Source organism: Oncorhynchus masou, chromosome 13, assembly GCF_036934945.1.
Source record: "Oncorhynchus masou masou isolate Uvic2021 chromosome 13, UVic_Omas_1.1, whole genome shotgun sequence".
Lineage (NCBI taxonomy): Eukaryota > Metazoa > Chordata > Actinopteri > Salmoniformes > Salmonidae > Oncorhynchus > Oncorhynchus masou.
In genome coordinates this window covers 70542618-70686796 of record NC_088224.1, presented here as the reverse complement: position 1 = coordinate 70686796, position 144179 = coordinate 70542618, and the positions used below count along the sequence as shown (strand labels likewise).

Genomic DNA, 144179 nt, shown 5'->3' with positions numbered 1-144179 from the left:
GGGATTGCGGATTCTCCTTTTTTATTTTATTTTTGAAATGCAAACTTACTTAATCCTCTTTATAGACTGGGAAACGTCACCACATACACACTGCATGCTCATGTCAGACTTGCAGAGGGAGAAAAATATCAAATTGAGGTTTATTTCTGAAACGATACTGCACATATGCCTGTTATATTGTATTATTTTGTGAAGAGTTGTAGAAATACAGTGGAAACAATTATCGTGAAAGCACCAGCTGTTTCTGAGCAATAATGAGGCTTACACTGATTGACCCAAGTATTGGAATAGCTCTTTCTCTGATCTCCTCGCTTCTTCTATAGATCACCCATCTAATACACTATCAGTTTCACTGCCTGATTGACACAATATCAAGGACTATGGGTTTGAATGCACCACCAAACACACACAGACAAATCTGCATAATCTCTAGGAGTTGAAAACACTCTGATCCTCTGTATTTTTCTCTTTGACCTGGCATATGCTCTCTGTTGACATTGAGCCTCCACCCCCGTGCTCTACTGGCATTCTAAAGGGCTCTACTTTTGACTAAGCGTAAGGGGTTGGTATTATCAAACGCAAGTGTTAATTTTGATTGTTTTGGTCCAGCAGCAGCAGTAGGCTAATTCTTTTCGCCAAATTTGGCAACTTTTAGTTGTTTTATGGTAATAACTTTGTCAGTGGTGGCACATTGTCTAGCCTAAATTGCCCATATGCCAATGGAACAAGAGATGTGATTTATGACACCATGTGACCCGATTCTACCTAGAAGCATTGACGCAAATAGTCTGCTTGTTTAATTTCATTTGATTTAAAACCAAGCTTATATAAAATATTCTCTTTCGTAATGCTATATCAATGTAACTGCAAATGTAATCATGCTTATATAACAATTGACATATCCATGCATGGCTCGCACATGCAATGCAATTTACACTACTGTAGCCTATACAAGGCCTTTTCCCGCTGACGAAAGTGCTGTGTAAGATAATTCCATACTTACTTATAATATACATACATTTCTAACATATTTAGCAAATAAACTAGATACATTTGTTATTACTATTAGGTCACTGTTGGTTTTGAAAAAACTATACTCCACCAATCACAATGGACTAAGACGAACATTCATGCCCTCCCACTGAATTGGAATTAATGACAACACACAATGTCAAAGTCTGTGCATGCCTTGAATTTACCACATTTTATACCATAGAGCATGTTAAAAATAGCTATGGAGTGGTCAAGCCCTTGCCACACCTACAACTTACTAATTAATCAAAAGCCATCCCTTTTACGTCACCTCCAGGTATTGCGTTCCGCCGTGAAAATGGCAACAATATTTCTGACACACCGTGAGCCATTTTGGTTTGTTAAAATAGCGAGCTTCCCTCAATCAATCAGCATGTGTCTCTTGCTTCAATCTAAGATGCTGGGTTTCTATTGTGTTCCCAGTCTCTCCTTCTCTACTACCTCTGTCTCATCACTCTTTTCTTGCAAACTTTTGCAACTATCAACTCCTTACAACTCCCTTGTAAGTGCTAGGGTTTGATGTCTCTTTTCCCTATTTAATCGCTCTCTCTGTACCAGCCCTTCTTTTCTCCGTCACTGTCTGTTAATCTTCTCTCCTGCATGACCACAGAATGGAGAGCATGCCCCTCGCCCTTGCTTGTTCTAGGGTTCATGGGTAAGGGTTTCACAAATACACCTCCAACCCACTCTAGGATGCAGAAGCCTGTAGAGCCCCACAGCCTATATAATATTAGAGCTCTTCAGCTTGTAGTCCTAAAAAACGGACGTGAGTTACTTCTGGTTTGTTCAGCCATTCCTATAGGGGAAATTAATTGGGAAAGAATGGGGTTTTGGGATAATTGGTGAAAATAAGGTCTGAGGTTAACACAGGTTTATATGTTTTGATCTATGAGATAATATCAGCCAGTTAATTAACATGACTTTTAGAAATTATGAAGCCTTTAAGTTTGTGTTTTGATTACAAAATTCACAAATGTGCTGTTAGCTGACAAAGATTCTCATAGCTCGTATAAGATATCCTAAGCCTGTGTTTACCACAAACCTTATTTTTGCCGTTTATCCTAAAACCCTCAAAAAGAAAACATTCATCCCCCCATAGGCTTTGGCAAATGAGCCATAACTGAGTTTGTGCCTACGAAAAGATGCCATTACTATTGCTCTCTATAATCTTGCTGGTGTCACCCCCCCCCCCATCCCCATGTAAAACAAAACTGCCCCCTGCCCCCCACTAGACAGACCCAGCTGTAAAGTTGAACCTTTAGAATAATTGAATCTGTTATTCATCCAAAAGCATGTCTGTGTTAATCCTCACCAATGACTTTGCCTTGTATACATCTGCATTGCCCTTATGAGCTCAGTCGATCTGAGGTTACATGTCTTTGACCAGGCTGGTTAGACTTGCTTGATAGAACATTTTTCCTTTGGTATGGATCAAGTGATACCACCCTTTGGTCCTTAGCCATCTGGCCTGAAGATGAAACTACTTCATAACATAGCAACCACTGAACTGTAGGTTAACCTGTTCATAACATGCTCAAATAATACGTTGTAAAAGTATGAAAATCCACAGTAATTAATATACTAATATAACATAAATGGTACATGACTGTAAAGGCAACAATAGTCAAGTAATGAAGGTAAAGGTAGGCTACATATGAAGGCCATAGATAAAGTGAAAGCCTTGACTTTCTCACAATGGCTGTCATTGGTCCATTGCATCGAATGATATACATTCAATGATTCAATCAAACTATGATTGCAAGGTGCACTCTGCTGCATTTGCTGAGATCATTGAGTTTGGATTGAATCCAGAATAAGTGCTTCCTTTTTGTCTTGTATGTAGACTAAGATTGTGTCTTAACATTCTGAATATGTATGAAACATGAAGGTGCACAATTAACAGTTAGCATAAATGCTGTCAGTTTGTGTTCTTGCGTTCTTAGATCTTGGCTGTAGAAATGTTGGTGATAGTCACTTGCTACTGTAGTTTTACTGTAGTTATTTCCTAGTTTGATTTCAGTGTATTTTTATCAGTACAATACATTCTTGGTATAGACCTGTAGGTGATCTTATATCACCAATCTCTATGTCTTTGGATCTTGATTGCAGTGCAATTTTGAGAATCTGCCAAGTTTAAGAATGAGCTGATCTGTCATTAATCTGTTGCAATTCTGTCTGGTTCCTCTCGTCAGAGTTACTAATGGCAGGTGCCTATTGAACACACCTACAGACACGTCCATCTGGCACACAAATCACTGTCAGGCCATGTACTTAGTATAGTTGTATTGAATCCTCATTGATGCAAATGATATCTCCCCAAGAGACTTTGTTTATTCTGAAATGAAAGTAGGTATTTGTATAGTTTATTATGGATAAATGGGTAAGGGTTGGCAGCAGTTACTCTTCCTGGGGTCCAGCAAAATGAAGGCAGTTTGAAGTTAGTAGTAGCACCGTTGCATTGTGTAGTCTGGGTGCTTTGCGTGCGTAATGATTTTCTCCGACCCTCTCACAGAGAACAGCAGATGGTGCATGCTGAGTTTATCAAACAAGAATCCCAGCCAGCAGTTCACTCCTAGACTTTGGGACAGGGACAAACAGCTGTTTGTCACAATGACAATTTAGGACAGAGGACATTGTATGCAATAGTTTATTTATAGGATTTTCTAGTCTGGTCATTAGTAAAGGTACTGATATCCTATTGTGAACTTTAGCTTCTCTACTTGAGCGGCGCTGGTTGACTTACTGGGTTGCTTTGATAAACCGTTTATGATGTGCATCAGGACATATGATGAAAATATATCATTTTTTTTCCCCTCTTGATTCTTTATATTGGTATATATGGGTGGAGGCTCCAGCTGCTCAAGTCATAGACTGTTCTCTCTGCTACGACACAGCAAGCGGTACCGATGCACCAAGTCTGGAACCAACAGGACACTGATCAGCTACAACCCCCAAGCCATAAGACTACTAAATAGTTAACCAAATAGCAATGACCCCCCCCTTTGCACTAACTATTTTGACTCATCACATATTCTGCTGCTACTGCTTATTATCGATCATGTTGCCTAGTAACTTTAACCCTACCTATATGTACATATCTGCCTCAATTACCTCATACCCCTGCACAGTGGCTTGCGAAAGTATTCACCCCCATTGGCATTTTTCCTATTTTGTTGCCTTACACCCTGGAATTAAAATTGAAGAAAAAAAAAATTGGGGGGGGGGGGGGGGTTAGTATCATTTGATTTACACAACATGCCTACCACTTTGAACATGCAAAATATTTTTTTTTTGTATAAAAAAAAAAACGGACAATTTGAGCGTGCATAACTATTCACCCCCCCAAAAGTCAATACTTTGTAGAGCCACCTTTTGCAGCAATTACAGCTGCAAGTCTCTTGGGGTATGCCGCTATAAGCTTGGCACATCTAGCCACTGGGATTTTTGCCCATTCAAGGCAAAACTGCTCCAGCTCCTTCATGTTGAATGGGTTCCGCTGGTGTACAACAGTCTTTAAGTCATACCACAGATTCTCAATTGGATTGAGGTCTGGGCTTTGACTAGGCTATTGCAATACATTTAAATGTTTCCCCTTATACCACTCAATTGTTGCTTTAGCAGTATGCTTAGGGTCATTGTCCTGCTGGAAGGTGATCCTCTGTCCCAGTCTCAAATCTCTAGAAGACTGATACAGGTTTTCATCAAGGATTCCCCTATATTTAGAGCCATTCATAATTTCTTAAATTCTGACCAGTTTCCCAGTCCCTGCCGATGGAAAACATCCCCACCGCATGATGCTGCCACCACCATGCTTCACTGTGGGGTTGGTGTTCTCGGGGTGATGAGAGGTGTTGGGTTTGCACCAGACATAGCGTTTTCCTTGATGGCCAAAAAGCTCAATTTTAGTCTCATCTGACCAGAGTACATTCTTCCATATGTTTGGGGAGTCTCCCACATACATTTAGGCGAACACCAAATGCGTTGGCTTATTTTTTTCTGGCCACTCTTCCGTAAAGCCCATCTCTGTAGAGTGTACAGCTTAAAGTGGTCCTATGGACAGATACTCCAATCTCCGCTGTGGAGCTTTGCAGCTCCTTCAGGGTTGTCTTTGGTCTCTTTGTTGCCTCTGATTAATGCCCTCCTTGCCTGGTCCGTGAGTTTTGGTGAACGGCCCTCTCTTGGCAAGCTTGTTGTGGTGCCATATTCTTTCCATTTTTAATAATGGAATTAATGGTGCTCTGTGGGATGTTCAAAGTTTTGGATATTTTTTATAACCCAACCCTGATCTGTACTTCTCTACAACTTTGTCCCTGAACTGTTTGGAGAGCTCCTTAGTCTTCATGGTGCCGCTTGCTTAGTGGTGGCCCTTGCTTAGTGGTGTTGCAGACTCTGGGGCCTTTCAGAACCGGTGGATATATACAGTGGGGAGAACAAGTATATGATATGCTGCCGATTTTGCAGGTTTTCCTACTTACAAAGCATGTAGAGGTCTGTCATAGATACACTTCAACTGTGAGAGATGGAATCTAAAACAAAAATTTAAAAAATCACATTATGATTTTTAAGATATTAATTTGCATTTTATTGCATGACATAAGTATTTGATACATCAGAAAAGCAGAACTTTATATTTGGTATAGAAACCTTTGTTTGCAATTACAGAGATCATACGTTTCCTGTAGTTCTTGACCAGGTTTGCAAACACTGCAGCAGGGATTTTGGCCCACTCCACCATACAGACCTTCTCCAGATCCTTCAGGTTTCGGGACTGTCGCTTGGCAATACGGACTTTCAGCTCCCTCCAAAGATTTTCTATTGGGTTCAGGTCTGGAGACTGGCTAGGACACTCCAGGACCTTGAGATGCTTCTTACGGAGCCACTCCTTAGTTGCCCTGCCTGTGTGTTTCAGGTCGTTGTCATGCTGGAAGACCCAGCCACGACCCACCTTCAGTGCTCATACTGAGGGAAGGAGGTTGTTGGCCAAGATCTCGCAATACATGGCCCCATCCATCCTCCCCTCAATATGGTGCAGTCGTCCTGTCCCCTTTGCAGAAAAGCATCCCCAAAGAATGATGTTTCTACCTCCATGCTTCATGGTTGGGATGGTGTTCTTGGGGTTGTACTCATCCTTCTTCTTTCTCCAAACACGGCGAGTGGTGTTTAGTCCAAAAACCTCTATTTTTGTCTCATCAGACGACACAACCTTCTCCCATTCCTCCTCTGGATCATCCAGATGGTCATTGACAAACTTCAGACGGGGCTGGACATGCGCTGGCTTGAGCAGGGGGACCTTGCGTGCGCTGCAAGATTTTAATCCATGAAGACGTAGTGTGTTACTAATGGTTTTCTTTGAGACTGTGGTCCCAGTTCTCTTCAGGTCATTGACCAGGTCCTGCCGTGTAGTTCTGGGCTGATCCCTCACCTTCATGATCATTGAGGCCTCACGAGGTGAGATCTTGCATGGAGCCCCAGACCGAAGGTGATTGACCGTCATCTTGAACTTCTTCCATTTTCTAATAATTGCACCAACCAGTTGTTGCCATCTCACCAAGCTACTTGCCTATTGTCCTGTAGCTCATCCTAGCCTTGTGCAGGTCTACAATTTTATCCCTGATGTCCTTACACAGCTCTCTGGTCTTGGCCATTGTGGAGAGGTTGTAGTCTGTTTGATTGTGTGTGGACAGGTGTCTTTTATACAGGTAATGAGTTCAAACAGTTGCAGTTAATACAGGTAATGAGTGGAGAACAGGAAGGCTTCTTAAAGAAAAACTAACAGGTCTGTGAGAGACGGAATTCTTACTGGTTGGTAGGTGATCAAATACTTATGTCATGCAATAAAATACAAACTAATTACTTAAAAATTATACAATGTGATTTTCTGGATTGTTTTAGATTCCGTCTCACAGTTGAAGTGTACCTATGATAAAAATTACAGACCTCTACATGCTTTGTAAGTAGGAAACACTGCCGATTTTGCAGGTTATCAAATACTTGTTCTCCCCACTGTATACTGAGATCATGTGACACTTAGATTGCACACAGGTGGACTTTTATATAAATAAATATGTGTCTTCTGAAGGTATTGGTTGCACCGGATCTTATTTAGGGGGTGAATACATATTCACCCACCACTTTTCCGTAGCTTATTGGTTTCGAATATTTTTAAAGTATTTTTTTTCACTTCACCAATTTGGACTATTTTGTGTATGTCCATTACATGAAATCCAAATAAAAATCAATTTAAATTGCAGGTTTCAATGCAACAAAATAGGAAAAAAGCCAAGGGGGATGAATACTTTTGCAAAGCGCTGTAGTTATCATTGTGTATTTATTCCTTGTGTTATTATTTTTCTATTTTTCTCTCTGCATTGTTGGAAAGGGCCCGTAAGTAAGCATTTCACTGTTAGTCTTCACCTGTTTTTCTCTGCATTGTTGGAAAGGGCCCGTAAGTAAGCATTTCACTGTTAGTCTTCACCTGTTTTTCTCTGCATTGTTGGAAAGGGCCCGTAAGTAAGCATTTCACTGTTAGTCTTCACCTGTTTTTCTCTGCATTGTTGGAAAGGGCCCGTAAGTAAGCATTTCACTGTTAGTCTTCACCTGTTTTTTTTATGGCGCATGTGGCAAATACAATTTGATTTGATTTGGAAACACATCTGATGAAAATATTATCTTGTGACGTTTCCAATCGGATTTTGAGCAGATTTGCTTGATAAAACCTGCCCCACATATGTTTATTATTCTCTAGTATCCCCAGTGTTACATATTTACAATAGAGCATCCCCATGCCAACTATGACAAGTGGACCACAGCAACTAGGATTATGTAAACTGAGTCCAGTTGTGAAAAGCCACAGGTTCTGATTCATCATTGTGGAGATTCTTTGTCTGGTGTTTAACCATTTGCTAGTGAAGTCTCTCCATGTAACCACATTATTTATCCCCGGGACAGAAAAGAGAGATATCATCAAAGAGGATCTGTACTGGTATAAAGAACAGCCCATCCCACTGGGCACATACTGGTTGACTCAACATTGTTTCCATGTCATTTCAGTGAAATTATGTTGATCCAATGTGGAGTGAAATTATGTAAATTATGTTGATCCAATGTCTGTGCCCAGTGGGATGTGACTCCCTCGGACCAGGATACCCCTCAATACGTATAGCTTTGGAACCAAGAGAGTATTGCACTTGGTAGAGTGTGTGGTCTAATTATGTTTGTATACATACTGTAGCTACCCTTGTGTTACCTAGTGTAACTGTCTACATTACTGTAGATTGAGAGTGTGTTTGAAAGGTGTATAACGTTCTGTGCACTGTACATCATCAATATATTCATGTACTGTAGAGGCAAGAGTGTGTAACACTGTCTTTGTCTTTCAGATGAGAGGCAAGGTACCCTCCGGTTGAGTAACCTCACTAAGAGCATGTCAGGGAAATATGTGTGCCGAGCTAGCAACACTGCCGGCTCTGACACTTGCTCTGTCAACCTGGAGGTCTTCACCTGTACGTGTAGGAAAGTAACACACACATTCTCATATTAGTACATACAGACTGCTAATGTTTCCTGTTTGAAGCCTCTGTGTGTCCTCTTCCACAGCCTCTAATTCTGGAGCGATTGCTGCTGCTACTCTGGGGTCCATCGTGGGACTGGTAGCCATCATACTCTTCCTCATCTTCATGCTGAGGAGGAGAGACCACGAAGAGGAGGAGATAGCCAATGATATCAAGTGAGATTTTTTTCTGTGTTTGTGTGTGTTATCAGAAAATCAGGTGCAGTTGTTAAACACCACGGGATGTACAACTACTAGGACTTTACCATTGACAATGCAGGTGTTCTAATTCAATTTCTGCAGGTGGTTGGAGGATGTGTGTAGCATGTGATATGATCTTGGTTGGTGTTTTCTCATTAGCTGTCTGTCTATCCATCACAGGGAGGATGCCCAGGCACCCAAGCGTGTTTCCTGGGCAAAGAGTGGCACAGGCTCAGACATCATCTCCAAAAATGGCACGCTGTCATCCATAGCCACGAGCCCCCATCCGGAAGACCCCCAGCAGCTCAAAAACTTCCCCTACCCCACTGCACCGGCCTCTGACACAGGCTCTGTGCTCAACGCCTACCGCCTTCGGCCTGGAGAGCTCAACCCCCTGCAGGGCCTCCCAGGGTACATCAGTGGCACACTTCCACCCAGACACACCAGACCCCTCTGTGTTGCTACCTATCCACAAGGGCACAGTCGACCCCCCAGTTCTAACCACATCAGTGGGACTCCACCCCCTGGCCACACCCGGCTCCTCAGCACTAGTATCATTGTTGACACTCCTCCCCATGGGTTCAGTCAACCTCCCAGTTTTAACCATGTTGGTGTCACCTCTCCACATGGGTACAGCAGACCCCATAGTTCTAACAACATTGGTGCCCCCTCCCCCCAGGGGCACAGTCGACCCCCAAGTTCTAACAATATCGGCGCCCTCTCTCCACATGGGCACAGCAGACCACCAAGCTTGAACCACATCAGTGGCAGCTCTCCACACAGGCACAGCCAACCCCCCAGTTCCAACCACAGCCGACCCCCCAGCATCAGTAGCATGCCTCACTATGGACACAGCAGATCCTCCAGTTCTAACGGTGCCCCACCTGCCAACATGGTCACAGACCCCGACAAGACTGAGGGGGCCCAGCCCCAGGTACCACGCCCTCTCACCTCGCCCATCAGCTCCACCACCCTGGCCTGTATGGGGGCTGTGCCCGTCATGGTGCCCGCTCAGAGCCAGGCTGGATCACTGGTATAGCCCACTGGAGGGTCTCCCGTTTTACTACTGAACACAACTGAAGCAAATGAATAAAGACTTCCTCAAAGGAAGATTGTATAGAGAAGGATTTGCTTGGAATTAAAAACACTTTTTTATTGTGATCGTTCAAAATGATTTTCAGAGTAGAAAGAAGAGCTCATGCTGAAGAAGACACTTATGGAATCTCCTGTATTCAAGTCTGCACAAGTTCAAAGACTTAATTGATTTGTTTTTATTATTTTAGCTGTTTTCAAATCTTTTTTTCTAAATAAATGTTATTGCTTTTATTTGCCATGTTCAGATTCTTTAAGGTTAAAACAAGGCCTATTCTATATTCTTTAAGGCCTTTTATAAACTGGGTGGTTCGAGCCCTGAATGCTGATTGGCTGGCAGCCGTGGTATATGAGACCGTATATCTTTTTACTGCTCTAATTACGTTGGTAACCAATTTCTAATAGGAATAAGACACCTTGGGGGGTTGTGGTATATGGCCAATATACCATGGCTAAGGGCTATATCCAGGCACTCCACTTTGCAGCTTGCATAAGAACAGCCCTTAGCCGTGGGATATTGACCGTATCCCCCCCCCCCCCCCCGGTGCTTATTGATTAATTATTCTCTAAAACACCTTTTTTTTAGCAAGTTGTTTGCGAAGACGTTGAATCGAGATGCAGTGCATTTGGAAAGTATTCAGACTTTTCCACATTTTGTGTTACAGCCTTATTCTAAAGTGGATTATATGAAAATGTATCCTCAATCTACACACAAAACCCCATAATGACAAAGCAAACAGATCTTTTGACATTTTTGCAAATGTATATATAAAAAAACATACCTTTATATAAATAAGTACTCAGACCCTTTGCTATGAGACCCTAAATTGAGCTCAGGTTCCATCATGTTTCCATTGATTATTCTTAAGATGTTTCTACAACATGATTACCTGTGGTAAATTCAATTGATTGGGCATGATTTGGAAAGGCACACGCCTGTCTTTATAAGGTCTCACAGTGCATGTCAGAGCAAAAACCAAGCCATGAGGTCGAAGGAATTGTCCTTCGAGCTCCGAGACAGGATTGTGTTGAGACAGATCTGAGGAGGGGTAGGTACAAAAAACATTTCTGCAGCATTGAAGGTCCCCATCATTCTTAAGTGGAAGAAGTTTGGAACCACCAAGACTTTTCCTAGAGCTGGCCGTCTGGCCAAACTGAGCAAGCAGGGGGAGAACGGCCTTGGTCAAGGAGGTGTCCAAGAACCCGATGGTCACCCTGACAAAGCTCCAGAGTTCCTCTGTGGAGATGGTTGTCCTTCTGGAAGGTTCTCCCATTTCTGCAGCACTCCACCAATCAGGCCTTTTTATGATAGAGTGGCCAGACGGAAGCCACTCTTCAGTGAAAGGCACAACAGCCCACTTGGAGTTTGCCAAAAGGTAGCTAAAGACTCTCAGACCATTAGAAACCAGATTCTCTGATGAAACCAAGATTGAAATATTTGGCCTGAATGCCAAGTGTCACCCTACGGTGTAGGATGGTCATTGCAGCATCATGATGTGGGGATGTTTTTCAGTGGCAGGGACTGGGAAACTAGTCAGGATCGAGGGATAGATGAACAGAGCAAAGTACATAGATCCTTGATGAAAACCTCCAGAGCGCACAGGACCTCAGACTGAGGCGATTGTTCACGTTTCAACAGGACAACGACCCTAAGCACACAGCCAAGACAATGCAGGAGTGGCTTCGGGACAAGTCTCAATGTCCTTGAGTGGCCCAGCCAGACCCTGGACTTGAACCCAATCTAACATCTCTGGAGACCTGAAAATAGCTGTGCAGCGATGCTCCCCATCCAAACTGACAGAGCTTAAGAGGATCTGCATACAAGAATGGGAGAAACTCCCCAAATACAATTGTGCCAAGCTTGTAGCTTCATACCCAAGAAGACTCTAGGCTGTAATCGCTGCCAACGGTGCTTCAACAAAGTACTGAGTAAAATGTCTGAATACTTATGTAAATGTTTTTTTTTTTATACATTTGCAAACATTTCTAAAAATCTGTTTTTGTTTTGTCATTATGGGGTATTGTATGCAGATTGATATGGGGGGGACAATCTATCTATTTTAGAATAAGGCTAACATAACAATGTGGAAAGTCACAAGGTATGAATGCTTTCCAAATGCACTGTATTTGACTGTGTGTGTGTGTGTGTATGTATGTATGTATGTATATATATATATATATAGTGTAAAATTGTTATGCCAGCTATTGATAAGGGAGATGTCTGGAGAGTACATGCTCAAGAACGCACATCACTTCCCATAGAGATGGGTTAAACATTTAACTTCACACACGCAAATACCTGATATACAGTAAAGCACACTCCCTTAGTCCTCCTTGACACAGTCTTCTCAGGCCAACTGTTCATGTTGAGTTGTTACAACTCCAGTAAAACCTGCCATACATGCTATCCAGGTATTTTATAGAATTTCAATATTGGAAATGTTCAAAGCATTGACCCATACTTGTACACATATCTAATAAGAACTTATTACAGAATATTGTGGTTTTATCACAATGTATACTGAGAATATATTAATTAGGTAGTTGGAATGTATAATTCATTGATAATGCTAGGCTGTGTTTGTTCAATGGCTGAGATTTCTGGGCTTTAAATATTCTTCCCTTAACTCCAAAAGGCCCAGTGCAGTCATGTGATTTTCCTGTGTTCTGAGGTTAGAATAATACTGTGAAATTGATCATGGCCATTCAGTGTAAGAGCTATTTTTATTTTTACTTTTTTTTAGCATCGAACAAGAATTTCCATCACAGTAGGTACTTAATTGTTACCCAGAAATAATTTGATAGAGATAAAGGTCCAATGCAGCCGTTTAAACACAACATGGTTCTGAATGGTTTTCATTAATGTAGTACCATAGCTGAGAAAATTCACATTTAAACTTATCTAGTGCTGTCAGTTTTATTGAATGTAAATGACTGGATTGTCAGTCACATTTGAGCGCCAAATATTATAGTACACACACCATACATGAAACTTTACAGTTATCCAACCCGCCTAGATACATTTGTTTTAGGATTAAACTGGAATTATCATGAGAACCAAACTTGCTCCTGTTTCAAATGTTATCATCATAACTGAATACACATGAAAGGCCACGATATCAAACTAACCATCTGATACATCTGGGGCAGCAAGGGTAGCCTCGTGGTTAGAGCGTTGGACTAGTAACCGAAAGTTTGCAAGTTCAAATCCCCAAGCTGTCAAGGTAAAAATCTGTCGTTCTGCCCCTGAACAGGCAGTTAAACCTCTGTCATTGAAAATAAGAATTTGTTCTTAACTGACTTGCCTAGTTAAAGGTAAATATAGATGCATTGTTTTTTTATTGCAAGACAACCAAAAAGCTTCACCACAAAATACAGCATGGAGAAATGTTACACTTCCATACTGTATCTCTCAATGAGTAAATTATTTAAATCACCTAAATTAAATGTTTACATAACATTTAATTCCATGCTGTCATTAGGTCCTCCTGTCCTGTTTGCAATCTCAAAAACAAAACTGCTATAGAATTTTCCCCCTTTAAAAGACACTTGAGGGATCCAGTCAAATGCTACCACCATCCCTTCAAGACAGGAGAAAGTCCATTTTGGATGGCCCATGGCATTACATTTATCCAGACTCTGACAGTAAACTTCTGGCAATTATCATCCGCATCACTTCATTTGTTCCTGAAAGGAAATATAAAAGGGTAAAACGTCAGTAATTTGTCAGTGCAACAACAGTACCTAATTTCATAAAGAGGTGTGTGTTACCATTCAAATACTGATAAACACCTGTTACAAAGCAGAATTTCAGAAGGACAGCTTTGTCATGGTAAGCAAAGTGTATACATACCCTCCAGTATCTGGTGTACTCGGATGTCCCGGACAAACTGTTGAACAGCGTAGTCTTTCAGGTAACCGTACCCACCATGCATCTGGAGTGCCTGGTTACAGATCTGTTGATTGCCGAGATACCTGTGTGTGAGAGCTGTCCAGCTACATCTGATAGACTACATCATTACCAGTGTGCAAAAGGAGAACACTTACTGTAAAACGTCCATTAAATGTTGAGTCTCCAACAAGCATTGGTCTCTTAATGGCCGGGCATCGTTTCACATTTTAGCAAATAAACACTGGTCTATAATAAGCTCTGGGTCCCCAAAAAGTATAATTTAATCATGTACTGTCTGCTGCAGTAGAATTTCGCTGCAGTTTAAGCAAATACACGCCCAGGATAATAGCTATTGGAGGGTTTTACAGTAAATACTAAGTATTTTCATAAGAACCATTTTAAGAGATAATATTGACTCACGTTGAAGCACTCGTCAGTGACAAAGAGTTTGGCCATGGAGCAGAGGGACACAGCGTCAGACCTGCTCTCCTGCAGTGCCACGGCAGCCTCGCGTAGCAACAGACGTGATGCCACTAGCTTGGTTGCCATCTCTGCCAACTTAAACTGCAGGAACTACAGAAGGAACCCAGAATCAAATATCCTATTGGATTACTAAAGTTCTTTCCCAATTCAAAGCCGTAGACTTGATGGGATGCTTACCTGGTTGTTGGAGAGCGCCTCTCCAAACTGCTTGCGTACTAGCAGGTGATCTCTCGCCAGCTGTACACATGCATGGGCCGCCCCAAGAGAACAAGAGGCTGCAGGCAGATAAACCCAATGTAAGAATGTAGCGGACACCTGAGCATTGGTTGTGTTTTCAAAACCTGTAAATAAAATGGGTTAAGCAAAAACGACTTGAAAAAAATATATAGATGGCCATCAAATAACAAACCATTGAAACAGAAGGTAAATCTGGTGCCATCTCACCAATATTGATCCTGCCTCCGTTCAGGCCTCTCATAGCAATGTTGAAGCCCTGTCCCTCCTGACCCAGCCGATTGGTCACTGGGACGTGGCAGTCCTCTAAGATCACTGCTCTAGTTGGCTGAGAGTTCCATCCCACCTGGAGAGAGAGGAGAGGCCTCAGTTTGGAAATCACTGCATCCCTCAGGGACTCAACTATGGCCCCTGGTGGACATGGCTTCACTTAGTTAATGTCCTCATGTCTACAGACCATGTAAGTTTGTAGGTTCCTGCTTTACAGTTTATAAGACAATGATTGTATTCAAAATGACCAATTTAAGACAATACCAACATCAATCAAATGCCAGCTACCTTCTTCTCCTTCTTGCCAAAGCTGAGTCCTGGAGTGTCTTTCTCCACCACCACACAGGAGATCCCCTTGGGACCTTTCCCTCCCGTCCGACACATTACTATGTACACGTCTGTGTCTCCTCCTCCACTGATGAAGGCCTGCAGTAGGACACATACAGAGTGAGACAGGAACTTACACTTTTATATCACGGAGATTAATTAAAAACAGTACCTTGGAACCATTGAGGATATAATGGTCTCCTTCCAACTTTGCAGTAGTGAGTAACGAAGCAGCATCACTGCCACTGCCTGAAACGTGAAATGAGATTCAATAAGACAAAAAGATTCAGAAATAAAACTGCTTCATAACCACATTACACAGGTTCATGGTGTCAATGCATGACACACTATCATATACTAGAAAGATGAAGACAAAATACCAACCTGGTTCAGTGAGACAATAAGAGGCAAACTTGTCCATCGTACAAAGCTCAGGGCAGAACTTCTCCCTCTGCTCGGTGTTGCCGAAGGTGTCAATCATCCAGTTACACATGCTGCACAGAAATGAGCATCCCATTAATGAACACCCATACTCACGTTTTCAGAACAAATCAGTAAACCGGCCTTTTTGGACGCCCATTACATTGCATTCTACAAGAACTGCATGGCAGGGTGACCACCTGTTACACGAGTGCAGCAAGGAGCCATGGTAAGGTGCAAGCTAGTATTAAACTTAACTAGTGATTGTGAAGATGGATTGTTTTCATAAGATAACCAAGTAATATCATCAACCATGTGTAGTTAACTAGCTTGTCCTGCGTTGCATATAATCAATGCGGTGCCTGTTAATTTATCATTGAATCACAGCCTACTTCGCCAAAACGGGGGATGATTTAAGCGCATTCGCGAAAAAAAGCACAATCGTTGCACAAATGTACCTAACCATAAACATCAATGCCTTTCTTAAAATCAATACACAGAAGTATATTTTTTTAACCTGTATATTTAGTTAAAATAAATTCATGTTAGCAGGCAATATTAACTAGGGAAATTGTGTCACTTCACTTGCGTTCGCTAAAATACGGAACGGTTCCGTATTTCATTGAAAGAATAAACGTTTTGTTTTCGAAATGATAGTTTCCGGATTTGACCATATTAATGGCCAACGGCTCGTATTTGTGTTATTATAATTAAGTCTATGATTTGATAGAGCAGTCTGACTGAGCGTTTGCCGGCAGCTCTTAGCAATGCTTGCTTCACAGCATTGTTTATGACTTCAAGCCTATCAACTCCTGAGATTAGGCTGGCAATACTAAAGTGGCTATTAGAACATCCAATAGTCAAAGGTATATGAAATACTAATGGTATAGAGAGAAATAGTCCTATAATAACTACAACCTAAAACCTAACTGGGAATATTGAAGAACTGGGAATACTGAACCACCAGCTTTCATACAGTGGGGCAAAAAAGTATTTAGTCAGCCACCAATTGTGCAAGTTCTCCCACTGAAAAAGATGAGGGGCCTGTAATTTTCATCATAGGTACACTTCAACTATGACAGACAAAATGAGAAAAAAATATATATCCAGAAAATCACATTGTAGGATTTTTAATGAATTTATTTGCAAATTAGGCCTCATCTTTTTAAGTGGGAGAACTTGCAATTGGTGGCTGACTAAATAATTTTTTGCCCCACTGTATGTTCTCATGTTCTGAGCAAGGAACTGAAATGTTAGCTTTTTTTACATGGCACATATTGCACTTTTACTTTCTTCTCCAACACTTGCATTATTTAAACCAACTTGAGCATGTTATTATTTATGTATTATATTAAGTTAAAATAAGTGTTCTTTCAGTATTGTTGTAATTGTCATTATAATATATATATATATCAAATATAAAATTGGCTGATTAATCGGTATCAGCTTTTTTTGGTCCTCCAATAATTGGTATCGGCGTTGAAAAATCATAATCCTAATCGTAATCATAACCAAAAATCCCCTATAGGCAATTGACTAGATATTAATTTAAAGCAGGGGTCTCTTGAGCAGACCCTTTAGAGGTTGAATGTTGTGGTGATTGCTGGCATTGGCCAGGCCTTACTTATGAATGCTGATGTAGGCTGTGGTGCTGACACAGCCTGTCGATAACGCCTCAAAGATGACCGAGGTGTCCAGGCGAGACAGGCCAGATCCCCCCACCTCCGGCTGTACATAGATCCCCCCAAACCCCAGCTGGGCAGCCTTTCGCATGGTCTCCACCGGGAAGATTTCCTGAACAAAAAAATATATATATGCTTTTACGTTCACAAAAAGGGGATGAGTGATTGCAGAGGAGGCTGGTGGGAAGAGCTGTAGGAAGTCAGGCTCATTGGAATGGCATTGATCACGTAGTTTCCATATGTTTGATACCGTTCCATTTCTTCCATTGATATGGATGGGTTGAAAGGGATTCAGATTTTAAAGTGGCTCAAAAATCTAGCTAAACAAGCTGCACTGCACAGTAGTTAGTACCTTTTCATCCCACTCGGCCATGTGTGGAGACATTTCATGGGCTGCGAAGTCAAAGGCCATCTTCTGAAACTCCTTCTGTTCATCGCTGAGGCCATGAGAAGCTGCAAGGAGGGAGTTAAGAATAGTGTCATGCATGGCACATACTGAATAAAGCCTAGTGGTATAATGACAATGATAATACTGTAGAGTAAGGTAAAAATGACCAGAATCCTTTTTAACATACTATTTCTCTTCATGTGAAAAAGTTCAAACAACCATTGAACATGACACACGCCCTTTCTTTACATCCGTCCAACTCAACGTAGGTCAGGCCAGAACAGTGTTGCCATGTTCTGGCCAAATTGGGCTACTTTGAAAACGATGTCACATGTGAAAATGTATTGCTGGAGGTTGCAGGTTTTTGGGCTATTTCTAAGTTGCACTGCAGCCACCATGGTATTTCTCTTAAAAATATATACAGTACCAGTAAAAAGTTTGGACACACCTACTCATTCAAGGGTTTTTCTTTATTTTTAATATTTTCTACCTTGTAGAATAATAGTGATGACATAAAACTATGAAATAACACATGGAATCATGTAGTAACCTAAAGGTTAATTTAAAAATATATATTTTATATTTGACACTCTTCAAAGTAGCCACCCTTGGCCTTGATGACAGCTTTGCACAGTCTTGGCATTCTCTCAACCAGCTTCATGAGGTAGTCACCTGGAATGCATTTCAATTAACAGGTTTGCCTTGTTATATGTATTTTTGGAATTTCTTTCCTTCTTAATACATTTGAGCCAATCAGTTCTGTTGTGACAAGGTATGGGTGGTATACAGAAGATAGCCCTATTTGGTTAAAGACCAAGTCCATATTATGGCAAGAACAGCTGAATAAAGCAAAGAGAAATGACAGTCCATCATTACTTTAACCTGTTGAAACTCCCCATCCCGGATCCGGGATCGTGACTAAAGCCTCAGGCTCATTAGCATAACGCAACGTTAACGATATCTGATAATCGCAAATAAAATGAAAATAATGCGTCTGCTCTCAAGCTTAGCCTTTTCTTAACAACACTGTCATCTCAGATTTTCAAAATATGCTTTTGAACCATAGAAATTGACTAATTTGTGTAAGAGTATGCTAAGCTAGCTTAGCATTTTGAGTAGCATTTAGCACGCAACATTTTCACAAAAACCAGATAACCAAATAAATAAAATCATTTACCTTTGAAGAGCTTCGTATGTTTTCAATGAGGAGACTCTCAGTTACATACCAAATGCGCAGTTTTTCCTGAAAGCGTCTGTGTGTAGGAGAAATCGTTCCGTTTTGTACATCGCATTTGGCTACCGAAACGAACCGAAAATTCAGTCACCTACAACGTCAAACTTTTTCCGAATTAACTCCATAATATCGACCGAAACATGGCAAACGTTGTTTGGAATCAATCCTCAAGGTGTTTTTTCACATATCTCTTCATTGATATATCGTTCGTGGAAGCTTGCATTCTTCTCTAAATTCCATGGAAAAATACTTGCAGCTGACTTTTGCGCACCAATTTCGGCGCAGGACACCGGGCGGACACCTGGTAAATGTGGTCTCTTATGGTCAATCTTCCAATGATATGCCTACAAATACGTCACAATGCTGCAGACACCTTGGGGAAACGACAGAAAGGGCAGACTTACTCCTCTCGCATTCACAGCCATATAAGGAGACAATGGAAAACAGAGCCTCAAAAATCCTGCAAATTTCCTGGATGCCGTCTCATCTTGGTTTTGCCTGAAGCTCACGTTCTAGGGCACGCACAGAAAATATCTTGGTAGTTCTGGACACGTCAGAGTGTTTTCTTTCGAAAGCTATCAATTATATGCATAGTCGAGCATAGTCAGTTCCTATGCTTCCTGGCTGATGTTTTGGTCACTTTTGAATGTTGGCTGTGTTTTCACTCTAGTGGTAGCATGAGACGGCGTCTACAACCCACACAAGTGGCTCAGGTTGTGCAGCTCATCCAGGATGGCACATCAATGCAAGCTGTGGCAAGAAGGTTTGCTGTGTCTGTCAGCGTAGTGTCCAGAGCATGGAGGTGCTACCAGGAGACAGGCCAGTACATCAGGAGACATGGAGGAGGCTGTAGGAGGGTAACAACCCAGCAGCAGGACCGCTACCTCCGCCTTTGTGCAAGGAAGAGCAGGAGGAGCACTGCCAGAGCCCTGCAAAATGACCTCCAGTAAGAAACAGACTCCATGAGGGTGGTATGAGGGCCCGACGTCCACAGGTGGGGGTTGGGCTTACAGCCCAACACCTTGCAGGACGTTTGGCATTTGCTAGAGAACACCAAGATTGGCAAATTCGCCACTGGCGCCCTGTGCTCTTCACAGATGAAAGCAGGTTCACACTGAGCATGTGACAGACGTGACAGTCTGGAGACGCCGTGGAGAACATTCTGCTGCCTGCAACATCCTCCAGCACGACCGGTTTGGCAGTGGGTCAGTCATGGTGTGGGGTGGCATTTCTTTGGGGGGGCCGCACAGCCCTCCATGTGCTCGCCAGATGTAGCCTGACTGCCATTAGGTACCGAGATGAGATCCTCAGACCCCTTGGGAGACCATATGCTGGTGCAGTTGGCCCTGGGTTCCTCCTAATGCAAGACAATGCTAGACCTCATGTGGCTGGAGTGTGTCAGCAGTTCCTGCAATTTTTATTATTATTTTTTAAATTTTATCTTTATGTAACCAGGCAAGTCAGTTAAGAACACATTCTTATTTTCAATGACGGCCTGGGAACAGTGGGTTAACTGCCTGTTCAGGGGCAGAACGACAGATTTGTACCTTGTCAGCTCGGGGGTTTTAAATCGCAACCTTCCGGTTACTAGTCCAACGCTCTAACCACTAGGCAAGAGGGAGGCATTGATGCTATGGACTAGCCCGCCTGTTCCCCAGACCTGAATCCAATTGAGCACATCTGGGACATCATGTCTCGCTGGAAACCGATTTTGCCTGTTTGTTTTTTTTACACCTTTATCTCATCTTTATTTAACTAGGCAAGTCAGTTAAGAACACATTCTTATTTTCAATGACGGCCGAGGAATGGTGGGTAACGGGCAGAACGACAGATTTTCACCTTGTCAGCTCGGTGGATCCAAACTTGCAACCTTACAATTAACTAGTCCAACGCAATAACGACCAGCCTCTTGTTGCACTCCACAAGGAGACTGCCTGTTACGCGAATGCAGTAAGCCAAGGTAAGTTGCTAGCTAGCATTAAACTTATCTTATAAAAAAAATCAATCAATCATAATGAATAGTTAACTACACATTGTTCATGATATTACTAGATATTATCTAGTGTGTTCTGCGTTGCGTATAATCTGACTGAGCATACAAGCATCTAAGTATCTGACTGAGCGGTGTTAGGCAGAAGCAGGCGCGTAAACATTCATTCAAACAGCACTTTCGTGCGTTTTGCCAGCAGCTTTGCTGTGCGTCAAGCATTGCGCTGTTTATGACTTCAAGCCTATCAACTCCCGAGATGAGGCTGGTGTAACCGAAGTGAAATGGCTGGCTCGATAGCGCGCTAATAGCATTTCAAACGTCATTCGCTCCTAGACTTGCAGTGGTTGTTTCCCTTGCTCTGCATGGGTAACGCTGCTTCGAGGGTGGCTGTTGTTGTGTTCCTGGTTCGAGCCCAGGGAGGAGCGATAAGAACATTCAATAGTCAAAGGGTAATGAAATACAAATGGTATAGGGGGAAATAGTCCTATAATTCCTATAATAACTACAACCTAAAACATCTTACCTGGGAATATTGAAGACTCGTGTTAAAAGGAACCACCAGCTTTCATATATTCTCATGTCCTGAGCAAGGAACTTAAACATTAGCTTTCTTACATGGCACATATTGCACTTTACCTTTCTTCTCCAACACTTTGTTTTTGCATTATTTAAACCAAATTGAACATGTTTCATTATTTATTTGAGGCTAAATTGATTTTATTGATGTATTATATTAAGTTAAAATAAGTGTTCATTCGGTATTGTTGTAATTGTCATTATTACAAATTTAAAAAAAAACACTTAAATTGGCCGATTAATCGGTATCAGCTTTTTTGGTCCTCCAATAATCAGTATCGGCGTTAAAAAATCATAAAATCGGTCGACCTCTAATTATTATTACCAATTTGGCTTCAAACGTAGTTATAAAAGTTACTACGATATTCCTTCTTAAATGGCTCGACAACGTTATGGAAAAAGGCTTTATTGTATAAATATAGCAACTCCTCTCTTGCTGAATTTTTTGTTGTTTTTTTAGCTGTAGATGGCAACCCTGGGACTGAAGCCCACCTCAAGACTGCTTCTCAAATTACTGCCTCGCCTGGTTCACCAACTACTTCTCAGAGAGTTCAGTGTGTCAAATCAGAGGGCCTGTTGTCCGGACCTATGGCAGTCTATGGGTGTGCCACAGGGTTCAATTCTCGGGCAGACTCTTTTCTCTATATACAACGGGGCAAAAAATGATTTAGTCAGCCACCAATTGTGCAAGTTCTCCCACTTGAAAAGACGAGAGGCCTGTAATTTTAATGATAGGTCCACTTCAAATATGACAAACAAAATGAGAAAATAAAATCCAGAAAATCACATTGTAGGATTTTTAATGAATTTATTTGCAAATTATGGTGGAAAATAAGTATTTGCAACGAAAACATGCGGACTCTCCTTCACTGCAACTGAGGTGAGTAAAACATTTCAACGTGTTAACCCTCGCAAGGCTGCAGGCCCAGACGGCATCCCCAGCCGCGCCCTCAGAGCATGCGCAGACCAGCTGACTGGTGTGTTTACGGACATATTCAATCAATCCCTATCTGCTGTTCCCAAATGCTTCAAGAGGGCCACCATTGTTCCTGTTCCCAAGAAAGCTAAGGTAACTAAGCTAAATGACTACCGCCCCGTAGCACTCACTGCCGTCATCATGAAGTGCTTTGAGAGACTAGTCAAGGACCATATCACCTCCACCCTACCTGACACCCTAAACCCACTCTAATTTGCTTACCGCCCAGATAGGTCCACAGACGATGCAATCTCAACCACACTGCCCTAACCCATCTGGACAAGAGGAATATCTAGGTGAGAATGCTGTTCATCGACTACAGCTCGGCATTTAACACCATAGTACCCTCCAAGCTCGTCATCAAGCTCGAGACCCTGGGTCTCGACCCCGCCCTGTGCAACTGGGTACTAGACTTCCTGACGGGCCGCTCCCAGGTGGTGAAAGTAGGCAACAACATCTCCACCCTGCTGATCCTCAACACTGGGGCCCCACAAGGGTGCGTTCTGAGCCCTCTCCTGTACTCCCTGTTCACCCACGACTGCGTGGCCACACACACCTCCAACTCAATCATCAAGTTTGCGGACGACAACAGTGGTAGGCTTGATTACCAACAACGACGAGACTGCCTACAGGGAGGAAGTGAGGGCCCTCGGAGTGTGGTGTCAGGAAAATAACCTCACACTCAACGTCAACAAAACTAAGGAAATGATTGTGGACTTCAGGAAACAGCAGAGGGAACACCCCCCTATCCACATCGATGGAACAGTAGTGGAGAGGGTAGTAAGTTTTAAGTTCCTCAGCATACACATCACAGACAAACTGAATTGGTCCACCCACACAGACAGCATCGTGAAGAAGGCACAGCAGCGCCTCTTCAACCTCAGGAGGCTGAAGAAATTCAGCTTGTCACCAAAAGCACTCACAAACTTCTACAGATGCACAATCGAGAGCATCCTGGTGGGCTGTATCACCGCCTGGTACGGCAACTGCTCCGCCCACAACCATAAGGCTCTCCAGAGGGTAGTGAGGTCTGCACAACGCATCACCGGGGGCAATCTACCTGCCCTCCAGGACACCTACACCACCCGATGTTACAGGAAGGCCATAAAGATTATCAAGGACAACAACCACCCGAGCCACTGCCTGTTCACCCCGCTACCATCCAGAAGGCGAGGTCCGTACAGGTGCATCAAAGCTGGGACCGAGAGACTGAAAAACAGCTTCTATCTCAAGGCCATCAGACTGTTAAACAGCAACCACTAACATTGAGTGGCTGCTGCCAACACACTGACTCAACTCCAGCCACTTTAATAATGGGAATTGATGGGAAATGTAAAATATATCACAAGCCACTTTAAACAATGCTACCTAATATAATGTTTACATACCCTACATTGTTCATCTCATATGTATACGTATATACTGTACTCTATCATCTACTGCATCTTTATGTAATACATGTATCACTAGCCACTTTAACTATGCCACTTTTTACATACTCATATGTATATACTGTACTCGATACCATCTACTGTATCTTGCCTATGCTGCTCTGTACCATCACTCACTCATATCTTTAAGTACATATTCTTTATCCCCTTACACTTGTGTGTATAAGACAGTAGTTTTGGAATTGTTAGATTACTTGTTGGTTATTACTGCATTGTCGGAACTAGAAGCACAAGCATTTCGCTACACTCGCATTAACATCTGCTAACCATGTGTGACAAAATTTGATTTGATTTTCAACCGATTGCTGCCCGCACCCTCCCACCTGACTAGCATCACTACACTGGACGGTTCTGACTTAGAATATGTGGAAAACTACAAATACCTAGGTGTCTGGTTAGACTGTAAAATGTCCTTCCAGACTCATCAAAACATCTCCAATCCTAAATTAAATCTAGAATCGGCTTCCTATTTCGCAACAAAGCCTCCTTCACTCATGCTGCCAAACATACCCTTGTAGAACTGACTATTCTACCGATCCTTGACTTCGGCAATGTCATTTACAAAATAGCCTCCAACACTCTACTCAGTAAACTGGATGTAGTCTATCACAGTGCCATCTGTTTTGTCACCAAAGCCCCATATACTACCCACCACTGTGACCTGTATGCTCACGTTGGCTGGCCCTCACTACATATTTATCACCAAACCCACTGGCTCCAGGTCATCTATAAGTCTATGCTAGGTAAAGCCCCGCCTTATCTCAGCTCACTGGTCACCATAGCAACACCCACCCGAAGCACACGCTAAAGCAGATATATTTCACTGGTCATCCCCAAAGCCAACATTTGCTTTGGCTGTCTTTCCTTCCAGTTCTCTGCTGCCAATGACTAGAACGAATTCCAAAATTCAATGAAACTGGAGACATATCTCCCTCTCTAACTTTAAGCATCAGCTGTCAGAGCAGCTTACCGATCTCTTTTGCATCCCAGTATCTCTACTTACACATCATCATCTGCACATCTATCACTCCAGTATTGATGCTAAATTCTAATTATTTTGTCTCCATGGACTATTTATTGCCTTACCTCCCTACTCTTCTACATTGGCACACACTGTGTACAGATTTTCCTATTGTGTTGTACGTTTGTTTATATGTAACTCTGTTGTTTTTGTCACACTGCTTTGCTTTATCTTGGCCAGGTCGCAGTTGTAAATGGGAACTTGTTCTCAACTGGCCTACCTGGTTACATAAAGGTGAAATAAAAAAGACAGGGGCATAGTACACACACCCCTGCCTCAGAGAGGTCGAAAGGAGCCATGGCTGACCAATACGAATCAAGTGGCTGTCCTCAAGCAGGCCTGCCTGTACACCAGCATGCAATCTCAAAATTCATACGGTTAAAATACATCAACAAAAACAATTTGAAAATCTTGTTTGACGAGGAGTTGCTACAGCAATGATTACTTTATGTCAGTTATGAACAGAAAACAGGGCCTTATACCAGACACGTTTAAAGTGAAGAAATTAAGAGTTGGCAATGAGAAGCAGTTTGGTGCTGTCAACAATGGAGAAGAGGGACCACTGGACCTGCAAGACCTTAACATTAATTCTCACGCAAACTCTTCAATGACGCCCTTCCACAAATCGTCCTAAAACAACAACTATACACAATGGTTGGACCCAAGTGGACATGTGTAACAGTATAACTTTAGACCGTCCCCTCGCCCATACCCGGGGGCGAACCAGGGACCCTCTGCACACAACAACAGTCACCCACGAAGCATCGTTACCCATCGCTCCACAAAAGCTGCGGCCCTTGCAAGGCAAGGGGAACTACTACTTCAAGGTTGCAGAGCAAGTGGCGTCACCGATTGAAACACTATTTAGCGCACACCACCGCTAACTAAGCTAGCGTTTCACATCCGTTACACTCACCCCCCTTTTGACCTCCTCCTTTTTCCGCAGCAACCAGTGATCGTGGTCAATAGCATCAATGTAACAGTATAACTTTAGACCGTCCCCTCGTCTATACCCGGGCGTGAACCAGGGACCCTCTGCACACATCAACAACAGTCACCCACGAAGCATCATTACCCATCGCTCCACAAAAGCCCCGGCCCTTGCAGAGCAAGGGGAACTACTACTTCAAGGTCTCAGAGCAAGTGACGTCACTGATTGAAACGCTATTTAGCGCGCACCACCGCTAACTAAGCTAGCCGTTTCACATCCGTTACACATGCAGCTGAGTGACTTGAGGGAACAGGGGAGGTGTTGATGTCCCAGCTGGGCTTTGATGATGAGGTCTTTGGGTTGGTGTTCGCTGCAGACTACAAGGCTAAAGTCCTGGCCAGGGAGGAGGGGAGTTGGACCCTGGGCACAGTAGAGAAGATCCTTGAGAAAGTGCTGCCCTTCTGCAACAACCTGAGCTTCAACAAATACAAAATACTCAAGGAGTTTCTCTTCACAGGCTCAGAGAACGCAACTGGTGAAGTTATGGGTTCTGACAGGGATGCTGGCAGCTCTATCCCCAACTGTCAGATTCACCAAGTACCTAATACAGGGTCGTAAAGCTGTGCTGGGCATGGTTAAGACAACCACATATAACTTAGTCTTAAGCCTGGAGGAGAGACAGACCAACTCACAGATTCAATTCCAGATCAAGTACCACATCCATGACATCATTGGTGCAGAGCTAATAGAATGTATACCCACAACTTCAGGAACATTGTTAATAAGGTGTGTGGACTAATGAACTCAACTGACTGAATGGATATAAGGACCTGTTTCATGGAAGAAACCCTCAGAGCAACTGAACATGATGAGTGGCCATGTTAACAAATGATTAACCACAGATTCATTTGGTGTATTGCCTTGTTTTTGTGGAAGTTTTTTCTGCCAATTGTACAAAGTGAAAACTTGTAGGTCGATGAAATGCCAATGGTGTAAAATAAAATATTTTCAGGTTTCATTAAATAAATATATATTTTTTAAATACTGTATCAACACGACCACTTTGGCTTCAAAATAAGGATGGAGTACAACTTGACCACCAGAGGTTACATTGCTACTTAGGTAGTATAACGTTAGTTGTTTTAATAACTGTGGTCAATAAGACTAGCTAGTACTTAAGTATGAATGCAATGCTGGAAAATGCACACAAGGCAATGACAAACAAAACACTAACGTTAACTCACTCAATTTTGTACATCGCCTTGGTCCGTACAATTGACCTTATTTTAGCGCCTAAAAAACGTAATACTTCCAGATCAACTGTAATGTCAATACCATTGTAAAGCACACGTTCTCCCCTTTCCAACAAAATAAGTGACATGACCTAAACGCTGCCCGTTTCTGCATGATTCAAGCAGGCAATGAGCCCCGTCGGATCTTTTTTTAAATGGCGGGTGGGGAAGCGAAACTAATGCGTAATAGTAAGGAGAGATGTTGTGTGGGAAAATTGTTTTTTTTTCACCAGATCTGTCCAACTTATCGCCTCTAAAATGTAAATAAAACACTATAAAAGTTTATATAATGTGTGATTACATACCTATTTGAAGGTTTGTGTCGAATTTGAATCGGGTTTTTAGGACGGTGCTAAAGTGATCCTCAGAAGTAAACAGTTTTTTTGAGAGTCGTAATCGCTTACAGTAACGACGCAAAATATGACTAGGTATCCCCCTTACCCCCGTCACTGTCAATTTCTTGTTTTTAAACGATGAGAGAAGTGCTACACCAGGTGGAGAGAGATTGTAAGACAGAAATAGTTGCTTTATGCGTGATGTACGTTACGGCATGACACGATGTAACGGAGGGTGTTGTTCAACTTTTCTCCAATACTATAGAGCCATTACCATGTCGATGAACGCATGAATACAAACGTAGTTCACACCCCAGATTTTGAAGTCCCATTCGTTTTCTTTGTAGCCTCGTTTGAATGTCGCGGTTGCGCACATTTGTACGGAATGGGGTGAGTTTACGTTACAGTACTCAGCTAACGTTAGCTAGTTTAGATAGCTATTCAGCTCATCCCAACTAAGCTAACGCGTCAGATGGTTAGTAGTGCAAGTCTGGAATTACTCTACCAACGATTTGGAAACCAAAAATGCTTACGGTCAATACACGAAGCTATTCCTCGTCTCTGTGTGCTGTTAAATATTAACCGCCGACTTCTGCTGATGCATGAACTCAGTCTGACAACTCTAGATAACGTCCCCATGGCCATGTTGGTTATTGGTTATATCACGCTGCTACTGTAGGGAAATGTAGTTCCATTACGCAAGATACGTGTAGTTATATTGGGTTGCTTGCTTAGTTTTCCTCTATACTTTTTCAGGAAAGGGCACATTTTTTCTCGTTATTTAATTAACCACCGAAATATATTTTAAGGTCGATTCCTTGCCTAAACCAGATACATTAAGGGGGCCTAAACAGATAAACAAACTAAAGCGAATTGTTTCTACATCATATGCTTTTGACGTAAGCCACTAGCGCGGGAGTTCTTCGTCATTCAGTCCTTCTTTTTGCAGTGTTCTGAGTTTTATGGTTCCGACCACTTCGATTTGCATCGTTCTAACGTACCAGTAAGTAACAATGCAACCCTTCGCATAATTAACTGATTTAATAAAACACGTTATTTTTTTAAACTGTGAGTCAAATGTCACCTACTGTCACGCACCAATGGTTAGATATCATTGGAATGGGACTTGAATATTCTAGTTCTTCCAAGCCAACCACTATTGCTTCATCTCTCAGGCATGGCACCTAAAATGAGAACCCGTGGAACCACAAGAACACTACAATCCAGTAAGTAAAAGCGTTCACATTTCTGTGCACTGAATGACATGCCATTGCAAGGTTTTTCAACATCCCTGACACTGTTTCACACTCACTTTACTACCACAATGATTTGATTTTAAAATGGCTATTAATAAGTGAATGTATTACCCAGGCAACGATGAAGAGACAAAAACTAATGCCCACAGTGAGGATTCCCCATTGGAGGTTGGTCAGGCAGTCAGGGGGAAGAGGAAAGGTTGTGGAAAGACTGGAAAACAGGAGAGTTCAAAGGCAAAAAAATCCCCTGTACAACCACAGTATTGTCACTGGCTGATGAAGTCAGAGCCAGAGAGCCGCTTGGAAAATGGCATAGATGTCAAGGTATACTATTCTGCTTAATAATAGAATGGTGTCATCTGTGTCACGACCTGTTGTTGCTCAATAGTGATGTCTTGTACAGGATAAATTATATCTAGGCTATTCCATGTCACAATTGTTACCAACTCAGAGGCTTTGTGGTTAATGTGTCCAACCTTAGATTGGAAAGTTGGGGGTTAAAAAAATGGGACCCGATGCATCTGTTTAACTTTCTGCATAAATGGAATGGATTGGGAGTAATTCCCTGTGACAGACTAGCATCCTATTCTGGGTGTATACTTATACATCAAGCTGCCTAACGACATACAGAAACAAGAGATGGGCTCCTGTCCTATGGGTCGTTATGGCTAACTTACTATGTCACAGTTTGGGATCGAGGATCTGAAGACTCTTCCCAACCAAACTGGGTGTTGGGATGGTGTTCGGAACTACCAAGCCCGTAACTTCATGCGAGACATGAAAGAGGGGCAGCATGCATTCTTCTACCACAGCAACTGCAAGGAGCCTGGAATAGCTGGAGTTATGAAGGTGAGCCTGTTCTTATTTCTGTTGGTAATATACACTGTGTTTCGGGTATGGTGCCTCTCACCTGCTTTCTCTTTTTCAGATTGTAAAGGAGTCCTATGTGGACCACACTCAGTTTGACAAGAAAGATGTCCATTACGACGCCTCCAGCAAGGCAGACAACCCCAAATGGAGTATGGTATGAATGGTTTCATGTTCACATTTGTTTGTGTAACAGGCTTTTTATCGCAATCCAATTTAAACTGTACTAGCGCTCTGCTGACTTGTTTCATGTTTGACTGCCAGGTTGATGTCCAGTTTGAGAGGATGTTGAAGCGCTTCATTCCTCTGTCTGAGTTGAAGAAGATCCACCTGCAGCACAAGGCCAAAGGCGGGTCCCTGAATGGCATGGCTCTCTTCACCAGGGCCAGGCTGTCTGTCCAGCCCCTTACCAGTGGTATGTGGAGATCAGTGACACTGAGTAATATGGTTGTCAAATTGCCACATCGTGGTTTACAAAGCTTTTGTGTAAGTAAAATCATACCTTTTTTATTTTTTCACTCAGAGGAATTTGAATTTGTCCTGAGTTTGGAGGACAATGACCCACTGTGAAGATTTTGACAAGATGACCTGGAGAGAAGTTTTCCTGTATTGTGTATGATGATGCTGCTGCTAATATGTTTACTGTAGGTGAGATCTATTGAACCATTATGCTTGTATTAAATGGAAATTGTCTCAAGGTTTCTGTGTTTGTCAAGAGACAGCCTGGATTTTTATTTCTAATATTAAAGAGGTATTATTGACAGTTCATCTGTTTGCCTTCACTGTCTAAAGGGGATCATTTCAGTCTAAACATGCAGAATTTTCATTTCCAAGAGTAAAGGCAATCAATCATTCCATCAGTCAAATATTTCAGGTGCACACATCAACTTATTTATATACCAAAACATGTCTGTGGATAACAAGGCATTTGGCAAATGTATTTCAGTTTTGGGGAAAGGGGCTATAGATTAGCAATTTGAAGAGCACAAAAAAAAACAGGAAAACCTCAGGCTAAAAGATTTGTTAAACATATTAATTTGCTCGATTGATACACTTAGGCACAATATTTCAAGTCTCTAACATGGAAGATACAGACGACTCCTTACTATCAGACCTCAAATACAAGCACTTAAAATCCCTGCCTAACACTATTAGAATGCTTAGGTAAAGCATGTGAATGTAATAGTCACATTGTGGCACCGTCTGAATGCTTTTCACTGTAAGACGGTTTAACGGCATAAGAGGGTGAGAGATTCAATGGCTCTTATTTGAAGGATTTATAAATTAATGGGAAAGTAATAATTTATCCAGCCCTCTCACTCAAAGAAATTAGACAACACTTACAATGCAATAGAAACCTTCCAATGATCTCACTGTGCAATCATTACACAAGGACTGAGAGCATGTGTATGTGGAGGAGCAATGGATACATATAATCAGTGCAAAGTTAAAATTTCAGATTTCATTGTGACAGACCACATCAAAATGTCAGGAATACATTTGACTGGGTATGGAATGTTTTCAAAATGCATCGCTGTTAGTCAGGTCTTCAACTCCCTATGACAATAGAGGTTTGTATACGGAGTTAGAATCCATTCATATATAAAGCTAAAGCTAGAAATATACTTTGACGAAGAAGGTTGATCATTTGAAGAAGACCGAGTATAATATTACATTTTAGGGTATCACGCACAGGGGGAGATCTAAACAAGTGGCCGGCTTTGCTTTCACTGGATATGTGTGTTGAGGGAGTTGACCTGCAGCGGAATTTTAGGCCCCTGTAATGCCTCATGCAGGCTTCTTTTTCATTGTTCAGGTGTTTACCTACAGTCTTCCCTTAAGCCTTCCGTTATCCCTTTATTCAGCAGCCCTAATAAACAGGGCTACTTTATCAGTGATCATGTGAGCTGACAGGTGCCCCCACTACTTTTCGTTCTGTGAGGAGTATGAGCTTTAACCGCTGTCCTCCCTCGCCGCCTTCTCCAGAGCGCTCTCTGAACTGGCTGAGCCCTCGAACCGCTGGGCTCCGATGGTGGCCTGGCTCGACATGCTCTTCCTCACCACATCCCCTTTCCTCCACAGTGTGATTTCCTGGAGAAGGAAGTGGTCTTGAGCTCATTGTCTTAATCATTAAAGAATTTCCATAGGGAAACATTTAATGCTAGATAGGAATGCAATGTATAAAAAGTGCAGCACAGTGGATACACCATGTTGAACCTGACGCCTGATAAATTCCCTCTAAGGGCACATCATTTTATCTGGGATCACTGCTAACAATTACCCATCAGAAGCCCCTGTTCCATACCTGCTGTTTGAAGTAGCGTCTCTCCTCCTCATCAATCAGCACCAAGTTAAGGTAGTAACGCACAGAGAACTTCTTATTAATGTCTCGCATGGTGGGAGTCATCTCATAGCCAGCCAGAAACAACCGGATTGGAATTGACTCTCCTTAAACATAATAAAAACACTCAGTCAGACCTGATGGATAGTTGAGCATTGCCATTTTCAAAAGCATACAATCCACTTCACTATATCCTTTACCTCGGACAGGAGCCCCATCCATGATCTCATATTTTGCGATGGTGTCATTTTCATGGTATACACTAGGACCGGTGCCAGTTGTCTCCCGTTTGATGATGTCAATCTCCATGTGCTTTATCTTAATCCGCACCAGCAGGAAGTAGATCTTACCCACAATTACGTCTTTCAGGTGGTACCTGTAGAGGACAGGAGAGATCGTCACAGGGCTGCTATAACACAAAAAGACAATATATAGTCAAAGGAAAGGTTCTAAACTACAATGGTTTCTGCATGTTCCTGTGACTAGAGGTGGTGGCATTTTGTTATTTTGTAAATTGAGTTTTAAAAAATTAGGTGACTGAGGGTGTGATTTTTAAAAATCTATTTCACCCTTACTTGGATTTGTTGTACTCAAACTCAATGTGGAGACAGTCTTCAATCCCAACTTCCATTTTTATTGATGAGTTGAGCTCTGGGTAAGTGCTGAGTGTGTGCACCACGATATCCATCTCTTTACTGATGTCATTCAGTCTCCTGCTCACCGTAGCACGCAGAAAATACCTGCAAGTACAACCAACAGACACTGAGCAAATCTGCTGTATTCTCAGATGTTATCCAACAACATATCCTCACTGCATCCTGAGGCTATAAAAGAAGATAAATCATAATTACTGGTTATGATAATGATAATGGCTGTGTGTGTAATGCAATACATTTGAGCATGTGAAGCACACAAACATTACTCTTGATGAGGAAGTAGTGCTAGGCACATGACTGACAGGTCAAAGGTGAACTTGGGTTAAAGAGTGAGCCATAAAGTAATAGTTATTTTGGCAGAGAATGTTCAGGCTGCATGTTTCCTTACCGCAGCTTCACATTCTGGCCAGTGTAGGTCTCATACGGCTTCTCAACATGGGTGAACTCAAAATCGAAGGTCTGTGACTGAGTAAGCTCCCCAGGCCTTGCCAGATCTTTCACCAGGGAGACAAACTCATGATGGTTTCCTCTGTCGTAGTACAGCTCTGTGAAGAAAGGACAGGTATACACATCGCAATAGAATCACTCCCTCATAGAAGAATGCATCTAGGCGTATTGGCACATATGACACTACTGTTGTTGATCAAAAAGTTCAACAGAAAAGGGGCCATTGCATTTATTATGATTCATTTGGAATAGATGTCTCGACATTAAACTAAGATGTATACTCACCAATTTGGCCTACAAATTCGATTTTGATCCCTTGATGTTCCAGTCTTTTCCCAGGGTTCTTCAGTGTAACGTTGATCTTTCCAGACACAGTCTCCCCGTCATAAAATAGGAAATATTTGTCCTTCTTCCCATCTTCAGTCTTATGTTCAGCCTTCTTTCTCGTCTCAGCATCAGTCAGAACTACATCAATTTCTGCACTTTGGCCAAAACTGAAGAAACTCATGCTTGTGTTCTTTTCTGTGCCGTTTTATGAACAAGGTTAAGATTTATCGGATCTGAACATGAACAGATCTTTAAAGACCAATGTAGGTGACACTTTCAGTGCCCTATTTCTTACAAAAGTAAATTCAGTAGTTCATTCGAAATGACGGAAAGTGCAAAAACACCAACTTGTTTGTTACCAGAAATGATCACAGAAGGTAGTATTTCCGAGCGGTCTCGAAAAATATGCAAATGTAAGCGTTATTTTACCTTTATATCTCTTCTCAAATTCAATTCAATTACACATACAGCACCATATCTTCGTATCCCTATATATTAAATAAATAGCCTAAATACTACAAAGCATGGTGATATCTGCAAACACTGAAGAATGTTGCGTTTCCCCCGAACTCAAGATGTATCCGTCATTCATCGAAACCGATTAACAATGTGGTGAGTCTTGATTGTTTCATTCAGAATGTTATTCGCACTGAATTGTTAAATTGTATCTTTCCTGAAGTAGCATAATGTTGCAAGCGATCATTTCCTATGATTTTGCACTTCCGGGGTTGTCTGGTTGACGGCATTATTTTTCAAAATAGAGGTTCAACTCTTCTGTAGTCAATTACAAATAAAAAGTCCCAACAATACAGTAAATACAGTTACTTATGTTATGTCTTTATTGACAAAATGAAGTAAGCATATAACAGTATCCATTTCTTGCACTACAACGAATGAACAATTAACATTTTACAACAGTTCCTGAGTAGTGTTATTTTATAAACAAAGAATACCAATGAAAAAATAACTATATCAATAATGTTTCAAAAAGTCATTTTTAACAATTTCAATTTGAAACATTGTTTAATACTTATGATGTATTGTCACTGATAAAAATGTATGTGTAGACATTTTTCTCTAACAAAGTTGTATTGCCTGTACATCCATTAATATTGTATATTGTGTCCATAAAGAAAATACAGTTAATTGTGAGTCAAAACTGGACAATATGTCCAATATTCATAAAGTAGGTCATTAGTAAGCACAGAAGGTCACTTATAAACAGAAACATCACTCTGAAAAAAAATCATAATTACTTGATATACTCATAATAATACATCTTAAATTGCAGTATTATACTGGGATTATACTGTATAACTGTAATATGTTTCTTTGTTATTCTGAACGCAGAGAATAAAGTTAGTTGGCTTTATTAAGCACAACAGACTGTTTCATTGTGCCCGTTGACTCAGATTATCAGCTTTTTATACATGCCCCACTCACTGACAGTATGTACACTACCGTTCAAAAGTTTGGGGTCACTTGGAAATTTCCTTGTTTTTGAAAGAAAAGCAAAACAAATGTGTCCATTAAAATAACACCAAATTGATCAGAAATACAGTGTAGACATTGTTAATGTTATAAATGACTATTGTAGCTGGAAATGGCAGGTTTGTTTATGTAATATCTACATAGTCATACAGAGGCCCATTATCAGCAACCATCACTCCTGTGTTCCAATGGCACGTTTTGTTAGCTAATCCAAGTCATAATTTTTTTAAATCATTTTAAAAGGCTAATTGATCATTAGAAAATTGCAAAATGGTTATGTTAGCACAGTTGAAAACTGTTGTTCTGATTAAAGCAATAAAACTGGCCTTCTTTAGACTAGTTGAGTATCTGTAGCATCAGCATTTGTGGGTTCGATTACAGCCTCAAAATGGCCAGAAACAAATAACTTTCTTTCCTCTGTCCAGTGTTTGTGTTCTTTTGCCCATCTTAATCTTTTCTTTTTATTGGCCAGTCTGAGAAATTGCTTTTTCTTTGCAACTCTGCCTAGAAGGCCAGCATCCTGAAGTCGCCTCTTCACTGTTGACTTTGAGACTGGTGTTTTGCAGGTACTATTTAATGAAGCGGCCAGTTGAGGACTTGTGAGGCGTCTGTTTCTCAAACTAGACACTGTACAAACTAAACACTGTACCTCTTGCTCAGTTGTGCACCGGGGACACCCACTCCTCTTTCTATTCTGGTTAGAGGCAATTTGCGCTGTTCTGTGAAGGGACTAGCACACAGCGTTGTACAAGATCTTCAGGTTCTTGACAATTTCTCAAATGGATAGCATTTATTTCTCAGAACAAGAATAGACTGACGAGTTTCAGAAGAAATTTCTTTGTTTCTAGCCATTTTGAGCCTGTAATCGAACCCACTAATGCTGATGCTCCAGATACTCAACTAGTCTAAAGGCCAGTTTTATTTCTTCTTTAATCAGAACAAAAGTTTTCAGCTGTGCTAACATAATTGCAAAATAGTTTTCTAATGATCAATTAGCCTTTTAAAATTATAAACTTGGGATTATCTAACACAACGTGCCATTGGAACACAGAAGTGATGGTTGCTGATAATGGGCCTTTGTATGCCTATGTAGATATTCAATTTTAAAAAATCAGCTGTTTCCAGCTAAAATAGTAATTTACAACATTAACAATGTCTACACTGTATTTCTGATCAATTTGATATATCAAACAGGGTTGATATATTTTGTAGAAATGTTTGGAAGTCAAAAATCATTGTCCAAAAACAGTATGGGGGAATGTTCCAGCATCAGTTTAGATGAACATGTTGGTGGAAGTTCAAATGTCAAAGCTTAAAATCGTACTGTAGTTGTAGTTACAGTAACGACTGAGGACAAAACATATTTGTGCGACAAAAAAAAAAAAACGGTGTACTAACAGGGACATAACGTTGCAATTGCCTATCAGAAATTTTGAAATAATGATTGATCTTTTTCAAGATGATAACTTTGGTAAGCTAATTGTTGATGCGCACCAAAAAAGAATGTGCAATGTTACAGCTTAAATTTCTCACACAAAGCCTTATTATGGGATTTGATGCACTTTTGACTCCAGTGTGTCTCCTCTTCAGTGTGTCTCCTCTTCAGTGTGTCTCCTCTTGACGGTCTTCTATCTCAGATTTCAAATTATAAATGATGATTTGTGCCGGAAGTGACCCTGATGGAAATGGGAATATCAATTATCAAAAGAATACATCCATCTGCAGTTGATATTTTTGTTTGCCATTTTGATAAATACATTGTGATTACATTTTAGCTCAATAATAATATAGAATATGGAAAACAGAATTAAGTGAATTTTATTCACCTCATCGGCTTCGGCATATTCAACACCATCATCTGCTGCTGGCGATTTGTAGCTAAAACACACACGCAAAAAAAAATCCTTAATGTCCACACAAAGGCTTACTAAGCAATTCACAGCACATAGCATGTCACTGTACAGTACATTCAACCTATATCGTACTTGGGTTATTATCTATATTACTATTATTATCACTACATTGTTGGAATGAGCTCTCAAGGTAAGAATTTCACTGTACTCTTTTACACCTGTTGTATCCTGTGCATGTGGCAAATAAACATTGAAACTTGAAACTACATAGCCCTACTCACTTGGTTCCTGTGTGATCCTTGCCGGAGGAAAAGCAGCCATGTTTGTGTGCATGATAAACCCCCACCATCACAATAGTGAATCCGGCCAATGCCGCCAACACCTTCAGAAAAATCCCCACTATGTCGACATCATCTGAAAATACAAGCAGGGCATTTTGAGATGAGATCTGGGTGACATGAACTCAAATTGAAACAACTTAAAGCAAAGATCAACTAGATTCAGCCGCGGGACAATTTATATACTTGAGCGGACGTTCAGGGTGCCGGAACATAATTACAAATAATTTGTAGACTGCAAGAAGCCCAATCAGATATAATATTTCTAATATAACATGATAAAGTTTGGGAACCCTGACTTAAAGGAATGACCTTGAAATGCATTTCCATGTCAACCACTATGATTTATGTGCACTAGAGTAGATGCATGTGACTCACAAGCAGGTTTGGTAACGCACAATGGTATGTTCAGTGTGGCAGCGGTATGACACACTGACATATTTAAACATAATACATAGTCGCGGTAAGAATGTCAGTTGGGTATTTAGTACAGCATGGCCTACTCACAGACGTCCATCAGCTGTGCGGGACACTGTGCATGTCCAGCTTCATTCTTTGCCTGGCAGAAATACTCTCCCGCATCCTCCTTCCTCATCCTGCGAAATTTCTGCAGGGAAAAACGCCAAAATCAACCCCAATAGATCATACAGCTTTTCTCTTGTACTAACATCATCCAACAGTTGGATCTACTGTCTCATTTAACTTGATAATCATATAGCTAGTGTCCTTTCGACCTCCCAGTCCCATTGATTCCTTACCAGACCACCTGTGTCAGCGTTAATGGAGTAGGTGGAGTTGATGAACTTGGGGCTGCTCTTTGGGTCCTGGGGAAGCTCCTCGTTGTTGCGGAACCAGCGGTACTGTGAGGCAGGGAAGCCCTCGTTCTCTAGGCAGCGCAGCTCAGAGGACGTGCCAACAGTCACCGCCACAGGCACACTGCACCTGGGCACCACAGGCTTTACTGTATAGACAGATGAAAAAGAGGAAAAATAAGATTTATTTTTCTAATTGTACACAAAGGTCCAACTGGAATTCGACTTCTGCTTTATCCCGACTGCTCCGGAAGACACACATACACTTAGGCTAAGGGCAGAGGCCATACTACGGCACCCATGGAACAGTTTATTTACAGAGAGAGGGAGCACATACCACAGTCTATACTTAAGCAATAAGGCACGAGGGGTTGTGGTATATGACCAATATACCACGGCTAAAGGCTGTTCATATGCAAGACGCAGAGCGGACTGCCTGGATACAGCCCTTTGATGTGTTATATTGGCCATATACCACAAACCCCTGAGGTGCCTTATTGCTATTATAAACTGGTTACCAACCTAATTAGAGCAGTAAAAATACATGTTTTGTCATACCCGTGGTAAACGGTCTGATATACCACGGCTGTCAGCTAATCAGCATTCAGGGCTCAAATCACCCAGTTTATAATTAGAAATAGACAACAACGCTGAAAAAAACATAGCAAACTACTACAGGCTTAAAACTTTACACAGGAATATGAAAATACGTCCTCACCCCTGACAGCAAGACTGATTAGAATTTCATCAAAGTGTTTGTGGTCATCAATGGCAGCGACTTCACAGCGGTACTCTGCAGTGTCTGCACGGCTGGTGTTGAGGATCAGTAGGTTGGCTGGCTGGATCAGCTGGGCTCTGTGCTCCAAGTCCCCTAACAGAGAGGCAAAAACACACTCCAACCTCTCATTCACTTACAGAGAATAATAACAGTTCTGAGGCCAATTTGGTATTGGTAAAGTGCTTAAAAAAAGAATAATCTTACCTGAAATGTGATTTTGAAAGTACACATAACTAGGGACACCGTTTTTGATTTTCTTCCATTCGATTCTGGGGTTGTTTGTTGAGATGGACTCTATCAAGCAGGTCAACTCAATAGCTGGGAAGAAAACAGTGATACTACAATGTCAAAACACTGGCAGACAACAGAAGAGCCTGAAAAATTATTCTGAGAGAATGAGTCAGTGTTTCAGTGACTTACGTTCAAATTCATTTGCCCACACAGTCTTGTCTGTGGTTCGGAGGATTACCCCACGTGATGGAATGTAGCCTGTAAAAGACAAAAAAGAAGTGAGAAAAAAAAATAAGCTGATTGACAAGCTTCAGAATTTTCATCCCAGGACAATGCCTGTTTAAACAGATCAAATTAGAGGGTCAAGAGGTGTAGGCCTATCGCTACAGAGAGGGTGAGAATGAACCTTAGGGTCAGGATTAATCATATCTCCGGAAGCATTTCTCATCTATATATAAGAGGCAAGTGGAGCACATCTCGACGGGAGCACAAGTCTCAATATTAGTCAGTGATGTTTCCTTACTTCTAATTCTACAAAACACTCTCAAATTAAATAATTGAGATATATACTTAGGGAGGCCTAAGAGTTACTAAAGGAACACACAGTGAGTAATGGAAACAGTCCCTTCTTCTATGTCGGCGTCAGCGGTGTTAAGGACTCCAAATGAGGGGTGAAAACAGACGGTAATGTATTGGAGCACAATTCATCCAAGTGTATAAAATACTTCCAAGGTATAATCCAGACAGATAAAAGCACTCTGCGGTGGGGCTGTTACGGTGACCATATTACCGCCATACCGGCAGTCACGAGTCATGATGGCAATAAAATTCCATGTGACCATTTAGTCACGGTAATTAGGCTTCTCCAAGCTCTGATGCTGCTGATGGTCATTAGAAACATGGTCATTAGAAACATACCGATACTCAGCACTCTATTGTCCCTCTAATCACTCTGACATCAATGCAAATGTAATTGAAAATCTAATCAAACACTTCATGAGAGCCCATGAGCTCATGTTGTGTAACGTTTCTATAGGCTAGGCCTACTATATTTATTTCTAAACTTTCCTAATATTAAGCACATTGCTTATCTTTACAACAGGAGTATAGCCTACCTGGCTGGCATGAAAATTAAAATATGTAAACTTCCGACTTCAACTGTATATACGCAGAGCGTGAGTTTCGAGTTTGAGAAAGATCCTTTTCACCATAAAAAATGCATCTTTATAATAAAAGCAATACATGCATAATCGCATTTGCGGTCACTTTTGATCATGGTGTTTTCCCGCTAATTGATTGCATTTTGGAACATTCGCGCGTGTAAACTACTGCTGTGTGCGCATTGCTACGCTTCTAATGCGAAGAAATAGTCTAATAGTTTATCAACATTTTAAGCTAAACATTCTGATCTGTTGCATCTGCCTTAAAAAAAATGTTTTTGAGGCTAGTAGTTTTAATAATTTGGGATATATCGCATCCCACAACTGTCCCAGACTATGTTTGGAATATTTATTTCTCACACAGAATAGGTCAACTTTTGTACTATGGGGGATTGTAGATTGACATAGGCTAGTGCTTTTACTGTTTGTTGGGCCTACTCATCTTGTTGGCTGACAAAAAAGTAAATGTGGACGGGCATTGGCTAATAAGAATTTAGCTATCTGAAAGAGCCAGGGCAGTGAGAGGTGCTTCCAAGCACGCAGCCGGGAAAAGGGAATTATAATTATTATATTCAGCCCAAGGGCACAACGATCACTGGCTGCAAAACACATACATTTTTTTAGGGGACATTAAGGCCACACAAAGGTGATGCTGCTGGGAAATATGAAGCATTATCAAGTGATTGTCAAATTGTGAATGAGAGACTGATGAAGTGTGTGCAGCCCGCGCAAAAAAAAAAAAAACAGAGCTCATGCCTTTCATGCAACTTTTTTCAAATCATCATTAGAGTCGTATCATGCAGCCTTAGAATGTATTAAAAATCTAAACATATAGCCCAACATTTGTATCACAACTAAAGTAGCATAAATAACTCTAAATGAAGCATATAGGAGGACCTGTTTCTTTGTTAACTGCTCAACACAAAATAGCCACATGTGCGCACTCCCTCAAATTGTTTGGAGAAAATATCCTCTCTATTTTATTCAGCTATGTTCAATTGTATTCTTCATACAAAAAATGATACCACGGAATTCTAAGCAAATCTTGTCTGCTAAATGAACTAGTGTACCCCACAGCCATATGGCATAGCCAGATCAGGACCTAACATAAGGACAACTCAGAGTATGTTATTCTGGTCCTACTGAAATAGACTACATTTTCTTCATATTATGTTTCTTTAGACCCGTCTAAAATAAATAATGTATTTATTGTGATGGTGTAGGCTATATTATATGGATTTATTAGACTTTTAAAATGTAGATGTTCCGGGCCTCCCGGGTGGCGTAGTGGCCTAGGGCACTGCATCACAGCGCTAGCTGTGCCACCAGAGACTCTGGGTTTTTCGCCCAGGCTCTGTCGCAGCCGGCCATGACCGGGAGGTCTGCGGGGCGAAGCACAATTGGCCTAGCGTTGTCCAGGTTAGGGAGGGGTCCTTGTTTCATCGCGCACCAGCGACTCTTGTGGCGGGCCGGGCGCAATGCGCGCTAACCAAGGTAGCACGGTGTTTCCTCCGACACATTGGTGCGGCTGGATTCCAGGTTTGAGGTGCGCTGTGTTAAGAAGCAGTGCGGCTTGGTTGGGTTGTGTTTCGGAGGACGCATGGCTTTCGACCTTCGTCTCTCCTGAGCCCGTACGGGAGTTGTAACGATGAGACAAGATAGTAATTACTAACAATTGGATACCACGAAATTGGGAAGAAAAATGATTTAAAAAATAAAATATATATATATATTTAATGTAGATGTGGCTATTCTGTGTTGAGCGGTTAACAAAGAAACAGGTACTCCTATATGCTTCATTTATAGTTATTTATGCTACTTTAGTTGTGATACAAATGTTGGGCTATATGTTTAGATTTTTAATAGTTACTGGCCATTCCAAAGGTCTGCATCAATAGCTTGTAGGCTACGTGGAAGCCAGGATATGCTAAATGTGTTTATGTTAATTAATGGTTAATTACCGTGAGGCAGGCAGTTATTAGCTTGACAATCACCGGCTGACAAAATTTCATGACCGCAACAGCCCTACTCCACGGCTGAATTAAAATGTCTCTGGTTAACAATTCATGATCCACATGAAAGCCAAGTCAGCCAGCACTGAGAGTGGAGAAAACATGGGTCCTGCCAAAGTGGAGTACACAGTCATATTAGCACAGCTGTGGATGCTGATGAGATCCGACTCTTAGGTCTCAGCTTCCGTCTCTGCGGCTGACTTTCCCACCCCTGTACATCATGAGCTATTTTTACACCAAACAGTTACTGGCCATCCTGAGAGACACGAGGAGAGCTTGTCCAACAAATCTTCCCCTGGTAAACAGAGCAAGGACAGCCAATCCCTGTAAAACCACCCATTAACCTTCAATTCCTTTACAATATACATAGACTTAGATAATATGAACTACTAGACTATAAATAGCTTAAACTACATGTCTCTATCCTAAGTCTTCTCCTTTTTTGCTGCCAACAGACAGACAGACACTTATTGTCTCATTGTATATTTTAGGTGTCCAAGCTTTACTGTATCCCCGCCTGCATGAGGCTTTGTTGTCCCAGACAGTTTTTAGAGCGTGGGAGAGAATCTGTGGTTAATTAAGAAGACAATGGCTGATTTGCTATTGTGTGCCTGGAATAAAAGCATTCCATAGCCGAAAGCCCAACTTTACACTGTGTAGCCTACATCAAGAAAGAGATCTATGTGTTTATGTGAAGAATTTAATCAGAAATGGAATGTTGTCAGACAGTAAAATAGATAGAAATGTGGCATATGTTGTTGGTGAATATTAGAGACCATCTCTCTCCCTCTCTCTCTCTCTCTCTCTCTAATCCCTTTGTTGTTTTAATACATACAGTATAGAGACAGGAGGCTATACCCTGAGTGAAATGCGCTCTATTTTAAGTAGCTGTTCTACAGTTTTCTTTATGCACTTCAAGCTAAATATGAAAACAACATTATTTTTTTTTTAAAACAAGCTGTTGATCCAGTCCATCTAAAAAAAGCAATTTCCCAGACATTCCAGCACAGCCACTGTAAAAGCAGCCAAATAACTTACCAACATTAAAACTGACCAAATGCAGTAGACTAGTATGTGAATAAAACTGTAATGATCAGTCAATACCACACAGAGACTGACTTGGCTATAACGTTATCTTTCTGACCTGTAGTTGCAGCGCAGCAGTAATGTCGACAGAAGACAATGTATTCAAAACATAGATAGTCCTAGTAAAGTCTTCCTGAAAACACTGCCGCTGTCAGAGTGCTATTTTATCAAAGCAAATGTTATTTGTCACATGCTTAGTAGGCAACAAGGGTAGACTAACTTTGAAATGCTTACAACAATGCTGAGTTAAAGACATTATCTTTTTTTTAATCTATGAAATAGTGACACAGTGAATAAGGAATAAAAATAACGAGTAAAAATAACATAGGGAGTAAAAACTAACATGGCTCTATACAGGGAGTACCAATACTGAGTCCATGTGCAGGGGTACGAGGTCATTGAGGTAGCTATGTACTGTCATATAGGTAGGGTTAAAGTGATGACTAGCAGGAGCGTATGTGGTGAATTGTGTGTGTGTGTGTGGGGGGGGGGGGGTGGCATCACTATGCATGTGTGTGCATGTTATGTATGTGTGGGCGTATGTAGTGTGTCTGTTGTATGTGTATGTGTTGTGGTGTCAGTGAAAGTATCTGTGAATGTGTGTGTCCAGTGTGTGTGTGCATAAAGTCTGGTTCATAAAGGGTCAATGCAGGTAGTCCGGGTAGCCATTTGATTAGCTATTTAGACGTCTTGTTTAGAAGTCTTAAGACCTTGGGGCAAGAAGCTGTTCAGGGTCCTATTGGTTCCAGACTTGGTACATTGGTACAGCTTGCCGTGCGGTAGCAGAGAGACTTTACCAGAATAAAATAACTCACACAATGAACTGTAGGCCTACCTGACAGCCTGGACGGAAATAGTGGTTGACATCATCATACTTTGAGTGACAGTTGAAGAGAGCCCAACGTTAGAAGATACAAAAGCAGTGTGTGTGCAACTTGTTCTCTCTTTATTTAAATATGAATAGAAAAACTGCTGAGGAATGTGTGAGCGTTTCAATGTCATTATAACGCATGAATAAATAAATGAATTACCATCTAATAATTGTGTGGCTCATCCTCAGCATGTTTACAGACCTGGACAAGCTATGCTAGGAAGCCCGTCTAGTCAGCGCGATCATTTCCATAACAAAGAATTGCTGTGATTTATTCAATTGTAATGCACAACACGTACCGTTACACTAAACCTTATCTTAGTGGAAATGAAAATAACTTACCGAGAATCGAATAAAGGATGAACAAAGGCGCCAGTCGTTGTAACGCCATCTTGAAACCTTGGTAATGGATCGGTAATTATGGCACACATAAAGCCAGCTAGCTAGCTATCACACTCGGCGCCCCTGGTCAAAACGGGTGAACGGGCTGGTGGATGTTGCCATTGACGAGTTTCCATAGCTACAAGGGCATCAGGGCGGAAGACTGATAAGTCCCGAGACCGGAAATACATTTACATCTATTTTATAATGATGGTATCCAACAATGCAATTTCATTAATGTGCCAAACAAGACGAATTATTCGTAATCCCTCTCTGACATATCACAGCTTTGACCCAGAGAACTAAACAATGCAAATTATATTTTATGTGAACATGACAGGTTAAATTGAGAGAGACAGAATACACTCTTTTCACGCCATTTCGCCCGGTGGGCGGTGCTGTATGTCACGGTGGGCGTGGGTTTCAAAGTACTTGGACTGTCTGATGCGCGTTCAAATTCAACCTAGAATCCGCCTAGGAACTCAATCATAAATGACATTCTGTCAATCACTGAGATGAATTACTTGCGTTTCTGGCTTCATTAAAAACTGTTAATTTTGGATGACCTTGGTTTTATTTATTTGTTCGAGAGCCAATGCATGTTACCATATTATCCTGGAGGTATACATACACACCCAGTCTCATCACTTTGCGTGAATGATAGGCCATCCCCAACTTTAAACAATGCAAAATTCGAAAACAAATCAGGTAGTCCTCTGGAATGTATTTCAATTAGAAAGTGTGCCTTCTTAGAAGTTGATTTGTGGAATTTCTTTCCTTTTTAATGCGTTTGTGTTGTGACAAGGTAGGGGGGTAAAACAGAACATAGCCCTATTTGGTAAAATACTAAATCCATATTATGGCAAGAACAGCTCAAATAAGCAAAGAGAAACAGTCCATCATTACTTTAAGATATGAAGGTCAGTCAATACGGAAAAGTTCAAGAACTTGAAAGTTTCTTCAAGTGCAGTCGCAAAAACCATCAAGCCCAATGATGAAACTGGCTCTCATGAGGACTGGCATAGGAATAGAAGACTCAGAGTTACCTCTGCTGCAGAAGATAAGTTCACTAGAGTTACCCGCCTCAGAAATTGCAGCCCAAATAAATGCTTCACAGAGTTCAAGTAACAGACACATCTCAACATCAACTGTTCAGAGGAGACTGTATGAATCAGGCCTTAATGGTATCATTGCTGCAAAGAAACCACTACTAAAGGACACCAATAATAAGAAGAGACTTGCTTGGGCCAAGAAACACGAGCAATGGACACATTTGTCCTTTGGTCTAGAGTCCAAATTTGAGACTTTTGGTTCCAATCACCATGTCTTTGAAAGACGCGGTGTGGGTGAACGGATGATCTCCGCATGCGTATTTCCCACCATGAAGCATGGAGGAGGAGGTGTTATTGTGTGGGGGTGCTTTGCTGGTGACACTGTCTAAGGCACACTTAGCCAGTATGGCTACCACAGTGTTCTGCAGCGATACGCCATCCCATCTGGTTTGGGCTTAGTAGGACTATCATTTGTTTTTCAACAGGACATTGACCTAACACACCTCCAAGCTGTGTAAGGGCTATTTGACCAAGAAGGAGAGTGATGGAGTGCTGCATCAGATGACCTGGCCTCCACAATCCCCCGACCTCAACCAAATTGAGATGATTTAGGATGAGTGGGACCATGAAGGAAAAGCAGCCAACAAGTGCTCAGCATATGTGGTAACTACTTCAAGACTGTTGGAAAAGCATTCCAGGAGAAGCTGGTTGAGAGAATGCCAAGAGTGTGCAAAGCAGTCATTAAGGCAAAGGGTGGCTATTTGAAGAATCTCAAATATAAAATATTTTGATTTGTTTAACACTTTTTTGGTTACTACATGATTCCATATGTGTTATTTCAGAGTTTTGATGTCTTCATTATTATTCTATAATGTAGAAAATAGTTTTAAAAAATGAAGAAAAACCCTTGAATGAGTAGGTGTTCTAAAACCTTTGACCGATAGTGTATGTATTAATTTGTGGATGTCCGTCATTCATTTTGAATCTTATGTTACTATTTAAAAAATTGTATGAAATGTTATGAATTGCAGTTTGTACAATATATTACGAATTTGTAATACCTATGCCAGAGGAGTCTGGTGGGAGGATCTATAGGAGGACAGGCTCATTGTAATGGCTGTAATGTAACCATATCAAGCGTAACATATTTTACTAATTTGAGTGTCTCGGATTTACATTTACTATGTTATGTCTAGTCTATGAGACCAGGTTGTAAAATAAGATACATTTTCCTTTGAAGAACCACATTTATTGTTGCCATAATCTGGTCACATGTTTTCATCCTTCTCATAAATACACCAGGTGGCAGTGTGTGACCAAACATCACTGATTGTCATTCAATCATTATATCATGATTTCCTACGAACACACCCCACATACAGACAGCACAATTCCTCTGTAGTCTCAATCAACACCCAGTAAATCATCTGCCCTTGTGCGAATTGGCTTTAGGTCAGATAATATTATTAAGGGTTAATAAGTGATTATTACAGTGTTATTGTAGACCTATAGTTTATAGTGGGGATTAGTTTTATGATTTATATGACTTTACTCATAGGCTATATGCAAATCCATCAGATGATAGGCCTTGCTGCCTTCCCCATTATTCTCAACAATCAATCTATGTCATTCATATTAGTGAAGGGCTACCATGGGCTTCAGTCAGGATAATTGCATAAATCTATATTCCCAAATTGGCTTTGGAATAAATGTGTCTTGATCTTATTTGATATCTAGGCCTATACTGGCATTTAGAAATGACACAGATATAGCCATGAACCCATTGCCCCATCTTGTAGAATGGTTATGTGCTGAGGTGATCATGCTGCTCTAGTCCACCTTAGAGCTGTTGCTAATATGGGTTGCTAGGCAATCGTCCACAGCGGGATTCCCCCTTATGGATCAGGACCTTTGTGGCATCTCCTTGGGAATCTGAAGGTTTTATGGCCTGGCAGGAGTTCAGAATGAATTGACGAAAGAAATATCCTAACTATGAACAGTTTGTCTTTCTCAGCGAATACTGGGGGCCTGGGGCCATTCCTATTAACATGCCCCGCACTCAGATCTAAATGTCTTAGTGAAAGAAAGAATATCCCTCTGATTGCGTGGAGGAGATAATGACTGTCCTTGAGATCTATAGTAGGTTGTGGGACTCCATTTCAGGATCTCAGCTGTTCAGTCACGTTTAGTCACATCAAACTCAAATTAGTACGACAAGTCCTGATGTTATATAATTTAGTTTCATTAAAAGTTTCTGTTTGATAAATTATTTATTTAGGGAACTTAACAAGACTAGGCCTATTCTCCAATGTTTTGTATGCTTGCTTTTCTCTTGTATCAATGAAGGCACAGTGGACATGATGCCTGAGCACAGGGGATAATTCATTGGAGACCATGGCCTGCACACTATTTGTTTCTTCTTCTTGCAGGGGTTTCATTAAGTATGCATTATGGAAGACTTCAGGAGGCAATCATGCGCTCTATTTCCTCTATTTTCTCCACATTAGCAAGAAAGAGCACGACTGTGTACGACATTGAGTGCTGAATGTCTGGAATAAAACATACTTGCTATGTTATAGAAACACAACATTTTCCTTACAACAGGCTGTAAATTAGGATGGCAAGGGAGAAAGAATTTATTACAGATAAGAAAATCAGCCCCAGTGGGGTCCTCAAGATCCTCATAGAGGCTAATAAATGTATTATTATGCCTCTGTTTGCCAATTTTTTGGTTTTAATGCCTGTTTGCCAATTTTTTTTGAACTATTTTAGATACAGTATGTACCTTGCAAAGGGAATTCAAGAGTGGCTTATTTAAACAAAAAGAAAATCGCTTAAAAAAAAGAGCTAATAGCATTGTTGCTTTTCCCCTCTCTGTATGTCAGGTGACTGAGTGGCCTGTCATGGTTGTTGTCTTTGTTAAATCAGAGGTCTATTCCAGATGAACAGCCCATGGATCAATGATCCCTCTGCACAGTCCAGCTTTCTTGACATTACAGTACATAGATCTCCCATTTATCACCTGGATTCCATTTCCTGAGTTTGAAATACGATCACTGGAATGAAACTGCCATTTTGGCAAGGTTGCCAGGACAAGGTGATGAGAAGATAAGACAGTAAAGCATCCTCATGATACTCTATAGCAGTGTTTCTCAACCCTGGTCCTCGAGTACCCCCAAAAGTACACATTTGTATTGTAGCCCTGGAGAAGCACACCTGATTCAGCTTGTCAACTAATCACCAAGCCGTCAATGAGCTGAATGAGGTGTGTTTGTCCAGGGCTACAATGAAAATGTTCACTGTTGGGGTACTGGAGGACCATGGGAAACACTGCTCTATAGGACTCTGGTTGAAATGTTTGACTATAGAATTCTTCCTTTGTCCAGACATAAGCTCTACAACACTACCATACTGCAGTAACCCTCAAAATGACATACTTCCCAGCTATAGAATATATTTATCCATGCTGAAAAATATCTCATTAAAGTCAATATTGTTGAATATATATATATTAGAACTGGAAGACTGAGTTCAATCATAAGAAGGACAAATTCTTGCATTTATTGAAATATCAGTGAAACTGAATCCAGGTGAGAGACTATGCAATTTGACTGCATATGAAAACCTGACTCAATGAATTACTGATGAAATGTCATTTCAAATGACAAAAGTCCTCACCTTTTCATATATCCTTTGTGGAAGCAGGATTGATTGGGAGTCTAGTGAGAGAGTGAGGCCTTACGCAGGCTAGAGAAAGGAGTAGTCAGGGAACCAAGGCAACACACAGATATACAACTGTCCGTCTCTCACCTCTTGGACTTCTAAAGCTGAGGTACAGCACAGCTGTCAGACAGATGGGGTGATTTGTGGCCCCTGAGTGATGATAGGGGTATTTCTTCAGTTACCAAAGGGAACTGGTAACTGTAGGGGGGACGCATTCCCTCTGGTCCTTAACTCTTGTCAGCAGCCAATATCTTGCAGACTCAATAAATATTTAATAGAACACATTTCTATTGCATACAGGACCAGTCTTAACGGTAGCTTTTTGTATGTATTCAGGAATCAATCTTGATTGTGCGCTATGAAGCTTGATGGACAGCTACATTATAACACTAGAGAGCAGTGTGCCCTGCAATGATGTGCTGAAATGAATTGATGACAACCATATCAAATCTCAGGATCAAGCCCATTTGATCATGGCAATATTACAGCTCCATTTCATAACTTTGACCCCATTAAATGAATGTATAATACCCTTGAGTCAGACGGTGGTGTGGCATAAAGGAACCAACAGGAAAGACCCTTAATTCAAAAGAGAACTTCCATTTCCCCTCCAGCCAATCTCCATACAGTATTTCATTCCAGGTGAATATGTGAGACCTTTTTATAGCTCAGTAATTATGTGACCTGGATCCCCTGAACCTTCTCTTATTTATGAGGCTCATATGTCTTCTCCGACATGAAAAGGTTTTTGTTTTGTATTTGGCTAACAAAGGTAATGTTTATTTTTTTCTTTGTGTTTTCTTTTATGACATCCTACATATGAAGGATATTTCAGCTTGAATAGTACATGTATAGACTATTGTAGTTCCCAGGGGAAATGATGGTTCAAAATGAATTGTTAGGGAAGTTTTCAAAGGAAAGGCTGACCTTGCAGTATCCTCATTTAAAGGCTTTGAAATTCCTTTCAATTACTTTAAACCAGACTCTCATACGTAATCACTTAAAACTTAATTTACTGTGACAGTCTCCTCCTCTCTATATCTATATGAATATCATTTGCTGTAATCATTTAACTAAATACTGTATTTATTTATGCTCGATCTCAAGTAGTGCTGACAGGGCTGCATGTGCCCTTTGAGTATTGATATCTCTGGTAACATAGTAGCTGAAAAAGACATTAATTCCACTGCTCCGTATGCTAATGGTCAGCATCTTGGGAAAGTCTGTGCTTGAAATTTTAAGAAAGTCATCATGGCAGATGCAAAATGGCTCTTAATATTTGCATCCTATCCATCTCTTCCCTCCTACAATAGATCATTTTGGTTCAAGAGTAAACATAACACTTACAAATGAAGATACAAGTATTTTCTAGTAGGCACATTGAAATGGCAGCTTGAAAGCATGAACCATTGTTGTTGCAGCCATTTACTGTACTGTAATGTATAGATAGAGGAAGCTAATCAATATGCTTTGCTGTGGTTATTTTTAAACTGAATTACATTACCACACCCTGCCATCTGTTGAATCACCTCAGTACTGCTTCACTTCCCTTCTCAGGTTATGGGTGGGAGGGTGGGTGGTATTAATGTCAAATTCCACAATTTATGAATGAATCACCTCAGTACTGCTTCACTTCCCTTCTCAGGTTAAACCAAAATAGAGACATAAAAATTGAGACATAAAAAGGCTCTCACCAGTCAGGGCGTGACAGTACCCCCCCCCCAAAGTGCGGACTCCGGCTGCAAAACCCGAACCTATAGGGGAGGGTCCGGGTGGGCATCTATCCACGGTGGCGGCTCTGGTGCGGGACGTAGACCCCGCTCTACCTCTGGCTCACCTCTGGTGTGGGGATCCTCGCTGCCGACCCCGGACTGGGGACCCTCGCTGCGGGCCCCGGGCTGGGCACTCTCGCTGCGGGCCCCGGGCTGGGCACCCTCGTTGCGGGCCCAGGACTGGGCACCCTCGTTGCGGGCCCCGGACTGGGTACCCTCGCTGCGGGCCCCTGACTGGGCACCCTTGCTGGAGGCCCCGGACTGGCCCGTGGAGCAGGCACCGGACTGGGCACCCTCGCTGTGGGCCCCGGTCTATGCACCCTTGCTGGAGGCCCCGGACTGGCCTGTGGAGCAGACACCGGATGAACCAGGCTGGGGAGACCTACTGGAGGCCTGGTCCGTGTAGGAGGCACAGGATGAACCAGGCTGGGGAGACCTGCTGGAGGCCTGGTCCTTGGAGGAGGCACAGGATGAACCAGGCTGGGGAGACCTACTGGAGGCCTGGTCCGTGTAGGAGGCACAGGATGAACCAGGCTGGGGAGACCTGCTGGAGGCCTGGTCCTTGGAGGAGGCACAGGATGAACCAGGCTGGGGAGACCTACTGGAGGCCTGGTCCGTGGAGGAGGCACAGGATGAACCAGGCTGGGGAGACCTGCTGGAGGCCTGGTCCTTGGAGGAGGCACAGGATGAACCAGGCTGGGGAGACCTACTGGAGGCCTGGTCCGTGGAGGAGGCACAGGATGAACCAGGCTATGGGGGAGCACTGGAGATCTGGTGCGTAGCCTTGGCACCGCTCTTCCATGCCCACTCTCGCCCGGCACCTCCAGAGCGCATGCACAGGTCGAACCGGGCCGTGGGGGAGCACTGGAGCTCTACTGCTTGGCACTTGCACCACTCCTCTTGGCTGCATGCCCACTTTAGCCCGGCACGTGCGGGGAGTTGGAACAGGCCGGATTGGGTTCTCCTGGCAAACTGTGGAAACCGTGTGTAGAGCCGGCACAGGACTCACAGGGCTGTGGAGGCGCACTGGAGGTCTGGAGCGCCGAGCTGGCACAAGACGTGCAGGGCTGGGGAGGCGCACAGGAGGCCTGGTGCGTGGGGCTGGCACAGTCTTCACCAGACTGCTAGCACGCACCTTAGGACGAGTATGGAGAGCTGACTCATTTGACATCCTACACAACAGGGGAAAAGGCTGCCTAAGTATGATTCCCAATCAGAGACAACGATAGACAGCTGTCCCTGATACCCGGCCAAACACAAAGAAATAGAAAACATAGAAATCAGAACATAGAATGCCCACCCACATCACACCCTTACCAAACCAAAATTGAGACATAAAAAGGCTTTCACCGGTCAGGGCGGGACACTACCCTGGCGAGCGTTCGGCGGTCGACGAGCGTTCGGCGGTCGACATCACCGACCTTCTAACCATCACTGATCCATTTTTCATTTTCCATTGGTTTTGTCTTCCTTCACACCTGGTTCCAATCCCATCAATTACATTGTTGTGCATATAACCCTCTGTTTCCCACAGTAACACACCTCGTTCACTCTCCTCAGGAGTTAAAATGGCCCCACAAACCGGCGACCCAGCTTCCGGCAGGGCAGGCGGAGGAGCAGGTTTTGGTTCGAGAGCCAGACCCGGTCCCCCGGTGTGTACACTGGGGCCTCACTGCGTTGACGGTCCCCGCTGTTCTTTTTTGGCGCAGCGTGGCCCGCTGGAGGTGAACATGGGCGGCTTCGTCCACCGCAGGAGCCTCGGTCTCTCTGATGCCACGGCGCCAGAACCGGCTGGTACCCCAATACGCACTGGAAGGGGGAGAGGTTGGTGGAGGAGTGGCGGAGCAAGTTCTGAGCCATCTATGCCCAGGGCATCTCCCCCGGCCGGTCCTGGCAATATGACCGCAGAAACCTACCCACATCCTGGTTCACTCTCACCACCTGCCCATTACTCTTGGGGTGAAAACCTGAGGTAAGGCTGATTGAGACCCCCAGACGTTCCATGAACGCCCTACAGACTCTCGAAGTGAACTGGGGACCTCGATCAGACACTATATCCTCAGGCACCCCGTAGTGCCGGAAGACATGTGTAAACAAGGCCTCCGCAGCCTGTAGGGCTGTAGGGAGACTGGGCAGAGGGAGGAGACGACAGGACTCAGAAAGCGCACTGTCCGACCAATCCCTGGATGACCAAAGGAGGGTGACGTGTGGGCCCAATAGATCAACGGGTCATGGACAGCAGACGGAAGGTACAGATGCCCGACGGGACACTGGAGGGGAGTGGGCTCTATATGTAACGCCTGCTCACCAGCTCCCTCACGACCGGCGCTACCAGGCAGGAGGCCGGGAGTATGGGAGTCTGATACATGGGCCACTCCTCTGTGTCATACAGCGGGACAGTGCATCTGCCTTCACATTTTGGGAACCTGGTCTGTAGGACAGGGTGAACACAAACGGGTAAAGAACATGGCCCACATTGCCTGACGAGGATTCAGTCTTCTCGGTGCCAGGATGTACTCCAGGTTGCGGTGGTCAGTCCAGATGAGAAAAGGGTGTTTAGCCCCCTCAAGCCAATATCCCCACGCCTTCAGAGCCTTAACCACAGCCAACAGCTCCTGGTCCCCCACATCATAGTTCCGCACCGCCGGGCAGAGCTTTTTCGAGAAGAAAGCACAAGGGGCGGAGCTTCGGTGGCATGCCCGAGCGCTGAGAGAGCACAGCTCCTATCCCAGCCTCGGACCGTCCACCTCTACTATGAACGCCAAAGAGGGATCCGGATGGGCCAGCACGGGAGCCGTGGTAAAGACAGCCCTTAGGTGCCCAAAAGCCCTATACGCCTCAGCCGACCACTGCAAACGTACAGGATCCCACGTCAGCAGTGAGGGAATGGGAGCCGCCACCTGGCCAAAACACTGGATAAAACTCCGGTAGTAATTGGCAAACCCTAAAAATCGCTGCACCTCCTTTACCGTGGTGGGAGTCGGCCAATTACGCACGGCTGAAATGCGGTCACTCTCCATCTCCACCCCTGAGGTGGAAATGTGATACCCTAGGAAGGAGACGGCCTGCTGAAAGAACAGGCATTGCTCAGCCTTGACGTACAGGTCATGCTCCAACAGTCATCCAAGCACCCTGCGCACCAGGGACACATAATCGGCGCGTGTAGCAGAGTATATCAGAATGTCATCGATATACACCACTACACCCTGCCCTTGCAGGTCCCTAAAAATCTTGTCTACAAAGTATTGGAAGACTGATGGAGCATTCATCAACCCGTACGGCATTGACATGACAAGGTACTCATAACATGACAAGGTACTCATAATGCCCTGAGGTGGTACTGAAGACCGTCTTCCACTCGTCTCCCTCCCGGAAACGCACCAGGTTGTAAGCGCTCCTGAGATCCAGTTTAGTGAAGAAGCGCATCCCGTGCATTGACTCAATCACCGTGCCGAGGAGAGGTAGCGTGTAACTGGATTTGATTTAGACCTCTATAGGCAATGCACGGGCGCAGACCTCCATCCTTCTTCACAAAAAATAAACTTGAGGAGGTGGGTGTAGTGGAGGACCGAATGTACCCCTGACGCAGGGATTCAGAGACATATGTCTCCATAGCCGCCATCTCCGCTTGTGACAGGGGATACACATGTCTCCTGGGAAGTGTAGCGTCTACCAGGAGATATATCATACAATCCCCCCGTCGATGGGGTGGAAATCGAGTCGCCTTCTCCAAAAAGAAGAGCCAAATCGGCATATCCCGGGGGGAAGCGTATGGTGGATACCTGGTCTGGACTTTCCACCGTAGTAGCACCAACGGAAACCCCTATACACCTCCGAGCAGTCTCGCGACCACCCCGTGAGAGCCCTCTGTCTCCATGAAATAGTGGGGTCATGACGAGCTAACCGGGGAAGGTCTAGTACCACGGGAAACGCAGGAGAGTCCATGAGGAAGAGACTGATTCTCTCCTCGTGACCCCCCTGCGTCACAATGCCCAGGGAGATGGTGGCTTCCCTAATTAGCCCGGACCCTAAAGGTCGACTATCCAGAGCGTGTACCTGGAAGGGTCTAAACACAGGAACAATGGGGATCCCTAAACTAAGGGTGAATGCCCTGTTGATAAAATTCCCAGCCACACCTGAATCGACGAGCACCTTATGCGGGGAATGCGGGGAAAACTCAGGGAAAAAAACATGCACAAACTGGATGAGAGTGGTGCAGACTCACATGGGGTGACGTCAGAGAGCCCTGCCTGCTTCCTCGACTCCCAGAGGCACCAACGACCGGCAGTGTGCCCTCTGCGGCCACAGATGGTGCACGTGAAAGCTCTCCTCCGGCCTCCCTGAGCGCAGCCCCTCCCAGCTCCATTGGCACCGGATCTGGGGGTGCTGGAAGCGGGTGACCAGCAGGTTATCCAACTGAATGGACAGATCCACCAGCTGGTCAAAGGTGATGGTGGCATCCCTGCAGGCCAACTCCCGACCGACATCCTCGCGCAGGCTGCATCGGTAGTGGTCGATGAGGGCCCCGTCGTTCCAACCTGCTCCGGCGGCCAAGGTCCAAAATTCCAGGGCGAATTCCTGGGCGCTCCTCTTCCCCTGCCTAAGATGGAAGAGACCTTCACCCGCCGCTCTACCCTCGGGTAGATGGTTGAAGACGACCCGGAAGTGGCGGGTGAACTCCCCGAAGTGGTCCAATGCCGCATCTCCTTCTCCCCACACAGCGTTTGCCCACTCCAGAGCTCTCCCTGAGAGGCATGAGACGAGGGCGGACACCCTCTCCCTTCCCGAGGGAGCCGGGTGAACGGTGCCAGGTATAGGTCCGGCTGTAATAGGAACCCCTGGAACCGTGCTGCTGTCACATCATACTCTCTGGTAAGGGCGAGACGCATCCCACTGGGACCGGATACAGGAGGGACGGATAGTGGTAACCCCGGTTGTGCTGGTCGAGGCGCTGGAGAGACTCCCGGTCTCTCCCAGCGGTCCATGGTCTGAACAATGCGATCCATCATGGCGCCGAGATATTGCAGCATCGCCGAGTGTTCTCGGACGCGCTCCTCGACCCCTTGGACCGGGGTACCTGCTCCTGCTGACTCCATGGGTGTGGAATTGTGTCAGGTTGTGCGCTACTGTTGTAGAAGTCAGGTGCAGGAGAGCAGAGAGTTGTGATCAGGCGCACACTTTATTTGGCAGAAGCAAACAACAGATGGACGCAACAGTGTCAAACAAACCTCCAGCCAAAGGTAAAAGTAAAAAGCGCAACAAAGTCACAAAGATGCAAAATGTTTAACAATAAACATACTACGGGTTGAACATGGCACATGGAGAAAAAACAGCCTGGGGGTGAACAGAGGGAATATATATGTAGTGTGATTAGGGAATGTAAACCAGGTGTGCAGGGAAACAAGACAAAACACATGGAACAATTAAAAGTGGAGCGGCGATGGCTAGAAAGCTGGTGACGTCGAACGTCGCCTGAACAAGGAGAGGAGCCGACTTCGGCAGAAGTCGTGACAGATTAGCTGAAAGCCATGGTATATCAGACCATATACCACGGGTTTAACAAAAAAAATGTACGGCTCCAATTATGTTGATAACCAGTTTATAATAGCAATAAGGCACCTCTGGAGTTTGTGGTATATTGCTAATATACCAAGGTGTAGGGCTGTATCCCGGCACTCCGCGTTGCGTCAAGCATAAGAACAGCCCTTAGCCGTGGTATATTGGCCATATACAACACCCCCCGGGGCTTATTGCTTAATTATAACTCCAGTAGCTTGGTGATAAGACAGAGTTAGAATACCATAATGAACCTCCCACAATGAACCTCTTTATCCCCACACAAAATGCTACCACAATTGTGTTGCACACGAGTCAAAGACATGCAGATAGATATTATCATGTCCAAATGTTGTGATGAGAGTTATCCCAATGAGTCAAACACTGGTTTAATCAACATTGTTTCCACGTCCTTTCAATGAAATTACATTGAACCAACGTGGAATAGACGTTGAATTGACATCTGTGCTCAGTGGGATCTCTGTCAGGTATAGAGGCTCCATTTAGATCAGTGTGTTCACAGCACCGAGGCTCACATAAGACAGTCTGCTATCACATCCTCTCCTACCCTCAGCCCTCAGCAGCTCTGTTCAAGCAGACGGTGACCAAATAGACCTGCTCTTTGTGCAGCTGCTGGTGTGAGACAAGACATTTAGAGACTGTGTTAGCTCAGTGACTGTGGCCGATATTAGAGAGGGGGAGCAGAGCTGCTCAGGATAGGATGGTAGCATTGCCAAGATCCAAGCACCCAACCTAGTTAGAGTTTAGATATGAATACTGTAGTGGATTTGAGCACAACTCAAGGTTTAATGCAGGATATTACAGAAAGGATATTTTGAGAGTATTGCTTTTGAAATGAGAGGGCATTCTCGATTCTGATTGATATAGAGTTTTGTTCCTCCATATGACTTTTTTCCTAATTTTCCAAACCTAAGTAAATAGTCGCCACCGTAGAGATGTTCTATTTCATTCTGTGGTCACCAGTATAAAGGACATGCGGAAGCTTACCTATGAACAGCCCTATTGATGGACACATGATAGGAATCAGCATTACACCTGCATGAGACCTAGAAACCATGCCAACCGTACGTGCTACTTCAAGCTGCTAAATTGGGTTCAACAAGGTGTGTTAAAAAGGTGCGTAACGTCAACGTTGATGACTAAATACAGTCGTGTAGGTATACATAGATGGTGTGAAAATCTACAATCCAACCAAGAAAAGAAGACTTTAATCATGTTGTACATCATTAAAGGCAGTGTGTTACAGCATCCACAGCACCGCATGGCCTTAAGCTCTACTCCAGCAGGATTGTATTGAGATAATCATTTGGATGCTTGCTGAGGAGACATTAGATTGCATCTTGAACTAAATTACATGGGCAGCACTGTTGTACTGTGTTTAACTGGATGTGTCGATACAGATGCCAGCTGCTGCAGAGAGAGACTTTCACACAGTGACAGTGAAGCAGGGCATGAGACATCATAAGGTAGCTTCTACCACTACACAGGGAAAGAAAAAATGGGAACTAACACTCACACTTGTCTTGGGCTACAAGCACTGACTTTTCTGATAACTGCTTTGAGGAAAAATGTGCTTACTATAACTGTGATATGTGGTTGTCTCACCTAGCTATCTTAACATGAATGCACTAACTTGTAAGTCATTCTGGATAAGAGCGTCTGCTAAATGATGCTAAATGATAAAATGTAAATGTAAGATGGACACTTCTGGGCTCCCACCCCCCCATTCAATGCATTGATTAGCAAACTCCAAAGAGGACTGCTGAAATAGGTAATTGTAATGAATATCATTCAATTACCTTCATATCCATATGAAAATGGGGGAGAGGAAGGGTTACATTTGTGGCTTAGTGCTCTTCTTTTGGACTGCTGTACCATGTTGGGCCAGCCAGTTAAATAAATCCATCCCCCCCCCTTAACCAGCTTGTCATTCAGGTCTGCTTCCTGCGTAAAAATTCTAGACCTCTACATTTGTAGGACTCTGAAAATAACAGAAGACATTCATGTTTTTAAATTAAGTTGATTGAAAATGCAACAATGATATCTATGAAATATGATGGTGTGTGAATATAAAAATAGATATTTTCATTATTTGAAACAAATCCTCATAGGAGGCAGTCAAGCATTAGTCACTGGTTAGCAGACCATGAGATTGAAAATATATGAACTGATGGAACAATGGGGAGTAGTACTTGCATCTTTTCAGGGATTCTTTTGCTTTTCATGTTTTAGACACACATTATCCTTCTTGACACACACACACATGCACAGATAGAGAGAAAGAGATGTGAGAGGGAGAGTCAGATGGGGAGAGAGAGCTAAGAAAGAGGGACAGAGATAGAGGGAGAGGGACGAGAGATGCATCAATTTGCTGCTTATCTAAGATTTGGAGGTGGAGCACTTGTTTCAAGCCAAGCAGGCAGGCAGAATAGCACGTGAATAATATACAAATGATTCTCATTCAGATGTCCCATTATAGCTGATGGAGACAGACTTGGCAGGGTAATGATAAGAAGATTGTTTAGCTATTTATTTCTGCCTGCCGTTCCTGAGTCATCAGTCTCAGCAGAGGATCTGGTCATGGGAATTGAGGAAGGCCCTGTAGGTTTGTCTGCTCTCTCTCTCTCTCTCTCTCTCTCTCTCTCTCTCTCTCTCTCTCTCTCTCTCTCTCTCTCGCTCTCTCTCTCACTCGCTCTGAATTTGGAGAATTCAGCTGTATTTCTGTTACTGAGGCATTTTTAGTCCCTCCATCATCACCACTACCACCACCATGGCTGACTGACATGATGACATCACAGTCTCCAACAGCTCCTCAGCTCTGATTGACACTCTCTAGAACAGTCATTCTTACTGACAAGTAGGAATGTACAATGCTGATGAGACCAACTTGCTTTAGGATGTAGTGTAATATTCAATCCTGAAATTGGTTTACAAACATCCCTGAGCAAATGATGATTAGCACTGAGGTGGCTATTATAGTCAGTGTTCCTGGAATCACAGCATCAGCTATTACATTGAACAAATATGACCTCCTCTATGCTGCTAGTGTAGGTGAATTCACCTACAGTACTGTTTCAGCCAATGCAGGCCAGCCTGTGCATCATAATACATGTGTTTCCTCTGGGTTCTACACTCTAATCTGATGAGTCACAGTCACATCTGTGTTGCTCTGTAATTACATTTAGAGATAACCTTGGCGCACTACACCCACACCTTCCTTTTTCAAGTTAATTTGGTGTTAGTGGGAGAAAGAGGGAGAAGAGAAGATGCTGAGAGGGGATAAGAAGGATGTGTGGCGAGAGGGAAAGAGAGAAGAAAAAGTGATGAAGTAAGAGGGGGATCAAAATCATTGAGTTCCTAAGGTTCACTGGTTTAGGTGATTATTATAGGCCTACATTACTCCTCCATGCAGTCTCCATCACTCCCATCCAGCCTCTAGATGTCCCTTCCTATTGAATGTGTCCCATTAGAGTATTGTCCCTCAGAGGGAGAACAGACCAGAGTCGCTGGGAATCACTCATTCAGACTAAAGTGGTGACAGCTGACAGGGTCCTGCAGAGACTCGGTCTATATGCCAAATGGCACCCTATTCTCTACATAGTGCACCACCAGGGCCCTGAATCAAATCCATTTTTTAAAGTGTAAATGGCATGTTATAGAGGAGTTCAGACACTTTTTTTGGCAATTTCACAATACTTTTCAGTGTGTGAGCATGCGTGTTTGGAGCGAGAAAGCACACGCATCCTTCACATGGAAAAGTATCGCTGAAGTCCAACAAAATTGAATATTAATTGCAGATAAAGTTCCTGAATGACACAATTTCATGTGTACAAGATCAAAATAACTGCATCACTATACTGAGAATGTTGCCATTTCAAAAATGACGTATTTGGGTGTTTTTGTAGCCTTTGCTATCTGTGTCTTGGTACTGCAGAACAAGCCTGAGGAAGTCTATCACTGGTAAGTTTCTCAAAACCAAGTGAAATCACCCCAAAAGTGTATGGACTCTTCTATAACATACTATTTACATTTACAAAAATAGAGATTTGACAAATAAAAGCTAATTTGTACTTTAAAATCTTGGGGAGGTAGAGAGGACAGAGTCAGCTACATTTGGGAGAGAGTTGACAATGTTCTACGTGGTAGACATTGGGCTTGTCTGAAATTGTTTGATTTCTATTACTATATGTCCAAATAAAATCAAATGTTATTTGTCACATATGCCGAATACAACCGGTGTAGTCTTAACCGTGAAATGCTTACTTATGAGCCCTTTCTCAACAATGCAGATAAAAAATGAGTTCAAAAATAAGAAAAAAGTTTTAAAAGTGTCTATGGAAATAACAGTAATGAGGCTATATACAAGGAGTACCAGTACCGAGTCAATGTGCAGGGGTACGAGTTAGTTGAGGTAATTGAGGTCAAATGTAAATGTAGGTAGGGATAAAAGTGACTAGGCAATCACAATAGATAATAAACAGAGTAGCAGCAGCGTATGTGAAGAGTGTGAAAGTGTGAGTGTGTGTGGCGTCAATATACATGTGTGTGTGTGTGTGTGTGTGTTAAGTGTGCGCATGTGTGCATGTTGAAGTGTCAGTGTAGTATGTGTGAGTGTCTGGGTAGAGTCCAGTGAGTGTGCATAGAGCCGGTGCAAGAGAGTCAGTGCAAATAAAAAGGGGGTCAATGCAAATAGTCAAGAGTAACCATTTGATTAACTGTTCAGCAGTCTTATGGCTCAAGGTTAGAAGCTGTTCAGGAGCCTTTTGGTTGCAGAGTTGGTACTCCGGTACCGCTTGTCTTGTGGTGGCGGAGAGAACAGTCTATGACTTGGGTGGCTGGAGTCTGACCATTTGTATGGCCTACCTCTGATATCGCCTGATATAGTTGAAAATTACACCCTTGGCTTTGACGCAGGAGGGGAACCATGTATGTGCTCTATTCATTTGAGAATTGGTATTCATTTGAGTATTCCAATGCTTTATATTGTGTAGGGATTAGGCTGTGACTTGCTTAAATATGTAGCAACCAACTACTGTAGCTGATGTACAGCTGCCAATTAAAGCTTGTGTGCTTGCTACACATTGGTAATTTCAGTGGTGAGATGTCATTCACCAGTTTAAAACTGATTAAGCAACCAAGATTATAGCTACATTGGAAATTACTGTAAGTAATATAGAGCACATACAAACCCTCCTCACTCTTCTGCATTAAACATATTGGCTGTGCCATGTTGTGGCTTCCAGGAAGGAGTCTTTTCCTGGCACCCATTTGCTGTCCAACTGCATCAAAGCCAAGGGCGCAATTTTCAACTTCAAACATAACAGAGACACATTGAAGATTGAGAACAGAAAAGTGCAAAACATGCATGTAAGGAGAAAGTAAACTCAAGTCTGGTAGCCAGATAAATTTATGCTTTAGCCAAGTACTTGGTCATGTACAGTAAGTCATGACAATGAACACACATCAGTGGAGTTGGCTGGTTCAAGTTCAAACAGATGGATACCAGGTCAAGAAAACATAGGATTATAAGGAGCAGAGTACCCATTCACAAAAGTATTTCATGCTACTGTAAAGGAGATTACCTCAAGTTTGATACAACAACCAGATATTATGAGCTCAGATCCTTTTGCCTTATTGGGCATAGATTGGATTAACAGACAGGTGTCCCTCTCTTGGCCCCATGAGTATGGCCTATACAAACCCATCCCTGGCAGTTTGGAGAACTCTCCCGCCATGCACATCCCCACTCAGGTCAAGATATGTATGGGAAATGTGACTGTAAGCAATTGGGAGAGGTTGTTTAATTCCCAACTCAAGCTGCCCTTGTAGGAATCACATGTGGCTGGCGGAGGATTAGCATGCATTGGTGCCCTTGTGGGTTGGCACTTTCACTATGACAGATGAAATCTAGATGCAGAAAGCCAGAACATGTAATCTCTGCATGGCTACTAGCATGGCAAACCCATTGTCTAAAATGTATGCCACTAACCACACTAGCCTATGTTAGGCTTCTGATAAACATCTATTGACACCCATGTTAAAGTTGGTGGATTGTAGGACAACAAATGGTATGATCTTAACACAAATGTGTACGCAAATGTGTACGCTTTCGAGCCATCGGCATACAGTAGGCTTTCCATAGATTTACTGTGTTTTAAGAACTACATAGCTAATGACAATATCTTCACATTAAAATAATGGCACTTAAATGACATCACATGAGCCTAGGTAATAACATGGTAATATTATGGTAACAAGTTATAGTAAAATTGTCAACAACCTATTGCAGTAATGATGCTCTAAATAAGAGATACATAATAGGGGATTATATCAACTTTCATCCTAATCTAAAAGAAATCATCACACTGCTGCTGTCTGTCTGTCTCCTACTGCCTCATAAAGCTGGGCTAATACCATTATGCTATGTTGGTGTCACCGTGGAAACAGACCATGTACAGTACTTATCAGGATTTATAATCTCAGAGGGTCATGAGATGTTCTGGTCAGGAAAAGGCGATGTGTCAGCACTCTTGCAACTTCAGGCAGGCAGGCAGGCAGGCAGGTAGGGAGGGAGGCAGAGAGGCAGAGAGGCAGAGAGAGAGAGAGAGAGAGAGAGAGATGACCTTGTGCTAGGTTTGCCATGCAGCAGTCAGAGAAAGAGAGGGAGCACTATTGCACCTCACCTATGCCAGTAATTGGGTCAATGTGGGAGACAGAGGACAACTCCACCCTCCTAATGGCTTTGTCATCCAGGACCAGGTCAATGGGCATATCAATTTAAAATAGAAAACATACATCCTGCTTGTTTTGCACTGAAGAAAAATATAAACGCAGCATGTAAAGTATTGGTCCCATGTTTCATGAGCTAAAATAAAAGATCCCAGAAATGTTCCATAGGCACAAGACGCTTATTTGTCTTAGAATTTGTTCACATCTTGTCACGCCCTGATGTGTTTCACCTGTTTTTGTGCTTGTCTCCACCCCCTTCCAGGTGTCGCCCATCTTCCCCACTTATCCCCTGGGTATTTATACCTGTGTTTTCTGTCTGTCTGTGCCAGTTCATCTTGTTTGTTCAAGTCAACCAGCATTTTCTCAGGTCTTGTTTTTCCCCAGTCTCTCTTTTTCTCGTCCTCCTGGTTTAGACCCTTGCCTGTCCTGACTCTGAGCACGATTGCCTGACCACTCAGCCTGCCGTCCTGTACCTTTGCCTCTACTCTGGATTACTGACCTCTGCCTGACCTGACCCTGGGCCTGCCTGCTGTCCTGTACCTTGGCCCCACTACTCTGGATTTTCGACCCCTGCATGCCTTTACCTGTCATTTGCCTGCCCCTGTTGTGACAATAAACATTGTTCCTTCAGGTCTTACCTGAAACCTGATACATCTCTGTTACTGAGAATTTATCTTTTGTCAAGATAATCCATCCACCTGACAGGTGTGGCATATCAAGAAGCTGATTAAACAGCATGATCATTACACAGGTGGACTTGTGCTGGGACAATAAAAGGCCACTTGAAAATGTGCAGTTGTGTCACACAACACAATGCCACAGATGTCTCAAGTTTTGAGGGAGCGTGCAATCAACATGCTGATTGCAGAGCTGTTGCCTGAAAATTGAATGTTAATTTCTCTACCGTAAGTCGCCTCCAATGTTATTTTAGAGAATTTGGCAGTACGTGCAACCAGCCTTACAACTGCTGACCATGTGTAACCACGCCAGCCGAGGACCTCCACATCCGGCTTCTTCACCTGCTGGATTATCTGGAACCAGCCCCCTGGACAGCTGATGAAACTGTGTAACCACGCCAGCCCAGGACCTCCACATCCGGCTTCTTCACCTGCTGGATTATCTGGAATCAGCCCCTGGACAGCTGATGAAACTGTGGGTTTGCATAACTGAAGTATTTCTACACAAACTGTCAGAAAACATCTAAGGGAAGCTCATCTGCGTTCTCCTCGTCTTCACCAGGGTCTTGACGTGACAGCAGTTTGGCGTCGTAACAGACTACAGTGTGCAAATGCTCACCATCGATGGCCACTGGCATGCTGGAGAAGTGTGCTCTTCATGGATGAATCCCAGTATCAACTGTACCGGGCAGATGGCAGATAGTGAATATGGCGTCATGTGGGTGAGCGGTTTTCTGATGTCAACATTGTGAACATGGTGGCGATGGGGTTATGGTATGGGCAGGCATAAGCTACGGACAATGAACATAATTGCATTTTATTGATGGCATATTTGAATGCACGGAGATACCGTGACGAGATCCTGAGGCCCATTGTCGTCTCATTTATGTGCTGCCATCAGTTAATGTTTCAGCATGATAATGCAATGCCCCATGTTGCAAGGATCTGTACACAATTTCTGGAAGCCGAAAATTTCCCAGCTCTTCCATGGCCTGCATACTCACCAGACATGTTACCACCATTTGAGCATTTTTGGGATGTTTTGGATCGACGTCAACGACAGTGTGTTCCAGTTCCCGTCAATATCCAGCAACTTTGCACAGCCATTGAAGAGGAGTGGGACAAGATTCTACAAGCTACAAACAACAGCTTGATCAACTCTATGCAAAGGAGATGTGTCACGCAAATGGTGGTCACACCAGATACTGGCTGGTTTTCTGATCCACGCCCTACCTTTTTTTTAAGGTATCTGTGACCAACAGATGCATATCTGCGTTCCTAGTCATGTGAAATCCATAGATTAGGGCCTAATGAGTTTATTTCAATTGGCAGATTTCCTTATATGAACTGTAAATTGTTGCATGTTGGGTTTATATATTTGTTCAGTGTAATTTCACGAGTTTGCCATGGAAAAGGTGTTTGCCATTTTATAAATGGACTCAAATGTGATTTTTGTCACAGATGTCAAGACGATCTCTTAGAAAATGTACGTACACAAGAATTCCTAGGATATATATTTCAACACTATGCAATCCCTTGATGTCATCACTTTGTCCCTCCCAAAACTCTGTTTCCTCTTGTGCAAAGGCACTTTCTCCTAATCAAGAGTTACAAAATAAAATGCCTCATTGACCATTATTTGTGTATTTTTTTACTGTGTTACCCAAAGCCTCCAACATAGTCAAATGTGGAATCCATCCAGTCGTGAAAGAATGTTGTTAGCATAGAAATATGTTTGGTATGGGCACTTTAGATTCACCAGTTCAGGGCATAGACCTCTATTACAATACTGCTGTCCCTCCAGGTGTTTTTTCATATTGTCCCGTGATACACAGTTCTCTATTGTGTGGTTAAATGTTTGCCAAATGAATCCCTTTTAATTGGAATTGTTTACCATATTGTAGCCACATCTCTACAAAGCCTGGAAAATGTCCCTGTTACTGCCTTTCTAAACTCCTGAATGGTTTATACTATGGTTGGTGGTATTTTATACATTTTTATTTAATTAACTAGGCAAGTCAGTAAATATTTACAATGACGGCCTACCCCAGCCAAACCCTAACCTGATGCTGGGCTAATTGTACGCCGCCCTATGGGACTCCCAATCACGGCCGGTTGTGATACAACCTGGAATCGGACCAGGGTCTGTAGCTGATGCCACTAGCACTGAGATGCAGTCCCATACCACTGCGACACACGGGAGCCCTAGTATGCAGTTTAATCAACATTAGTCTTAATTTTGACCCTAAAATGCTATTAATTTTTCAGATAGAGTATATATCTGTCCTTAATTTTGGGGAGCAGTCAGTGAAAAAAATTGGGTTGTGTGTCATGATAAGTAGCAGCTGAAATTTTTGAAGACAGACTTGCTGAATTGCTATCATTTAACTGAGGAATGTGTATGTGCAGTATTAGGCCTAACATTCACTGGAATAAGATGGAATAAGTACCTGAAAGATACAGAAAACCACATAAACTGCTTTTATCCATATATGGAGAGGAACATAACACCATTTTGCATTGATGGAGGAGTACATTACATGATTTTTCTGAGGGAAATAAAAAACATTTAAATCATTCTGATTTGTATATGTTCTGTGCAGTGTTTGGAAAAAGTGACTCTTAGTACCTCTACATTTTCACTGAATGGAGATGTAAAATGAGCGTGCGGATACGGTTCCAACAATATGCCATGTGTAGCTAAGCTACAGCTGGATTGGGAGCATCAGCAGACAAGGCAGCCTCCTCGAAGAAATAGAGGGGAAAACAATGTTTGCATCTGTCGCCACACCCAACACATTAGCCGAGGTTGTAGTATCAGAAAGGGACCGTTTTAACCCGGTGATACAGACAAGACCACAGCTAGAGGCTGTGAATGAGCGACAGACAGAGGAGAGACTGAGGAATGGCACAGACATCATGGCTCTTGCGCATCACCAGCATACCGTAGCTCGCAGCATTAATATATATGCCAACATTGATATGAAGAATGAGTGCATGTTCAAAGGTTCTCAATATACTGGTCAGTATTGAACAATTATGGTGCCACGTGTTAAGGGACACTTCAAGACAGGCATTTAAAGATGCGGACTCGGCTCTCTGTCAATGCGCATGATACTGCGGTTCTACTACTACGGCACGCTCCAACTCACCTTGAATTGGTACGCGTCTGTCCTCCTGTCATTCGATAGTAAGGGGCGGAATAATAGCCTATACACGCCCTAAATCCTCAATCAGCAACCAATCCAATGATAGAAGAGGCGGACCTAGTGGCTAAATTCTCACAAAGATTTCACTATGCACTCGTAAAACAGCTCGGTCTACTACAATCGCCGCGGTGCAGGTGCTCTGTCTCTTCGAGGGAGGATGCGGACGGAAGGACGGGGGAGGGAAGGGATGAAGGGAATCGCCGATAGGAAAGTGCATAGAATATGAATAAAAGGGCGTCGATAAGAGCGCGCGCGGTGCAAGGTCGAATATGACAGATTCGTTGAACGGGGCACTTTGCGTTGTAATAGCTGGTCGGCAATAGTACTATGATTTGGTATGTGGCCACTTTGATAGCAAGTGTATTCAGCACCAGAGGAACGGCCGCTCAAGGTGAGTTGAAGTGCAATATATTTTGTGTCTCCCATAATATATAATTTTGAGCGACTGCATGTGGGTTTGCTGCTGGCCTTTGCATAGCATGCTCATTCTAAATTGGTAGATAAACGCAATAACTGTTTTTCATTGATATAAATGGCTGCATTTTCTCTAGTCACGTGAAAGTTCTGCCTTGGTTTATTTGTATTTCTAAATATTTTAGGGAAAATATTAGCCTACTCCTTATCATGCAATTATCATGCAATATAGCCTAAAGAGTAAAAACTCATATTTGAAAGGACAAATAAGTGATACATAATATTGCATAATTCTGTGTAAAATAATTCCTCCGTTATTTGAGCAGAGAAATACTACAAGCATATTACTCTCTCTACTGTAAGTACATATTGCTATGGTCAGTGATAGTAGCCTATACAGTCAGGACGTGTTTCAGATGTGTCAGATAAAAGGCAAAAAAACACTAAATGAAACACATTTTCTTCTGATATTTGCTTTCGAAGAAAATCTGTCATGATCAGTAGAGGTGTCAGCAGTCTCAAATGTGATCATTTTACAAAAAGGGGTGTGACTGCTTCACTAGTTTCCAGCATGGGAAAGTAACTCCTCAATGCAGCAATATTGTCACATGACATTGGAACTTGTCTGTGCATGAATGTATTTATTTAATTTTACTTTAGATTTGTGTGTATTGTTGTGAATTGTTAGATATTAATGCACTGTTGGAGCTAGGAACACAAGCATTTTGCTACATCCGCAATAACATCTGCTAAATATGTGTATGCGACCAATAACATTTGATTTGATTTTGTCTGTTTAAATTGTATTTCAGATGGTATGTAACTGCTGTGTGTGATGTGTCAGTAACTGACAGTTGTGACTGATGCAGTGCCCATTAGAGATGTTTACCAAATGGTCTGGAGTGGCGCAATGAACTGTTTAATAATTACAATATAAATTATGCAAGTTTGTTCACATTTTCATGAAACTACTGTGTTGACCCATGGACTGACTTAACCTTGCTCTTCCAATAGTGTCCAGATGGGGGAGTCCTTTCTCGAGTCGTCATATGATGATGACTGAGCTCAATGACCCCTCATCCTCTGTCTAAAGTTACTCTGCTTTCTGTTTTATTTGACAATTAGGATTTGTGAGGGCCAGGGGTTCGTTTTTCTATATGAAACATAATTAGATATTAGTTAGTCAAAACATACATTATTATTTCCTTTATGCTGTTTCTTTGATAATTCATACCTGTCTTGGTCTCTCATATAGCAGTCACATTCAGTCACTGCCAGTTCCAACCCTGAAATATGTATTACCTAGGTATTACCAGAGGGCTATACAATGTTGTTGTTTTTTCTTTTTAATCCCACCATTCATTTTGGTTAGGGTTAGGATTTATTTTTCCATAAAAAAATGTTTTAGAAAACTGTCAACCGCTGAAATGTGATTTCACAAATCGGAAAACTGCCTAGGTTAAACAGCGTATGTGGAAAAATATAAATTCCATTGGTATACTTTCTAAGAATGTCTGCATCATTTGGCTGTTGCGTTTGCTATCTCTGTGTTAGGCATGTTGGTAGATAAGATCAAATGTCAGAGTAGAGGGTATTGTCCCTAGCAGGGTTGGGGTCAATTCCATTTCAAACCAATCAATTCAGAAAATTAATTCAGAAGCAAAAATCATTGTTGCAAACTATGGGCATGAATTCAATTTTAATTTATCTCCTGAATTGACATGGGCATGACCCCATTCTAGTCTCTTCTCTCTCTCTCTCTCTCTCTCTCTCTCTCACTCATTCATTCAATCGTTCTCTGTTATCATTCACTCACCTATAGTGCTCATTCACCAACAGATACCTCACTCACTTCACTCACTCCTCCAGTCACTCACTCTCTCAGTCACGCACTCACTCACTTTCACTCAGACATACAACCTATACCCTCACTCATTCACTATCAGGCATATGCTCTATTTACTCTCCCAATCATGGGAGTAAAGCTTGTAAACCCAGCCTAGAGAAAGCCCTGTGCTCAAGCTGTGGAAGGCAGACTTCTGCCAGCACAGCACTGGGCATGTGCCAGCTCTTTCTGCTGCAACCACTCCTCTCGCCTCGGCCAGTACGCTCCCAGTGGAATCTCCATGCAAACAAAGCCTGGAGCATTCTGGGAAAGCCAGAGTGAGGAACTGGGGCCTGGTTGAAGCCCCCAGTTCTCTCTCTGGTTGACTACTCACACTTCTGACAAACTAGTGTAACCATACAAAACAAAGGCTGGCTCTCCCTCCCAGTTTGATGAAAATGAATATAATGCTAGTACTGTATCTGCCACAGCAACTCACAGAAATGTACAGCAATCAGGAATTTATTCCTTATTCAATCACTGATAGTTTCTGGCTGTACTGTATGTGATGCTTAGTTGAGGTTTGATGATCTACAGGCCTATCTGCTCCCAAGGAAAGTGCCAATCCTGAAAAGTCTCACGAGAATCCCGAGGGTAGTAAAACCGCAAGCACCACTCAGGCAGCCAAGAAGAAAATGGATTCCATCATTGAACAGGGAGGTTCCAAAGATTTAAATAGGGAAAAATAACAGTCATATTAAGAGATTCAATGTATGTCTCTGTTATTGACATAGTGAGTGAGACTGAGTGTGGCAGAGTGATAGGGTAGATAGAGAGAGAGTGTAGATAGAGAGAGGGTAGACAGAGAGAGAGAGAAAGAGAGGGTAGATAGAGAGACAGAGAGAGAGGGGGTAGAGACAGAGAGAGAGAAGGCAGGGAGATAGAAAGAGAGGGTAGCGAGAGAAGGTAGAGAGAGAGAGAGGGTAGATACAAAGGGAGAGGGAGGGTAGAGAGAGAAAAAGAGGGTAGAAAGAGAGAGAAGAGAGAGGGTGAGGGGGTAGAGAAAGAGAGAGAGAGAGAGATAGATAGAGAAAGGGAGGGTAGAGACAGAGATAGATGGAGGGTAGAGACACAGAGAAAGAGGGTAGATACAGAGATGTTAGATGCAGAGAGAGAGGGTAGAGACAGAGAGAGAGGGTAGAGACAGAGAGAGAGAGAGGGTAGAGAGGGAGGGTAGAGACAGAGAGAGAGGAAGGGTAGAGACAGAGAGAGGAAGGGTAGAGACAGAGAGAGGGAGGGTAGAGACAGAGAGAGGGAGGGTAGAGACAGAGAGGGAGGGTAGAGACAGAGAGAGGGAGGGTAGAGACAGAGAGAGGGAGGGTAGAGACAGAGAGAGTAGAGACAGAGAGAGGGAGGGTAGAGACAGAGTGAAAGGGAGGGTAAAGACAGAGAGAGAGAGGGTAGAGAGGGAGGGTAGAGGCAGAGAGAGAGGGAGGGTAGAGACAGAGAGAGGGAGGGTAGAGAGGGAGAGAGAGGGAGGGTAGAGACAGAGAGAGAGGGAGGGTAGAGACAGAGAGAGAGAGGGTAGAGAGGGAGAGAGAGGGAGGGTAGAGACAGAGAGAGGGAGGGTAGAGACAGAGAGAGGGAGGGTAGAGACAGAGAGAGGGAGGGTAGAGACAGACGAAAGGGAGGGTAGAGACAGAGAGAGAGAGGGTAGAGAGACCTAGTAGTGTGAAGTAGAGTGAGAGGAGAGGAGAGTGGTAGAGAAAGGGCAGTCTGTGACTGACTGGGATGTTTTAGAGTTCTGAAAGTTGCATGGAATTTATCGAGCAGATTCCATCACTCACACTTGTTCTTGAGGGCTGTGCAATTTATTTGATTTATCGATGTTGAATTAACATTATTTTCAATAGCCAACTGTAATTAGAAAAGCCATATGAAAGCGCTAATAAGCATGCTTCTTGATGCAATTAATTTACAACACTATCAGGTTATTATGGCTGAAGAATCTACTACTTATTTAAAAAAGGAAGGAAGTTGAGTCTGTGTGTGACTCGATCCTTGTTAGCATGGAGAAATGTCAGTGACTTACAACCCCTGGCTGGCACAGGGCAGGGCAGGCGCCACCCTCCTTATATCCTGATTTCCTGTAATGTGCACCTCTGGCAGTGCCCCACAGTGTTGAATTGGCCTTTGGGCCTCTGGCACGTACGCCTGGCCTGTTTCACACCCCCTCTCTGTGCCCAGTGCCCAGGCAGGAGCAGGTGTCAGCTCATTGTCGACTGAGGGCTGGGGCCTGTCCTTAATTGGGCTGCGCTTGTCTTAGGGGGACGTGCAGCTACAGAGGGCCAGAGAGTGGAGGGGAGAGAGACTGACTAGGCTGGGCTGGCTCACAACACTGGCTTGTCAGGACAGTGATGTGTTTTAAAGGTATATGACACCCAGGTCTCTGTCTGTCAGCTGAATGCCACTGGTGTTTCAGAGAAAGCAGGCAGCTCGCCTGCGGTGGCCTGGCCTCTCATCTGTGTTGTGTAGTAGTGGGCAGCCTGTGTAGGAGGTAGTGTTCATGAGGCTGCTTTTCATGTAGGAGAGTGTGCTGTGCTCACAAGCATATGTTGTGTGTAGAAGGAAGGGCCACTAGCTTGCATTGAGTTGAAGGAATAGGATTACTAATCTGCATTCTATGTTCCCTGTCATGCAAGGTTGCCTTCTCCACACAATGCTTCCAGCTTAGGGTTGCAAAATTCCCAGAACTTTCAATAAATTCCCTGGTTTTCCAGAAATCCTGGTTGGAGAATTTTGGATTTCCTGCTTATTCCCTCCTATTCTGGGAATCCTCTAACCTGGTTTTCAGTAAAACCAGGGAATTGATTAAATGTTTTTTTCCTCTGTTGTCATCACTTTTACTTATAGATGTTATCAGTACTCAGTTAGAGATTTTGGAAAGGTTGATAAGTAACCTACTTGATATACAGGTAACTGCCAAAATAATGGAAACACTTGAGTAAATGAGGGATACAAAGTATATTGAAAGGACATGCTTCCACACAGGTGTGGTTCCTTAGTTAATTCAGAAATGAACATCCCATCATGCTTTGGGTCATGTATAAAAATGCTGGGCAGGCCATTATTTTGGCTACCATGGCTATGCCCCATAGGATGACAATGCCCCCATCCACAGGGCATGACTGGTAACTGAATGGTTTGATCAGCAAAAAAATGTAAACCAAATGCCATGGCCATCTCAGTCACCAGATCTCAACTAGAGGTTGACTGATTATGATTTTTCAACGCCGATACCGATTATTGGAAGACAAAAAAAAAGCTGAAACCGATTAATCGGACGATTATTAAAATGTATATATTTTTAAATATATACAGTGGGGCAAAAAGGTATTTAGTCAGCCACCAATTGTGCAAGTTCTCCCACTTAAAAAGTTGAGAGAGGCCTGTCATTTTAATCATAGGTACACTTCAACTATGACAGACAAAATGAGGGAAAAAAATCCAGAAAATCACATTGTAGGATTTTTAATGCATTTATATGCATTAAATTAATTGATTGTCATTATTACAAAAATGTGTGTATATATATATATATATATATATAATGCATTTATATGCATTAAATTAATTAATTGTCATTATTACAAAAATGTGTGTGTATATGTATATATATATATATATATATATATATATATATATATATATATATACACATTTTTGTAATAATGACAATTGCAACAATACTGAATGAACAATGAACACTTATTTTAACTTAATATAATATATATGGGCTTTTGGATGGGTGTTCTTATTAAGGTGATTCCACAGGTCGGTGGTATTTTTTGATTTAGCTGTTGCTGACCTCATTCTTATATCTTTATCACAAATAAGACACCTTGCTTTCCCTGGTGCCAATTCACTGGTGCTCTGCTTTTCTCTGCCATCTGTAAAACACACACACAGCTCTGAAGTGACAATGATACTGAAGAGTCTGCTTAGGAGACAAATACTCTCAACTGTTTGAATAATAATAGAGTTTAAGTTGCCAGTGATGAATGTTGAAAACAAAAACTGTAATTTCTATATGCAGAAAATCATATTTTAACAATGGACATGGTAAGAATTGACTACCAAAGTGCGAGTCATAATTCCCATGACACCTAGCAAAATCTGAAAAGCGGTTCCTTCATTCAGTTATTCCATAGGATATTTCTAGATTCACTTAAAATAAGGTCTGTGTTTTCGTGTAGGCTTACACCACCTTGCCAATTTTATAACTGTGAAGATATCCATAGGACAAGGTAACTCTGATCAATATTGGCTAAATTTAAGTGATTTTTTTTTTGTAGAGTGGATTTATGACAAACGTTACCTTATCCTAGTGAGATTTACACGGGTGTCAAAATGCCGAGGCAGTTTAAGCCTGCACGAAACACAGACCTTATTTGTTTATTAAAAAAAAATGTTTGTAATTTTACCCCTTTTTCTCCCCAATTTCATGGTATCCAATTGATAGTAGCTACTATCTTGTCTCATCGCTACAACTCCCGTACGGGCTCTGTAGAGACGGAGGTTGAAAGTCATGCGTCCTCCGATACACAGCCCAACCAAGCCGCACTGCTTCTTAACACAGCGTGCATCCAACCCGGAAGCCAGCCGCACCAATGTGTAGGAGGAAACAGCGTGCACCTGGCAACCTTGGTTAGCGCGCACTGCGCCCGGCACTGCGCCCGATGAGACAAGGATATCCCTACCGATATCCCTACCGGTCGTGGCCGGTTACGACAGAGCCTGGGCCAGAAGTTTACATACACTCAATTAGTGTTTGGTAGCATTGCCTGTAAATTGTTTAACTTGGGTCAAACATTTTGGGTAACCTACCATAAGCTTCCCACAATAACTTGGGTGAATTTTGGCCCATTCATCCTGACAGTGCTGGTGTTCCTGAGTCCGTTTGTAGGCCTCCTTGCTTGCAAATGCTTTTTCAGCTCTGCCCACAAATTTTCTATAGGATGGAGGTCAGGGCTTTGTGATGGCCACTCCAATACCTTGGCTTTGTTGTTCTTAAGCCATTTTTCCACATCTTTGAAAGTATGTTTGGGGTCATTGTCCATTTGGAAGAGCCATTTGTGACCAAGCTTTAACTTCCTGACTGATGTCTTGAGATGTTGCTTCAATATATCCGCATAATTTTCTTTCCTCATGATGCCATCTATTTTGTGAAGTGCACCAGTCCCTCCTGCAGCAAAGCACCCCCACAATATGATGCTGCCACCCCCGTGCTTCACGGTTGGGAAGGTGTTCTTCAGCTTGCAAGCCTCCCCCTTTTTCCTCCAAACATAATGATGGTCATTATGGCAAACAGTTTTATTTTTGTTTCATCAGACCAAAATACATTTCTCAAAAAGTACTATATTTGTTCCCATGTGCAGTTGCAAACCGTAGTTTGGCTTTTTATGACGGTTTTGGAGCAGTGGCTTCTTCCTTGCTGAGTGGCCTTTCAGGTTATATTGATATTGGACTCCTTTTACTGTGGATATAGATAATTTTGTACCTGTTTCCTCCAGCATCTTCACACGGTCCTTTGCTGTTGTTCTGGGATTGATTTGCACTTTTCGCACCAAAGTACATTCATCTCTAGGAAACAGAACACGTCTCTTTTGTGAGCGGTATGATGGCTGCTTGGTCCATTGGTGTTTATACTTGCATGCTATTGTTTGTACAGATGAACGTGGTACCTTCAGGTGTTTGGAAATTGCTCCCAAGGATGAACCAGACTTGTTTGAGTTTATTTTATATTTACAGGGACAGTGTACATTAATCAATATTTCAGTAAAAGTACCGCAGTTACCTGGGCAGGTTATTAAAAATAATTACAATATAGACAATCTTTGAGCAGTGAGCACACGCAGAGCAACATAGGACAAGCAAGACATAGCATACAGACAGAGCAACATAGGACAAGCAAGACGTAGCATACAGACAGAGCAACATAGAACAAAAAGCAGCAAGACAAAATTCATAAAAGCAACAAAGTGTTTCCTCACCTCACAAGCTACAGACAACAGACAACATGGAAAGCGGCAACATACAGCTAGGGATTATGTTCACAAATCCGATTGACCTTTAGCCATGTCTTCATACATTTTGTGAAAGTGTGATAGGTGGTGCAGTTATTTGTGTCTGATGGCAGTGTATTCCAGACATGGGAATCTCTCACAGAGAAAGCGGATTTACTAAAGGTGCTTTTCCTTAAGGGAACTATACAGTCACCTCTCATGGCAGACCTTGTGGATCTGTTGCCATATGTTTGGGTTTTCTGTTTAACAGAAATACTGAGTGGAGGGGGAGCCAAACCATTTAGGATCTTGAATACAAGACATGCGTCGGTGTATTGCACAAGATTTTCCCAACTCAGGAGCTCATGCTTTCTGAGGATGTAACAGTGATGATGGCTATTGGGCTTCCTATCAAGCACTTTGAGAGCCTGTTTGTATACAGACTGAATAGGTTTTAATGTTGTACAGCAAGCTTGGGCCCAACTAGTCAAGCAGTATGTTAAGTGGGAGATTATCATAGATTTGAAGTACAGTTTTGCTACCTCTGTAGTCAAACAATTTCGTATAAATCGGAAATGAGCTAGGTTGAATTTGGTTATCTGAATGACCTTTTTCACATGCTTTTTAAAAGAGAGGTTGGAATCAAGTATGATGCCAAGATACTTAAAATCAGATACCACCTGGAGCATCTCCCCTGACACATAGACATCTGGTTCAGTAGCATCTGTTGCCCTCTTTGTGAAGAACATGCAAACACTTTTTTTCACATTGAGATGCAAACACGAGTCACTGAGCCACTTTGTAACCTGGACCATTACAGTAGTGAGTTCTTGTGCAGCTTGTTGTTTGCTCTTTGCATGCACATATATCACTGTATCATCTGCATACATTTGAACTTCAGACCCAGTACATACAGAAGGCCGATCATTAATGTACAGGCTGAACAGGAGGGGCCCCAGTATTGACCCTTGGGGCACGCCCACATCATAGCTAAGATTGGGCGACAGCTCATTACTCACTCTGACACTGAGTTCTGTCTTCAAGGTATGATTTCATCAATCTCAAGGCGTCAGGGGAAAAGTTGAACTTGGACAATTTTTTGATGAGAATCTCATGGTTAACAGTATCAAAGCCTTCCTTAGGTCCAGAAACACAGCCCCAACAACGCCCCCTTTGTCCATCTTGGACTTCACATTTTCCAGAAGAAAGCAGTTGGCTGTTTCTGTGGAGTGTTTCGCTCTAAAGCCAAACTGCATGGAGTGTAATGTGAAGGGGCTGTTGTTGAGGTGGGCAATCAGTTGTTATGCTACACACTTTTCAACAACCTTTGACACCACAGGTAGTATACTAATGGGCCTGTAGTTACTCACGTCAGCAGGGTTGCCAATTTAAAGATGGCCGTTATTATGGCCGACTTCCATACCCTTGGAAACACCCCGAGACCAATAGATGTGTTGGTGACCTTAGTAATGGGGCCAATGAGTGACTCTTCGTAGTTTTTAAGAAAGGTAGAGTCGGCCCAAACACATCTTTGGCTTTAGAGTTCTTTAGTGAGCTAATTACCTTGTTCACCTTTAAACTCAGAAACCTCCCTTATGATGAAGACAGGTTGAGCGTCATTCACTAGCACTGAGCCCAAGAAACAAGTGGAGGGGTTCTGTGTCAGTACCCTGACAGAGTCAATAAAGTAGGAATTGAAGGTGACCTTCAACCTTGTTGAGGTCTACAATTGTTTTCTGAAGTATTGGCTGATTTCTTTTGATTTTCCCATGATGTCAAGCAAAGAGGCACTGAGTTTGAAGGTATGCCTTGAAATACATTCACAGGTCCACTTCCAATTGACTCAAATGATGTCAATTAGCCTATCAGAAGCTTCTAAAGCCATGACATAATTTTCTGGAATTTTCCAAGCTGTTTAAAGGCACAGTCAACTTAGTGTATGTACACTTCTGACCCACTGGAATTGTGATACATTGAATTTATAAGTGAAATAATCTGTTTGTAAACTATGTTGGAAAAATTACTTGTGTCATGCACAAGTAGATGTCCCAACCGGCTTGCCAAAACTATAGTTTGTTAACAAGAAATTTGTGGAGTGGTTGAAAATGAGTTTTAATGACTCCAACCTAAGTGTATGTAAACTTCCAACTTCAACTGTATGTTGGTATGTGTTTACGTATTCTGTGTGATGATTTAGTTAGTTAGTAAATAAATAATTAAGCCAATTTTTGTATTACTGATTCATCACTTAGGTTAGGGTTCGTGCAGACATCCAAGGATTATGCAACGTTCAGAATGAGACTGTTGAGATAATAATTAATAATTGACTGTTATTGATGTAAGAGATATTTAAATAATCTTTAGAGTTTAAGTCGGGAGATAGTATCTCTGTAAACAACTGTTCCCGTGGTGCCCCAAATTCCTAAAGAGTTAATTGTTACATGATTAATTTAGTCAAGTAATACTGAAATGTAGTAGGTAATTATTTGATTTATTAAATAGCAGTCACAACAACAACACACACACACACACACACACACACTGTGCTCTGATGTGACCGTCAGCACATGCAGGCTGGCATTCAATTACCACCCTGTCAGTGGCCCATCCAGCCCAGTCACTGCCCATCCTTGAGATTCCTTCTCTAGTCTATATTATTCCATTACATCCTGGACATTGTGTGTTCTGTCCAGCTTAATCTGTGCTCATATCCTAGTACTCATGGTATAGCATCACATACATACACCAGAACACTGTCTGTGCTGGTACTGAAGTGCTTGTAGTGTCATATTCACTTTAACTCAATGCCTGATTTCATATCTCTCTCAAAGTTCTCAACACGCTATCACAGATTAAAGTGAAATAGACACAAATTATTTATTTGAACTTGGTTTCAGGCACACAAAAAAGTTTTTAAAAGGTGGCCACCAAACTATTTTATTTTTCATAGAACATTCGTGTACAGTACACGATTTTCTTCATAACAAATTCAAAATTGTTGTGGCCAACATTAGCTAGGTTAGCTAGGTGACTAATGTTAGCGAGGCTAAGGGTTAAAGTTAGGATTAGGGGTTAATTAAGGTTAGGGTCAAATCAAATCAAATTGTATTTGTATTTGTTACATGCTCCAAATACAATGAAATGCTTACTTGCAAGCCCTTAACCAACAATGCTTTACGAAGTTAAGACAACAAATTAAAGTAAGTGTTAAGTAAAAAATAGAAAATAAAAGTAGCAAATAATTAAACAGCAGCAGTAAAATAACAAGTGAGGCTATATACAATACGGTGACCAGATTTCTGAAATGAAAACCGGGGACATTTCCAGTTCGGCGGTCAATATATGATTAAAATATCCAATGTTATTATCTATGAAATAAAAAAGGGGAACAATTCCGGTTTCATGTATTTAGTCTAACAGGCCCACTGTGATAGAGAGGACAAATATATTACAGAAACACTACAGACAAGATAGAGCTGTCCGATCTGAACAGCCATTCAGTGGTCCTGGTAGAATAAGAGCAGAAGAGAACATGAGCAAAATGGAAAAAACAGACAATAGTCTAGTTGAAATACATAATAAAGAAATAAGACGATGACGAGATTGGTAACTACATAATATACTTATACCAACCTAATCTGTATATTTCTCAGAAGAATGTATCTTCTTCAGGATTGATCTGTTTTTGGCCAGCTTCTCCATGAACTCCTGGCAGGGGAGGTTGAATTTTGTCTTCACAATAATCATGGACTTGATGGTAGAAATAGTGAACCTATTTCTTCTGTCCATATATCATTCATTTGGGAGAACACTCTCTCGACCAGTGCATTACTTCCTGACACAGACACTAATCTAGCCAGGTTAGTGTGTGGGATGTCGTTCTCTTTTAAGTGGTTAACCACCGTGCTCCATCTCTGACTAAGCGGTGTCTCAGATGTTTTCCATTCTTCAAGCAATCCCCCCTTTAGGAACTCTTGCAGGCCAGTAACCTCGTCAAACAATGCATCCCCATTGATTGTCATATTGGGGCATTTTTCCTGCAGTGTGCCTGCTGCCTTCTGGATCTCTTGATGCAGAAGTTGCCTTTTTAAAAGGAGACAATGTAAATCTTTTAGACTATCTGTGTGCTTTCCCCATGCTTGCAAGTAGTTCACAGCCGTAGTGAAGAATGATTGGGATCTTTTGAGAAATCTCTCTTTAGACACTGCTCCATTTCCCTCTAGCTCTCTCAGAAGTCCTCTGACCAAAACTGGAATGAAGTTGTCATCACGTCTTGCAGTCAATTTTGCCTCAATGTTTCTCAGAATTGCAGCTGACTCCACAGTACAGCGGTCCTAGCCTTCAAGCATCTTGATCGTGTCACTGAATACGGTCAAGTTTCCATGGACAAAGGCCAGCCAAAGTTCAGTCAGTGGATCTTTGAACATTGTTCACAGGACAACAGGGCCTTTGTCTTCAGAAAGAAAAAAGGATTTCAATGGCACATACCTTTTCAGCACTCTTTCTAGTGGGAGGGGTACGGTCCGGAGGAGAGGTGCTGGGTTCCGTTGGCTGATGTATTGGACCCTGAACTGCTGCGAGAATTCCACCGTTGCCGGCCGGATCGCCCTGCTCCTCGCCCTCCGGAATCTTACACCAACTATGGAGTCAGCAGGAGCAGGTACCCCAGTCAGAGGAGTCAAGGAGCGCGTCCAGGAACATGCGGCAATGCTACATAATCTTGGTGACATGATGGATCTCGTTGTCCAGACCATGGACCGCTGGGAGAGACAAGAAGTCTTTCCAGCGCCACGACCAGCACAACCGGGGTTGCCTCTACCTGTCCTGTCTGGATCCAGCTCCAGTGGGATGCGTCTCTCACTTCCAGGGAGTATGAGGGGACGGCTGCACAGTGCCAGGGGTTCCTTTTACAACTGGACCTATACCTGGCCACCGTTCACCCAGCTCCCTCAGGAAGGGAGAGAATATCCGCCCTCATCTCATGCCTCTCCGGGAGAGCTCTGGAGTGGGCAAACACCATGTGGAGAGAGGAAGACGCGGCGTTGGACCACTTCGAGGAGTTCACCCGCCGATTCCGGGCCGTCTTTGACCATCTGCCCGGAGGGAGAGCGGCGGGGGAATGACTCTTCCGGACCTTGGCCGCCGGAGCAGGATGGAAGGACAGGGCCCTCATCGACCACTATCGATGCAGCCTGCGTGAGGACGTCTGACGGGAGTTGGCCTGCAGGGATGCCACCATCACCTTTGACCAGCTGGTGGATCTGTCCATCCGGTTGGATAACCTGCTGGTCATCCGTGGACGTCCTGAGGGGGCTCTGTCGGTTCCATCTCCCAGCAGTCCCGCTCCGGTGCCCATGGAGTTGGGAGGGGCTGTGCGTAGGGAGGCTGGAGGAGGGGCCTTCACATGCACCATCATCATCTCCAACCTCTACCTTGTAATGTTTTGATGGTAGATTTTTTGCAGATTGAGTCAGTGTCAGGAAGAGGATTTAGGCACCCTGGGGTGACATGAAAACCCCACAATGGCTCCAAATGTAGTACATTTATTATTTATATTTATTCAAATTGTAAATTATCTCTTATCACATTGGCCTTCGATAATGTCAAAATATTTCACGGCTATTGTTCTAGCTGGTATAATTACAGCCCAAAGTGCCTGGCGAGTCCACACACACACACACACACACACACACATACACACACACACACACACAAATATGTGATCGTTATTGCAAGTACAGTAAAGAGTACTTTTCATGCAAGTGCCTTTATCGTCACTGTGGCTCAAAAGGCAGGTTAGAATCTCCAGCGTATTTAACTCCTAACTGTACATGCTGTTCTACTGTGAACATTTCGGTTCTACTCTGGACAGATGTTGATTGACTCAGAATAGATGTATTTTATTGATTAAGTGAGCTGCAACAGAAGGAGACTGCTTGCAGTGAGTAACTGTGTCTAGTATTGGTAGTGAACCTGCCTATTGAATTGGTGCCAAATAATCTGGAATTATTGCCCGGCATTGTACTCTGTGACATGAACTGCCTCTGATTTAGCTAATTTACCTAACAGATGTAGACAGCAGCATAGGGTACTGGATAAAGTCGTCCCTTCAGGTATTTGTTTTGAGCAGGATCAGCACTACTGTTAGTTGTAGTTAGGAGTTAGGATTAGGGCTGTTGTGGTGACCGTATTACGCACACGGGTGGTCACTAGTCATGAAGGCAGTCAAATTCCTCATGACTGTTTAGTCATGGTAATTAGGTTTTCTCCAAGCTCTAATCCTGGTCATTAGTAGCCTACCAAACTTGCTAACTGCCTGGTACTCAGCACTCTATTGTCCCTCTAATCACTCGAAAATCGAATCAAACACACTACTAAAAAGAGGTGGATCCCATCAGCTTTCTATAGGCTAAGCTGACTATATTTATTTCTCAACTTTCTGAATATTAAGCACATTGCTTATATTTACAACAGGAGTACAGCCTACTTGGCTTGCATGAAAATAAACCAGGCGAAAAGCATTGGCCATTCACTATTTAAGTGCATAGATTACATTATTTATTTTTTTACACTGCCCCTGTTTCGATACGGTGCATAATAATGGTGCATTCTAAATCAAAACCAATTTTACACATATTATTTACTATATATTACATATTAAATCAAGAATAGTCTGATAGGTGACAATATTAGCCTATCACTTGTAAATGATATATTATTAATGATGCCCAGCATAAGAAACAATGCCTTTTTTTGCGACTTTTTCTAATCATAGTTGCACACCTCCTGTAGCCTAGCCCATGGGCCTATATGTTTTAATAAGGTTTCTATCACAACTAAAGTGGTCAAATAACTTCTTAAAATTAAGCAAATGACTCTGCTTTACTAGGGGTGTAGAGCCTAACTGTCACGTCAGTATTAATGGTCGGGAGACAAGCGCATGAATGCGTAATAGGGTTTTTTATTTACACAAATTACAGCGTGCCATGTACAGGCGCGGGGACAAAGACCAAACAAGCACTATACAAAACACAGGGTTGAGACCCAAACAAAAAAGAGAGGAGTACCTTGAATAAATACACAATGATTATCACACGTGATGAGACCTGTAATCATCTGCACAGTACACGTCGCACGAAAGCCATAACAACACAGCACAGGTACTCACATGACCAACGGACATTGAAACAATAATCGACAGGACAATCGTGAACAAAGGGCACACTTATACAATTACTAATCAAATGGGAATAGGGACCAGGTGTGGTTAATGACAGTTCCGGAGGGATCCGTGACACTAACTGTCATACATAAGCAGCACATGAATTTCAAGTTTAGGGAAGATAATTTTCACCATAAAAAGGCACCTTTATAATAAAAGCATTACATTCAGAATTGCATTTGCGGTCACTTTTGATAATGGTGTTTTCCACTAATGGAACATTCTCGCTTATAGCCTACTACCATGTGCGCATTACTGCGCTTCTAATGTGAAGAAATAGCCTAATAATTTATCAATATTTTCAGCTAAGCGTTCTGATCTGTTGCGTCAGCCACATTGGAAGGCAATTTTTGGGGGGATGCTAGTGGTTGTATTAATTTGGCACAACTGTCCCAGATTATGTTTGGAATATTTATTTCTCGCATAGTACAAAAGTTGACATATTCTATTCTATTGGGGATAGTAGATTGACATAGGCTAGTGCTTTTGCTGTTCGTTAGGCCTACTTATCTTGTTGGCTAACGAAATGTAAATGTGGACAGTTCCAATATCTTCAATAATCACCTCGGAATTGGATAAGGACACATGCAGTTGCGTCACCGATGTGTCTGTCTTCACTTGTGGCCTGTGAGAAAGACCCGATCACGTGATGGAGTGCATGCAGCACTTAGGGAGTATGGCACAAAGTCCCCTACACTGCAAAAGGCATGGATTTTTATAGACTGCAGTACAGCCACACAAAGGGGATGCCGCCATGAAATTCTAGGCATTATCAAGTGTTTGGTCAAATTGTGAATGAGTGACTGATGTAGTGTGAACAGCCTGCACAAAAAAATAAAGCAGAGCTCATGCCTTTCAAGTGTCTTTTTTCAAATCATCATTACAGTCACATCATACAGCCTTACATCAAAACATCAAAACAAATAGCCCAACATTTGTAGAACATCTCAAGTTAAATGAATAACTCTAAATTAAGCATATAGGAATATCTATTTCTTTGTTAACTGCTCAACACAGAATAACCACATGTGCGCATTCCCTCAAATCATTTGGAGAAAATATCCTTTCTATTTTATTCAGCTTTGTTCAACTGTATTCTTCATATTATAAAATAATATAAAATCATGCCACAAAGTTCTAAGCAAATCTTGTCAGCAAAATTAACTAGTGTATCCCAAAGCCATTTGTCATGGCCAGATCAGAACCTAACATAAGGACAATTCAGAGTATGCTATTCTGTACTTCTGAAAGACTACATGTTCTTCATATCATGCTTTTTAGACCTGTCTAAAAGAAATAATTTATTTATTGTGAAGGTGTAGGCTATATTACATGGACTTATTAGACTTTTTAAAATGTAGATGTTCCAAAGGTCTGCATCAGTGGCTTGTTGGCTATGTGTGAAAGCCAGGATATGCTAAATGTGTTTATGTTAATAAACGGTCAATTGCCTTGGCTGTCGAAATTTCGTGACCGCCAGAGCCCTAGTTTAGATACATTAAAACATACAGTAGTTCTGAATTAGATGTCTAAGAAGGTTGTTACTAAACTAATATAGGGCAGGCTATAATATATTGACTTGTGGTCTTTTTGTTAGATGTATTGGTGCCTCAGTGATGACACCTGGTCTTTGAGATAAGCTCAACCTGTGAAGAGGTAGTGGAGGTTAGAACAGGGAGGGCCTATATCATGATTTGCACCGCTGGCATTTATGTCTTGTTGAGAGCGTAAATATGTTCCCTTGAAAAAGCTCCCATAAACCCTGCCGGGTCACTGTGTCTCCATTAAGGAAATGAAAACGGCGGTATCAGTGAACCTTGTCCCCTTGTGATGATCTCATGAAGGGATTGGGGAGTTATTAGCCAGGCAGTATATTATCATGGGCCTTTATAGTAATTCCTACATTGCTCTATTCCTCTGCCCAGAACTTACTGCTCTCAGGGAAGGCCGACAAGGATCCAAAAAGAGCTCCTGAAACCTGAACTGTCTGCAGAGAACCAATGGGTTTCAGCACTGCTGTGCCCCAAGCATAGAGTATAGGATTTATAATGTGACAGCACTTAGTTCTCAAGCCAAACAATGTGGATAATATTTTATCCTTCTCAACTTGTGTGGATAGTACTTGGCCTGCTTGGTCCCTTACGTAAAAAAAACATGTGAACGCATGAATAGAGAAGAAAACGTTGTACATGCGTTTTTCGCGTTGTTTGTAACTTTAAAAAAAACATATTTTGTATATAATGTTGCTGCTACCATCGCTTCAGGACATCAGAACAGCGATTACTCACCTCGAACTTGACAAAGATTTTTTCTTTAGTGAGTCCGAAGCGAAGGATATACTGCTTTCTCGGGAACGGGCCCAAATCCCCATCATTTGCATGAAGAAAAGATGGAGGTCGGACTGCCTTCTGAGAATTCGTAGGCGAATGAGTAAACCCCCTCTACTATCAGCCCTATTAGCCAACGTGCAATCATTGGATAACAAAACGAATGAGCTCTGATCAAGGATATCCTACCAATGGGACATTAAATACTGTAATATCTTATGTTTCACCGAGTCGTGGCTGAACGACAACATGAATAACATACAGTTGGCTGGGTTTTCGGTCCATCTGCAAGATAGAACAGCTGCCTCCGGTAAGACAAGGGGTGGCTGTCTATGTCTATTTGTAAATAACAGCTGGTTCACAAAATATAATATTAAGGAAGTCTCAAAGTTTTGCTCGCCTGAGTATCTCATGATAAGCTGTAGATCGCACTATTTACCAAGAGTTTTATTCTATATTTTTTTGTAGCTGACAATTTACCACCACAAACCGATGCTGGCACTAAGACGGCACTCAACAAGCTTTATAGGGCCATAAGCAAACAGGAAAATGCTCATCCAGAGATGGCGCTCCTAATGGCCGTGGACTTTAATGCAGGGAAACTTAAATCCATTTGACCTCATTTCTACCAGCATGTTAAATGTGCAACCAGAGGAAAAACAACTCTAGACCACCTTTACTCCACACACAGAAATGTGTACAAAGCTCTCCCACACCCTATATTTGGCAAATCTGACCATAACTCTATCATCCCGATACCTGCTTACAAGCAAAAACTAAAGCAGGAAGTACGAGTGACTCGTACAGGACTGTTTTGCTAGCACTGACTGGATTATGTTCCGGGATTCTTCCAATGGCATAGAGGAGTACACCACATCAGTCACTGACTTCATCAATAAGTGCATCAATGATGTCGTCCCCACAGTGACTGTACGTACATTCCCCAACCAGAAGCCATGGATTACAGGCAACATTCACATTGAGCTAAACGGTAGAGCTGCTGCTTTCAGTGAGATGTACTTTAACCTGGATGCTTATAATAAATCCCGCTATTCCTTCTGACGAACCATCAAACAGGCAAATCGTCAATAAAGGACGAAGATTGAATCGTACTACACCGCCTCCGAAGCTCGCCAGATGTGGCAGGGCTTGCAAATTATTACGGACTACAAAAGGAAGCACAGCCGCGAGCTGCCCAGTGACATGAGCCTACCAGACAATCTAAATAACTTCTATGCTGCGTTATCACTCTCTCCGTAACCGATGTGAGTAAGACCTTTAAACAGGTCAACATTCACAAAGCCGCATGGCCAGATGGATTACCAGGACGTGTACTCCGAGCATGCACTGACCAGCTGGCAAGTGTTTTGAAGGACATTTTCAACCTGTCCCTGACCGAGTCTGCAATATCAACATGTTTCAAGCAGACCACCATAGTCCCTGTGCACAAGAACACCAAGGTAACCGGCCTAAATGACCGACCCGTAGCACTCACATCTGTAGATATGAAGTACTTTGAAAGGCTGTTCATGGTTCATATCAACACCATTATCCCAGAAAACCCAGACCCACTCCAATTTGCACACCGCCCCAACAGACCCACAGATGATGCAATCTCTATTGCACTCCACACTGCCTTTTCCAACCTGGACAAAAGGAACACCAATGTGAGAATGCTATTCATTGACTACAGCTCAGCGTTCAACACCATAGTGCCTTCAAAGCTCATCACTAAGCTAAGGACCCTAGGACTAAACACCTCCCTCTGCAACTTCCTAACAGACCGCCACCCAGGTGGTAAGGGTAGGTAACAACACATCTGCCAGGGTCCCCTCAGGTGTGCGTGCTCAGTCTCCTGTTATATTCCCTGTTCACCCGTGACTGCATGGCCAAGCACGATTCCAACACCATCATTAAGTTTGCCGGCGACACAACAGTGGTAGGCCTGATCACTGACAACGATGAGAAAAAAAATAATAATGTGGTTTCATGTGCCTGGTTCCTCTCTAGGTTTCTTCCTAGGTTTTGGCTTTTCTAGGGAGTTTTTCCTAGCCACCGTGCTTCTACACCTGCATTGCTTGCTGTTTGGGGTTTTAGGCTGGGTTTCTGTACAGCACTTTGAGATATCAGCTGATGTACGAAGGGCTATATAAATAAATTTGATTTGATTTGATGTGAAATCATGTGGTTTTCCGGCAAGGGGAGGCTCATTTAGCTTAACCAGTGTTTGTAAAGTAGTCCATGTAATGTATTGCTTTTCTCTTGCTCATGGGTTACAGTTGTTGATCACCTTATAAGTAATCCAAAATATCTAGATGCCTTATAATCTATTAGTGTGGAAGACACATGTTGAGTCAATGAAAATATTTTAAATTGATAGAAGAGGGCACGATTTCAGGTAAATGAGTATTGAATTCTCTGATAAGTCTTCTACAGAAAAATACAGTGTTGTCCATCACAGACTGCTGAATAGATTCTCCAAATGAATAGATTTGTTTTCTGAAAATAGATCCAGTCATTAGGCAGCTATAACACACAGTAAAAGGGTGCTGTGAAAACTGAGAGGAGATAGGAGTAGTCTATGATCGAAATATGGGGTATGCTGCACAACTAATATGTTATGAAGGTGTTATAAATAGGGGTGTTAAGGCGTGTGTAAAGGTGAAGGCTAAATGTAATCGACTCAACAAGTTAGCAACAATTTCAATGGAGACTGAATTAGTTAATGCATGTATAGCTCTTCAAAGTCAGTTCAAAGTAAGATCTTAAGTGGGTGTGCTGTGAACTGACCGAGTGAAGGAGACTTAATTAGTCCGGGTCGGGTCCTGCAGGGCTCATGTGATTTTGTTGTGTGACAGAAGCAGGGTGGGGGGGAACAGCTTTCCACACAAGCTCATTAGGTCATGGTGTTTACGGTCTGTGGAGCAGCGGCACCATGTCTACCACCCTCCAGCCATCACCACTCAGTCTCCCCTACCATGTCTACCACCCTCCAAACATCACCACTCAGTCTCCTCTACCATGTCTACCACCCTCCAAACATCACCACTCAGTCCCCTCTACCATGTCTACCACCCTACAAACATCACCACTCAGTCTTCTTTACCATGTCTACCACCCTCCAGCCATCACCACTCAGTCTCCCCTACCATGTCTACCACCCTCCAGCCATCAACTCAGTCTCCTCTCACTCAGTCCTCCAGCCTTCGCCACTCAGTCCCCTCTACCATGTCTACTGCCCTCCAGCCATCACCACTCAGTCTCCTCTACCATGTCTACCACCCTCCAGCCATCACCACTCAGGCTCCTCTACCATGTCTACCACCCTCCAGCCCTCACCACTCAGTCTCCTCTCACTCAGTCCTCCAGCCATCACCACTCAGTCTCCTCTACCATGTCTACCACCCTCCAGCCATCACCACTCAGTCTCCTCTGCCATATCTCCCTCCCTCCAGCCATCATCGCTCAGTCTCCTCTCACTCAGTTCTCCAGCAATCACCACTCAGTCTCCTCTACCATATCTACCTCCCTCCTGCCATCATCGCTCAGTCTCCTCTACCATATCTCCCTCCCTCCAGCCCTCACCACTCAGTCTCCTCTCACTCAGTTCTCCAGCAATCACCACTCAGTCCCCTCTACCATGTCTACCACCCTCCAGCCATCACCACTCAGTCTACTCTACCATGTCTACCACCCTCCAGCCATCCCCACTCAGTCTTCTCTACCATGTCTGCCACCCTCCAGCCATCACCACTCAGTCTTCTCTACCATGTCTACCACCCTCCAGCCATCACCACTCAGTCTCCTCTACCATATCTCCCTCCGTCCAGCCATCACCACTCAGTCTCCTCTACCATGTCTACCACCCTCCAGCCATCACCACTCAGTCTCCTCAACCATGTCTACCACCCTCCAGCCATCACCACTCAGTCTCCTCTACCATGTCTACCACCCTCCAGCCATCACCACTCAGTCTCCTCAACCATGTCTACCACCCTTCAACCATCACCACTCAGTCTCCTCTACCATGTCTACCACCCTCCAGCCATCACCACTCAGTCTCCTCTACCATATCTCCCTCCCTCCAGCCATCATCGCTCAGTCTCCTCTACCATGTCTACCTCCCTCCAGCCCTCACCACTCAGTCTCCTCTCACTCAGTCCTCCAGCCATCACCACTCAGTCCCCTCTACCATGTCTACCACCCTCCAGCCATCACCACTCAGTCCCCTCTACCATGTCTACCACCCTCCAAACATCACCACTCAGTCTCCTCTACCATGTCTACCACCCTCCAAACATCACCACTCAGTCCCCTCTACCATGTCTACCACCCTCCAAACATCACCACTCAGTCTTCTTTACCATGTCTACCACCCTCCAGCCATCACCACTCAGTCTCCTCTACCATGTCTCCCTCCCTCCAGCCATCACCACTCAGTCTCCTCTACCATGTCTACCACCCTTCAGCCATCACCACTCAGTCTCCTCTACCATGTCTCCCTCCCTCCAGCCATCACCACTCAGTCTCCTCTACCATGTCTACCTCCCTCCAGTCCTCACCACTCAGTCTCCTCTCACTCAGTCCTCCAGCCATCGCCACTCAGTCTACTCTACCATGTCTACCGCCCTCCAGCCATCACCACTCAGTCTCCTCTACCATGACTACAGCCCTCCAGCCCTCCAGCCATCACCACTCAGTCCCCTCTACCATGTCTACCACCCTTCAGCCATCACCACTCAGTTTCCTCTCACTCAGTCCTCTCTGTCACTGATGCATCAGATGCAACTGATACTACTGATGTTCTCCTTCAATTTCCTGCATCTTATCACAGTGTGTCCGCTGTTGCTTTGTACCATTACCAGTTAGAATTTACACTGAAAGTGCCACATTTTTACTTTCAATAAGCATGATAAGTATATGCATATTTAGCTTTATTATAGGTTATAGGTGCTCTTTACTCATTCCCTTCCCTGTAAGTGGTCTCTTTGAGTCTAGCTTGTAGGCTACTTAGCCTCCGTATATTTTCTAATGCTTGTGTAGGCTGTGTTGCTGGTTTGTTTAGCTTTGGCTTTAGGTCTTAGCTACAGGCTGTATTGTGGTCATGTGCAAGGTCCAGTTACTCGGCGTATGACACGTGTTCCAGTGGGCTGGTCATTAACACTAAGCCATGGATTTTTACACTGCTGTTTTTTGCATCGCTTACCAGAGAGACACAATGGCAGATTCCAGGAGTAAGGCCTGTGACTGGTAGACCACATCTCCACTTTAACAAAAAGTGTAATTTGATTAATTCTGCTCTGTTTCAATCCAAAAGCTGTGCTGGCTAAATCAAATAAAGGGGATTAACTCTTCCACCGGATAAAGCAGATCAAACTGGTAAACACAATCACTGACTGATGCATAGGACCTTCAGGGGTGGAGCCTGATATAGAGGTAAAGAGGCATTATCACTGAAAGAAAAGGAATGGAAGAAAATATTTGGGGTTTTATGTTGAGGGTGTTTAATTGTAAAGGAACAATGGAAACTGTAGCATTTCCTATTTTACACAACACTGAAAATGATTTACACACACAACACAGTTCCATTATAGAAACCTACCTAGATAATCGTACTGCTACCTTTTCCCCATCCTGAGGCGTAGCCTTTCTTTGCCACTACTAAACTCGGATGCTGTACTTCCTGAAAACATTAGCAGCCATAATGCAAGTGATAGTGTTAATGAAAGTTAGTCAGACAGCATTTCTGTCGAGTGAATCGTTAGCATGTCTCTTGATCCCTGAAGTGATGTTCCCCCCAGGGCGAGGGGAGAGAGGGCAGAGGGGCGGCCATACTCAGTCTGTCGGATGGGATCCAGAGATCCAAGCTGGCTCAGTGAGAGCAGAGGTGGGGAGGCAGCTGGACAAAATTCATTCCCAGAGTGAGTGTTTTGCTGAGGAGGTAGGCCGACCTTTCAGCTGTCTGATAGGTCAACCCTCGGTAGTGTGCCTGGACATCCGTGGCTAAACGCCAGCCCAGCCCTGGTAACGCTCACAGTAAAGCCCATATGAGCAGCAGCCAGCTCTGATCAATGGAACTGCCTGGCAAGTTATAGTACTGTAGGTGACCTACACCTCAGACAGAACTCGGTCTCACCAGGAGAGATGACGACACAGGAACTGTACAGAGTCAGACTGTCCTGTACTAGAACCATGGAAGTACCTACAAGGGCCACCAACACTGTAGGCAGGGCTGCTCAATCTTACTTTTGACGAGCTACATGGCCTGTTTTATAGGCATTGGGCAACTAAGCAACAATGTCTTCTCTGCTTGGTCAGCACAGCACAGCTGTAGTGGTAGAGAACAGAACAGTACAGCACATGTACTGTACTGTACTGTTACCTCCCACCTTCTCTAAGATACGCTCTGCTCTTTGGTTAAAAGACTCTCTCCCGTTATTCCCCCAGGTGCCCACGGAGTGAGAGAGGAGCCCCGGTTTTTGACGGCGCGAGCTGGAGAGAGCGTGATCCTGGGATGTGACGTGTCCCCTCCCCTGGACGGCCAGCAGCCCCCCTACGTGGTGGAGTGGTTCAAGTTCGGAGTGCCCATCCCCTTCTTCATCAGCTTCCGCTTCCACCCTCCTCATGTCGACCCAGAGTACACCGGTAAGAGCCTTCCACTCTCCCCATGTTGACCCATAGTACACCGGTAAGAGCCAAGCCTTCCACCCTCCTCATGTCGACCCAGAGTACACCGGTAAGAGCCTTCCACTCTCCCCATGTTGACCCATAGTACACCGGTAAGAGCCAAGCCTTCCAAACTCCTCATGCCAGAGTAGCCTGCTGCCTAACACACGCACACACACAAACACACACACATACTTTTTAAGATCTGCCTGGCTAGCTATTTCCATTAATCCCCATTTCCCATTTCTCACCAAATAAATAATTAATCTGGGTGGAACAGAGACTAAATGTACTGTCATTGCCTGGCTAGACTGGCTAGTCCTGCAAGGCAGTCAATGTACTGTGTTCAGCCTACATTTCTGTGTCTTGATGTACTGTATTTAACCTATATTTCTGGGTCTAAATGCATACATGATGGAGATGAGAGGTTTCGGATTGCCTTTTACAGTAGCAGAGCTCGTATGTGGGGGTAAGCTAGCATCTCATGACTCTGTGTCTGTGAGCTTTACATCGGCATAGTTGAAGACTGCAGTCTATTTTCTAATTCCACTATGACCTTATCTTTTACAAGGGATCTTTTACAATCTTAGATGCTGTTAAATAATGATGTTATGGTACAAATTGTATATAGGTTGTATTTATGTTAAAGTGGATTGGGGGTGGCAAACCTCTCTCTTGCAAGGAAAATACAGACTATTTTTTATTATTTATTTAACCAGGCAAGTCAGTTAAGAACAAATTCTTATTTTCAATGACGGCCTAGGAACAGTGGGTTAACTGCCTGTTCAGGGGCAGAACGACAGATTTGTACCTTGTCAGCTCGGGAGTTTGACCTTGCAACCTTCGGTTACTAGTCCAACGCTCTAACCACTAGGCTACCCTGCCGCCCCACTTTTACTTTTCGACTGAGTATTACGCTTCGGCAAGTGTCTTATTCAGTGCAAGAAAGAAATGGAGTGCTCCTCCTCTAGTGTGTTAGCCAGTTGCCCAAGGTGATATGCAAATCTAACATTTAAAATCAGCTATTTTTGCACCAACTCAAGCAAAGAAACAATCAATAATTCAGATACTGTATGATATTTAGTTTTTTGGGGGCTAGGCTGGTCTTACATCTCCCAAACCCAATTCCCAGTCTCTCCTCCAATCAGAGCCAGTGAAAAGCCTGCAGAGGGATTATGGACTTTAAAGGACTGAAAGTTTAGCTGCATGGCTCTCTTTAGCTCTATTCTCCTCTGCTCTCTCTATAGCTATTGCAGCAGTGCAATGGATCGAAGCCCATGTGTGATATGAACAAACCCAGAGGGCCATATTCGCTGTAGGCAGCAGTAGTGTTAGATTACAGTATGTGTGAATGCCCTGGAAGGGCTGGTCTTGATGTGGATACAGTATTGTTAACTCTGTTTACAGCACAACTCTCACTCGGTGACAGATTGAACCTGAGGTCGATCCCTACCCTTCACGCCACTACTCACACCACTCAGCACTTCATCACCCAGGCAAAAATAGACCTGACTTTTAAAGCCTTGCCTTATTACTGCAAGACTGCAGTCTCCCCCTTCCCTCTACCTTCTTCCCTTTGCCTTATCGATTTCCTGCTCAACAAAAACCCACCATTTTCTTCCCCAGGTATGGCAGCCGTCCCGGGGAGAGGCTATCTATTGCATCTATATGCAGCGCTGCTGGAAGACCAATCCAACCCGCCCTCGACACCAATATGTTTACCTGACATTCAAAATGAACAAACAAGCAACAGTACTTACAGGACATACATTGCATTCGGAAAGTATTCAGGCCTCTTCACTTTTTCCACATTTTGTTACGTTACAGTCTCATTCTAAAATGGATTAAATATTAAATAAAAAGAATATCTGCAATCTACACACAATAACCCATAATGACAAAGTGAAAATGTTTGCAAATTTATAAAAACTTAAAAACAGAAATACCATTCTTAAATGGAAGAAGTTTGGAACCACCTAGACTCTTCCTAGATTTGGCCGCCCGGCCAAACTGAGCAATCAGGGGAGAAGGGCCTCAGTCAGGGAGGTGACCAAGAACCCGAGGGTCACTCTGACAGAGCTCCACAGTTCCTCTGTGGAGATAGGAAAACCTTCCAGAAGGACAACCATCTCTGCAGCACTCCACCAATCAGGCTTTTATGGTAGAGTGGCCAGATGGAAGCCACTCCTTAGTAAAAAGCACATGACAGCCCGCTTGGAGTTTGGTAAAAGTCTCACAGACTATGAGAAACAAGATTATCTGGTCTGATGAAACCAAGATTGAACTCTTTGTCTTGAATACCAAGCGTCACGTCTGGAGGAAAACTAGCAACATCCCGACAGTGAAGCATGTTAATGGCAGCATACTGCTGTGGGGATGTCTTTCAGCGGCAGGAACAGGAAGACTAGTCAGGATCGAGGGAAATATGAACAGAGCAGTACAGAGATCCTTGATGAAAATCTGCTCCAGAGCACTCAGGACCTCAGACTGGGGCGAAGGTTCACCTTCCAACAGGACAATGTCCCTAAGCGCAGCCAAGACAAATCAGGCGTGTCTTTGGGACAAGTCTCTGAATGTCCTTGAGTGGCCCAGCCAGTGCCCGGACTTGAATCCGATCCAACATCTCTGGAGAGACCTGAAATTAGCTGTGCAGCAACGCTCCCCATCCAACCTGACAGAGCTTAAGAGGATCTGCAGAGAAGAATGAAAGAAACTCCCCAAATACAGGTGTGCCAATCTTTTAGCGTCACCCCCATAAAGACTCGAGGCTGTAATCATTGCCAAAAGTGCTTCAAAAAGTACTGAGTTAAATAAAGGGTCTGAATACTTATGTAAATGTGATATTATTATTATTATTTTTTATAAATATGCACATTTTTCTAAAAACCTGTTTTTGCTTTGTCGTTATGTGGTATTGTGGGAGATTGATGAGGGAAAAAACTATTTAATTGATTTTAGAATAAGGCTGTAACCTAACAAATAGTGGGAAAAGTCATTGGGTTTGAATACTTTACGAAGGCACTGTATATACAACTCAAAGTTTGGAAAAGGATCTTTGTACCAGGGCACGGTTCTAACAGAGGTTTGAGTGTTTTAGTCTGTTCATCCGGCTTGACTGTCAGGGCTGTAGCAGAAGCCGTGTTGGTGCAGTGGGTTGGAAGCTGTGAGACAGATTTCAACATGCCTGGTTTCCTCAACTTCGCTCATTCTCTGTGACATGACTTCCTACTTTTAGATTTCCTCTTTATCTCCTGAGCTTTCAAAGAAAAGACAGTCTTTTTCACTATTTGACATGGAGTGCTTTCCTATTCCAAGCCCTGTGCTTCATCAGGTAGGGGGGGGGGGGAGAGAGAGAGGATATATATATATATATATTGCCCTCCAGGTAATGTTATCCATTAATCCTAATACTGGATAGGTTAGGGGTTATCTAACAGCACCATCTCAGGCCACAGAGACCCGTTTTCCTTCTGCTGTGTGATGTCTGTGTCAGCAGTATGTCAGTATGTTGGTGTGGGTTCTGCGTGTGATACTGTAGTGTCATTAATGAATTGAATAGTCAGTGGAATAATGAAAGAGCTGTGTAAGCTTCATCCATGTTTAGATATGTGCATCATACTGATTGGTGTCCATGTTCATGGTGCTCTTTGGGTGCACTGCTGGCCATATTGGGTGTACCGTTTGGATCTACTCAAATTTGATGGTCCTGACTCCTGACTCCTGACCCTCCCTGTGTTCTTCTCTCCCACCCCAGGTAGAGCCAGCCTGCATGGGAAGGCGTCTCTTCAGATTGACCCAGTGCGCTCAGAGGACCAGGGCTGGTACGAGTGTAGGGTTCTGATGCTGGAGCAGCAATACAACACCTTCCACAATGGCAGCTGGGTGCAGCTCACAGTCAATGGTGAGTCACTGCATCCCAAATGGCAGCCTATTCCCTATATAGTGCACTACTTTTGACCAGGGCTCATATGGCTCTGGTCAAAAGTAGTGCACTATATAGGGAATAGGGTGCCTTTTGTTTCACGTCACTGTCACTTTACTGTCAGCAACAACAGATTGGAGTGTGGTAGGTGTGGTTTGGAATTGGGACCCAATATGGGGAATGTGTTTCTACAGTGTAATCTCGTTAGATGTGTGTGCTCGAGTGATTCGTGACAATGTTCACCTCATAGGTTGCGTACATTCCATGCCTCAACAGTTTTCATTGGTCAGCCTCAGATAGCTATACTGTAGCTAACTACATTCAGAAGTTTTTGTCAGAACATTTCTTCTCTCTTATTCGCCATTCGATGACTTGTCTGTCTGAGATTTCAGATTTGCTGTGTGCGCGCTGATTTGTTTTATCACTTGGGCGATGTTTGGCTTTTTAGTGATTCTATGTTACATTTACATTACATTTAAGTCATTTAGCAGACGCTCTTATCCAGAGCGACTTACAAATTGGTGAATTCACCTTCTGACATCCAGTGGAACAGCCACTTTACAATAGTGCATCTAAATCATTAAGGGGGGGGGGTGAGAAGGATTACTTATCCTATCCTAGGTATTCCTTGAAGAGGTGGGGTTTCAGGTGTCTCCGGAAGGTGGTGATTGACTCCGCTGTCCTGGCGTCGTGAGGGAGTTTGTTCCACCATTGGGGGGCCAGAGCAGCGAACAGTTTTGACTGGGCTGAGCGGGAACTGTACTTCCTCAGTGGTAGGGAGGCGAGCAGGCCAGAGGTGGATGAACGCAGTGCCCTTGCTTGGGTGTAGGGCCTGATCAGAGCCTGGAGGTACTGCGGTGCCGTTCCCCTCACAGCTCCGTAGGCATGTGGTACTGTAAAATAATTTGTCCCCCAAAACAATTGTTTTCATGATTTATGGCCTTTTCTTTGTAGTCACTTTGGCTATGTTTATTCTGAGATGCTAAAGCTCTGATGAGTGACAATCAGGGTTGGGGAGTAACAGATTACATGTAATCCATAACATGTAAGGGATTACAAGAAAACAGCAACTGTAATTAGTTATGTTAACTGCAAAAATATTGTAATCAAATTACAGATACTTTTGAAAAACTACGTGATTACGTTGAGGATGACTTTTATTCAGTAAGAATGTTTGCGGAAAAAAATGTTTACTCTTCTCTGTTCTCTCAATGACATTCAAAATAGCATTAAAAAAATACGCAAATTTAAGTTTTATCACCTGAGGGAGTCTGACCACAAGTCAGAGACCACTATGATGACACACCAAATGTGTTGGATCGCTGGAAAAGAGCAGGAATAGGCTTTTGTAGGCTACAGTCCAAGCTATGTCTTCCAATGGTGTGACTGCTGTCGACATCCAAACATTATCCAACTTGAATAAACACTTGGAGGTAAGGATGACAGCAGTGTTGTAGTCTACGGCGATACAGATATCACTTATTATTGATATCTACATGGCGCATTGATGTGAATCACACTTCTGCTCTCTCATTTAGCGATTTGCGGCTTACAGATTGTGGTTGTTGTGGATGGCTCTTCGGAAATCTAAATGTGTATTTGAACCCAATAATAGTTTAATTCAAGAAGTGCAAGAACTTTTGGACAGGTAACTAGTAACTGTAACGGATTACATTTAGAAAGTAACCTACCCAACCCATGTGGCAATTAGAACAGCTGTTTTCAGGAACATGGCACAGACAGACACATTTCAGATTGCCTTGGGGATAAAGGGATGAGAGACTAGTAAGAAGGGGAATTGATTGTGGCCTGCTTAACACAGTTCCGGCAGGAAATGTCTGGAATAGTCTGTGAGCAGTCAAACTGATGACCAGGCGGGGAAAAAATCTGCACGTTTGCACTTCCCAGGAAGGCCCCAACGGGTTAGCGGCTAGCTGCTTCTAGCTATGTAATGTGTTCCAGTACATTGTTCAAGACCAGAACCATGTATTTACAGAGCTGGGCTAACTTTTAGAAGGTTGAAAATGGTTTTAATTCTAGACATTCAGTTACATAGCATTATTTAGATATTATCTATGTCTTGTTAATGGGGCACTAACATGGCTGTCATAGAATGTTGAAGTATCATGCAGAACCCTCTATGTATGGTTCTGTTCAAGACCTAGAGTCAATTTACAATGATGCCCACGATCTTTACTATTTTATCTTCTGAAAACCAAATCGGTTTTATATTCATATTTTCTGATGGGTTCTGATTTTATTCATTTTGTCAGATGTTATAATAGACAATAAAAAAATACTTGTCTTGGAGAAATGTAATATAATTTAATTGCACATTGCCGTATTCAATTTGGTTTGCAGGGCCGCAGATGCTAAAGTGTAGCTGCAGCATATCTGTTCATTCCAATTATTTTGGTCTTTCTGCTGGTGTTATTCAGATACAATACTTCTCTTATTTGGCCGTCCTCCAGCTGGATAGCGGTGGGTAGTTATTTCTCCATACAATGCAGGCATTTGAAAATAATGGGTTCAACTAAATGCAGTCGTCTCGTTAGAGTCATGTTATAACATTAAACAGTGTTTTTTCCCTCCAGATAGACACCTCACAAGGACTGAAGATATTATTAGTGTGACAGTTTTGCAGTTTATACCGTCAGATTCACACACTCAAAAAGTATTTTTGGTTTGAACTTATGCTCACTGTCTGTGTGAGGCTCATGCATATTCTCATCAGGAACCTTCTAATCTGTAACTGATTTTAGATGCATATACAGTTTACTTGACATTGGATGAGGTTCACTGTAAACCTGATGGTCATTATGAAACTGAAAAGGTAGATTAAGAACAGGGAGACTACCAATGTGTCTATGTGTGCAAGCATGCATCTACACACTTTATATTTGTGTGTGAGAACATTTGCATGTGTGTTACACCATACACCATACCCAAACCGGCCGCGTGTGTGCGCGATCACGACACGCCGGTTGAAATATTAAAACAAACTCTGAACAAATTATGGTAATTTAGGGACATGTCGAAAAGCATTAAACATTTATGGCAATTTAGCTAGCTAGCTTGCAGCTGCTAACTAATTTGTCCTGTTTAGCTAGCTTGCTGTAGCTTGCAAATTTGTCCTGGGATATAAACATTGAGTTGTTATTTTACCTGAAATGCAGAAGGTCCTCTACTCCGACAATTAATCCACACATAATACGGTGAACTTTATTTTTTTATTTCACCTTTATTTAACCAGGTAGGCTAGTTGAGAACAAGTTCTCATTTGCAACTGCGACCTGGCCAAGATAAAGCATAGCAGTGTGAACAGACAACACAGAGTTACACATGGAGTAAACAATTAACAAGTCAATAACACAGTAGAAAAAAAGGGGAGTCTATATACATTGTGTGCAAAAGGCATGAGGAGGTAGGCGAATAATTACAATTTTGCAGATTAGCACTGGAGTGATAAATGATCAGATGGTCATGTACAGGTAGAGATACTGGTGTGCAAAAGAGCAGAAAAGTAAATAAATAAAAACAGTGTGGGGATGAGGTAGGTGAAAATGGGTGGGCTATTTACCAATAGACTATGTACAGCTGCAGCGATCAGTTAGTTGCTCAGATAGCACATGTTTGAAGTTGGTGAGGGAGATAAAAGTCTCCAACTTCAGGGATTTTTGCAATTCGTTCCAGTCACAGGCAGCAGAGTACTGGAACGAAAGGCGGCCAAATGAGGTGTTGGCTTTAGGGATGATCAGTGAGATACACCTGCTGGAGCGCGTGCTACGGATGGGTGTTGCCATCGTGACCAGTGAACTGAGATAAGGCGGAGCTTTACCTAGCATGGACTTGTAGATGACCTGGAGCCAGTGGGTCTGGCGACGAATATGTAGCGAGGGCCAGCCGACTAGAGCATACAAGTCGCAGTGGTGGGTGGTATAAGGTGCTTTAGTGACAAAACGGATGGCACTGTGATAAACTGCATTCAGTTTGCTGTGTAGAGTGTTGGAGGCAATTTTGTAGATGACATCGCCGAAGTCGAGGATCGGTAGGATAGTCAGTTTTACTAGGGTCAGTTTGGCGGCGTGAGTGAAGGAGGCTTTGTTGCGGAATAGAAAGCCGACTCTTGATTTGATTTTCGATTGGAGATGTTTGATATGAGTCTGGAAGGAGAGTTTACAGTCTAGCCAGACACCTAGGTACTTATAGGTGTCCACATATTCAAGGTCGGAACCATCCAGGGTGGTGATGCTCGTCGGGCATGCGGGTGTAGGCAGTGATCGGTTGAAAAGCATGCATTTGGTTTTACTAGCGTTTAAGAGCAGTTGGAGGCCACGGAAGGAGTGTTGTATGGCATTGAAGCTCGTTTGGAGGTTAGATAGCACAGTGTCCAAGGACGGGCCGGAAGTATATAGAATGGTGTCGTCTGCGTAGAGGTGGATCAGGGAATCGCCCGCAGCAAGAGCAACATCATTGATATATACAGAGAAAAGAGTCGGCCCGAGAATTGAACCCTGTGGCACCCCCATAGAGACTGCCAGAGGACCGGACAGCATGTCCTCCGATTTGACACACTGAACTCTGTCTGCAAAGTAATTGGTGAACCAGGCAAGGCAGTCATCCGAAAAACCGAGGCTACTGAGTCTGCCGATAAGAATATGGTGATTGACAGAGTCGAAAGCCTTGGCAAGGTCGATGAAGACGGCTGCACAGTACTGTCTTTTATCGATGGCGGTTATGATATCGTTTAGTACCTTGAGCGTGGCTGAGGTGCACCCGTGACCGGCTCGGAAACCAGATTGCACAGCGGAGAAGGTACGGTGGGATTCGAGATGGTCAGTGACCTGTTTGTTGACTTGGCTTTCGAAGACCTTAGATAGGCAGGGCAGGATGGATATAGGTCTGTAACAGTTTGGGTCCAGGGTGTCTCCCCCTTTGAAGAGGGGGATGACTGCGGCAGCTTTCCAATCCTTGGGGATCTCAGACGATATGAAAGAGAGGTTGAACAGGCTGGTAATAGGGGTTGCGACAATGGCGGCGGATAGTTTCAGAAATAGAGGGTCCAGATTGTCAAGCCCAGCTGATTTGTATGGGTCCAGGTTTTGCAGCTCTTTCAGAACATCTGCTATCTGGATTTGGGTAAAGGAGAACCTGGAAGGGCTTGGGCGAGAAGCTGCGGTGGGGGCGGAGCTGTTGGCCGAGGTTGGAGTAGCCAGGCGGAAGGCATGGCCAGCCGTTGAGAAATGCTTGTTGAAGTTTTCGATAATCATGGATTAATCGGTGGTGACCGTGTTACCTAGCCTCAGTGCAGTGGGCAGCTGGGAGGAGGTGCTCTTGTTCTCCATGGACTTCACAGTGTCCCAGAACTTTTTGGAGTTGGAGCTACAGGATGCAAACTTCTGCCTGAAGAAGTTGGCCTTAGCTTTCCTGACTGACTGCGTATATTGGTTCCTGACTTCCCTGAACAGTTGCATATCGCGGGGACTATTCTAGGCTATTGCAGTCCGCCACAGGATGTTTTTGTGCTGGTCGAGGGCAGTCAGGTCTGGAGTGAACCAAGGGCTGTATCTGTTCTTGGTTCTGCATTTTTTGAACGGAGCATGCTTATCTAAAATGGTGAGGAAGTTACTTTTAAAGAATGACCAGGCATCCTCAACTGACGGGATGAGGTCAATGTCCTTCCAGGATACCCGGGCCAGGACTGAATCGTTTCTAGTCATCTCTCCTCATTCCAGGGTTTTTCTTTCTTTGGACTTTATATGGCGATTGTCATCTAACTTTCATAGTTACCACGACGACCGCCCGAACTCAGTTCATCTTTCAATCACCCACATGGGTATAACCAATGAGGAGGTGGGAGAGGCAGGACTTGCACCACGATCATAGAACTGACTTCTATTTTAGTGCTTGACAACGCAGAAGCTCGTTGGCGCCCGCGAGCGGTGTGGGTGCAATAATTGAATAACATGTATGTTTGAAATTCATTTTACAAATCTCGTGCACACGACGTGAGTGATGTGGTCAGCATGTAAGGGTACATGTCTCAGTATTTCAACGGTTTAGTGTGCGCGCACTCATGCATGTGTGTATAGTGGTGGGTGTGTAATGGTGGGTGTGTAATGGTGTGTGTGTAATGGTGGGTGTGTAATGATGGATGTGTACTGGTGGGTGTGTAATGATGGGTGGGTAATGGTGGGTGTGCATTTGGCTGTGGCTAAAGGAGTTTCCTATCTACTGAGTTACACTCACGGTTGCCCTGCCAGGGAGTGTCACCTGCGTAGCGTCTAGGGGGGAGTTTGTGAACATCTGTGTGTGTTTGGTTTGAATGGCTTCCTGTGCAAGCGGGTACACTGCGTCTCTATGGCCGTCCTCATCAGTGTTCACGCTCAACTCACTCGCTTACTCATTCACTCGCCTATGCTCTCCCCCTCCCCTACTGCTATACCTTTACACAATCACTGAGTTGTCTGGATAATTTGTTTGATGTGTCATTATCCTTTGTTGGAACCAGTTTTTGGTGTTTGAGCTCAAATAAAACAAGTCTAAAATATTTTGTTTGTCCATACCTTGTTTACGGCAGTGTAATGGCAAAGGTGCAGAGCATAAGGGTAATGCCTTGTTTTCCCAATTGGGTCTGTTGGGGCTGAACCTGAAGCCAAGCTCCCATGTCTACTGACAGAGCCAGAGCAAAATGGCTGGCAGTGTTTGTGCTTATTTTGAGACATCTGTGAGTTGAATTGACATTCAGAGACCTCATCATGGCTGCATGTGCTCTCAAAGGGTCTCTGTTGGGAAGGCAGGTGCTCTCCTGGCCAGGCTTCATCACAGATACTAAAGGCAGCCTTTTCCTGTGGCCTGTGGAATCTACATATGATACACTCCCTGCTTTGAGTTCCTGTTTGCTGCCCTCTACTTCCTGCCAAACAGAAAGAGGATTCATGCCCACTCAGTGGCAGGTGTCAGATGGCAAGACCTTGTGCCCGAAAGACAGAGAGTTCACTGTGGTGCCTCCTCTCCTCTCCTCTCCTCTCCTCTCCTCTCCTCTCCTCTCCTCTCCTCTCCTCTCCTCTCCTCTCCTCTCCTCTCCTCTCCTCTCCTCTCCTCTCCTCTCCTCTCTTCTTAATTTAGTATCAGTTAGCAGTATGCTAATAAATCAGCAGCTTTTGGATAGTGTGAGAGAAACAGTGAGTGAGAGAAACATAAGTGAGAGAAACAGTGAGTGAGAGATTGTGCGTGTCAGCTCACAGCTGCAGTAACTTCAGAGACAAATAGTCTTAAGGGGATCTCTTGGTGCCTTGAGGGAAAATAGTTGTTGGGTTGCGGATGGAAAGTAGAGTACAGTAAACAGTAAAGGGCTAAATATATGCTGCAATTTGATAAAAATGCATGATGATCCTTTCGTGCTGTAAGTAGTAGTCCTCAGGGAAAAGATGCTCTCTCTCCCACTCTGGCTGGCTCTGTACTGTAAATGTTCATTTTCTCTGAAATCTGCTCATAAAGGGAAATCAAAGAATAACTGTGTAAAACTATGCAGTCTTCCAGGGAGCGGGAGAAAGAGAGATGGCGAGAATGAGGGAGAAATAGAGGAAGGCAGAGAATCAGAGTGAGGAGGGGAGAGAAGGAGAGATGTCGGGGAGCAGGAATGGAGCTCTAAGGAGGCCATCTGCTCGTGTAGAAAGGTCTACAGAGGGGAGTGGTGTGAATACAGAAGCAACTGAATCCAGGAATAAAGAAGATGTGAAAATGATGAAAGTTGGGCGAGAATGTGATGCTCGACTTGGCTTTTTGTAGAACATCTCCTAAATTCCCCACTTGGTGACACGTACTGATGTGTTGTAACTGATAATGGGCGGAAAGAATTCCCCTGTCACCCAATCCGCTCACAGTAAATGCCACCTCCTGTTTGCCACCTACTTAGTGTAAATTAATGTTAGGGCATCTAAACCACATTATAGATGTGAATCAAAGATGTAGACCTGTTCATAGAAAATAATCTACACCACATTCCACAATATGGTTACCCATAAAGCACACTTGCATTGTAAATCACTACAAAAACCAGAGCTGGTTGCTTAATGTGCTGAAATTAATATACTGTAGTAACATTACAGAATGACAATAACCAAATAAGTAATTGAGAGAATGCATACAACAGCTGTTAAAGAGATCGAACAGGATCTTAAGCACATTCGTAACATGTCATACGATCCAGCAGGACATAACATATCATACGATCCAGCAGGACGTAACATATCATATGATCCAGCAGTACATAACATATCATACGATCCAGCAGGATGTAACATGTCATACGATCCAGCAGGACATAACATATCATACGATCCAGCAGGACGTAACATATCATACGATCCAGCAGGACGTAACATATCATACGAAATTGAAAATGGAAATGGATGATGTTGTGCCCAATTCACAATTTTAGGGGATCCGTTTTGGCACGTGAGCGCTACTTTCAAAATTACTGGTTGAAAGTTCCTTAATGGTAGTCTCTGGTAGCCTCTATACAGGAGTACTGTGCAGTGAGGGGCCAAGATGGAGAGGCACATCTCTAGATATGCTAATTTGTGTGTTTGTTTACTCCACACCAGGTGTGTGTTCAATTAGAAGTGAAGACAAGACTCCCATCGGCTAGCCATGACCCACTTTGGTAGAGAGAGTGTGATCATCTCTTCAGCTAAATTCAGTTAAGTTTTATTGTCACATGCAGAACTACAGTGAAATACTTAACTTAAGAGCTCTACCCAACAGTGCAGTAATCAATGTCTCAAATAATATATGATAGAATATACACTATCGTTCAAATGTCCTCGTTTTTGAAAGAAAAGTAAAATATTTTGTCCATTAAAATAACATAAAATTGATCAGAAATACAGTGAAGACATTGTCAATGTTGTAAATAGCTATTGTAGCTGGAAATGGCAGATTTTTTATGGAATATCTACATAGGCGTACAGAGGCCCATTATCAGCAACCTTCACTCCTGTGTTCCAATGGCACTTTGTGTTAGCTAATCCAAATTTATCATTTTAAAAGGCTAATTGATCATTAGAAAACCCTTTTGCAATTATATTAGCACAGCTGAAAACTGTGGTGCCGATTAAAGAAGCAATAAAACTGGCCTTCTTTAGACTAGTTGAGTATCTGGAGCATCAGCATTAGTGGGTTCGATTACAGACTCAAAATGGCCAGAAACAAAGACCTTTCTTCTGAAACTCGTCAAATGTTTCGGGTAGCCTTCCACAAGCTTCCCACAATAAGTTGGGTGACTTTTGGCCCATTCCTCCTGACAGAGCTGGTGTAACTGAGTCAGGTTTGTAGGCCTCCTTGCTCGCACACACTTTTTCAGTTCTGCCCACACATTTTCTATGGGATTGAGGTCAGCTTTGTGATGGCCACTCCAATACATTGACTTTGCTGTCCTTCAGCCAATTTGCCACAACTTTGGAAGTATGCTTGGTGTCATTGTACATTTGGAAGACCCATTTGCGACCAAAATTTAACTGACTGATGTCTTGAGATGTTGCTTCAATATATCCACATAATTTCCCCTCATGATGCCATCTATTTTGTGAAGTGCACCAGTCCCTGCTGCAGCAAAGCACCCCCACAACATGATGCTGCCACCCCTGTGCTTCACGGTTGGGATATTGTTCTTCGGCTTGCAAGCCTCCCTCTTTTTCCTCCAAACATAACGATGGTCATTATGGCCAAACAGTTCTATTTTTGTTTCATCAGACCAGAGGACAGTTCTCCAAAAAGTATGATCTTTGTCCCCATGTGCATTCACAAACCGTTGTCTGGCTTTTTTATGGCGGTTTTGGAGCAGTGGCTTCTTCCTTGCTGAGCGGCCTTTTAGGTTATGTCGATATAGGACTCCTTTTACTGTGGGTATAGATACTTTTGTACCTGTTTCTGGGATTGATTTGCACTTTTCGCACCAAAGTACATTCATCTCTAGTAGACAGAACGCGTCTCCTTACTGAGCATTATGACGGCTGCGTGGTCCTATGGTGTTTATACTTGCATACTATTGTTTGTACAGATGACTGTGGTTTCTTCAGGCGTTTAGAAATTGCTCCCAAGGATGAACCAGACTTGTGGAAGTCTAAATTTTTTGGGGGGCTGATTTCTTTTGATTTTCCCATGATGTCAAGCAAAGCGGCACTGAGTTGGAAGGTAGGCCTTGAAATACATCCACAGGTACACGTCCAATTAACTAAAATTATGTCAATTAGTCTATCAGAAGCTTCTAAAGCCATGACATCATTTTCTAGAATTTTCCAAGCTGTTTACAGGCACAGTCAACTTAGTGTATGTAAACTTCTGACCCACTGGAATTGTGATACAGTGAATTTAAAAAAGTGAAATAATCTGACTGTAAACAATTGTTGGAAAAATTAATTTTTTCATTTAAGCTTTCCATACCAAGGGGGTTGAATAGTTATTGACTCAAGACATTTCATTTTTTCATTTTTTATTAATTGGCCAAAATATTGAAAAACATAATTCCACTTTGACATTATGGGATATTGTGTGTCGACCAGTGACAAAATAAATCTAAATGTTATTCAGCCTGTAACACAACAACATTTTGAACACATCTAAGGAAATGAATACTTTCTAAAGGCACTGTACATGTGAACAGGAGTAGTAGTGACAAGTAGCAGGATAAAATAGATAGATACTAATAAAATAGATAGGTAATAGTAATCAATAGTCAATGAATGGCAACATAGTGGTAGGAATAAATCGAATCAATAATCATTTTAGCAGCAGCGTAGGTGTGAGGGAGAGTAGTATTTGTTAACCCTTTAACAGTCTTATGGCCAGGGGATAGAAGCTGTATAGGAGTTTGTTGGTCTGAGCCTTGATGCACCTGTACTGTTTGCCGGACGGGAGCAAGGAGAACAGTCCATGTCTCGGGTGGCTGGAGTCTTTGGCAATTGTTGGGGCCTTACTCAGACACCGCCTGGCATGTACGTCCTAAATAGAACAATGCTGCTGCCGTTTAGAACCAGAGTTACATTGAGATATCAAGTGCAGTTGACTCATGAGACGTAGCGTAGCAGCTAGTTAGCTTGAAATAGATGATAAACCCATATGGATATTAGTGATGCCCAGGAACAGCTGTGCAGTATGCCTTAATGATTGGTTTTATTAGTGGCTGTATTCTGTTAGATGGTTGTGATGTGATGCTCTTCACTGGGTTTATAGAGAGCAGATTAGGTTATCATTGCCTATATTGAAGAGGGAACACATTTCTTAAATTTGAGTAAATTTGAGAGATTTCTTAATGTGTATTTGATTTATAACAGTCATCCCTCATCCGTGTGTAATGCTGGTTAGAGATGAATGAACATAAAACACTTGTGATAGGCTTTTTTTTTAAAGACTATGCCACATCTTGGAAATTCCCAACTTTTTAATACCTTCAAGAAATTAAGATATTCTCAGTGGATCGAAAATATGCTAATGGTATTTTTTCTTTTCCCAAAGCCCCTCCCACTTTTACGACCACGCCCCCACAGTATGTGGAGGCCAAGGAGGGGGGCAGCACACTGCTGACTTGCTCCGCCCAGGGAAACCCCAAACCAATGATCAGCTGGCTGAGGGAGGGGGAGGAGCTTGCAACCAGTGGAAAATACACGGTAAGCCAAAATGGACAACAAATGTACTGTACCCTCAGGCTAGAAATACATGCCCTTTAAACCTTGAATCAGCAGTGAAATGGTCTGTGAAAGTGACTCTTTAGGTCAGTGGAAATAAAACATGCTAGCCATTTCAATCCAGATTAATATTGGATTTGTCAATTTTCTAGGGCTGCCATGACATTCTTTGATATTTAGGGAAATGAGCCTTGAAGGTATGTGGATTCCAGATAATTTAGCCTTGGAGACATTCAGATGTGACGTTGAAATCTTACATATTATACCAGTCTTGCATGCTTAAGACCAGCCCCACCCCACCGCTTCTGAGGATGTCACTGCTCCTGATGTTTTTTTGTTTTTGCTATGGAACAAAAAGTACAGTAAGCACTGAACAGTATGGAAATATTCAGAACAACTGAACAGTATGGAAATATTCAGAACAACTGAACAGTATGGAAATATTCAGAACAACTGAACAGTATGGAAATATTCAGAACAACTGAACAGTATGGAAATATTCAGAACAACTGAACAGTATGGAAATATTCAGAACAACTGAACAGCATGGAAATATTCAGAACAACTGAACAGTATGGAAATATTCAGAACAACTGAACAGCATGGAAATATTCAGAACAACTGAACAGTATGGAAATATTCAGAACAACTGAACAGGATGGAAATATTCAGAACAACTGAACAGGATGGAAATATTCAGAACAACTGAACAGGATGGAAATATTCAGAACAACTGAACAGGATGGAAATATGCAGAACAACTGAACAGGATGGAAATATTCAGAACAACTGAACAGTATGGAAATATTCAGAACAACTGAACAGTATGGAAATATTCAGAACAACTGAACAGGATGGAAATATTCAGAACAACTGAACAGGATGGAAATATTCAGAACAACTGAACAGGATGGAAATATTCAGAACCACTGAACAATATGAAAATATTCAGATCAACTGAACAGGATGGAAATATTCAGAACAACTGAACAGGATGGAAATATTCAGAACAACTAAACAGGATGGAAATATTCAGAACAACTGAACAGGATGGAAATATTCAGAACAACTGAACAGTATGGAAATATTCAGAACAACTGAACAGTATGGTAATATTCAGAACAACTGAACAGGATGGAAATATTCAGAACAACTGAACAGGATGGAAATATTCAGAACAACTGAACAGGATGGAAATATTCAGAACAACTGAACAGGATGGAAATATTCAGAACAACTGAACAGGATGGAAATATTCAGAACAACTGAACAGGATGGAAATATTCAGAACAACTGAACAGGATGGAAATATTCAGAACAACTGAACAGGATGGAAATATTCAGAACAACTGAACAGGATGGAAATATTCAGAACAACTGAACAGGATGGAAATATTCAGAACAACTGAACAGGATGGAAATATTCAGAACAACTGAACAGGATGGAAATATTCAGAACAACTGGACAGGATGGAAATATTCAGAACAACTGAACAGGATGGAACTATTCAGAACAACTGAACAGTATGGACATATTCAGAACAACTGAACAGTATGGACATATTCAGAACAACTGAACAGTATGGACATATTCAGAACAACTGAACAGTATGGAAATATTCAGAACAACTGAACAGCATGGAAATATTCAGAACAACTGAACAGCATGGAAATATTCAGAACAACTGAACAGCATGGAAATATTCAGAACAACTGAACAGTATGGACATATTCAGAACAACTGAACAGTATGGAAATATTCAGAACAACTGAACAGCATGGAAATATTCAGAACAACTGAACAGGATGGAAATATTCAGAACAACTGAACAGGATGGAAATATTCAGAACAACTGAACAATATGAAAATATTCAGATCAACTGAACAGGATGGAAATATTCAAAACAACTGAACAGTATGGACATATTCAGAACAACTGAACAGGATGGAAATATTCAGAACAACTGAACAGGATGGAAATATTCAGAACAACTGAACAATATGGAAATATTCAGAACAACTGAACATTATGGAAATATTCAGAACAACTGAACAGTATGGAAATATTCAGAACAACTGAACAGCATGGAAATATTCAGAACAACTGAACAGTATGGAAATATTCAGAACAACTGAACAGGATGGAAATATTCAGAACAACTGAACACGATGGAAATATGCAGAACAACTGAACAGGATGGAAATATTCAGAACAACTGAACACGATGGAAATATGCAGAACAACTGAACAGGATGGAAATATTCAGAACAACTGAACAGTATGGAAATATGCAGAACAACTGAACATGATGGAAATATTCAGAACAACTGAACAGTATGGAAATATTCAGAACAACTGAACAGTATGGAAATATTCAGAACAACTGAACAGCATGGAAATATTCAGAACAACTGAACAGTATGGAAATATTCAGAATAACTGAACAGCATGGAAATATTCAGAACAACTGAACAGTATGGAAATATTCAGAACAACTGAACAGTATGGAAATATTCAGAACAACTGAACAGCATGGAAATATTCAGAACAACTGAACAGTATGGAAATATTCAGAATAACTGAACAGCATGGAAATATTCAGAACAACTGAACAGCATGGAAATATTCAGAACAACTGAACATTATGGCTAGGCTATACAATACAAGATTTCACAGACTCCAAAACATTCTCCACACAATATTCTTATGCCTGATACAGACAATTTGAGTTGTGAATGGATGATCATTTTGTGGAAACATTAGTTTAAAAACATGCCTTTTCCTCAATCTGGGTACTTGGCTGTAGATATACTATACAAACTTTCACAGGCTCCAAAACAATGTGTACACAATGTTATCAGTTTAGTGAAGCCTGATGATGACAATTTACAGTCATGAAGGCTACACTCTTTTTGTGAAAATGTACGATTTGTTTTGATTAAGAACATGCATGTTCCTCTATCTGGGTACTCAGACTAAGCTGTAGATATACCATAAAAGCTTTCACAGATGCCAAATCATTCTCTACACTATTTTGGTGGCAATACAGTAGGTTGTTATCTTAAAACGTGCATTTTCATCTATCTGGGTACTCACACGGGCCGTAGATAAGCCTATACTGTTATGAACTTGAGTGAAGACCCAAAAGCGGTTTTAACAGAAAACAGAGTTCTTTAATGAAAAACAGGAATGGCATAAATCCTCTTCCAACGTTGTCAACGGAACAAAAAGAACGTTAGTATAGTGCAGGATACACCTGCCAGGCAGACTCCGACAGGACAGGACAAGGTGGAAGCAAACGAGACGACAGCTTGCTTCTGGCATCAAAAAACACAAACAAGAATCAGACACTGAAAGTAGCAGGAACAGAGAAAGAAATAGAGACCTAATCAGAGGGGGAAGAGAGAACAGGTGTGAAAGAGTGAATGAGCTAGTTAGAGGAGATGTAGAACAGCTGAAGAATGAGAGACAGAGAAGGTAACCTAAAAAGACCAGCAGAGAGAGAGAGTGAAGAGAAAGGACAGGAACAGACATAACAAGACATGACAGTACCCCCCACTCACCGAGCGCCTCCTGGCGCACTCGAGGAGGAAACCTGGCGGCAACGGAGGAAATCATCGATCAGCGAACGGTCCAGCACGTCCCGAGAGGGAACCCAACTCCTCTCCTCAGGACCGTACCCCTCCCAATCCACTAGGTACTGATGACCACGGCCCCGAGGGCGCATGTCCAAAATCTTACGAACCCTGTAGATGGGTGCGCCCTCGACAAGGATGGGGGGGGGAGGGACGAGCGGGCGCGAAGAACGGGCTTAACACAGGAGACATGGAAGACCGGGTGAACGCGACGAAGATAGCGCGGGAGAAGAAGTCGCACTGCGACAGGATTAATGACCTGGGAAATACGGAACGGACCAATGAACCGCGGGGCCAACTTGCGAGAAGCTGTCTTAAGGGGAAGGTTCTGAGTGGAGAGCCATACTCTCTGACCGCAACAATATCTAGGACTCTTGGTCCTACGCTTATTAGCGGCCCTCACAGTCTGCGCCCTATTACGGCAAAGTGCCGACCTGACCCCCTTCCAGGTGCGCTCGCAACGCTGGACAAAAGCCTGAGCGGAGGGGACGCAGGACTCGGCGAGCTGAGATGAGAACAGCGGAGGCTGGTACCCGAGGCTACACTGAAAAGGGGATAGACCGGTAGCAGACGAGGGAAGCGAGTTGTGGGCGTACTCTGCCCAGGGGAGCTGTTCTGACCAAGACGCAGGGTTACGAAAAGAAAGACTGCGTAAAATGCGACCAACAGTCTGATTGGCCCGTTCGGCTTGACCGTTAGACTGGGGATGAAAGCCGGACGAGAGACTGACGGAAGCCCCAATCAAACGGCAAAACTCCCTCCAAAATTGAGACGTGAACTGCGGGCCTCTGTCGGAAACGACGTCAGACGGAAGGCCATGAATTCGGAAAACATTCTCGATAATGATCTGAGCCGTCTCCTTAGCAGAAGGGAGCTTATCGAGAGGAATGAAATGAGCCGCCTTAGAGAATCTATCGACAACCGTAAGAATAACTGTCTTCCCCGCTGATGAAGGCAGTCCGGTGATAAAATCTAAAGCGATGTGAGACCACGGTCGAGAGGGAATGGGAAGCGGTCTGAGACGGCCGGCAGGAGGAGAGTTCCCAGATTTAGTCTGCGCGCAGACCGAACAAGCGGCGACAAATCGACGCGCGTCACGTTCCCGAGTGGGCCACCAGAAACGCTGGCGAATGGAAGCGAGCGTACCCCGAACGCCGGGGTGGCCGGCTAACTTGGCAGAGTGGGCCCACTGAAGAACGGCCGGACGAGTAGGAACGGGGACGAACAGAAGGTTCCTAGGACAAGCTCGCGGCGACGGAGTGTGAGCGAGTGCTTGCTTTACCTGCCTCTCAATTCCCCAGACAGTCAACCCGACAACACGCCCGTCAGGGAGAATCCCCTCGGGGTCGGTGGAGACCTCAGAAGAACTGAAGAGACGAGATAAAGCATCAGGCTTGGTGTTCTTTGAGCCCGGACGATAAGAAATAACAAACTCGAAACGAGCGAAAAACAGAGCCCAACGAGCCTGACGCGCATTAAGTCGTTTGGCTGAACGGATGTACTCAAGGTTCCTATGGTCAGTCCAAACGACAAAAGGAACGGTCGCCCCTCCAACCACTGTCGCCATTCGCCTAGGGCTAAGCGGATGGCGAGCAGTTCGCGATTACCAACATCATAGTTACGTTCTGACGGCGATAAGCGATGAGAGAAAAACGCGCAAGGATGGACCTTGCCGTCAGAGAGCGCTGAGAAAGAATGGCTCCCACGCCCACCTCTGACGCGTCAACCTCAACAACAAACTGGCTAGAGATGTCAGGTGTAACAAGAATAGGAGCGGATGTAAAACGATTCTTAAGAAGATCAAAAGCTCCCTGGGCGGAAACGGACCACTTAAAGCACGTCTTAACAGAAGTAAGGGCTGTGAGGGGAGCTGCCACCTGACCGAAATTACGGATGAAACGACGATAGAAATTAGCGAAGCCCAGAAAGCGCTGCAGCTCGACGCGTGACTTAGGAACGGGCCAATCAATGACAGCCTGGACCTTAGCGGGATCCATCTTAATGCCCTCAGCGGAAATAACGGAACCGAGAAAAGGGACAGAGGCGGCATGAAAAATGCACTTCTCAGCCTTCACATAAAGACAGTTCTCCAAAAGGCGCTGGAGGACGCGTCGCACGTGCTGAACATGAATCGAGAGAGACGGAGAAAAAATCAGGATATCGTCCATGTAAACGAAAACAAAAATGTTCAGCATGTCTCTCAGGACGTCGTTAACTAGTGCCTGAAAGACAGCTGGAGCGTTAACGAGGCCGAAAGGAAGAACCCGGTATTCAAAGTGCCCTAACGGAGTGTTAAACGCCGTCTTCCACTCGTCCCTCTCCCTGATGCGCACGAGATGGTAGGCGTTACGAAGGTCCAATTTGGTGAAAAACCTGGCTCCCTGCAGGATCTCGAAGGCTGAAGACATAAGAGGAAGCGGATAACGATTCTTAACTGTTATGTCATTCAGCCCTCGATAATCCACGCACGGGCGCAGGGACCCGTCCTTCTTCTGAACAAAAAAAAACCCGCTCCGGCGGGAGAGGAGGAGGAGACAATGGTACCGGCGTTGAGCGAAACCGACAAATAATCCTCGAGAGCCTTACGTTCGGGAGCCGACAGAGAGTATAATCTACCCCGGGGGGGAGTAGTTCCCGGAAGGAGATCAATACTACAGTCATACGACCGGTGTGGAGGGAGAGAAGTGGCCTTGGAACGACTGAACACCGTGTGCAGATCGTGATACTCCTCCGGCACCCCTGTCAAATCGCCAGGCTCCTCCTGTGAAGTAGAGACAGAGGAAACAGGAGGGATAGCAGACATTAAACAGGTTACATGACAAGAAACATTCCAGGATAGGATAGTATTACTAGACCAATTAATAGAAGGGTTATGGCGCACTAGCCAGGGATGACCCAAAACAACAGGTGTAAAAGGTGAACGAAAAATTAAAAAAGAAATGGTTTCGCTATGATTACCAGAGACAGTGAGGGTTAAAGGCAGCGTCTCACGCTGAATCTTGGGGAGAGAACTACCATCTAAAGCGAACAAGGCCGTGGGCTCCCTAACTGTCTGAGAGGAATGTCATGTTCCCGAGCCCAGGTCTCGTCCATAAAACAGCCCTCCGCCCCAGAGTCTATCAAGGCACTGCAGGAAGCAGATGAACCGGGCCAGCGGAGATGGACCGGAAAAGTAGTGCGTGATCCAGAAGGAGAGGCCTGAGTAGTTGCGCTCACCAGTAGCCCTCCTCTTACTGATGAGCTCTGGCTTTTACTGGACATGAGGTGACAAAATGACCAGCGGAGCCGCAGTAGAGACAGAGGCGATTGGTGATTCTCCGTTCCTTCTCCTTGGCCGAGATGCGGATACCCCCAGCTGCATAGGCTCAGCATCCGAGCCGGCGGAGGAGGGTGGCAGTGATGCGGCAGGTGGCAGTGATGTGGAGAGGGGAGCAGCGGAGAACGCGAGCTCCTTTCCACGAGCTCGGCGACGAAGATCAAACCGTCGCTCTATGCGAATAGCGAGAGCTATTAAGGAGTCCAGACTGGAAGGAACCTCCCGGGAGAGGATCTCATCCTTAACCTCGACGAGGAGACCCTCCAGAAAACGAGCGAGCAAAGCCGGCTCGTTCCAGTCACTTGAGGCAGCGAGAGTGCGAAACTCAATAGAATAATCCGTTATGGATCTATTCCCCTGACATAGGGAAGACAGGGCCCTGGAAGCCTCCTCCCCAAAAACAGAATGATCAAAAACCCGTATCATCTCCTCCTTAAAGTCTTGATACTGGTTAATACACTCAGCCCTCGCCTCCCAGACTGCCGTGCCCCACTCACGCGCCCGTCCGGTAAGGAGAGAAATGACGTAGGCGATGCGGGCTGCGCTCCTGGAGTAAGTGTTGGGCTGGAGAGAGAACACCACATCACACTGAGTGAGGAATGAGCGGCACTCAGTGGGCTCCCCAGAGTAACACGGCGGGTTGTTGATCCTGGGCTCCGGAGACTCGGAAACCCTGGAAGTGGGCGGTGGATCGAGGTGGAGTTGGTGAACCTGTCTTGTGAGGTCGGAGACTTGGACGGCCAGGGTCTCAACGGCATGTCGAGCAGCAGACAATTCCTCCTCGTGTCTGCCTAGCATCGCTCCCTGGATCTCGACGGCGGAGTGAAAAGGGTCCGGAGCCGCTGGGTCCATTCTTGGTCTGATTCTTCTGTTATGAACTTGAGTGAAGACCCAAAAGCGGTTTTAACAGAAAACAGAGTTCTTTAATGAAAAACAGGAATGGCATAAATCCTCTTCCAACGTTGTCAACGGAACAAAAAGAACGTTAGTATAGTGCAGGATACACCTGCCAGGCAGACTCCGACAGGACAGGACAAGGTGGAAGCAAACGAGACGACAGCTTGCTTCTGGCATCAAAAAACACAAACAAGAATCAGACACTGAAAGTAGCAGGAACAGAGAAAGAAATAGAGACCTAATCAGAGGGGGAAGAGAGAACAGGTGTGAAAGAGTGAATGAGCTAGTTAGAGGAGATGTAGAACAGCTGAAGAATGAGAGACAGAGAAGGTAACCTAAAAAGACCAGCAGAGAGAGAGAGTGAAGAGAAAGGACAGGAACAGACATAACAAGACATGACATATACAGCCTGTTTCATAACTCATGTTCAAGTAAGAAGGCAGTCTATAGGTGTGGTTGTGTGTACTGGTGAAATTTTCTGCACACACCACCATCTCTCTGAGTATATGTAAGACTGCACCCAGATTGCAGATCGGCACCCAGATTGCGGATCGAGAAGCTCTTAATTGGACTGTCTGGCATGTCTGTGATTGGCCAGGAGCGTCTGTCATTCAGGCTGCGGAAGGCCTGCAGAGGGCAGGTCCCTGAGGGGAGGAAGAACAGTCTAGGCATGTCAAGCCACGACTGCACCCCCTCTTTCATTTGTCATGTTTTGCGTTCGTGTTCCAGTTCTCTTTAAGGAAGCCTGTGAACCATAGACAGACCCCTCTCTTACCCCTCGCTCACCCCTCCCTACACTCAGATGTTTCGAATGGAGTAAATCCTTGAGCGAGCTGAAGGCTGCACCTAACATTTGGACTTGATATGTGATGTACAGGAAGTGACAGCTCACCTCATTCCTATGTCATTGTGTCTGTCACTCAGCTGGCCCTCTGTCTTATCCCTCTCTCACACCCCTCTCTCGCTCACCCATCTCGCATCCCTCTCTCTCGCTTACCCATCTCTCATCCCTCTCACCCCTCTCTCATCCCTCTCTCTCACTCCTCTCTCATCCTTCTCTCACTCCTCTCACCCCTCTCTCATCCGTCACTCATTCCTCTCTCACCCCTCTCTCACTCCTCTCTCACTCCTTTCATCCCTCTCTCTTACCCCTCTCAGGCTCCCACACCACAGCCTCATCAAAGGTCAGAGTGGAGGAGCCCAGGGCTTTAACATGTTTGCAATAGTAAACGATTGGAAGACTTCCTCATGCATTATTAATCCCCTCCTAATGCATCAATATTACATTACTCTTAATATGAATGTTATACTAAACATGAATATCAACAGTGAGCCAAGTGCCTCACATCTAAACCATGCTTTGATGCAGTCAGCATTTAGGCGCATTGGTAGTGAGGGTGGAATATGTTTATGATTTGTTTGAACGCTCAAATTGTTTTTGATTTCCATGTGGTTGGTTTGCTGTGAGAGGAAACTGTAAAAACGTTTATATTCCCAACCAAGCGATAGTCTATACATTTGAGGACTCCCCTTGTAGTAAAGAGATGGTGGTAATGTTTGCGCTCCATGGATGGTGTCCTTGAGGACTTGGTAGGGAATGCCAGGAATGTGACAGTGGAGAGAAGAGGAGGAATCATGGTCATCATCTCAGCACCCCCTGTTGTTTGAGGTCCCACACATGAATCAATGTGTCCACCTCCTCCTCCACCTTCGTCTCCTCATCCTCCCCTCCCCATCTGCCTTCCCTATAGCTATAGAAACGACCTGCTGACTATTACACTGCTGCAAGTGTAGTGTAGTTTACTGTGTCATAACTGTGGCCCAGCTATGTGTGTTTGTCCTGCAATGGAGTGGGATTAAAAGGGAGTTCTACCTCAGCCTGGCTGACCCAAGGCAGGATGGACCACTGTGTGGGTGTGTCTAGTGGCTGCTAAACTCTCTTGACTGAAAGGTTTGAGAGACAGATGAATAGGTATAATCCCAGAGGTTTAACAGATTCCCTACCATTGGCTTGAATGAACAGGGCTACAGCTGTGTGTATCCTGAATGGACAGAACCCAGCAACCCTACTGCATCATTTACAAGGGTATTTTTATTAGGTTGGGTTATTGTGTTCCCTCCCTGCTTATTGGTTCCTGTCAGCGTCCTCCTCGGCAGAGGGGAGAGGAAATACGGGCGCACAGTGAGACGTTTCCCAGGTTACCGCTTGGAGAGATTAGCCTCACATCACAACCAAAGTTAATTAGAGAATAACCTCCTCCCCAGGCTATTATGTACAGTGCATATAAGCCTGGGATATCAACCACTCAAAGTTTTCCTTAGTGGCAGTGACTATAGAATTCTATGGGTGTGACCTCCTGAGTATTTCAGTATTGTCATTTATTTGTAATTTTAGCGAATCACAGGGTTGTGAGGCGTGGCTCTGTGCTTCTGGTTTACTAGTGTATGGGGGAGAGTTTGTGAGAAGGTGTTGTGTGAGATGATTGTTTGGTAGATTAAGCCAATTAAGCCAATTCCTATGTGCCTGGAGTTTCTCCCGGCTCTCTGTATTGGCTCACGAAGACCAAGTTTGATGCATTGGTCCACCAGACTCTTCGCGCATTTGGGCGGAAGTATCTGGGAACGAGATGAATTAGAGAATTATATGATGATGAGTTTAGACTTTACAGTATTGGTTGTATGCTCTCTATATTAATACCTCTGTGCACAGACCGACCCATTGACTCACAGAGCGAAAGATACATTCCTACCAAAGTCAGACAACCTCAATCCTGCCTTGATTTTGGTGTGCAATTTCTCTAGGTTACACTTATAAATACCATCTCTGAATGTTTGCTCTGTCTCTCACAAATATGTCCACCCTAGGTGCATGATGGGAGTCTGACGGTGCTGGGGATCACTCGGGACGACAGAGGGGCGTATACGTGTCGAGCCTTCAGCGACCAGGGAGAGGTGCTCCACACCACCCGTCTGCTGGTCCAAGGTAACAGGGCAACGGTCACATTGTAATGTCACAGATGGGTGTAACTTCAGAGGTTGTTATGGTGATGTGAGGGAGAAATCATGACTTTTCCCTACTGAGATGCACATTGATTACTGAGGATGAGTTTTGAGGAGAAGGTTCCTAGGACAATTGCTGGCTGAATACTGAAAGAACAGTTTGTCCTGACTGTCTGAATAATCCCTAATCTGAGAATCTTTATGCTATTTTTGCCTTACACATTCTATTAAACATCTATTACACGCCTACAGCTATGCAGTACAGTGTCTAGATTGTGTTTAAGATAGAGAAATGAAGTCCTGCCGCTATCTACTTAATAAGTATCTGTTTCCTGCCTTTGTCACAGTATGCAGGGATAGTGTTTGATTTTATCAGTGTGGTAGTATGCTTTCGTCTATATCAGTCAATACTCTTAAGTCCTCTGGTGACCTAGTCTGTGGCTGCTGCTGCTGGTGGTGGTGTGTGTGTGTATATCACTGTCTGTCTGAGGCATTCGTCACTGTCTGTCTCCGGTCCATTAACCAGGCTCTCTCTCGGCTAGACAGACACAGACACAGATCTGGGGTCTGCTCTGCACAGATAAAGGGATCTGATACAGGCTTCCTCCACTTCCTGCCTCTGGCTCACTCAGTCTACATCAAACACACACATACACACACTCTCTCTCTCTCTCTCTCTCTCTCTCCTCCCCCCCTCTCTCTCTCTCTCTCTCTCTTTCTCTCTCTCCCCCCCCTCTCTCTTTCTCTCTCTCTCTCTCCCCCCCCCCTCTCTCTCTCTCTCTCTTTCTCTCTCTCCCCCCCCTCTCTCTCCCCCCCCCTCTCTCTCTCTCTCTCTCTCTATCTATCTATCAAAACAAGCACTGGATGAGTTAACAGGCTGTATATGACAGCCGATGGTAGGCTTGTTACGTTTGATGGTGGGATAAAGATGTGTCAATTTCAGTCAATGTGCAAGTGTCTAAAAGGAATATGGGCAAGAAGTGCTTGGTTACATCTTGGATTTACTCTACTGACCCCTCTAAATACACACACTGCACATGCCTGATAATACATGAAGGTGAGGGGTAAGTTTTGAATGAGGGTCTGACTGAAACATCCTCAAAAAAACTCATATGTGTCTGAGGTGGTTTCAATAAATACAAATCCAGAGTGAATTGGAATAAATCTGAGATATAATGATACATATCAGTTTTGTACACCAGCAATATTGCAGCCTGTTTTTGTTTTTCACTACAGAGTATTCATCCATATGCAGGCTCTGTGGAAATGTGCCAGTGAAGTTGTTTAAAGATCTCTGAGCAATTACAAGTAGCCATCGGAGGAGTCGTGATTCTCACTCAAATATCTGTTTTTCTTTGTTCTGTGACTTAACCACTCTTTCAGTAGTCCCTCCTGGTGTATAAAAGCCATTCAGTCTGTATTTAGGAAATAACCAGGAGGCTTGTAGCTGGGCCCACTTATAAAAGACAGCTTACGTTTCACTGTCTGTAATATAGTACAGAGAGATAGAGAGCAGAGCAGCAACCTCAGGGCACTGAGTGTTCATGCTGTGGAGGCATCTGCAAGTCTGGCAACCAAGTCTGTGGCTCAAGTTACAATATGCCTGCTTACTGTATCTCATAGACTACTAGAGAGAAGCCTGTGCCAGGGGTCTACTGTACCTACGTAACAATAAACACGCTGTGTGAATGGGTCATAAGATAAGCATTTGAGTATCCACATCTACACTGAACAAAAATATGAACGCAACATATAAAGTGTTGGTCCCATGTTTCATGAACTGAAATAAAAGATCCCAGAAATTTTCCATCGAACAAAAAACATATTTCTCAAAAATGTTGTGCACAAATTTGTTGACATCCCTGTTAGTGAGAATTTGTCCTTTGCCAAGATAATCCATCCGCCTGAAAGGTGTGGCATATCAAGAAGTTGATTAAACAGCATGATCATTACACAGGTGCACCTTGTGCCGGGGACAATAAAAAGTCACTATAAAGTGTGCAGTTTTGTCACACAACACAATGCCACCGATGTCTCAAGTTTTGAGTGAGCGTACAATTGCTGTGCTGACTGCAAGAATGTCTAACAGAGCTGTTGCCAGATAATTTAATGTTAATTTCTCTACCATAAGCCGCCTCCAATGTCATTTTAGATAATTTGTCAGTACTGTACGTCCAACTGGCCTCACAACCAGAGACCACGTGTAAACACGCCAGCCCATGACCACCTGCGGGATTGTCTGAGACCAGCCACCCTGATAGCTGATGAAACTCTGGGTTTGCACAACCGAAGAATTTCTACACAAACTGTCAGAAACCATCTAAGGGAAGCTCATCTGCGTTCTCCTCGTCTTCACCAGGGTCTTGACCTGACTACAGTTCGGCATCGTAACCGACTTCAGTGGGCAAATACTCACCTTCGATGGCACGATAGAGAATTGTGCTCTTCACAGATGAATATCGGTTTCAATTGTACCGATTGACTGATTTCCTTATATGAATTGTAACTCAGTAAAATCTATTAAATTGTTGGATGTTGTGTTCCCATTTTTGTTCAGTCTATGTTTTGTTGTACACTAAAAGCCTTGTTTGATTCCTGTAGGGCCACCGTATATTAAGTCACCACCAGAGAACATCACTGTCAACATATCCCAGAATGCACGCTTCACCTGTCAAGCAGAGGCGTATCCTGGAAACCTGACCTACACCTGGTTTTGGGAGGAAGATAACGTCTACTTCACTAAGAAGTAAAGTTATAATCGAGATCGTGTTTCTGTTTGTCTGTGTACCTTCCCTTTGGTCTTTGAGTCTTTTCCACCCTGTGATCTTAAAGTAATGTGTACAGTGTCTTGTTGTATTTGTATTCCAGACCCTGTCCTAGTGTTGTGTGTGTGTGTGTCTGTGTGTCTGTGTGTGTGTGTGTGTGTGTGTGTGTGTGTGTGTGTGTGTGTGTGTGTGTGTGTGTGTGTGTGTGTGTGTGTGTGTGTGTGTGTGTGTGTGTGTGTGTGTGTGTGTGTGTGTGTGTGTGTGTGTGTGTGTGTGTGTGTGTGTGTGTGTGTGTGTGTGTGTGTGCCTACATGTCTGCGTGCCTGTGGGACTGTGTGTGTGCTGGTGCCCTGTCCTGCTGTGGTTCGGCAGCAGTAAGAGAGGGGCTAGCAGGGGCTGTCTGGAGCACACCAGCCGGGTTAGCACACTCAGATGACAATACCACATGCCTCTTATTCTTTAGTAATGATCTGAAGCGTAGCCAGGAGCTCTGTCAGACTCGCCTCTTTAGTTTAGTGATGGAGATGTTTTAGAAAAAACAAGTGACAGGGAGACCAAGTGTCTGTCTGGGAGAATCCACCTATCAGAGAGTCCCTTAGAAAGAGGCCTGGAAAAAGACTGTGCATAATCAACCCAAGGATGAGACACTACTATCCTAGTTGGGCTGCTTACAATGTTTGGTCTATCCTGGGGGCCAACAGTCTATCATAAGAGGATATTTTTGGTCTAGTCACAAGATTTATTTACTCAAATATATACAATGAATAGTTTAGATTAATTCATAGTTTAGATGAGAATATTCCCTCTGCTATTTCTTTTGCATAATGTCTTCTCAAATATTTCTCGAATGAACATGGTGTGCAGTGGGTTTGTTCTTTGTTTGAACACAGCGGGAATAGAATATCTGCCAGTGTACTGTTCGTGAGGGTACTTCATTGAAAGTGGTAGTGAGAGAGAAAACACGAGGGCTGCAACGTCAGGTGATTGTGAAAACTAGTGAATGTATTTGACATACAACTCCATCTTTTGGAACCTTTTCACCCTGGATGGATTTGACCAAATGCTGCCCTCTCATGGCAGACTTGTGTAATTGCATTAATGCAGCCCCCAGTGTGTGAGTGTGTCTATGCTATGGCATGTTCGATAACTGTCTGCTTCCTCTCGGCAGTGACCTGAAAAACCGAGTCCGCATCCTCATTGACGGAACCCTCCACATCTTCCGGGTGAAACCAGAGGATGCTGGGAAATACACCTGCAGCCCAAGCAACAGCCTTGGAACTCCACCGTCAGCATCAGCACACCTCTCTGTTCAGTGTGAGTGTTACCATGGCGACAGAGGGAGGGATAGGGGGAGGGGCAGACGAGGCTGGCTGGCTGTACTGGAACAGGAGGGGAAACAACAGTATCACAGCCTGCATAGTGGCAGCCAGAACACTGCTGCTGTTGGTGATGCAGTACCATATATATCATCCTTGGCTGAATTTCAGATAGTCCTACTGCTCATCATCTTGGCAGGGCCTCTCTCATCACCATATTCTTAACATTTTTTCCCGTCTATGATTCCAGTCTCTGAAGTGTTGATTATCTTTCATTGCTAGACAGTGACAGAGACTGTCTGCTAGTCTCACCCCATAGCATGCTGCTCAGTCTGTCGTTCTCCCCTTAGAGAAAGAGTCCTGGTCTTGTCAGTGTGTCGGACTGAATTGAAACGGTGACCTTTTAGTTCATCTGCTACTGTATGTGGAAGGGAAATGCCGCAAGGCCAGACAGTCTAAGCATGTTTGTTACTATGCTAATTCCCTCAGAAGTCGCTGGTCATTGATCTCTGAGAGAGAGAGAGAGAGAGAGAGAGAGAGAGAGAGAGAGAGAGAGAGAGAGAGAGAGAGAGAGAGAGAGAGAGAGAGAGAGAGAGAGAGAGAGAGAGAGAGAGAGAGAGAGAGAGAGAGAGAGAGAGAGAGAGAGAGAGAGAGAGAGAGAGAGAGAGAGAGAGAGAGAGAGAGAGAGAGAGAGAGAGAGAGAGAGAGAGAGAGAGAGAGAGAGAGAGAGAGAGAGAGAGAGAGAGAGAGAGAGAGAGAGAGAGAGAGAGAGAGAGAGAGAGAGAGAGAGAGAGAGAGAGAGAGAGAGAGAGAGAGAGAGAGAGAGAGAGAGAGAGAGAGAGAGAGAGAGAGAGAGAGAGAGAGATCTTAGTGATTGGCTTCAGAGGTTGACCAGAGCCTCTCGCTGAACCAGTCTTCCAGAACTGTCCTTTTTTCTGTTATGTACTATCCACGTTGATAGCTAAAGACAATTTGTTAGCAGCTAGCTTGGGTTGCCATAAAGTAACTTCAAGTTACTCCAGTCACCCAAGTCATAAACTGTTTTCTCTGCTACACTGCACGGCAAGCGGTACCGGAGTGCCAAGTCTAGGACCAAAAGGCTCCTTAACAGCTTCTACCCCCAAGCCATAAGACTGCTGAACAATTCATCAAATGGCCACCGGACTATTTACATTGACCCCCCTCCATTTGTTTTGTACACTGCTGCTACTCACTGTGTATTATCTATGCATAGTCACTTTACCTCTACCTACATGTACATATTACCTCGACTAACCTGTACCCTCACACATTGACTCGGTATCGGTACCCCCTGTATATAGCCTCGTTATTGTTATTTTATTGTGTTACTTTTTATTATTTTTTACTTTAGTTTATTTGGTAAAAATCTGTTCTTGAACTGCACTGTTGGTTAAAGGCTTGTAAGTAAGCATTTCATGGTGAGGTCTACACTTGTTGTATTCTGCGCATGTGACAAATAAAGTTTGATTTGATTATAAAATACAATTTTTAAATGGTTTCCATACCGACCAACATATTATAGGAGCAGTGAAATTGTGATTTAACAGTTTCAGACTTATGCTCCAGTCTATTTTCACTGAAACCATCTCCTGTCCATATGCACAAAACCTTGTGCTCTGTCGTCTCTGACCTCTAATCTCTGACACTCAGACCCTGCCCGTGTGCTCAACATGCCCTCCATCATATACGTTCCACGGAAACTTCCAGGGGTCATCCGCTGCCCGGCGGACGCCAACCCGCCGGTGATATCAGTGAAGTGGGAGAAAGATGGCTACCCTCTCAGAGTGGAGAAGGTCAGTCTCAGTCTGCCATCCATGGGGGCCTCTGTCTGTCTGGACTGATGCTGATTACACCTCATTCACCATAACAGCTGTTCACAAAGCATCCCAGATTAGGATTGCTGATCTAGGATCCCTTTTTGGTTTTCCACCCTACTGAATACAATTATATGGACATGGAGGACCTGATCCTAGATCAGCACTCATTCTTTAACACGTTTTGAATACAGGCCTTGACATGCTGTAGAGAATATTGCATCCATTTGATGTTGAGAGTAGCTCCTCTCTCCTGTCTTAGTACCCCGGATGGAGCCAGGCACCGGATGGGAGTATCCGGGTGGCAGAGGCCACAGAAGACTCCCTTGGCACCTACACCTGTATGCCTTACAACACCCTGGGTACAATGGGTCAGTCTGACCCGGCCACTCTGGTGCTAAAGGTACTGGTACTGGAAGAAGCCTCTGACCAAATGTGATATGTGTAGTCTTCTCTCCCCCTTTTGGGGAGACTTGTTGTGAGACTTGATCTGTGACATTGTGTGTGTGTTGGCCCGGCGCACAGGATCCCCCCTACTTTAACGTGAGGCCTGGTGGGGAGTACCGCCAAGAGGCTGGTAGAGAGCTGGTCATCCCCTGTGCTGCCTCGGGAGACCCTGAGATACCAACCATCACCTGGAGGAAGGTATGACACCGCTCTATAGCTGTTAATATTCTGGGAAGAGAAACACGGAATATTCTAACTTCTTTTGTAATATGACAGGCTAGTCCCAATGAACTGTGTGTGTGTGTGTGTGTGTGTGTGTGTGTGTGTGTGTGTGTGTGTGTGTGTGTGTGTGTGTGTTCAAGGTGGGGAAGCCCAGCAAGAGTAAGCACAACATCCTCCCCAGCGGCAGCTTACAGTTCCTATCCCTCAGCAAGGAAGATCATGGGGAATGGGAGTGTGTGGCCACCAATGTGGTCACCAGCATCACTGCCAGCACGCGCCTCCTCGTCATAGGTACTGTCCTCTGTGACCTCATAACCCTCTGTCCCCATGCGTGTCTGATGATCCTAGTCATAGGTACCGTACCCCCTGTGTTTTCTCAGCTCTTCAGGGTTCAGAATTTCAGTTAATCCGAATTGAAGTGGATTTGACATTCATGATGACCCTAGTCCCAGCTGTACTGTATGTATACTGAAGTACTGCTTAGGCATTCATGATGACCCTAGTCCCAGCTGTACTGTATGTATACTGAAGTACTGCTTAGGCATTCATGATGACCCTAGTCCCAGCTGTAATGTATGTATACTGAAGTACTGCTTAGACATTCATGATGAGCCTAGTCCCAGCTGTACTGTATGTATACTGAAGTACTGCTTAGACATTCATGATGACCCTAGTCCCAGCTGTACTGTATGTATACTGAAGTACTGCTTAGACAAGGGACTTGCTTGTGCGTGTTTATAGTAAATATGAGTAACAAGCATTTCTCAGGACTCTCACAGTCATACACCCTAGCTGGCACCTGCCCAAGTGTCCCCTCACTGGAGTGACAGGTGACATGTCAGAGGTGCTGAGTGTAGAGTGGACAGATTAGACGTTTCTGACCATAGTGGTCAGGACAGCAGGTCTCCCTTTAATACCAGTGAAAGGTGCTGGGTCTTAGCCACACAGCTGGGGGCTGGGATGGTGATGGTCTGGCCAAGCCATAGACCTTCACTCCCCTTCACTTCAACATTGGTCTACAACACCTGACATTACAGGGAATTAGCCAATCAGATAGGCCATTCACAGCCATTGTAGGCAGTTGTATACTGACTGTGAATGGTAATGACAGCACAATGTACATTATTTGACTTAATAGGACATATTTCTGGACAATGATAGTGATTGTGAGTGAGATGGCTTTTTATAAATTGAGAAAACAGCTGTTATGGGAATAACACACCTGATACAAACTGTGGTTATTGAAGGATTGTAGAATGGTGATCATAACTTTCACCATACTGTACACATAGACCTAACAGATTGCTCTATCACTCTTTAGTGTGGGCCAGAGCAATATATAGTAGAGAGATATAGAGAGGTTTACTGTAGATGGCCCTGGTATTAAATATGACAATCTCTTTTCTCTGACCTTCAGGCACCAGCCCACATGCTCCAGGCAACATTCGTGTGTTGCCCTCGGTGACCTCGGCCAATGTGTCCTGGGAGCCGGGTTACGACGGAGGCTTTGAGCAGACATTCTCAGTGTGGTATGGCCCAGTGTGAGTACTCCCAGCATGCTCTAGGTCTACTATCACCTTATACTCAGATTGCAGCTGATTCCCCTAATAGAGGTGGGGGGACAGAGACTTTCGGGATTGATCTGCAATAGATATGTAGGGTTTAGGGCTCTTAATGTGACTGTATTACTGCCCCCCCCCGAAAATCACGAGTCATTACCGCATTCAAATTCTACGGGACCGGCTTTCCAAGTGGCACAATGGTATAAGGCACTGCATTGCAGTGCTATAGGCGTCACTACAGGCCCGGGTTTGATCCCCAGCCGCTCCAGGAGACCCATGAGGCGGCGCACAATTTGGCCCAGCGTCGTCCGGGTTAGGGGAGGGTTTGGCCAGCTGGAATGTCCTTGTCCCATCGCGCACTAGTGACTCCTTGTAGCAGACCTGACGCATGCACGCTGATTTCGGTCGCCAGTTGTACTGTGTTTCCTCTGACACATTGGTGCCGCTGGCTTCCTGGTTGAGTGAGCAGTGTGTCAAGAAGCAGTGCGGCTTGGCAAGGTTGTGTTTCGGAGGACGCACGGCTCTCGACCTTCGCCTCTCCCGAGTCCATATGGGAGTTGCAGCGATGGGACAAGACTGTAACTGCCAATTGGTTGTCACGAAATTTGGGAGAAAATGGTGTAAAATAAATAATAATTATAATTCCATGGGACTGTTTAGTCACGGTAACTAGGCTTCTCCAAGCTCTGATGCTGCTGATGGTCATTAGTAGCCTACCAAACTTGCTAACGGCCTAATACTCAGCACTCTATTGTCCCTCTAATCACTCTGACATCAATGCAAATGTATTCAAAATTCTAATCAAACACTTCATGAAAGAACATGAACTCGTGTTGCACAACATTTCTATAGCATATGCAGTTGCGTGAGACAACAGATTTTTGATGGCCTCTATTAAAAATAGGAACCCATCAGCTTACGATAGGCTAAGCCTACTATATTTATTTCTCAACTTTCCTAATATTAAGCACATTGCTTCTCTTTACAACAGGAGTACAGCCTACCTGGCTGGCATGCAAATGAACCACAGGAAAAGCGTCCTCCATTCGCTATTTAAGTGCATAGATGACATGTATTTTTTCCTGCTGTCCCTGTTTTGAGACAGGTGCATGATAATGGTCCATTCTAAATCAAAACAAATTTCACACCTATATTATTTAATATATGTAAAGACAAGATTAAATCAAGAATAGTCTGATGGGGGACAATATTAGCCACTAAAACACAATCACTTGTGAATGATATATGATCACTTGTGAATGATGCTCAGCTTGTCTGCAGTAAGGTAATAAACAGCACATGCCTTTTTTGTGTGCTTGACAATCACCGGCTGCCAAGATTTCATGACCGCCCTAGTAGGGATCTGATTTGTTATCAAGAAGAAAACCTATTGATAATTGAATTACATGAAATACTGCAACAGTATTCAGGGGGAAACATATTATCTTCAACGGGCAAGTTTTACAATACACAATGCTAATGGTTTATTACTTAATACTCCAGTAATGTTACTCTCAGTTATTCGGTATTTGTATTTACAATATTTGCATTGTTGAAGAGTAGGGCATACAATAAATCACAGAAGATGCATAATTCATGTGTTTGTTTATTAAAGGTGTCATGGGATGCAATGGAAAGACACTGCAGTAGCATTCTATTAGGCAACATCCACGAGGTGCCATAAAATCACCATTATCATTGTATGTACATGTCTGCAGTCATAAAGCCATTCTGTGTTGAATGGGGGCCGTGTGTGAATGAATCATCTGATAGAAGTGGTGCTTTTGGCAGTTTAATATTAACAGCCATTCTCATCCATCTCTCTGTCATGGCCTGATGGCACTTAATGAACATTTGTTGACTGTAATATTAAACCATTTGCTTTGAGGAACATTGCATATGAGTGGAGGAATCTCTTGTGTACTAAAATAATGAATTACTTTGTACAGAGAGCTGTTACACATAAATGTATGAGTCAAAGTGATCTAATTACCTTTAGTTAAGATTACAGATATGATGACTGTGAGGAGGACATTAAATAGAGTAAAATATAGCCTAGCAACTGTATTGTATTGCAACACTGTGACCCATTGCCTGTGTAGTTTGACAGAGGCACACTACATAAGACTGGCTATCTGAGTGTTACCAGGATGGCCCATTGACCTTATAGTCAGGGTGCAAGTTAGTTAGTATTGATACCTCTCTCTGTGTTTCTGTCCCCTAAGGTTGAAAAAGGAGAATTTTGGCCCCCATGACTGGCACTCCTTGCCAGTGTCGGGGTCTCAGACGTGGTTGGTGGTGCCGGGGCTGGAGCCCAGGACAGAGTACCAGTTCAGCGTCCTGGCACAGAACAAGCTGGGCACAGGCCCTTTCAGCGAGGTTGTGACGGTTAACACAGTAGGTAAGTGGCACCAGCACCAGAACAGCTGCCAACACTAGACTGATACTGTATGCCTATCCTATAGATACAGTGCCATATTCAGACCCCTTGACCTTTTCCACATTTTGTTACGTTACAGCCTTATTCTAAAATAGATTAATTTTTTTTCCTCAGCAATCTACACACAATATCCCATAATGACAAAGTGAAAACAGGTTTTTATAAATGTTTATAAAAACTTAAAAACAGAAATACCTTATTGACATAAGTATTCAGACCCTTTGCTATGAGACTCGAAATTGAGCTCAGGTGCACCGCATTGCATTAAGCACAGCCATTACACTTGTAGTTCCATCCAGTAGGGGCTCAAATAGACATTGTGTAGGGATATCTTGGGGTGGTAAATCAGAGTTTACCAATTGTTCTCTGAGATTTCTGCCCTGTGAGAATACGACCAAGGGAAGGTCCGAAAACACATTACCATATACTATCATCGGACCTTAGAATGTGCCAGCGATTCCCTTAACCAAGCCATGAGGTCGAGGGAATTGTCTGTAGAGCTCTGAGACAGGATTGTGTCGAGGCACAGATTTAGGGAAGGGTACCAAAACATTTCTGCAGCATTGAAGATCCCCAAGAACACAGTGACCTCCATCATTCTTAAATGGAAGAAGTTCGGAACCACCAAGACTCTTCCAAGAGCTGTACGCCCGGCCAAACTGAGCAATCGGGGGAGAAGGGCCTTGGTCAGGAAGGTGACCAAGAGCCCGATGGTCACTCTGACAGCGCTCTAGAGTTCCTCTGTGGAGATGGGAGAACCTTTCGGAAGGACAACCATCTCTGCAGCACTCCACCAATCAGGCCATTATGGTAGAGTGGCCAGATGTAACAAAATGTGGGAAAAGTCATTGGGTCTGAATACTTTCCGAAGGCCCTGTACATAGAATAGATTCTTTGTAATGCATGTTTCTTTTTAGATGACTCTATAGCTTATGTTACGCCTTAACTTGAAGCACAACGGATTTGTATTTAGGTGTTTGCACATCAGTGTGTCATGTTGATTCTGTAAGCTCACAATATAATTGACACTACTGCTCTCTAGTGCCAACTTGTAGAATGCAGTTTGTAATTGCTCTCACCATCTTCCATTTTTCTCTGATTGATCACATGTGAATGTACAGTATGGGTTTGTTATGACTGTTTGAATAGTATGAATTGGTTAACTTCCTTCTTTAACGGGTCTGTTCTCTTGACCCCTTAGTGTCTCCCCTGAGTACCCCTGAACCACAGGTGCTTCTTACTCCACCACGGTGCCTCACAGCCAATCGCACACAGCACGGCGTCCTGCTCACATGGCTCCCACCAGCCAATCACTCATCGCCTGTCGACCGCTACATCATGGAGTTCCGTCTCGGGGAGAGGTGGGAGGTCCTCGACGATCTGATCTCTGCCGCTGAGACTGAGCTGATGGCCAGGGACCTAGTCCAGGTAAAGGGCCGTACACACCTCGATGTATAAACAATGCTGTCTGTTTATAGTGACAACTGCCGATGTGTAATGACTGTTCATTACAGTGTCATAAACTGTCAATAAGATAATAATGAACACTTTATGAATTACTAAATCATTTTAAGTGTATGTAAAGTGTTACCTCTATTATTTTGCAGAAGGCAGTTGTTTTGGGGTAATGACACCTTTATTTTGAGACAGGGGTTATGCTAAGGTGAATTGGACTGTGGTTGTGTTATGTGTGTGGAATGGACAGTGGAGGAGTGTGTTGTCTTGTGTCCCTGGCAGGAGTCCTGGTATGAGTTCAGAGTCATGGCCGTCATGGACGACCTCATCAGTGAGAGCAGTAATGTGGTGGGAGTGTCAAGCACAGGTTAGTGTTACACCTAATATATTACACACCTCAATTCAGAATTAGATTAAGAGAATATTGAAATAATATTCCCAGATAGCTACAATGAAATATAATATTTTCAAATGTGGCTAATATGTCACTCCATTAAATCCATTACTTCCATAAGATTGGTGAAGTTCATGATTTGAAGGTGAAGTCCATTTCCACCTCCCCATTTCTGAACCCCTGGGTACCTATTCCGACTCAGATCCCTTCCCCCCTGCGGAGGTGACTGAAGAGGGGTTGGCGCTGCCCGTGGTAGCGGGCGTTGTGGCAACCATCTGCTTTCTGGCGGCTGCAGTGCTCTTCAGTACTCTAGCAGCCTGCTTCGTCAACAAACAGCACCAACGCAAACTCAAACGCAAACCAGGTATGCTTGCATTACTTCTCACTTCTGTTTCATTTCTACTGTTCTTTCTCTGGTCTTGGCTGTAATCTCTAAATCTCTGTTTTGTCTCTTCTAAGACCCTCCCCTGTCTGTAACACACTTCAGGAAAAGCATTGACTCATCGTAAGTACTAAAAACAACACCAGAGAGTTTAAAAAATAGGAGCCAACCTTTTGAGCTCATATGCCAATTCACAATGCAGTAGTCCCTGGATTAAATTTAGATGCAACATCAACTCGTCTTTACCTGTTATAAGGGTTATTGTTATGGTCTCTGTTCATTTCACTCCTGTTGAGTACCATCTGTCAGGGCAGGGTAGCTTTGCTAGGACAAGAGTATAGTTTGAATGTAAACGATATATACAATGTATGTGAATATCCCTTCAAATTAATGTATTAGGCTATTTCAGCCACACCCGTTGCTGACAGGTGTATAAAATAGAGCACACAGCCATGCAATCTCCATAGACAAACATTGACAGTAGAATGGCTTTACTGAAGAGCTCAGTGACTTTCAACGTGGTACCGTCATAGGATGCCACCTTTCCAAGAAGTCAGTTTATATAATGTCTGTCCTGCTAGAGCTGCCCCGGTCAACTGTAAGTGGAAACATCTAGGAGCAGCAACGGCTCAGCTGAAAAGTGGTAGGCTACACAAGCTCACAGAACAGGACTGTCGAGTGCTGAAGAGTGTAGCACGTAAAAATCGCCTGTCTGCGGTTGCAACACTGACTACCGAGTTCCAAACTTCCTCTGAAAGCAACGTCAGCACAATTATTGTTTGTCAGTAGCTTCATGAAATGGGTTTCCATGGCCGAGCAGCCGTACAAAAGCCTAAGATCACTATGCGCAATGCCAAGCGTCGGCTGGAGTGTTGTAAAGCTCGCTGCCATTGGATACTGGAGCAGTTGAAAGGCACTCTCTGGAGTGTTGAATCAGGTTTCACCATCTGGCAGTCCGTTGGACGAATCTGGGTTTGACGCTTGCCAGGAGAACACTACCTGCCTGAATGCATAGTGCCAACTGTAAAGTTTGACAATTCATAATATGGGGCTGTTTTTCATGGTTTGGGCTCGGCCCCTTAGTTCCAGTGAAGGGAAATCTTAACGCTACAGTATACAATTACATTTTAGACGATTCTGTGCTTCCAACTTAGTGGCAACAGTTTGGGGAAGGCCCTTTCCTGTTTCAGCACGACAATGCCCCTGTGCACAAAGCGAGGTCCATACATAAATGTTTTGTCAAGATCGGTGTGGAAGAACTTGACTGGCCTGCACAGAGTCCTGACCTCAACCCCATCGAACACCTTTGGGATGAATTGGAACGCCGACTGCGACCCAGGCCTAATCGCACAACATCAGTGCCCAACCTCACTAATGCTCTTGTGGCTGAATGGAAGTAAGTTCCTGCAGCAATGTTCCAACATCTAGTGGAAAGCCTTCCCAGAATAGTGGAGGCTGTTATATTAATGCCCATGATATTGAAATTAGATGTTTGACGAGCCGGTGTCCACATACTTCTGGCCGTGTAGTGTATATTGTGTGTATGTCAAGGGTTTGGAGAGAGGTCTATGTTAAAAGGAGTTGGATGTTTTAACTTCTTGGAATATCTAGATGGTCAAGTGAATGAAAATGGCATTATAGGAGACTTGGCAGGGACTTTTATATCAGACTAGTGAAGTCTGGTCCTCTTGTGATGCCATGATGGTCCCTCCTGTGTTGTGTGGAGGTTTGGCTTAGTTGACAGATGACCGTGGCCCATGCCGTTTGTGTGTCTCTCACCGCAGGCCTCCTCTCACCCCCTTGCCCGGGGTAGAGCCCTGTTGGGACGCGCCAGCCAGGAGCAGCTACATGCCCCCACCAGCCAGGAGCAGCTACATGCCCCCACCAGCCAGCTCCCTGTGAGTGCTTAGCTGCTTACACCATGCCACAGTGTGTGTTGTGCTGCACTACGCTATGCTGGCTTGGCTGCATGGATAATAAATGCATTTTATAGATTTGATTTACTTAGTGCTCTGCTGGCCTAACTGCATGCACAGTATACTGTATATGCACCGTATAGGGATTTGTATTTGTGTTGGCTCAGCTGCATGTACATGCACTATAGTTGACTGGGTAGTTTACAAATCAAATCAAAGTTTATTTGTCACGTGCTCCAAATAAAACAGGTGTAGACCTTACAGTGAAATGCTGCTCCTGGTGTGTGGCAAATAGACAAAAAGGCCTAGTTGGAAGTCATCTGTGTTTTTCTTATGCCATAAAAGCATTTGTCCCCAACAAGACAAATGGCCCTCAGTTTTTGCCCAAGAGCGAGTAAAAGAATATCTTTGAGACGGTTGTCATGGCTGCTTGGTAATGGTTCCTCTCTCATACTGTCGCCGTGGCTAAAGTCATTAGCTTCAATCCTAGCAGAATGCACTGGCTACTATCATAATGCAGGGGTGGAATACAAATAAAACAGGTGTATTTGCTTTGACATGGTGCCATGGCTTTGGATTTTCTCATCTGTCTAGCATAGTAGTGATGCATACTGTGGAAAAATGCTATTTTACTGTGCACAATTAGGCTGTTTATTGATTAATAACTGCTGTTTAAAGGGTTCATTATGAAGCCATCATGTTTGAGTGTCTGTCTCTGTGTTGGTTATCTCTGACAGGCTGTCCTCTGGGAAGATCAGTCCAGAGAGCTCCCCTCCCGCCTCACGGCCCCAGTCCCTGTCCTCAGATGGGGCCCACGGCCCGGGCCTATACGTCAGGAGACTGCCCAGCCCTCAGAGAGACAGGGACAAAGAGCTCTCCTTCTACAAGAAAACCAAGCGTGCTATAGCCAGCAAGAAGTACAGTGTGTCCAAGCACGAGGCAGAGGTCACCAGCCCCATCGAGCTGATCAGCCGCGGTCCTGACGGCCGTTTCAGCATGGCCAGCCCGCCATCAGCCCACCGCCGCATCCAGGGCTTCCCGTTCGCTGAGGAGTCCGACATGTACCCCGAGTTCCGGCAGTCCGACGAGGAGAATGACTTTGACCCCGGGCCCCTGCCCCCGATCATGGCCACGCTCCGACCACAGCTCTCCCCAACATCCTCCAGCCTGGAGTCCACGCAGCCCCCAAACTACAGCCCCCGCCTCCACAGGCCCATGGAAGGTATGAGCTTTGTGGAGGGCAGTGGGCATCATGCTGCAGGGCAGGCCCCAGCCTCCCGCTACAGGGACTTTCCCCAGGTCCCCTTCTATGGGTATCTAGGCAGCCGCGGTGAATCGGGGATTCCGCCACCTTTTTACATGCCGGACATCAGTCCGCATAGCTCCGCTCTGTCCTCCCCCCCAGGCACTGCTGACGGGGGGCCCTACGGTTATCCCTCCATCCCAGAGGAGAGGGAAGAGATGGAGCTCCATCATCAGTACACTTCCTCTGGCCATTCCCTCCCACATACACACAGCCCTCCCCCTCGCTCCCCTCGCTCACCTGACAGCTGGCAGCCTCACGAATTCCCCTTCCTGGGTCTGGAGGGGCCCCGCTTCATTTATCCACCTCATCATCCTTTACATCATCACCAGGACCTTCCCGACCCTCCACCGTACCCCCCTCTCCACTCTCTCCCCCCCAGCCGCCTGCACCTCCCCAGCCCTCGGCTCCTGCAGTTGGAGGTCCCCATGGCTCCACAGGGCAGAGACCAACCCCCAGGCCTTCCAGCTAGGCGCTTAGCTATGCAACAGGCCCAGAGTCTCGGCCAGCTCAGACACACATCCCATGGTGTGGGTGTACCAGTGTTGCCTTACCCTGACCCATCTGCCCGTGCAGGGAGCCCAAGCACAGCCCCTAGCAGCAGCCCCCAGTCCTGGCTCAGCCCGAGGTCAGGGCGTAGGACAGACCCCTCCCTGCCCCCGCTGGTCCTCCAACCCTCCCGCCTCTCCCCCCTCTCCCAGAGCCCCCTTAGCACCCAGCCAGGTTCCCCAGATATCCTAGTCCGCCCACCACCCCACCCCAGCATCCTCCGCACCTCCCGCTCTCTGGAGATGCCTGAGATCACCCTGCACCCCCAAGCCACCGTCAGTTTCTCCCGAAGGTCCTCCCTGGCCTCCTCCCCCACCCAGGGCCAGCAGGGAAGCTGCAGGCCCAGCCCCAGTTACCGTCCCCACATGTCCTATGCTTCTACAGCAGCCAGTTACCCCTCCCAGTCCCCCTCTCCCCCCTTGGAGGGCAGGGATGTGTTCGGGCAGTGGCCGTCCCAGAGGAGAACAGAGGAGGAGATGCTGCCCTCAGAGCCCTCCCAGCTCCAGATATCCGCCTCAGGGTAGGTGACCTACACCGGTCCGGCAGGGACAGCAACGCACTGACTAACGAACACAACAAACTTCTCCAACCTGGGGACTCAATTCTAAATGTTTCCCCAGTTTATAGAATATTACTTAATGTATTACTTTTGGCATACCAATAATTAATATTTAGGCTTTATATGCAGAAAGCATGTATTTGAATTTGGCACACATTTGATCAGTCATAAACAAGTTATTTATTCAAATTTTGTCAATACACCCATTTGAATCAGGGCAAATGGCTAAAGTGTAGGTTTCACATTAAAAGTCCTGATTGACACATTTTGTAATTTAACCCTAGAACAAAAACACATCTGAAGATATTGATATTGATCTTTGAATTCTGTAATTATTATTATAAGATATTTTTGTTTTTCTCTGTATGGGAACTCATTAATTTTAGGAAGAAAAGGTGATTTGTAACTGCCATAGTTCACAGAAAATACTGTTTACTAAAGAAAATGTTGGCAGAAAACCTAACCAAATATTTTTTTGTAAAACATTACAATTGCATTAATCTGCAACAAAGGATTTCAGGTGGAAGACATATGGGAGCAAGTGCTTCACTAAATAATTAACTAGCATATACAATGTTTTTTATTGATTGAAAACTCTGAATACTAGTGTCGTGAGATAATATTTATTCTTACATGTTTGTAAGTTTGATTTCCTTGTATTATTGCCCACCTATGACTTTTCATCAGAGGCTTTCCTGTTTTTTAACTGGTGGTAAATGATACTGTAGCTAAACTAAAAGATTACGATTGAGTGAGACCTACACTTTAAATTTAAAGGTTGAGTTCCTTCTACCGCTCAAATGAAATATGAAATGTACAAGGTATCAAAATTATTTTCACGATATTCATGATCATTATTGGCCAGATAAGCTTTCTATTTCAGGAATGATTTTCACACATTTGAAGGCCAAAGCAGATTTTACTGCACCTCTGAGGTTTATGGCCAAACACCAATTTTTTTATAACCTGAGACCATTTGGACTACTTGATCATCTCTATTATTATATATTACACCAACATAGTCATACAGTACATGCTCTGCAGGACAATAAAATACATACAAGAGAGCAATATACCTGAGGCGCATATAATATTCCCCTTTTGTCTGTATACCTACATGCTTCTCCCCTTCCCCCCTTCCCCCTCACACCCACCTCCTACCTTTCTGAATCCCAGGGATTGCCCGGTTAGCGTAAGAGGCCGCGCTCTTTTTCCACCCCTTTACAATGTCGTGGTCATATGGGCAAGTATAGTGTAGGGCTGCTGGTTTGTACAGTGTGAGGGCTCAAGGGTCTTACCACATCTGTTTTTTATTGATCTCAGCTATCTGGGCAGCGTTGTTGTGAGCCGGTCCCCTACGCCGCAATAGGTAAGGGTCGGACCCATGTCTGAGAGGGGAGGCGTCAGCAGGGGAGGGCTCTTATCACTCTCTCCTTTAAAGGGGAATCGCTGACTTTGGGTTGAGCCTCTTTACTGGATTCAAGTTTGCTAGCTCTAATGCTAACTGCTAACATACAGGTTACATTTCCTACAGTTCCTTGGCACAACATGCCTGCTGTCGCGCACAGTGATTAGGCTGGTGAGCAATATTAGGAGCTGTTTTGGACTGTGGAGCAGTATTTGAAATACAGGCACGGTTTCCCTGCACAAAAAAAATCCTTGAATCAATAGAGGACCCAGATTACTGATAGACTGGAGTATTCCCCTTTAAAGTTTTGTTCCATGTGCAAAATGCCATGCATGCCTTCTCTAAATATCTATTTTTTGACTCAAACGAATAACAATATTTATCAAGACTAAATTCTTCGTCACATTCGTCGTCTTAAGTGCTTTCGTTTCTGTCATGTGACTGTTTTTATTGGCCATTTCCTCTTCCTGTCATGTGACTGTTCTTTAACGGCCATTTCCTCCTCCTGCCATCTCCTCCCGTCAGCATGGTGAAGCCTCTGTACACAATGTTCATATTGATAAAAGTGTGATGTACAGTGTTCATGTTTTATGGAAATGTACTGTATCTAACTAACTGTGGCCCCTGCACACAGTATTTGTGATTATGAAAATACTGCTGCATTTATCTAACGAGGAATGCTTTAATTCTCATATTTGTCTCCCTTTTCTGCTAAGGGCTCTCAATCTCTCTCTCTACAGTGGCACTATGAAGGACACCACCTCTAAAGCTTTGTGTTCCTACAGTATGCCTTTTGAAACAATATGTTTTGGTAGAATCACTTGTCTTTTCGTATCGTCGAGTCAGGTTTTGAAGCTGGTGTATTAATAAGTAATTTAATGGCAACAAACATAAATCTCATGAACCTGAACGTAAATGTTTGGTGTTGATGAGATTATTTTTGGGTCTTAGTATCATTATTTGCATCTTTCTATGATGGACTGCAAAACAAATGTATTCATTATGAGGTAAAATATATTTAATAACAGATACCTTTCTGTTTAAGGCTCATCAACTTGCCTCAATATGACATGGATTTAAAATTAGTCAATGATAGAGACTGCTCATCTTTAACCCTTAAAAATATGTTCAGTATTAGGCAGAGTTTGAATGATATGTCACTCATAAAATGAAAATAATCCACATAGAGCTATCAAAAGAGGAGAATCCTCTTTGTTGCCCCACTCAACAAAAAAAACGTAGATTCTCACTGTAGAGAAAGAGGAGCAACTCAGTAACTATAAAAACTGGAGCCTTTCTTCTGAAAAGTGTTATTACAAATACAGTATAGAGATTATTTTCATTTTTTGGGTATCTGAAAGTGACAAAATATTGACATATTCCTTCATATTTTTTTGAGAATTAACCCTGTTCATCCTATAGTATCTTATTGATTCCTCACAATCTGAAGCCAATGAATTTCTCACCAAATCATCAGTTTATTTATGGTTCAATATTACAGAGCCTTTCGGAATCAATGTCCTCCTGACTCCCCATCTAATTTATCACTGAGAGGATAGCGCCCCCGGTGGTGAGTTAATGTAAAGCATGTGCATTGTGCCTGTCTCCTCATTTTTCTAGGGAACCTCTAGGTGCGTCTAGTGATCCTGCTGGGTCTGAGAGCTTACAGTCACTGCTACACCACTGTATTACTAAAGCCAAGAGAGTGGCTGCCAACACCAATAACAACTCCACTTCCAGGAGAAGAACAGGTCAGTCTCTGAACTAAAGAATATGCCACAGGCAGCCACACAACTGTAATAAGAACAAAAAACAACAACATTTAGTGAGTTCCTTGTAGCCTGGTCTCAAATTTGTTTGTGATGTAAAGCCAAATCCTATCGTTGTCATGCCTATGTAACGACCATAGTTGTTGGCTTTACAACACTTAGACGAGTCTGGGACCATACTAAATGCCTCACTGTTGTATCCTCAACAACACTGCCTCTCCATCCCTAGGTGTGTCTCCCTCTCAGACCCAGCAGCAATCCCAGACCCCCTCGGCTCACAGAGAAGATCTCTACCTCCACAGGAAGAGGAAAAGTCAGAACAGGAAGAGCCCATATCTCTTCTTAACCTCCTTCCTGCACCGCAGCAGACGCTCTGAGGAGGACCAGGCGGCCATCCTGGCCAGTACAGACTCAGACGGGCCCAACTGCAGGACTCCCCACTGACCACTGACCAGTATGTCCACTGCTGTCACTCACAGACAGATCAAGCCATGGGAGGCAACTACATTGACCTGCCAACCTAGATCTCTCTATAAGTCCCATACAGAAATGATGATAATCATGTGATTAATTCCATTCAGCTTTTGGCAGTGGGTAACCTGTCTCTAGCATTTTCCAAATAATTTAGAGACAAAATAAAGATGTTTTCCGTGTCTCCCTGAGGATAATGTTGTTAGGGTCACCAGATAAAACATCTGTAGTGTAAATACATAAAATAATGAAAAGTCCCTGGTCATGGAGGAGTCTATCTGAGGTGTTACAGTGACACAGTGGACTAAACCTGGTGTGTTCCTTAGACAAGGACCTCAGCCTACCTTTCCTACAATTCAAATAGTGTCAGTATCTAACACAGGGTACTTATTGCAAAATATACCTCAGAGTAAGTGCAGAATTGCTGTAATTCTATTGGAATATACGTATTTTACATTATTTTTCAAATGAAATGTATGAAAGAAATGGTATATAATATCATTCACTTCACACATGAATTGGATGCTGTGGCCTGAAGTCTGATTTTCATCCGCTTTTAATATCGAGCCCAATCTGCATATTTTGCTTAATCCCAAAAGAATATCATCCAATACAAGGCGTGGTATGATATTGGTATATTTCAAATCACTAAAAGACATGTTCTCACTCTTGCATTTAACCATGTGATCAAATCCAGTAAAGGTGAGCCCATGTTCTTCTTGCTAAGACATACAGTAACTTTGTGTTCAAGAGGCCAAATGTACACTTGATAGGGTGAGGACAGAAGAGGGGTGAGAAAATGTGATAAATGTGTATACAGTGTTTTTCATTAATATGGAGGAAACCTCCAGTCTATTGTGGAGTATGGCACATCTCTAGGTGCCTTGTTCGCCTTTTCTCTCTTGTTTTTGAAAAGTGAATGAACTGCCTTTTCCTTCACCTTCACGCATTCTCTCTCTCTGTTGGGACTCATTATAAGCTCCAGTCTGACCTGTGGACTGACTCTACTTTTTCTGCCAAGGACACCGAGCTGTGAGTAAGGGGTACTGAAGGTGTATTACTCTGGTTCTTTTTTTATCTTGACTGTGTATATTCTACTAATAGAACAGACCTATAATAACAATTAGTGATGATGATGACAGTGTTAATCATTTCAGGTTTAACATTGTGGTAATGCTATAACATAGATATTTAAAAAAAACACACACAATTTAATCAACATTTAAATGTAAAAGGTACAGAAGTAGTTATTATGCAGAAAGTGAATCTTGCCACTGATGTTCATATTTCAAAACAGCTGTAATACTGAATACTGTATTGAAAAAACTGATTGCTGTTTATTAGGTGATTTTAACAAGTGGGCTTGTTAGATGACAAGTGACAACATTTGGCTTACATTAACTAAACTCAAAAGGTGGGGTGGCTGTCTCGACTCTCAACTGTTTATCTCTAGCAACGGTATAATATTACCTGCTAGCTATTTCTCTGTATGTTTATTCATTTTAACACTAACCGATAATGAATGTATGTTTTGCTGTACAGGAAGTGACTGTCCTGATGTCATAGTACAACGGATGACCTGTCGCATGTGGTGGTATTAAGTTTAGGTTTAATTGGCTAGTTGGCTAGTTGGCACAATAGTTTGATTTGATTTATCACACAAGGTTAGCTGGTTAACCAAGGATGGGTTCAACCACTCTTGGTTGAATTCTTTCCTTGACACGGATGGTTAATGTTATCATGTTCTTCTCACCCTGTAGACTAGACCTATTAGAGAGCTTTACACTTACACACTTACAAGATGAATCACTGGAAGACATTGAGATTTTAAACCAGTTGTCTGATTTGGAGTCACTTTTATCTCTACTGATAGCAATTCAGGAGTTGAACTAGACATAAGAACTCTCTGAATGTATGTTAACTGAACCCCTCTCTGCTTGCTATAGAATATAAATCAGTGATCAAAACATCAACTTTATCTGCCCTCTTCACTCACTTTCCAACATATGTTTTTTAAATTGGTGAGATAGTGACAATTTTGAGGAATGAAGTTAATTGAAATTGATACATCAACGTGCATATTCCTAGAACTGGATGTATGTAAGATACGGGGGAAATCTATATTCATAATGTATACATGGTGTGTACTGTATTTGGGAAGATGAAACAGAAAGATTTTTTGTTCAATATGCTTGAGGACAAAAATAGAGAGACAGATTTAAAGCAAGTTAATATTAGATGTGATGAAAGTATTTGCTTTAAGGCTTTAAGTGGACAATATTTATAAAACATCTTAAGGTGCTTCGTTTGTCATGTTTTTGGAGACATTATTTTACGTTTATGGAAGTAAATGTTAGCACAGAACAAATGTTTTATTGTCATGTGGGCCTGTTGGTTGCACAAGTTCAGTAGTATTTCTTCTGTTGTATAGTATGTGAATGAATACCAATTTGAAAAGCATCAACGTGTCGTTGCTGGACTAAACCTTATCTGAAACAGAAAACTTTTTTTTTCACAAGCACACAGGTAGATTCACTCACGATCACTTGCCTCCAGATGTCCAAAGTAACAAAGAAACAAAAGAGAGCCACAAACAATCTAATAGTTATGGGGTACTGTATGTGCTGCAACCGAAGTCGTGTTTACATTAGCTAGAGATGACGTACGTGCTACTAGGACGTAGTTGCTTTCAACATTATGACTTGGTGCTATGTTTAACTCTGTGGTGCTGTAGATCAGAGCCCTAATCTCTTGAAGTCCTCTGTGTTTTACCAATTCAACTAGTTCCATCGCTGTAAGTCCTATTAATAAACTAGTGTGATTGGCAATGAGCAAATTGTATTGATTGTGGGATCAGATAGTGGCAATAGATAGTGTGGTGACATTCAAAAAATACATCAAAGAGACTTAGAATAATGTAGCAATGGAACAATAGTTAGTTTCTGTCTCTGCTCCAGCCTCTGTCTGTGCTTCCAGGGTACCCTCTCCAGAGTGTTGTACTTGTGTTGAAGGGGAGATATAATACCCAGATTAGATGGGGAAACCTACTTGGTGTGAAGTTATTTATCAGTACTTTTGATCAGTATTAAATATGTAACAGCAGACAGGGGAGGGAATCTGAGCCCATGGTCAGGGCATGAGAAGGTCGTTCTACACTACACACTTCCTACAGGTCAAAACTATTTTTAATGGACAGCACTGTTTTCAAGCACACAACTGCAGGGGCATAACCTTCTTATGTGATTTCTCTCCACTGGTTTCACAAAGTCTCCTATTGGGGGACAGTATTGTACAGTATAGCCAATAAGAGTATTCATCAAACAGCGTTTGTATTTAAGCTGATTCTTCTCGTATGTTTTGGTAAAGGTATTGCTGACACACTCTTCATATAGACTTTTACTAATGTATGTAGTCTTCCGGGCTCTCTTGCTTTTTCAACAACAAAAATACATACAGTATGTAAGAGGGCTGCTTTGGAGGTACAGATGTAGGATCTTAATTTGAACCAATTTGCTACAGCAGGAAAATAAACCTGCAGCAAAAGAAAATGTGAATTATTATAGTGATTATAATTAATGGACGTTTTTGTAGGGTCTGATATATTTTTCTTAAGGGAAAATCAAGACTGAAATGTCAAAGTGGAAATTACAAACTTCAGAAGCCTTTTAAAACCTCAAATACACTACAAGTGTGAAATATCATGCATTTCAGGAAAGTTCTCCTGCAACAGGGCGATCAAATTAAGATCCTGTACTCTTAGATCGACTTTTATTTTGTGTTTTTCTGCTTAAAGGCTTTTAGTGCATAAGTAGAAGCTGGTATGATTATACTTAGAGCAAATTTGATTTAACTATATTTATCTTGCATGTAGAGACAATACAAAAGAGCCTATTCAGAAATCAGTCATAAACTTTCAACCTGGTTGTGATCAGACAGAAAATGGAATATGTAGTATTTTCTATGTTCTCTGTTTTTCCATGTGTACCAGCACTGAGGAAATAGAATGTATTATTACTGTACAATAAGTGCTACATCTTTGACTGTTTTAACTAATACTCCTCATCCTCAAGCCAGTAGTGCTTAAAGGAAGAATATGTAGTCATGTCATAGCATATTTTCATCCATTGAGGCATGTGCGTGTGCTGTACATCACGTTTACATTCTATATTTTATGTTGACATCTTCTGTGCATAATCTGTTTCAATATGCCTTTTTCAACTGAAACAATTGATCTATATCAGACTGTTCATATGTAAATATTTCAAAGCAAAAACATGAAACATATTTTACTTTTTGTCTATTTTACAATGATAACCTGCGGATCATTTGGAGCTTCATCATTCAGTTATGATTGATTGACATCAGGAATTATTTTACACTTAACTTTTATGTGAGCAATTAACTCATCTACTGTATGGTGCTGTACCAAAGCCTTATGTAAAATACTAGTCTGTGTTGATTTTCTCTTTTGCCACTGTTGTCCAGGGAATTCAATATTGTCTGGGATCACGTGTTGCTCACTTCATGTTCAACTGCCATGGAACTTCTTCTTCAAACGAAACCCTGAAGAAAAAGCATAAACGCACTGGCTTAATACCACCAGTGGCTTCTAGAGAATAGGTGACAAAGGCTTATGACCTGTGGCATAGGCTCAAGACAAAGTGGCATACGTTTATTAAAAAAGGCATTGGCAAATTTGTTGTATCATTGGCTCATGAGCGGTTTGTGACATAGACATACAGCATGTTCTATGATGATCCATGGCATGCCAATAATAAGTGGAAAGCAGTGTTGCGTTCATGTCCATCATGTGTCAATTTCCAACGCTTAGTCCAATGTAATATTTTCCTCTTCAATTTTTGTATTTTGATATAATAAAAATCTAAAACGTGCTTATGTATGTGCTTGTGTTATTTTTCTATCAACAAACTAAAATTGAACTTCTGTCAACTGTAGAGGTGTAGTTTCAACTACGTGACACAAGGTGTGAGTGTTGGATAGCGAGCCAGACACCATGATTGGGGGCTAGATCATTTAATCGGGTCTGGAAAAGTATTTATTTAGAGTACTTCTATATATTATCGTAAAGTTATCTAGTCAGATTCATACAGTTCATACAATTGGTATATAGTGGGTTGTACTGTTATAGAAAAGTCTGACCACACAAAGTACTGTAGGCCTATATGAAATGAAGATGATGTTAAGTTGAAATCACTTCCACAAATTGCTAAGAGGGATTCTTTCCACTTACAGTATATAACAATAAAGTCGTGTTCAACTACAAACAACCTGGCACATCAGTCATGGGTCTAGCTAGTGTTGAGAACTCCACCAGCCAATGACTAAACTGGAGAGATATTGACAGGGAATGAGGTGTCATCACAAC

At 43.3% G+C, this 144179-nt stretch overlaps 6 protein-coding genes and 1 pseudogene across 12 annotated transcripts in view; 4 read left to right on the top strand and 3 right to left on the bottom strand.

The window, feature by feature from the left end:
- Positions 1-13078, top strand: part of esamb (endothelial cell adhesion molecule b) — a 31605-nt gene extending 18527 nt beyond the window's left edge. For both annotated transcript variants that reach the window (XM_064984943.1, XM_064984944.1), the window contains 3 exons: positions 8412-8534; positions 8629-8758; positions 8963-13078. In XM_064984943.1, coding sequence (XP_064841015.1) covers positions 8412-8534; positions 8629-8758; positions 8963-9821 — 1112 coding nt within the window. In that variant the 3' untranslated portion in view covers positions 9822-13078. The remainder of the gene's footprint in view (positions 1-8411; positions 8535-8628; positions 8759-8962) is intronic.
- A 116-nt stretch (positions 13079-13194) lies between these two features.
- acad8 (acyl-CoA dehydrogenase family, member 8) lies at positions 13195-28039 on the bottom strand. Of its 4 annotated transcripts, none has more exons than XM_064984945.1 (11): positions 27910-28039; positions 17535-17635; positions 17125-17294; positions 15465-15574; positions 15253-15329; positions 15042-15179; positions 14694-14829; positions 14427-14590; positions 14187-14339; positions 13728-13830; positions 13195-13561 (listed from the first exon to the last, which is right to left on the bottom strand). In XM_064984945.1, exons 1-11 carry the CDS (start codon positions 28019-28021, stop codon positions 13503-13505), a joined length of 1323 nt encoding a protein of 440 aa, XP_064841017.1. In that variant the 5' UTR covers positions 28022-28039; the 3' UTR covers positions 13195-13502. The 4 variants fall into 4 exon arrangements, with proteins under 4 accessions (XP_064841017.1, XP_064841019.1, XP_064841018.1 ...); XM_064984947.1 differs by having other exon boundaries at positions 14427-14524; XM_064984946.1 differs by lacking the exon at positions 27910-28039 and adding an exon at positions 27651-27729.
- On the top strand, positions 25276-26548 carry LOC135551614 (inactive serine/threonine-protein kinase 19-like; annotated as a pseudogene).
- On the top strand, positions 27690-30265 carry thyn1 (thymocyte nuclear protein 1). Its single transcript, XM_064984950.1, has 8 exons — positions 27690-27766; positions 28326-28379; positions 28552-28602; positions 28748-28956; positions 29320-29481; positions 29561-29656; positions 29764-29914; positions 30023-30265. The coding sequence occupies exons 3-8, from the start codon at positions 28554-28556 to the stop codon at positions 30067-30069; spliced, it is 714 nt and encodes a 237-aa protein (XP_064841022.1). The 5' UTR covers positions 27690-27766; positions 28326-28379; positions 28552-28553; the 3' UTR covers positions 30070-30265.
- Positions 30266-30367: 102 nt separating this feature from the next.
- LOC135552971 (vacuolar protein sorting-associated protein 26B-like) lies at positions 30368-33998 on the bottom strand. The gene is made up of 6 exons (XM_064984949.1): positions 33229-33998; positions 32885-33041; positions 32416-32580; positions 32041-32216; positions 31805-31947; positions 30368-31590 (listed from the first exon to the last, which is right to left on the bottom strand). The coding sequence occupies exons 1-6, from the start codon at positions 33449-33451 to the stop codon at positions 31453-31455; spliced, it is 1002 nt and encodes a 333-aa protein (XP_064841021.1). The 5' UTR covers positions 33452-33998; the 3' UTR covers positions 30368-31452.
- An 88-nt stretch (positions 33999-34086) lies between these two features.
- On the bottom strand, positions 34087-44638 carry LOC135552968 (junctional adhesion molecule 3B-like). Its single transcript, XM_064984942.1, has 9 exons — positions 44245-44638; positions 38963-39031; positions 38747-38860; positions 38483-38635; positions 37711-37913; positions 37460-37559; positions 36896-37028; positions 36588-36639; positions 34087-36437 (listed from the first exon to the last, which is right to left on the bottom strand). Exons 1-9 carry the CDS (start codon positions 44291-44293, stop codon positions 36402-36404), a joined length of 909 nt encoding a protein of 302 aa, XP_064841014.1. The 5' UTR covers positions 44294-44638; the 3' UTR covers positions 34087-36401.
- Positions 44639-67213: 22575 nt separating this feature from the next.
- On the top strand, positions 67214-143685 carry LOC135552967 (protein turtle homolog B-like). 3 transcript variants are annotated; one of them, XM_064984939.1, is made up of 21 exons: positions 67214-67413; positions 91323-91520; positions 95296-95442; positions 106981-107132; positions 117866-117983; positions 120602-120746; positions 121934-122079; positions 123753-123895; positions 124179-124319; positions 124442-124561; positions 124726-124876; positions 126003-126126; positions 128373-128548; positions 129789-130015; positions 130325-130409; positions 130639-130800; positions 130896-130941; positions 132603-132716; positions 133472-135106; positions 138174-138304; positions 138552-143685. In XM_064984939.1, exons 1-21 carry the CDS (start codon positions 67350-67352, stop codon positions 138764-138766), a joined length of 4440 nt encoding a protein of 1479 aa, XP_064841011.1. In that variant the 5' UTR covers positions 67214-67349; the 3' UTR covers positions 138767-143685. The 3 variants fall into 3 exon arrangements, with proteins under 3 accessions (XP_064841011.1, XP_064841013.1, XP_064841012.1); XM_064984941.1 differs by lacking the exon at positions 138552-143685 and adding an exon at positions 136469-136514 and having other exon boundaries at positions 138174-138259; XM_064984940.1 differs by lacking the exon at positions 132603-132716.
- The last annotated feature ends 494 nt before the right edge of the window (positions 143686-144179 follow it).

Coding starts and splice junctions, on each gene's coding strand:
- LOC135552967 (XM_064984939.1), top strand. CDS start 67,350: ATGATTTGGTATGTGGCCACTTTGATAGCAAGTGTATTCAGCACCAGA. Junction 122,080..123,752: donor AGCACACCTCTCTGTTCAGT/GTGAGTGTTACC, acceptor TCTGACACTCAG/ACCCTGCCCGTGTGCTCAAC. Junction 124,562..124,725: donor CAACCATCACCTGGAGGAAG/GTATGACACCGC, acceptor TGTGTGTTCAAG/GTGGGGAAGCCCAGCAAGAG.
- LOC135552971 (XM_064984949.1), bottom strand. CDS start 33,451: ATGAGTTTCTTCAGTTTTGGCCAAAGTGCAGAAATTGATGTAGTTCTG. Junction 31,948..32,040: donor GGATGGGGCTCCTGTCCGAG/GTAAAGGATATA, acceptor ATTATGTTTAAG/GAGAGTCAATTCCAATCCGG. Junction 31,591..31,804: donor GACGCTACTTCAAACAGCAG/GTATGGAACAGG, acceptor TTCCTTCTCCAG/GAAATCACACTGTGGAGGAA.
- thyn1 (XM_064984950.1), top strand. CDS start 28,554: ATGGCACCTAAAATGAGAACCCGTGGAACCACAAGAACACTACAATCC. Junction 28,603..28,747: donor CACAAGAACACTACAATCCA/GTAAGTAAAAGC, acceptor TGTATTACCCAG/GCAACGATGAAGAGACAAAA. Junction 29,482..29,560: donor GAATAGCTGGAGTTATGAAG/GTGAGCCTGTTC, acceptor TCTCTTTTTCAG/ATTGTAAAGGAGTCCTATGT.
- LOC135552968 (XM_064984942.1), bottom strand. CDS start 44,293: ATGGCGTTACAACGACTGGCGCCTTTGTTCATCCTTTATTCGATTCTC. Junction 39,032..44,244: donor CATCCTTTATTCGATTCTCG/GTAAGTTATTTT, acceptor TGTCTTTTACAG/GCTACATTCCATCACGTGGG. Junction 36,438..36,587: donor AATATGCCGAAGCCGATGAG/GTGAATAAAATT, acceptor CATTTCCATCAG/GGTCACTTCCGGCACAAATC.
- acad8 (XM_064984945.1), bottom strand. CDS start 28,021: ATGGCCATGGGGACGTTATCTAGAGTTGTCAGACTGAGTTCATGCATC. Junction 17,295..17,534: donor TGGCCGAGTGGGATGAAAAG/GTACTAACTACT, acceptor TTTTTTGTTCAG/GAAATCTTCCCGGTGGAGAC. Junction 15,575..17,124: donor GCCTACATCAGCATTCATAA/GTAAGGCCTGGC, acceptor ATTTCTGTGCAG/CATGTGTAACTGGATGATTG.